This window comes from Brassica napus, chromosome C3 (assembly GCF_020379485.1).
Source record: "Brassica napus cultivar Da-Ae chromosome C3, Da-Ae, whole genome shotgun sequence".
Taxonomy (NCBI): Eukaryota; Viridiplantae; Streptophyta; class Magnoliopsida; order Brassicales; family Brassicaceae; genus Brassica; species Brassica napus.
Window position 1 is genome coordinate 71,058,932 of NC_063446.1, and position 136,766 is coordinate 71,195,697.

The 136,766-nt window shown below is 35.6% G+C and overlaps 14 protein-coding genes, 2 long non-coding RNA genes and 3 pseudogenes across 17 annotated transcripts; 7 read left to right on the forward strand and 12 right to left on the reverse strand.

Moving 5' to 3' along the window:
* Positions 1–27,066: 27,066 nt before the first annotated feature.
* LOC125583316 lies at positions 27,067–28,058 on the forward strand. Its single transcript, XM_048749973.1, has 2 exons — positions 27,067–27,195; positions 27,255–28,058. Exons 1-2 carry the CDS (start codon positions 27,067–27,069, stop codon positions 28,056–28,058), a joined length of 933 nt encoding a protein of 310 aa, XP_048605930.1.
* Positions 28,059–34,699: 6,641 nt separating this feature from the next.
* LOC106390093 (electron transfer flavoprotein subunit alpha, mitochondrial) lies at positions 34,700–36,887 on the reverse strand. The gene is made up of 8 exons (XM_048750524.1): positions 36,702–36,887; positions 36,252–36,434; positions 35,972–36,183; positions 35,681–35,835; positions 35,429–35,587; positions 35,301–35,353; positions 35,088–35,228; positions 34,700–35,007 (listed from the first exon to the last, which is right to left on the reverse strand). The coding sequence occupies exons 1-8, from the start codon at positions 36,795–36,797 to the stop codon at positions 34,930–34,932; spliced, it is 1,077 nt and encodes a 358-aa protein (XP_048606481.1). The 5' UTR covers positions 36,798–36,887; the 3' UTR covers positions 34,700–34,929.
* A 1,681-nt stretch (positions 36,888–38,568) lies between these two features.
* Positions 38,569–39,624, reverse strand: LOC106386271 (putative FBD-associated F-box protein At1g50980). The gene is made up of 4 exons (XM_048749974.1): positions 39,235–39,624; positions 38,963–39,100; positions 38,712–38,879; positions 38,569–38,610 (listed from the first exon to the last, which is right to left on the reverse strand). The coding sequence occupies exons 1-4, from the start codon at positions 39,622–39,624 to the stop codon at positions 38,569–38,571; spliced, it is 738 nt and encodes a 245-aa protein (XP_048605931.1).
* An 8,666-nt stretch (positions 39,625–48,290) lies between these two features.
* On the forward strand, positions 48,291–49,157 carry LOC125583317. The gene has a single exon (XM_048749975.1). It carries the CDS (start codon positions 48,291–48,293, stop codon positions 49,155–49,157), a length of 867 nt encoding a protein of 288 aa, XP_048605932.1.
* Positions 49,158–57,760: 8,603 nt separating this feature from the next.
* LOC106390094 (probable sucrose-phosphatase 1) lies at positions 57,761–60,152 on the forward strand. 2 transcript variants are annotated; one of them, XM_013830484.3, is made up of 9 exons: positions 57,761–57,898; positions 58,004–58,123; positions 58,277–58,579; positions 58,662–58,763; positions 58,840–59,034; positions 59,106–59,396; positions 59,492–59,678; positions 59,774–59,820; positions 59,921–60,152. In XM_013830484.3, the coding sequence occupies exons 2-9, from the start codon at positions 58,064–58,066 to the stop codon at positions 60,005–60,007; spliced, it is 1,272 nt and encodes a 423-aa protein (XP_013685938.2). In that variant the 5' UTR covers positions 57,761–57,898; positions 58,004–58,063; the 3' UTR covers positions 60,008–60,152. The 2 variants fall into 2 exon arrangements, with proteins under 2 accessions (XP_013685938.2, XP_013685937.2); XM_013830483.3 differs by having other exon boundaries at positions 57,807–58,123.
* Positions 60,153–60,929: 777 nt separating this feature from the next.
* Positions 60,930–62,836, reverse strand: LOC106390096 (phenylacetaldehyde reductase-like). Its single transcript, XM_013830488.3, has 5 exons — positions 62,658–62,836; positions 62,110–62,471; positions 61,851–62,013; positions 61,592–61,778; positions 60,930–61,480 (listed from the first exon to the last, which is right to left on the reverse strand). The coding sequence occupies exons 1-5, from the start codon at positions 62,776–62,778 to the stop codon at positions 61,336–61,338; spliced, it is 978 nt and encodes a 325-aa protein (XP_013685942.2). The 5' UTR covers positions 62,779–62,836; the 3' UTR covers positions 60,930–61,335.
* Positions 62,837–65,562: 2,726 nt separating this feature from the next.
* LOC106390095 (intermediate filament protein ifa-4) lies at positions 65,563–67,839 on the reverse strand. The gene is made up of 4 exons (XM_013830486.3): positions 66,839–67,839; positions 66,483–66,746; positions 66,119–66,409; positions 65,563–66,031 (listed from the first exon to the last, which is right to left on the reverse strand). The coding sequence occupies exons 1-4, from the start codon at positions 67,310–67,312 to the stop codon at positions 65,708–65,710; spliced, it is 1,353 nt and encodes a 450-aa protein (XP_013685940.2). The 5' UTR covers positions 67,313–67,839; the 3' UTR covers positions 65,563–65,707.
* A 1,277-nt stretch (positions 67,840–69,116) lies between these two features.
* On the forward strand, positions 69,117–70,637 carry LOC106384841 (annotated as a pseudogene).
* Positions 70,638–77,626: 6,989 nt separating this feature from the next.
* LOC106390097 (protein PIN-LIKES 6) lies at positions 77,627–80,120 on the forward strand. Its single transcript, XM_013830489.3, has 9 exons — positions 77,627–78,033; positions 78,153–78,232; positions 78,322–78,446; positions 78,540–78,661; positions 78,852–79,088; positions 79,169–79,243; positions 79,327–79,427; positions 79,506–79,558; positions 79,624–80,120. The coding sequence occupies exons 1-9, from the start codon at positions 77,842–77,844 to the stop codon at positions 79,932–79,934; spliced, it is 1,296 nt and encodes a 431-aa protein (XP_013685943.2). The 5' UTR covers positions 77,627–77,841; the 3' UTR covers positions 79,935–80,120.
* Positions 80,121–80,961: 841 nt separating this feature from the next.
* LOC106390098 (E3 ubiquitin-protein ligase SIRP1) lies at positions 80,962–82,936 on the reverse strand. The gene has a single exon (XM_013830490.3). The coding sequence runs from the start codon at positions 82,439–82,441 to the stop codon at positions 81,101–81,103; it is 1,341 nt and encodes a 446-aa protein (XP_013685944.2). The 5' UTR covers positions 82,442–82,936; the 3' UTR covers positions 80,962–81,100.
* Positions 82,937–83,181: 245 nt separating this feature from the next.
* On the reverse strand, positions 83,182–84,553 carry LOC125583367. Its single transcript, XM_048750210.1, has 3 exons — positions 84,169–84,553; positions 83,792–83,874; positions 83,182–83,514 (listed from the first exon to the last, which is right to left on the reverse strand). Exons 1-3 carry the CDS (start codon positions 84,551–84,553, stop codon positions 83,182–83,184), a joined length of 801 nt encoding a protein of 266 aa, XP_048606167.1.
* Positions 84,554–85,849: 1,296 nt separating this feature from the next.
* On the reverse strand, positions 85,850–88,388 carry LOC106390100 (DEAD-box ATP-dependent RNA helicase 34). Its single transcript, XM_013830491.3, has 5 exons — positions 87,987–88,388; positions 86,750–87,179; positions 86,568–86,687; positions 86,304–86,471; positions 85,850–86,212 (listed from the first exon to the last, which is right to left on the reverse strand). The coding sequence occupies exons 1-5, from the start codon at positions 88,289–88,291 to the stop codon at positions 86,021–86,023; spliced, it is 1,215 nt and encodes a 404-aa protein (XP_013685945.1). The 5' UTR covers positions 88,292–88,388; the 3' UTR covers positions 85,850–86,020.
* Positions 88,389–101,173: 12,785 nt separating this feature from the next.
* On the reverse strand, positions 101,174–102,525 carry LOC125583507 (annotated as a pseudogene).
* A 490-nt stretch (positions 102,526–103,015) lies between these two features.
* LOC125583508 lies at positions 103,016–104,494 on the forward strand. Its single transcript, XR_007320534.1, has 2 exons — positions 103,016–103,359; positions 103,447–104,494. It is a non-coding gene; the product is annotated as an uncharacterized LOC125583508 (long non-coding RNA).
* Positions 104,495–104,990: 496 nt separating this feature from the next.
* Positions 104,991–107,000, forward strand: LOC111210728. The gene is made up of 2 exons (XR_002661973.2): positions 104,991–105,982; positions 106,172–107,000. It is a non-coding gene; the product is annotated as an uncharacterized LOC111210728 (long non-coding RNA).
* A 1,476-nt stretch (positions 107,001–108,476) lies between these two features.
* LOC111204784 (stress-response A/B barrel domain-containing protein UP3-like) lies at positions 108,477–109,312 on the reverse strand. The gene has a single exon (XM_022700236.2). It carries the CDS (start codon positions 109,155–109,157, stop codon positions 108,555–108,557), a length of 603 nt encoding a protein of 200 aa, XP_022555957.1. The 5' UTR covers positions 109,158–109,312; the 3' UTR covers positions 108,477–108,554.
* A 5,448-nt stretch (positions 109,313–114,760) lies between these two features.
* On the reverse strand, positions 114,761–115,687 carry BNAANNG22290D (cyclin-dependent protein kinase inhibitor SMR9). Its single transcript, XM_013868170.3, has one exon. The coding sequence runs from the start codon at positions 115,432–115,434 to the stop codon at positions 115,087–115,089; it is 348 nt and encodes a 115-aa protein (XP_013723624.2). The 5' UTR covers positions 115,435–115,687; the 3' UTR covers positions 114,761–115,086.
* Positions 115,688–116,738: 1,051 nt separating this feature from the next.
* LOC111204151 (LYR motif-containing protein 4B-like) lies at positions 116,739–118,005 on the reverse strand. Its single transcript, XM_048750525.1, has one exon. The coding sequence runs from the start codon at positions 117,465–117,467 to the stop codon at positions 117,204–117,206; it is 264 nt and encodes an 87-aa protein (XP_048606482.1). The 5' UTR covers positions 117,468–118,005; the 3' UTR covers positions 116,739–117,203.
* A 5,621-nt stretch (positions 118,006–123,626) lies between these two features.
* Positions 123,627–127,155, reverse strand: LOC111204786 (annotated as a pseudogene).
* Positions 127,156–136,766: the final 9,611 nt, after the last annotated feature.

A 136,766-nucleotide genomic window follows, 5' to 3' on the forward strand; every position in this document is an offset into this window, starting at 1 on the left:
CCCGAGAGATCTTCCCCCTATCGAGGAAGGTAAAGAAGAAGGATAAATCGAATGCGTCACCGGCAATGTGGATTCTAACAGTCAGTACGAGCCCATAGACGAAAATGCAGACGTACATTGTAATAACCCTCTTTAAAGAGTAAAACGCAGACAATGAAAAAATCTTGTAACAGCCGAGAAAATTACTCAAGTAAGTGGAAGTCGGATTGATCTTTTCCGGTGGATGTTTGTGGATCCCAAGCTACATAAGAAAAATTTAGAAAGTCCTAGAATAGTTTTCCATCTGAAGAAATAAATTCTTCAGGAAGTTTAGTGGATTGAAAATGCTCGCGGTTCGGCCTAGTACGTCCTAGTCGGACGAGAAAATTAATCAAAAATTTATTATAAGACCTTAAGATAGGAATGACCTTAGAGTTATTTTAGAAATGTTTTGGTCTAAGAAATCTAGGTTTTTGTTAAGGAGAAACATTTCCGCCAGCTCGGATCAGCTTATAACACGTTCGGGATTTAAATACGGCCCATTCGGGCCCATCTACGATGTGTTAAGCATATCCGGAAGCTTCTGGAGGATGCAGCTGCTTGTCTACCTCCTTAAGCAGCTAGATATGTGTTACTCCTTTATTGGAGAATCCTCCAACCAGCTCTTGCTAATGTCCTATTGGTTGAATTGGTGGCTGGCCACAAAACTTGTTTTAATTGGACAGATTTGTGGCTGCACACCAATCTCTCTCCAATTGGTTGCATGGGGCATCCCGAACAGCTCCTGCCTGTAACCCACGACCTATACCTTCTCCTGAGCTCATTCTCCAGCCTATAGATAGAAGACCACCCCCTTAGTCATTTCTCATGCTTAGAACCCTAACCATAGCAGCTCGAAAAAGTCGAAACCCTAAGGTAAAATGTTTTTGTCTTTAGCTTTCTTTTTATTTAGATTTTGTTTTCTTTTTCTTAGTTAGAACTTGGATAGCCTTTCTTACCCTATCCTTCCTGTATTTAGATTTCTAGAGCTCTAGAATTTTCCGATAAAAGTTTAAAGTGAAGCCGACCGCGAGATAGAAGCGTTTCCAGTCCAAAACTTTCATCTAAGTGTTGAGGTGAGTCTTGGTTATGGGTTATGATTTTTGTGTGTGCGACTAGCGCCTGCAAAACAAGAGTATTGGTTGATGCATTGCTAGGTTGCGCGTTTAAATATATATTGATATGATAATGATTGATGTTTGTGAAAGATATTGAGTTATATCGCCGGGCCTCGGCTCGAGGGGTATAACATGATTGTGATACCACTACAAGAAATATGAGTATTAGTAGCAGTTCGCAGTAGCACGAATTCACCAACTGCTACCAAAAGTCCCAAAATCAGATCACAATTTTTTCGTAGCACTAAATTCGCGCTAAGATAAAATTTCATTAAGCGGGAAAGTAAAAATCACTACTATAGCTGAAAAATTATTTTGGAGCCAACACTTAACCAATTTTTTGGGTTTTCCTTTACTTCTTATGAACCAAAAAAAAAGAACAATTCTCTTTTCATTATCTCTTCGATTAAAAAAAAAATAAAAAATCTTATCTCTCGTCGTCGTCTCTGTCCTTCTCGAGTCTCATCTATGCGTTTCCCCTTTGCTCGATCTCGAGCTCCGACCATCACTCTGTGGTCTCCACTCACCCGCAATCGAACACGGTGGCGCCTGAGTCCGTGACCAAACCACACCACGATAACATCTCCGTCTTGTTTTGTTCTCGTCGTCACCGGAATCATGCCTCACACCGTCAGAATCAAAGTGGAGAAGAGCAACAATGGCGTTTCGGCAAAAGGCTTGACTTTTAAAAACTTTCGAAAATCGATTCATGGTTCTTGTTGTCTCTGTGCGTTTTCAATCATTATAGGAACACTTCACAATCGATTATGGGTTAAGTCTCTGTGTTTTTATTTCTTCTTTTACTTTGTCTCTTTGGGTAAATCTATGTTCTTTGTAACTAACTCTTATGATGCGGAATGAGAGTCTATAATCATGGCGTTTATTAGTGTTTTTATGAGTGTCTCTGACTCTGATGTTGTAGGTGTCTTTCAAGATTAGGGTATGATCCAAAGCGGATCTGAGAGAAACAGAGGATGAGCTCGTTAAATTGTTGGCAGGTTTATGCTTCACTTTCATTCTCTTGTGTGAAGTTTTTACTTTCAGTCATGTGTTCATAATGATGCTAAGGTTACAAAGAACTTGTTATTTTGGTTTTTGAAGTTTGCCAGTATCAGTAGAGAAAACAAGCGTTACGGAGTCCCCCTACTGCTCCTCCTCGTATTCCTGCTGGCGCTTGCAGTGGAGCTGCTGTTGCCGTAGAAACTAGACCTGCTGATTGTTGATCAAGAAACTCTTGAAGGAGTAGTAGAGGTAAAGAGTGGAGTAGCGGTTTGTGTTGCTGTTGCTGCCTGGTTTGGAACGGCTAGGCTCATAGACAACATTGAGATCAAGAGATGGACCAACTTATGAGCTATCTCATCAGCTTATAAGCTGTCAGGTCATTGGTTTTATAAACATTTTTGGTCATGGTTCCTGCAACCAGATTACAACGTAAAGGTAGTTATTGTATGATCTTGGTACTAAATGGGTGTGATGCGGTTGGCTCGTCCACTTTATGATGTTGGAGATCCTTTTCTTATCTAGCACTGTCTCTCATGATGAAGTGCAGTAAGAAGACAGAGAGGCTTGCTGTGATTCAAAGGCTTTAACAGATTAGAGAAAAGTTCATGTTTGATTTTCTTGTTGACACGGTGAAAAAACAAGAGAATTTATATGGTTCATAATGATAATTAGAGTTTGTAATTATTATGTCTGAGTGTAAAATTAAAGTCTGAGTGTATTTTAATTTATATTTTAATTAGATAAAAAAGTTTTGTATTTTAATTTATATGTTTGATTAAATCAAAGGATAAAAATGATAATTATACTTTTAGATTAAGTTTAAGACTTGAAATTAAATAATGAAAAAAAAGTTATAAAAGTTTTAGTTATTGTTGGGTATATGATTAATTTGGGGTTTAAACCCTAACCCCTAAACATAAATTTTAAAATTTTAATATTTTCATAATATTATTTTAAAAATATAATCTCAAATTTAAATTATAAACCTCAAACACTAAATCTTAAATCTACACCCTAAATCTAATACCCTACACCCCAAACATAAACCTTTCATCTAATATTTTCAAACTTATAATATAAATCTTAAACTTAAACTCAAATTAGATCATTTTAAAAACCAAACTCCAATTATATTCAAAAACTCAAACCATATACTTGATCCTAAATCTTAACCATGTACCTAATAGAACTTATATCCAATATATAAAAAAATTTAATAGTTAAAATCCAATTTTTTAAAAGATTAAATTCATATTCTAAATATATACTTTAAACAATCATCCCCCAAATTCTAAACCCTGAATGATAAATCTAATCTCCAAATTTATTTATTTTCATTTTAACTCAAAATCTTAAATGTAAACTTTAAATCTATTTCCAAACTTTAATTTCTGATTTTTAACTTAAACCCTAAACTCTATTTCATATACCTCAATATCAATAACAAAGTTTAAAATTTAAAATTTAAAACTATAAATTTAATTCTAAAGATCAATTTTTAACATTTAAATTGTGAAATCTAAATCTTATTTTTTCTCAAAATTTTATCATAAATATTCTATATATTAAACACACAAAATAGAAAAGGAAAAAATGGTGTTCCAAGAAAAAAAGAATAAAAAAAACAACAACAAAACAATCTGATTGATGTTCTTCGTATTATCAATAAGCCTACTGTTACTTCTTTGGTTTATGCTTTTGAAAGGAGAAGCAATTAAATAATTATTGTCTTTGATCTTGGTGGTGGTATCTTTGATGTCTCTGGTACTTTACATTAAACTGTTGCTATATATATATTAGGTTGATAAAACGGTTACAGTTTTGTAAACGAATTTTGATTTATAAAAACTCAATTGCAATGTATCTCAATTGGTGACAAAAAAAAAAGAAAAAAAAAATCTAATTTGGGGTATATGATTAAATTGCAATGTATAAATGATAATTAAACATTTAGATTAAATTTAATATTTGAACTTAAATAATGAACAATATAGTTTTAAGATTATTAGTTAGATTTGGGTATATGATTAATTTGGGGTTTAAACCCTTACCCTAAACATAAACATTAAAATTTCAATATTTTCATAATATAATTACGATCTTAAATTTAAATTTAAAGTTTAATAATTTTAAAAATAGAATCTCAAATTTAAATTATAACCCTCAAACATTAAATCTTAAATCTATACCCTAAATATAATACCCTAAACCCCAAACTTAAATCTTACATACAAAGTCATAAATCTATTTTTTTAATTTATAATATAAATTTTAAACTTAGACTCCAAATATATTCTAAAACTCAAACCATATACTTAATTATAAATCTTAACGCTAAACCCTAAACCACATACTTCATATTAACCTACATCATAAATCCTAATTTACAAATTTCAAAAATTTAAATATAGGTTTTGGAATTTAGACTTTGAGTATATATTCCAAACCATAAACAATAACTCTAAATCTTATACACCAAATCATAAAATCCAAACATCAAATTTAACCTTTTCAAATTTAAACATCAAAACCTAAACATAGATACTAATCAAAAAATTTCAAAATGTATTCTCAAATTTTACTCTAAACCCCAAACCTAAGACTCCAAATAAACTTTAATCATGAACATTAACCTTATATTTAAAACTTTTAAATTAGACTAAACTTTTAACTTTAATCATAGTCATTAATCAAATCCTATATTATAAATCTATTATTTAAATTTAAATTCATTTGTTTAAACCCCATATAAACCCATTCATATTTAAGTGAATTAGAAGCTTATTTGATGACCAAAGAAAAAGAATTAACAGCTTAATTCTGATTGGACCAAAAAGTAAGGCGTGGATCACCATTTTTCGAATCTCTGCCGTTGGTAATATTAATCTTACGGCTCAGATTAATTCACTATTAATATTTTAAGTTTGTTTTATCTCTTTCTTCCTTTCTTCTTCCTCCACACGATTCTATACTTCTTATTTTCTTCTTCTGTACCTCTTCGATCTCCTCATCTAATCTCATCTCTCTTATCCTCTTCCCATCTCTCTTTCTCCTCTGCTCATCTTTCATTTACTTTTCTTCTTTCAAGCAAATGGATCTGAACGAAGAGGATTACCACCGTCATGCTTCTCACCACCATGCTCCTTTCTATTCGGTTTCGCCCTTCACCACCACCACCACCGCACCCTCGTCAACACCACCACCAGTCACGTCTCTCTCTCTCTCTATCTCTCTCTCTCTCTCTCTCTCTCTCTGTTTTGAATCTGACTTTTTTTTGTTCTTGGTAAAGGAAAGTGGAGGAGGCACAGGATTGATGAATGAGGCACAGGAGATTGATGGAGGAGGTAGCAGTGGTGGGTCGTGAGCAGAGCCGGCTTGAATGTTGAAGACGAAGAAGCTCGGTGAGGAGGCGGCAGGCGGCGGAGAATATACATTAGGTTTAGACTAGGGTTAGGTATATTTTTAATTTGGTTTAGTATGCTAAACCGATTTTATTTATTAATAGTTTGAATCTTTTTTATGTTTGTGTTTTGAAATCTGGGTTCCGCGGAGGAGGCGGAGGGAAGGAGTTAGGGTTTTTTTAGATTTTGTTTTTAAACCTGGTTTGTATGTAAACTGGTTTAGTTTGTAAACCAAAATTTTTTGTAATCTGGTTTAATTTATAAACCGATTGTAAACCAAAATTTTAATATAAACCAGAATCATTTATAAACCGTTTTAAAATATTAGCTATTCAGTATTACCTAGAATATAAACGTCATAGCACAAGTAAAACGCTGTATTATAATATTCAATGGCACAAAAAAATTGCTATTAAATGTTCAAAAATCCAAAAAAAACTGAGTTACAACAAGGTATTCTATGACAAAAAAAACAAATGTCATAACAAAATATTTTATGGCACACGAAAAGTGCCACATAAAATATTTAAATAGCGAAAATAAATCGTTATAAATAGGTATAATATAACAAAGGACCAACGCTATAATATCTGTATATTGTTACAGCACGCGAAAAACGCTACGCTAGGGGGGGGGGGGTCTATTATAGCTGCGGTTGTCACGGCGTTCTTCGAAACGCTATGAAAACGATATGATAGCGTTTATCGGGTGCTATTAATACCGATATTTCTTGTAGTGTACATTGATGTTGTGTTGCATATACTTATGTCATTGCATTATATTATTTGGGCCTCGACTCAGATAATATAACATGTTTGTCATATCTTAACGGGGAAACCCGTAAATCCACGGACTTGATCCGTGAGAGTCCGACACTCGGGTGGAGTGTCGTGAGAGTCATTGGTGTCCGCTCGAGGCCCGTGCCTTGTCCGGGGCCTTACCAAAATTAGTTCCGGGCAGGACGCGAAGACACATGTGATAGGGATAGCTACCCTCGACCGTGTAGCTGCATGACGATGCGGCAAGTGTGTTATCCGGGTCATCGGCTTTTTAGACTTTGTGTTTAGAGTCAATGGGCGCAAGAAGGGATGTGTTATGGACTTCGTATCAAGATAGGAACCAATGGCGAGAGGCAGTCCTCGATGATCGATAATGATCAAACCACTCGTGAAGAGTGGATGCTTGTTTACATGATTGCTTTATTTTTGCATTGCATATTTCTTAACATAATTGATCCTTGTTGCTTAATGTTTGATGCATAATGGGGGAATAAATAATTGTTAGGAAACCCGACTTACTGAGCAAAATAGTTGCTGATATACCTTGGATTTGACCCGTTTTCATCCATGGTATATAGGTGTTTTACTATATATATATCTATGTTTTCTACTCTTCTGTGTATGTTTTCAGGTTCAGGTGCATTTCGGAGTAAAGCTATGACTTTGGAGCATTTTGGAGCTTAAAAGACATTTCATCTGAGCTGACCATGTAGAGGTCGACGAGAGGAAGAACAATCGATCGATGCACATCTAGTGCTGTCGATCGACACCATGAGATGCCTTGACAAATGAAGATTAATATCGATCGATGTACACAAGTACCATCGATCGATGTCGACACATTGGACATGCGACATTTTGGATCCAGCGGACTTGAAGCCCAAGTCGAAGCTAAATTACAAAAATGCCCTGACGAGTTTTTAACCTAGTAGATTATATACTGCCTAAGTGTTTTGACGACAGGGAGAGCTTTTTGTTACAGTTTTACTTTGAGAGAGAGAGAGAATTTTGGAGAGAAGATCACTTGTGATTGGAACTCCTTGTTTTCATTTCTTTTCATCTATACTATGAATTCCCATTTCTTCATTGTCATGAATTGCTTTGCTATGTCTGAGTAGTTCATTTATTAGATCCAGGGTTCAGATAGGTTTGTGGGATTAGCCCCAAACTATAGATCTGCCCTGTTGTGATATTCATGATAGATTTGTATTCATTGCTTGTTTTAGCCTTGCTAACTAGAACATGATCATAGAATTGCATACTCAAGCACCCTTGTTATCCCATCCTGACATCTATCTATCATATTAGGACTGCTAGAGAGGGCTAGCCGCCAATTTAGTATCTTAATAGGGATAGCTACCCTCGACCGTGTAGCTGCCTGACGATGCGGCAAGTGTGTTATCCGGGCCATCGGCTTTTTAGACTTTGTGTTTAGAGTTAATGGGCGCAAGAAGAGATGTGTTATGGACTTCGTATCGAGATAGGAACCAATGGCGAGAGGCGGTCCTCGATGATCGATAATGATCTAACCACTCGTGAAGAGTGGATGCTTGTGTACATGATTGCTTTATTTTTGCATTCCATATTTCTTAACATAATTGTTCCTTGTTGCTTAATGTTTGATGCATAATGGGGGAATAAATAATTGTTAGGAAACCCGACTCACTGAGCAAAATAGTTGCTCATTAGACTCTTTGTGTTGCAGGTAACCCGTAGTAGTAGGTTCCATTTGGGATCGGAGGAGCACAAAGCTGTTGGTGTAGATTTGCTACCTTTTGCAAACATGTATGTTTTGTAATATGTAAGATATGGTTTTGAACATCGGCCGAGCATGTATAATTTTTTGATGTGGTTGAACCTTAAGTAATATATGAATAAAAAAAAGGGGTTTGTGAAATGCTTGGATTCCATATGATAGTAGTCCTAGTCCGGGACGAACTAACTAACGGTTTCAAACTCGGGTTGCAAAGCCTTAACTTGGAATCGCTAGGAAACCCGTTCTTGGACATATGATCTTAGGATTTCGGATCTGATCTGGGAACCTCGGATCAAATGTTCGGGCACGTGGTAGTAGTATCTTCGATCTGGTTAGAGTTCTTTAGTTCGTCGTGCATGTTCTTGTTTGATTGGTGCATGGCAAACTAATTAACTTTTATTTATTCCGGATCGGGGGTGTTACAACGAAGGTGGTATCAGAGCATGGTTCACTTGCTCACTTGGGAACCTTTTTTTTCAATAATTTATCGAGTCAAAGGTGTCGCAAAAGGTAGAATAGAAAACCAACATGCTCCTTTGTTAGATAAGTTGGGATTAGTACTTACCCTGGGTTGTACTGCAGTATGTTTCCAAGACGTACAAGGAGTGAGGAGCCAATGATGACATCACCAAGATATGGACAACGTAATTCTGAAAACCGCATAGTCTATTTAAACCTTGAGGTAACAGATGATTCTGCGATAGCACAAGAAAATAACCATTGCTATGAACACGAACATGAGTCGACCGGGAGAAATCCGACGGATTCACATATGGTCTATGAGCAAGAAGAACGATATGACGATCTGAGGGAGAGGAATCAAGCACCTGATATGTATGGATCAAGGCGGAACTATGCAACAACACATAATCCAAGGCGGAATGAATCTGAGTTCATGCACCGGGAAAGGACGCCCGAGCCACGTTGTAGGCAAGAACAGAGGACAGCTGGGAGTTCTGATCCTCTTATAGTATTAGTACAAGGCTTGCTAAATAGACTTGATCATTGAACCGGTGAATCATCAGAGCGAAGACCATCCTCCCCTCCTAATTACCTGAAGATGGTCACGTTAATGAAAAAATTTGGAACCGTTAGATATCCTGGAGGAACAGATCCCTTCGAAGCGTCAACATGGCTGAGGAATTTGGAGAAAAACTTTCGGGCCATCCACTGCCCTGATAATTTCAAGAAGGATGTGGCAATATACTACTTGACCAAAGATGCTTCTGATCGGTGGGATAACGTGGAAGAATACTAAATGGGAAGAGATATCGACTGGGAAGATTTTAAAACGGAATTTGAGCGGAAATACTTCCGACCTGAAGCAAAAGACCGGCTGGAGATTCAATTTTTGGAGTTAACTCAAGGCAACCGGAAAGTCAGGGAGTATGAGGCAGTGTTTACAAAGCTAAGGAAATATTCTCCTTATGGAGCAAGGAATGAAGGTGCACTAATTCGAAGGTTTATAAGAGGATTGCGAGCGGATTTGGCTAGCCGACTGGAAGTAGTAAAGTTTCATAGCCTTTATGAATTGGCGGAGATAGCGGTAAATGTTGAAGAAGGTATGGAGAAGGAGCAAGCCATGATGAAGCATGCAGAGCCATCTCGCATAACGGAAGGGCTAGGAGTACGGAGAATGAATAATAAAGGACAATTTAATCGAGGGAGAGGCCGAGGAAGAAGGAATGACAGACGGTTTACGAATGGCCCAGATGTGTGTTACACTTGTGGTGGTATAGGACATTTTTCTAGCAGTTGTCCTTATAGTCAGGGAAGAAAAGCCCCTGATTATATTACTTGCTTCTCGTGTGGTGCGAAAGGGCACTATGCCAACAGTTGTCCCCATAAGAGACAAGTTACGCTTCCAGCACCACCCACTAGACTACCGATTGAACCAGCCCCGAAGCGCCAGGCAGTTGGAAAGCAAGTGAATGCTTTAGAGTTAGGAAAGCCCGAACCACAACAGCCCCATCAGGGCCCGATCACAGGTAAGTAGGGTTTTAACTCATTGCTTGTATGTGTGAATTTGATGCATGAAATATAAAATGTGAAATAAATATTGTTTAGGAACATTGTGTGTTGGTGGAGTTTATGTGCATGTTCTCTTCGACTCGGGTGCCACACATAGCTTTGTGATACCCGAGGTAGTGTCTAGTTTTAAGGGAACCTTGACTAGAGTAAAGGTAGGTGTTTCAATTAGAACCCCTGGGAACCATAACCTTCGTGTCGATAGTTGTGTACTTGAGATTCCAATCTATGTGGGATCAACGGTATATCCGGCAGACCTGCTAGTTGTTCCTTTAGGACAACACGAAGTGATTTTGGGCATGGACTGGCTGTCGAGATACTACGCACAGTTGGATTGTGGTCGAGGAAGTATTACACTTGAAGAAAGAGGACAACCATCAACGACATACTATGGAATATGTCCAAGTGCTGGATTGTCACTTGTATTTGCCTTAAGAGTTGAGAAAGATTTGATCGAGGGCGAGGTATATCATGTAACTCTAACTACCCTTGGAGGAGAATTGAATAAAGGGACAAAGTTTGAAGAGATAGCAGTAGTAAAAGAATACCAGGATGTATTCCAGCCATTGGAAGGATTGCCCCCACCACGAAGTGATCCTTTCACCATTACATTAGAGCCGGGAGCAGCCCCAATAGCTAAGGCACCTTATCGAATGGCTCCAGCTGAGCTTGCTGAATTAAAGAAGCAGTTGGAAGATTTGATAGAAAAAGGATTTATCAGACCGAGTTCTTCACCATGGGGAGCACCAGTCTTATTTGTAAAGAAGAAAGACGGTACCATGCGGTTATGCATCGATTATAGAGGGATTAACAATGTTACAGTAAAGGACAAGTATCCCTTGCCAAGGATCGATGAATTGTTGGATCAGCTTCATGGGGCAAGCTGGTTCTCAAAGATAGATTTGGCATCGGGATATCATCAAATCTCAATATCAGAGTCCGATATCATGAAGACGGCTTTTTGGACCGGTATGGCCACTATGAATTTGTGGTAATGCCTTTTCGTCTTACTAATGCGCCGGCTGCTTTCATGCGCTTGATGAATGATATATTTTGTGATTACTTGGATAAATTTGTAATCATCTTTATTGATGATATACTTATTTATTCCAAGAGTAAAGAGGAACATGCAGAGCACCTCCAAAAGGTGTTAGAGCGATTAAGAAGCCATAAGTTGTTCGCCAAGTTTAGTAAATGTAGCTTCTGGAAAAGGGAGATTGGATTCCTTGGTCATCGAGTGTCAGAGAAGGGAGTTGCAGTAGATCCTGAAAAGGTTAAAGTAGTTAAGGACTGGCCACGCCCTACCAGCGCTACCGAGGTTTGAAGCTTTCTAGGATTGGCTGGGTATTATGGAAAGTTTGTGAGGAACTTTTCCATCATGGTTAAACCCCATGACGAGGCTGACTGGGAAAGATATATCATTTGAATGGGATAAGAAAGAGGAAAAGGCTTTTACACAATTAAAGGAAGCTTTGACGACAACACCAATTCTTGCATTACCTACTCCAGGAAGACCTTACACAGTATACACTGATGCTTCTCCAGTAGGACTGGGTTGTGTACTGATGCAGGATGAAAAGGTCATCGCCTATGGTTCAAGACAGTTAAGGAAGCACGAGGATAATTACCCCACCCACGATCTAGAGATGACCGCAGTGGTATTTGCTTTAAAAATATGGAGATCCTATTTTTATGACGAGACGATTCAAATCTATACTGATCACAAGAGTCTCAAGTATCTCTTTACTCAGTCAGATTTGAATTTGAGACAAAGGATGTGGATGGAGTTTATCACGGATTACGACTTACAAATCCAATATAACCCAGGAAAGGCGAATGTGGTAGCAGATGCACTGAGTAGGAGGAGAAGTGATACAGCTATTGAAAAGGACTTAGAAGCCTTAAACGCAGAATTCAAGATGATTAGTCTTTCAGCCATAGAAGGCGAGGGCAGCGAGCCATTGGAATTGCGAGCAGTGAATCAAGCAAATCTCGTGCAAAGAATTCGAGAAGAGCAGAAGGAAGATGTGAAGCTAAAGAAGATTATAAAAGAACTTGAAGAATCAGGCGGAAGAAATGATAGTGGTTATCATTTGTCTGATGACAGAACCCTCCTACTGAACGGAAGGATAACCGTACCTGTAGGAAAAGGAGTTACGAGAAGAGATCTTGAGAATCGCACACCACTCAATATTAAGTATTCATCCTGGACGCACCAAGATGTACCAGGATATACGTCGATACTATCACTGGCCAGGAATCAAACGATCAGTTGCTAAGTGGGTAGCTCAGTGCCAGACCTGCCAACAAATTAAGGCTGACCATCAAGTGCTGGGAGGATTATTGCAAATCCTACCAATCCCAGAATGGAAGTGGGAGTCAGTGGCTACGGATTTTGTAACGGGACTACCTCGAGCACCAGGAAGAGGGAATGATACTATATGGGTGGTGGTAGACCGACTAACTAAGACTGCTCATTTTCTACCCATTAGAATTGTTGACAAGGTAGAAGTATTGGCAGAAGTTTACTTAAAGGAGATAGTACGATTACACAGAGTTCCTGCCAACATAGTATCTGATCGTGATCCAAGATTTACGGCTCAATTCTGGAGAGCTTTCCAGCAAGTATTGGGGACTGATCTTCATATGAGTACGGCGTTTCACCCTGAAACTGACGGGCAGACGGAGCGAACAATCAGAACCTTGGAAGATTTGCTAAGGATGTGTGTTTTAGACTGGTCAGGTACATGGGAACAATACTTACCTTTGGTAGAGTTCTATTATAACAACAGTTACCATGCAAGTATTGGTATGTCCCCATATGAGGCATTATATGGACGACCTTGCCGCACACCACTGTGTTGGGCTGAAGTTGGAGAAATACATATGTTAGGACCAGATGTAGTAGATGAAACAACAGAAAAGATAAAGATTATCCGGGAGAATATGAAGAAAGCTCAAGACAGGCAGAAGAAGTATGCCGATCAGAATAGACGTTAAGTAATATTTCAAGTTGGTGATTGAGTATATTTGAAGGTGGCTGCACAGAAAGGGAGAGATAGATTCGGAAAAGGGGGAAAGTTAGCCACTCGGTATATAGGACCATACCGAGTGATGCAACGGGTTGGAGAAGTAGCCTATCAATTAGAGTTACCATCAGATATGGCACTTCACCCAGTTTTCCATGTCTCAATGTTAAGAAGGCATATACGAGATCTTACCGAAGTAGAGCCGCAACGAGTTGAAAACCTTCGTTCTAACCTCACTTACCCTGAAGGACCACTTCGAATCGGAGAAAGACGAATAAGAAAACTGAAGAATAAAGAGATTCCTCAAGTGCAAGTATTTTGGGGAAAACAGCGTCGAGTAATTGTGACATGGAAAGATGAAGAGAGGTTTAGAGCAACTCATCCTGAACTGTTTCTGGAAGATGATGAAGATCAGATGGGTGGAGCATCAAACCACTAAGAATTCGGGACGAATTCTATTAAGAGGGCGAGAATGTAATAACCTTCTTTAAAGAGTAAAACGCAGACAATGAAAAAATCTTGTAACAGCCGAGAATATTACTCAAGTAAGTAGAAGTCGGATTGATCTTTTCCCGTGGATGTTTGTGGATCCCAAGGTACATAAGAAAAATTTAGAAAGTCTTAGAATAGTTTTCCATCTGTAGAAATAAATTCTTCAGGAAGTTTAGTGGATTGAAAATGCTCGCGGTTCGGCCTAGAACGTCCTAGTCGGACGAGAAAATTAATCAAAAATTTATTATAAGACCTTAAGATAGGAATGAACTTAGAGTTATTTTAGAAGTATTTTGGTCTAAGAAATCTAGGTTTTTGTTAAGGAGAAACATTTCCGCCAGCTCGGATCAGCTTATAACACGTTCGGAATTTAAATACGGCCCATTCGGGCCCATCTACGATGTGTTAAGCATATCCGGAAGCTTCTGGAGGATGCACCTGCTTGTCTACCTCCTTAATCAGCTAGACATATGTTACTCCTTTACTGGAGAATCCTCCAAGCAGCTCTTGCTAATGTCCTATTGGTTGAATTGGTGGTTGGCCACAAAACTTGTTTTAATTGGACAGATTTGTGGCTGCACACCAATCTCTCTCCAATTGGTTGCATGGGGAATTCAGGACAGCTCCTGCGTGTAACCCACGACCTATACCTTCTCATGAGCTCATTCTCCAGCCTATAAATAGCCGACCACCCCCTTAGTCATTTCTCATGCTTAGAACCCTAACCATAGCAGTTTGAAAAAGTCGAAACCCTAAGGTAAAATGTTTTGTCTTTAGCTTTCTTTTTATTTAGATTTTGTTTTTCTTTTTTTTTTCTTAGTTAGAACTTGGATAGCCTTTCTTACCCTACCCTTCCTGTATTTATATTTCTAAAGCTCTAGAGTTTTGTGATAAAAGTTTAAAGTGAACCCGACCGCGAGATAGAAGCGTTTGCAGTCCAAAACTTTCATCTAAGTGTTGAGGTGAGTCTTGGTTATGGGTTATGATTGTTGTGTGTGCGACTAGCGCCTGCAAAACAAGAGTATTGGTTGATGCATTGCTAGGTTGTGCGTTTAGATATATATTGATGTTGGGGTCGAAAACGGTTGCGACGAAGTTAACGTCCAAATCCCCGAAGAAGAAAACGTAGAAACCTTCTTCGACAAATACTTTTTCGAAATAGATTATTCTTTACGAAAAGCTATGCGGAGGAAACGCGAGTCATCAGACAAGAGCTCGAAAAGGATCGCTACGCAGCGACCGAACACATGCTCCGCTCGGTCGCTACGTAGCGACCGAGCTCTTCCGAAACGTCGATACAACATTAGTCCATGCATTCTCGCCTACCCTTCGATGCTATCTCCCGAAGACCATAGTGAACCCATTTCACGATTCCCCGCCATTCTAAGTTATCGATCAAACTTAACCGTAAAAACCGCGAAAAGTTCGTTCTTTATCGAAAGAAGCCGTAATAAACGCTTCGAGTCAGAAGACGGCCCAAAGGGACCTAAGACATGACTCGAGGCCCAACTTATGATTTCTTAACCAACAGCCCGTAAGCCGCATGACGGTGTACGCTTGGTTCACGAGGAAAGATAAATGTCAAGTTTCCGCGGATAAATACGAAAGTTTGAAGATAATTACGAAGATCGAAAAAAATGGAATATCTCCATTTTTATGCTATGGCGGCTTAAGGGCAGAAGGGGAAAAGCGTAAACCGACCTTGGAGCCAGTATATAAGGAGTCCTAGGTGAGAGGCATGGGGGAGGACTTTTGACACAGCAAACTTAGCCCTTAGAGCAATTTTAGGCAATTTTCCGTTTTTGTTATTCGAGCTGCGACTCAATTAAGTTTTTGCAGTCTTAGGGTTTTAGAACTAGGAATCTCGCTGACAGCTCTCGTAGCCCAGTCACTTACCTTGTTGTAAACGCTCAAATGCAGATTCGGAATAAGAACTATCTTGCTCTCTTTTTTGATTTCTTATTTTATTACTGTTCTCGTTTTGTGTTCTGATTGCTTGGCGTGTGGTATTAGCAGATATCTGGGACCTCTGGGAAATTAAGGTTTTCCTAGTTTCCTTATTTAAGCGAAAATCGACAGTGCGAATTTCGTTTCCCACAGTTTGGCGCTAGAAGGAGGGGGGGGGGTACGGATCAATCTAACTCTCAACCACATCACGCTCAACCAGACATGTCAACTGACGACACGGATAACGTGCAGACTCCTCTTAACGGAGGCAGTGGCACTGATCTCCACACTCCCGCAGCGGACGTATCCTCGGCCAACGCACCAGCCAACTCCGCGGAGCTCGAGGAGTTTAAAAAGATGTTCGCCACCTACAAAAAAAGGTCGGAAGAACAGGATAAGCTCGTGAGCAGCTTGACCAAACAAGTTGAAACTTTAACGGCAAGGACTTGAGCAATCCGCCCCCGCGGAACCACTAAAGTCCGCGGGAAAAGACTCGACTTTGCAACCCCACTCAACAGGCCTGGAGCCGCACAGGAGCGACCTTTGGGTCAAAACCCTAGCGAGAGATCTCCCGTCGAAAAGGGAAACTCCGAAAGCCCTCCGCCACCAGCGAAGGTTTCGGAGGACAACGGAGTCGAGCAAGTCGACCTGGATCCTAACGATGTCTCCAACAATACTGATGAGGACGTCGACAGACATCCAAGGAGGAGAAGAAGCCGATTCACTCGGGAAAGCTCTCCATTCGACAAACTAATGACAGAAGAGGAGGAAATCCTCTATTGGAACGAACAAGAAGAGCTGGCTGAAAAGCAAACCGAGCTCACTCGCAGTAAACGCCGACAAGCACGGAAATCTGCCGGCGAGACGTCGGATATTCGCGATCTTCGCGACTATATCACCAAGACTGCGGCAGAAGTAAGAGCCGTAAAATCCCAAATCCATCATGCTACCAGCGCGGCTCCCGAGATCGACAGACTGCTGGAAGGGGCTCGGAAAACCCCTTTCACCACTCGCATCTCAGATACGAGGGTATCCGATCCAGGAAAAATCAAAGTACCGAAGTATGATGGAACGACCGATCCGAGAGCGCACCTTCAGGCTTTCCACATCACGATGGGAAGAGCGAGGCTGAAGGACGGCGAAAGAGACGCCGGCTACTGCCGCCTGTTCGTCCAGAATCTAGAAGGAGCAGCCCTCGAATGGTTCGCGCGCCTTAAGCGAAACTCTATCGGAAGTTTCCGACAGCTCGCATCGGAATTTCTCGAGCAATACTCTATGTTCATAGATAGAGAAACTTCCGATGTCGATCTCTTGAGTCTGTCCCAGAAGGAAGAGGAACCCCTCCGCGAGTTCATCAGCCGTTTCAAGTTGGTAATGTCCAGGGTCAGCGGGATAAGCGACAAGGTGGCCATCGATGCGCTCAGAAAGGCGCTCTGGTACAAGTCGAAATTCAGAAAATGGATATCCCTCGAAAAACCGCGGACGATCCAAGACGCCCTCAACAAGGCGACGGACTACATCATGATCGAGGAAGAAACAAAAATCTTATCGTAAAAACATAAGTCGGCGAGATCATCCTCGAAAGATGTAGACCCAAAAACGAGGAAGAAGAACCCTCGTAACGACAAGTATGTCCATCACGAGGGAGAAGAACTCCAAGGAGCGCACAATTACGCGATCAGCTTAGACCAGGGCCGAACCACGGGTAATACGTGGACTCGCAACCAAGGATATGATGAAAACACCTTCTGCGAGTTCCACGAGTCCCGAGGACACTCCACGACTAACTGCAAGGTCTTGGGAGCAAGGTTGGCCGCGAAGCTACTAGCCGGAGAACTCTCGGAAGTGACCAGCGTGAAAGACCTCATCCTCGAGACCGATCGCCCCCCTAAGCCGGACAGAAATCTTCCCGCGGAGAGATCTCCTCAAAGAAACCAATCTGGGGATAAACGCGGCAGGAGGCCAGACGACAAAGGGAACGATAACAATCGTCGTAGAGTCAACATGATCATCGGAGGATCGCAATTCTGCAACGATACGGTTTCGGCCATCAAGGCTTACCAGCGGAAGACGGAGTCATGGTCTACATGGTCTCCTACCCGAGATGATCAGAACTGCTCAATCACCTTCACAAAGGAGGAAGCCAGCGGGATCGATCAACCTCACTGCGATCCGCTCGTCATAGACCTCGTCATATGAGATCTGGAAGTCGGAAGAGCACTCATTGACATGGGAAGCACGGTCAATGCAATCTTTCGCGACACTCTCAATCGGATGAGCATCGAACTCGGAGAAGTAACTCCAACTCCGAAACCGCTCACATGCTTTTCAGGCGAAGTATCGATGACCCTCGGATCGATTCAGCTACCAGTCATGGCCAAGGAGATCACAAAAATCGTCGAGTTCGCGGTAGTCGATCATCCTGCTATCTACAACGTGATCATGGGAACCCCATGGCTCAACGCTATGCAAGCCATTCCATCGACGTACCACCTGAGTGTCAAATTCCCGACCCCAAACGGAGTCGCAGCTATCTGGGGATGTCAGAAACAGTCACGACTGTGCTTCCTCGCGGAGCACAAGTTAAGACAGATGACGACCTCTGCAACGGCAAATCGCAAACGCACGAAGATTGATAAATCTTCGACCGACAACGCTTCAATAAAAGACGATTTAACATCATCTGCTGACGTAGACGCTTCGGTTGTCGAAACCCAACATGAGTCCGAAGCCGACACTACAACTCAACCGGAACATCCAGAAGAAAATACTGACCCAGCCACGATCATCACGATCAAGCCGGTCAGCACGGCGACAATCGCCGAGTGAAAATGCTCGCGGCACCAAACAGAACTACGAGATGGCTTGATCCTCGAAAGAGGTACGTAGGAAGCTCGTCGAATGACGAGTTCAGCTATCCCCCTCTCTAAAAGGAGGGGGGAGTGGGTGAGTATACTCGTATACTCCCACATGGGAAAAGATGCGTTATCGTAATCGAACTCTATAGAGATTTCGAAACTTTTTACGACCAATATGCGTCGCTCCTTTTTAAGACACTTGCAAAAGTCTCAGAACACGCCTAGAAAATTTACAAACATTAATACTCTTGCCAGCGGCCTCGTACGGCCCAAAATCGCAAAATAATCTCACTTCAGCACCGAAAATATACGTATAGTCTTCGAAATAACTGCGAGACATCGCCAAGTTAAAAATTGAGATGATACGAACAAATTGTTCGAACGCGACCACTACAAATCTTACACTCCGTTTGTCGATTGGCCCCGACGAACACATCAGCCATTTTAAACAAACGCAACTTGATCACTCTTTTGATCTTCGAACGTCCAACACAAGGACGAAAGCGCGCTACAAAAAAAATCCGAAATTTTTGCCTAGCACTTCCAGTTGGCTTAAAAATTGTCTCTGGAAAGATGCTCGATTCGTGCCATACAAGTCGTATAAGCCGAGAACCTATCGCGGACTTTAAATCGATATGAATAAGGTAGAAATCGCAACAGGAAAACCGATAGCCGGCTAGTCACCGCACAAACCTTAAAACCGAGAGTAAACATAGGTCTTACCCTAAACCCATCGCATTGGTCTCAAACATCTCAAAGACATGATATCTAAACAATACGAGATCCTAAAACATGTCTCTCCATTCATATCTCAACGTTCCCGAAAGATCGTAAATAATTTTTACGAAAACTCACGTCTCGAACGAACCAACAAATATGAGACGACAACTCATGTTTACTTCAAACCCACTCGAAACAAAGTAACTCAAACAAACATCCATTATATAAACCGCATAGCAGTAGGGGTTCAAAGCCACCAATGGCCAGTCCCGATAAAAACGGCCAAAACAAGCCCATACAAAGTTCGAAGGCCACATGGTCAAACATATATGAACAAAGGCTACACTCGGCCGTTAAAAACTAGATAAGGGAAAAACTTCTTCCCGTCAAAATACTCACAGATCAAAGTTAAAATTTCCGGACAAGGAAGCTCCGAATGCATCCGCGGGATAGTTCACTTCCTCATCGTCACTGGCAAAATCAGTCGTGGTTTCTACGGTATCAGGAGAAACCGGGACGAGATCCCAGAATTCCTGAACCTTCCCATCGATCAGAGGAATGAGCGTCTCAGCGTGAGCATGATCCTTCACGCCACCCTTCATTAACTCCATCTCGCTCTCGATAACGTAGTCATCCGCCCGCCTCTTCCAAAGGCTCCCGACAGAGCCGCGTCACTCACGGAAGTTGCCCAGCGAGTTGAAAGCGCCCTTAAGATTCCCGTACTCGACATGGAATTGAGAAGCGTGAGTCTTCATCACCTCGACAATTTCCCTTTTGCCCTTCTGTTCCGCCCTACGAACAGCCCTGGCATGATCACGAGCGAGTTGAGCATCTCGCGCCAACATCTCGTCTCGCATGCGAGCAAGATCCTTTTCCGCCTTCTCCGCTTTAAAGCGATAGATCATGGCCTCTCTATGGCTTGCCTCAATGGCTGATCCAAGCAAGTTCAAACCCTATAAAACCGATTGACACGTTATAAGCAAAAAATAAAAAATAATAATAACGATCGTCAAAATTCTTCAAGTTTATGCACCGTTGATGATACGAGATCCTTCCGCGACGACTTTCGGCCTCCTCGACTCGCTCGTGGCCAGAGGAGCATCGAAGCCCGACGGAAGACCAGAGAAGAAATCATCAAAGTCCAGAATAGGGACCTCGCTCGTACCGCTTCCATCGCCGAAAGCAAGATCCAGATCCCATCCCGGAAGCATGCAATCGTCCACTAAAAACTCCAGGTCACCAAGGTCAATCTATTTCCCCTTCAAAGAGTTCAGCCCCGTCGCAATCATGGGAGCGGCATTGGGACCTTGGTCTTCAGGTTCAGAATCACTCCTTGCTTCTCCACCCAAAACAGGACTAGGATGCACAAACCTCAGTGCCTTTCGAACTCTCTTCGGCGTAAAGGAAGTCCAGAAAAAAGGACCATTCCTGAGCAGATCCCTCACCGCAATAATGTCCTCAGGAAACGGAGCAAGAGGGTTGATAAAAGGACGATCGTTCGGCAACCTCCGAAACAGTGGGATACAACTCTCCTCAACGGACGCGGCATCTACACGAACGAAGAAGAAATATTTCTTCCACGAGTTGAAGTAAGAAGTAAACCCCTTTACCACTGACATGAAGTTCCGAGGAACCAGCCTATACGTGTCCGTATCCTTGATGATCTGTAATCGAAAAAGTGCTTCGAAGTGATCGACGGTGAGGGAGAGACCATGCTCAGGACCATGATTCCTATGAGGTGCTGGATGCCAAGAGGATTCAGTTGGCTTATCGCCACCCCGAAACGACCCAACACACGGACGATAATCTCGGGGATCGGGACCACAAACGGCAGCGAACTACGAATGCCTCGTAACAAGTAAAGTAGCCCTCCAAGGGACTACTAGCGCATTCTCCTTGACGAGGAACCCTGAATTCCACCGCGTCCGAAATATGGTAGAACGACCGCATGACCTCGAGGAATTCACTAGTACTCCTACTTGGTGCACTTGCCTCCACCGGGCGATGGTTCATGACCGGGAATGATTTTTCTTTGGGAGGCGTGATCGAACTGTAACACGCCACCCACCATGCCTCGTTCTCGGCTGGGTCTACCGAATGAGGAACAAATTCCATCTTCGTCACTCGAAGCTCTTCAGAAACGTTCGCGGGCAAGGACCCTTTCTTCGAACTCCTTTTCTTACTCGACATCTCATGTTTTTCTTTTTGATCAAGGAGGAAATGATAGAGAGAAAGAGAAAGAAGAAAGAACTTTTCAATAAAACCCCTCTTTGAGAATGGGTAAGTGTAAAGATTGTGAAGAAATTACCTCCCTTCTTATAGGCATGAGAAATTACTATTTACTTGCGGATTTTTGGACACGAACTTCGCCCAAATACACCAATCTCGTCCGAACTCGCCATACCGCGCATTGGGATCTCACTAGAAATCCACGCTCCCAACGAGCTGGGGGGGCTAACTGTTGGGGTCGAAAACGGTTGCGACGAAGTTAACGTCTAAATCCCCGAAGAAGAAAACGTAGAAACCCTATTCGACAAATACTTTTTCGAAATAGATTCTTCTTTACGAAAAGCTTTGCGGAGGAAACGCGAGTCATCGGACAAGAGCTCGAAAAGGATCGCTACGCAGCAACCGAAAACGTGCTCCGCTCGGTCGCTACGTAGCGACCGAGTTCGAGCCAAGGCTGGGTCGCTATGTAGCGACCGAACGTCCATTCCGCTCGGTCGCTACGTAGCAACCGAGCTTGAACCAGAGTTCGGTCGCTACGTAGCGATCGAGCTCTCGGTCGCTACGTAGCGACCGAGCTCTTCCGAAACGTCGTTACAACATTAGTCCATGCATTCTCGCCTACCCTTCGATGCTATCTTCCGAAGACCGTAGTGAACCCATTTCAAGATTCCCCGCCATTCTAAGTTATCGATCAAACTTAACCGTAAAAACCGCGGAAAGTTCGTTCTTTATCGAAAGAAGCCGTAATAAACGCTTCTAGTCGGAAGACGGCCCAAAGGGACCTAAGATGACTCGAGGCCCAACTTACGATTTCTTAACCAACAGCCCGTAAGCCGAATGACGGTGTACGCTTGGTTCGCGAGGAAAGATAAATGTCAAGTTTCCGCGGATAAATGCGAAAGTTTGAAGATAATTACGAAGATCGGAAAAAATGGAATATCTCCATTTTTATGCTATGCCGGCTTAAGGGCAGAAGGGGAAAAGCGTAAACCGACCTTGGAGCCAGTATATAAGGAGTCCTAGGCGAGAGGCATGGGGGAGGACTTTTGACACAGCAAACTTAGCACATAGAGCAATTTTAGGCAATTTTCCGTTTTTGTTATTCGAGCTGCGACTCAATTAGGTTTTTTTGCCATCTTAGGGTTTTAGAACTAGGAATCTCGCCGATAGCTCTCGTAGCCCAGGCACTTACCTTGTTGTAAACGCTCAAACGCAGATCGGAATAAGAACTATCTTGCTCTCTTTTTCGATTTCTTATTTTATTAATGTTCTCGTTTCGTGTTCTAATTGCTTGGCGTGTGGTATTAGCAGATATCCGGGACCTCTGGGAAATTAGGGTTTTCCTAGTTTCCTTATTTAAACGGAAATCGACAGTGCGAATTTCGGTTCCCACAATTGATATGATAATGATTGACGTTTGTGAAAGATATTGAGTTATATCATCGGGCCTCGGCTCGAGGGGTATAACATGATTGTGATACATTGATGATGTGTTGCATATACTTATGGCATTGCATTATATTATTTGGAACTCGGCTCAGATAATATAACATGTTTGATCATATCTTAATAGGGAAACCCGTAAATCCACGGACTTGATCCGTGAGAGTCCGACACTCGGGTGGAGTGTCGTGAGAGTCATTGGTGTCCACTCGAGGTCCGTGCGTTGTCCGGGGCCTTACCAAAATTAGTTCCGGGCAGGACGCGAAGACACGAGTAGGAGGACCTAAATATCGACCACCGACGAGACGTCGACATCGCTCGACATAGACAAACACACGACGATCGATGCAACATTTTCACATTGATCGATATCTAATCCGGTCAGATGTATCTTCCTTACCTGTTACATTTCGTACTTATGAAATATTCCATCATAACTCCGACTGAGTTACACTGAGACAGTGTAATTTAAGTCTGGGGGAAGATTTACTGATATAATTTATTTTATTCTTATATAAAAGGAATTTTAATAAATTATGCTTAGCTATTGAAAATGGGACTATGATCTTATATTGATTTAAACTTGAATATCTAACCAATCTTTAGCACCATTTTAGATTTACTAATTGCAGATAGCACTATAGATGCTAAAGCAGATCACCTATCAAGTACACACTTGCCTTGAAGTAACCAAAGCTGATTTCCAACACTAAACCTGACATAACCGCTTGTCTTGGGACTTGGTATACATGGGATCGGATTCTTCAGACAGGTCTGGAAGGTAACGACTTGTGTAGATTATTTATCATATTTTCTCTCTCTAAATTTCGACCCTAGATTAGTTAGTGATTTATATTTCAGTTCTATCCATTTCTTAAAAAAAAAAAAAAGATCTATTGCTTACTTAGGATGAGTCTGAACAAAACTTGGTGGCTAAAACCATTAAGGCTTGATTCATAAAGACTCCAATAAATGAGTTCGAAACGGGACTTGGAGGCGGCAATTTTCAAGGCTCGCTTTCACAAAGAATTCTTGGATATAGGTCAAAAAGAAGTGAACAGAGCTTCGTGGCTACCACCATTAAGTTTTGATTCATGGAAGCCTGTCCAATCTTGGTCACTGATCCTGCAATGGAAGCAGACTTTGACTCAAGAGAGAAAATTAGAGAGAGAGAGAGAAATTAGGAACTAACTTTTACCTGCAGTTCCAGATACTTGTCTAAAATCCTTGCATCCTATGATCGATACTCCCAAGGTAAAGCATTCATTTTATATTTATGCTAAGAAATGAAGTCAGTAGAGGGGATGTCAGACGTGAATTGCTGAGTTGTGTTATGTTAGAAATGGTTGCTAAGCTAGGATATTGCATAGTGTGCTTCTGTGATTAGGACTTTTTAGATGTGGTTGCAAAATTGTTGAGGAAAAGATTTCTATGCTTTAAAATCTGTAGTCCCTAATATTTTCAAACCTCTTTCAGAGAGACTGCTTGTATGTTTTGCTTGAGGACAAGCAAAATGGTAAGTCTGGGGGAGTTGATATACCTAGGATTTGACCCGTTTTCATCCATGGTATATAGGTGTTTTACTATATATATATATCTATGTTTTCTACTCTTCTAGGTATGTTTTCAGGTTCAGGTGCATTTTGGAGTAAAGCTATGACTTTGGAGCATTTTGGAGCTTAAAAGACATTTCATCAGAGCTGACCATGTAGAGGTCGACGAGATGAAGAACAATCGATCGATGCACATCCAGTGCTGTCGATCGACACCATGAGATGCCTCGACAAATGAAGATTAATATCGATCAATGTACACAAGTACCATCGATCGATGTCGAGACATTGGACATGCGACATTTTGGATCCAGCGGACATGAAGCCCAGTCCAAGCTAAATTACGAAAATGCCCTGACGAGTTTTTAACCTAGTAGATTATATACTGCCTAAGTGTTTTGACGGCAGTGAGAGCTTTTTGTTACAGTTTTACTTTGAGAGAGAGAGAGAGAGAGAGAGTTTTGGGGAGAAGATCACTTGTGATTGGAACTCCTTGTTTTCATTTCTTTTCATCTATACTATGAATTCCGATTTCTTCATTGTCATGAATTGCTTTGCTATGTCTGAGTAGTTCATTTATTAGATCCAGGGTTCAGATAGGTTTGTGGGATTAGCCCCAAACTATAAATCTGCCTTGTTCTGATATTCATTATAGATTTGTTTTCATTGCTTGTTTTAGCCTTGCTAACTAGAACATGATGATGGGATTGCATACTCAAGCACCCTTGTTATCCCATCCTGACATCTATCTATCATATTAGGACTGCTAGAGAGGGCTAACCGCAAATTTAGTATCTTAATAGGGCATATCATACTCGCGCATAGGCCTGGCTAGAACCCGTCGATCGATGTCCTCAACTGACTATCGGTCGACGTAGGTAAAGGTGTATCGGTCGACGTCCCTATAGGACCATCGATCGACACTCTTTCGTTGTCAACATACTAACCGTTGAGACACGAGATCTAGCTTGTTAACAAGTGAAACATGCGACAGCTGATCACTGAGTTAAGCGGTTGAGCTCTAACATATCATGCATGCAGCAAATAGGCATCTATAGATATTAAATTCTCCAACACCTGAATAGTGGCCATGCATCTAATATCATTTCCAACCAAGTTACATTTACTATTTACTTCGTTTGTTACTATTTCTATTTCATTTAAACATTTACAACTCTTAGAATTAATAAACACTAGATTTAATTGTTCCCTAGCCCCTTGTGGATTCGATCCCTAAGTACTAAATCTTAACCTCTTTTGATGAGATTAACACTCCTTAGGGTAATTTGAGTGGTATCAGTTGCTCATTAGACTCTTTGTTTTGCAGGTAACCCGTAGTAGTAGGTTCCATTTGGGATTGGAGGAGCACAAAGCTGTTGGTGTAGATTTGCTACCTTTTGCAAACATGTATGTTTCGTAATATGTAAGATATGGTTTTGAACATCGGCCGAGCATGTATAATTTTTTGATGTGGTTGAACCTTAAGTATATATGAATAAAAAAAAAGGGTTTGTGAAATGCTTGGATTCCATATGATACTAGTCCAAGTCCGGGACAAACTAACTAACGGTTTCAAACTCGGGTTGCAAAGCCTTAACTTGGAATCGCTAGGAAACCCGTTCTTGGACATATGATCTTAGGATTTCGGATCTGATCTGGGAACCTCGGATCAAATGTTCAGGCACGTGGTAGTAGTATCTTCGATCTGGTTAGAGTTCTTGAGTTCGTCGTGCATGTTCTTGTTTGATTGGTGCATGGCAAACTAATTAACTTTTATTATTCCGGATCGGGGGTGTTACATACATCCACGTCGCACAAGGAGCCGTGCTGCTCGGGACGATTCTCAGTTCCACAACCCTATGACCAAAGAAGAAGAAGCCGTCTTCTGGGACAAACAAGAAGAACTGGCCAGGGAACAAACTCGGAACACTCGCGGAAAGCGCCGACAAGGTCGGAAATATGCTAGCGAAAACTCCAAAATTCGCGATCTCCGCGATCATGTCATGAAAACGGTAGCAGAAGTTAGTGCGGTGAAATCTCAGATGCATCACGCTGCTAGCACCACACCTGAGATCGATCTACTGCTCGAGGAGGCTTGAAAAACGCCCTTTATTACTCGCATGACCGAAACAAGGGTTTTGGATCTCGGAAGGTCAAAGTGACACCTTACGACGGTAAAACCGATCCTAAGACACACTTGCAGGCTTTCCAGATCGCGATGGGGATAGCCGAGTTCAGAGAAAGCGAAAGAGATGCGAGCAAATGTCGCCTCTTCATCGAGAACCTCCGAGGAGCAACATTCGAGTGGTTCTCTCGTCTAACGCAAAATTCCATCGGAAGTTTCCACCAACTCGCCTCGTAGTTTCTCAAGCAGTACTCTATGTTCATAGATCGAGAAACCTCCGACGTCGACCTCTGGAGCCAATCCCAGGGAGAGGACGAGTCTCTCTGCGACTTCATAAAACGGTTCAGGACCGTTATGACTAGAGTCAGCGGAATAAGCGACAAAGTGGCCATAGAAGCGCTCCGAAAGACGCTCTGGTATACGTCGAAGTTCAGGAAGTGGATAACTTTGGAGAAGCCGTGTACGATCTAGGATGCGCTCCACAAAGCTACATACTACATAATCATTGAGGAGGAGACGAAGGCCGTGTCGCAAAAGCAGAAGTTGACGAAGACATCGTCAAAGGATCATGTGTCGGATACGAAGTCGAAAAAGAAAAACCCTCAAAACGACAAAAACGTCCATCGCGGAGAAGAAGAGACCCAAGGAGCACATAACTACACCATCAACTGCAGATCGGAGCAAGGACGGCCGACGGGTAACACATGGACCTGAAATCCAAATTACGACAAGAATGTCTTCTGTGATTTTCACCAGGGCTGCGGCCACTCAACCGTTAACTGCAAAGTTCTCGGCGCAAGGTTGGCCGCAAAGCTGCTTGCAGGAGAACTCGCCGAAGTTTACAACATAAAAGGCCTCGTCCGCGCTTCAGATCGCCCCTCGAAAAATGATAAGGCTCCTCAAACGGAGAACTCTTACCAAGGGAACCAATCGGGAGAAAAGTGCAGAAGAAGGCAGGACGAGAAGGGCAACAACAATAGTCGCCACAAAGTGAACATGATCATCAGAGGATCGCAATACTGCAGCGATACCGTCTCAGCCATCAAAGATTATCAGCACAAGGCCGAGACGAACGTGAATTCGCTGACCTGGTCCGCACCCAGTGAAATTCCAAAAGGAGCGATAAATTTCGATGAAGAAGAGGCTGGCAGGATCGACCAGCCCCGCTACAATCCACTCATGATCGATCTTGTGATAAGAGATCTACAGGTCGCCAGGGTTCTCATTGATACGCGCAGCACGGTCAACGTCATTTTCCGTGATACTCTCAAGAGGATGAACGTTGAGTTAGGAGAAGTCGTACCATCGCCCAAGTCACTAACTGGCTTCTCGGGCATGACGTCAATGACTCTCGGATCAATCAAACTACCCGTTGCAGCGAAAGAAGTCACCAAGATCGTCGACCACCCGACCATTTACAATGTCATTATGGGCACGCCTTGGCTAAACGCCATGAAGGCAGTCCCATCGACTTATCACTTACGCATCAAATTCTCGCTCATAACAGAATTGCCGCAATCTGGGGTGCCAGAAACGGTCGAGACGTTGCTTCCGGGCTGAACACAAGCTAAGACAAATCACGACTACCGCAATGGTGAAGCCCAAACGGGTAAATCTAACTCAGGCACCAACTGAAAACGCTTCGGAAGAAGATGATCCAGAATCGTCAACTCAAGCAACGACCCAAAAACAACCAGTTTCAGAGGTCAACGCTTCGACCCAACCGTAGGAGAGAAACTCGGAGAAGACATCGATCATGAAACTAACACGATTGACGCAAACGCGGCAGCCGAGTAAATACACTTGCACAAACATCAAAACTACAAGATGGCTTGATCCTCGAAAGGGGTACGTAGGCAGCTCGTCTAAGGACGAGATCAGCTATCCCCCCCTCTCCAAAAGGGGGGGGGGGAGTGGTTACATATACGAATACTCGTATATTCCCGCATTCTAAAATAATTGTCTTGTACTCATTATTTTTTGAAACTTTTTCGGCAATAAAGACTTCATTAAAATCTCGCGAAATCTCTCATATCTCAAGAAACATCTTGCTATACTTTCGGAAAACATCCATATATGAACAAAACGATTATCGTACGAACCCGAAAACAGAAACTCGCGAAAAACCGTCCTACCTCAAAACGGATCAACTCCACACTAGCTTATCAAACAAAGAAACTTCGTCACATTGACTAAGGCATCGCCGGAATCAAAAGATTCCTCCAACCACAAAAACACATTCACAACATATCTCGGCCGCACCGTCGCTTCCGACTCCCGACCAGAACACAAGAACCTGGTATCATATACTTAAAACATTAATAACACAAAGTATGTTTTTGAAATTATAAACGAGATGTCGCCTAGATCTTCGAGAACATGCTCTCAGTCCATTCGCGACTATAAATTACAAACGCTCGTCGATTGGCCCCAACAAGAACTTTAGCTGTCCTAAACAAACACATTTAGATCAATCCTAATGATAGATCATCTTACATCTGACTAGGATAAATATCACGCTATAAAAGAAATCCGAAATTTTTGTCAGCACTTTCAGAAGACTTAAAAATTGTCTAGATACTTGATTCCTACTATACAAGTTACGTAAGCCGATAACATATCGCGGACATTAAAGCGGGACGGAATCAGATCTGAGATGTCGGAGAAAAATGGAATCAATCGTTTGCTCCGGTCATGATGTCCAAAGATTTTGACGAGAACTGACAACAAAAACCTGAAAATTGGATAGGTCGGTGTCTCTCGATTGAACCAAATGAATAATTAGTTTAAAGTTGTAACCAACAGTTTATCAAATAAAACCAACTCACATGAATATTATAGAATCACAATCAAGCTTAATAAGAATAACTCTCTTATTAATCTCTTCAGAAAAATAACTCAAAACCTTAAGCTCTCTCAATCTCACACAACTTATAATCTTTCACACAATCTCTCAACCCATAAATAACACCCTTGCATCTCCTTATATATAAATAAAAATTTCCTAAAACTCATTAGATATAACATATTTGGAAATATTCCAAATCTTTTAAACCATAACTCGGTAGGATTAGAAGTTAACTTATTTCTCAAGTTTTCTATATTCTTCAAGCTTAATTCAACATTCTCCCCCTTAAGCTTGAACTCCATTTTTGATAAGTCTTCAACTCCTCTTGTATCTTTGAAATTCAATCTTCCAAGTGCTCTCGACAAGATGTCTGCTCTCTGCTCTCTCCCGAGTATAAGCCGATGTAACTCTCCATGCCATATAGCCAGTTTTGTGGCTTCAGTCCATGTTATCAATGCAGCTTCAGATGATGATAACTCAACAGTTTCTTGTTTGCTTGTACACCACGTATTCGGACTTTCATCACTATCACTATCTCCAACAATTGATATCCTAAAAGTTGCACGTATCTTCATCGTATTAACAAACACAATGGTGGTTTTGTCAATATGCTTGTCGAACAGTTTCTGCAGTCTGAAGAAACTTTTCGGATTCTTTCATTATAACCACGTGATGAGTAATCAATGAAGTTTTGGCCTTCCTTGCAGTACCAATGGTTCTGTAATTCTTCTTTTCATCAAGCTCTTCTTCCTCGTTCTCTAGTTTCAAGTTTGCTCGCCATCTCTTTCTTGAATCTGCAGCTTGGGGCTCGAAACTCATGTCATCATACGATCAATCTCATCAAGAACCATGTAGCAATCAGTCAAACAACCAGGAGTAGCAATTACAATCTCACACCCTTATGTTATCTTCAACCTATGTTCTTCAATATCATCACTGGCATCATTCTCCACATGATTGAAAACCTTTTCTCTGGTGGCAGTAAGTCCATCCTCACCTTGAAACACATCCCTATTTTTTAGGTGTCCAAGAAGTTCATCTTCCTTGTCAAACTCAGGCTTCTCATCAAGTTCATTAATATGTAACTCTAAGTCCTCAGCACCGTAGTAAACAGCTTTCGTCATCTTATCATACTCTCTTCTCCACATTCAACTTGCAGCATCACGACAAGCTGTTGAAACGCACCTAATTGCAATGATTCAGTCCCATCTCCAGTTTTGCAAATCTTCCACATCACAGAAATCAAATTCTCCTTAGATTCGTGTGCTGTATTTCCTAGATCATAATCATCAACCCGCTTTTTTATCGTATCTCTCTTAGCACCATCATCATCCCTGTTCATGAGTGCTTTCTCGTGACTTCGACTTCCTTCATTAGCTTTGGAGCTTTCAGTATTCATTATCTCATCACCACCAGATACCCTCTTGTGATTCTTTTTCTTCTTCGATTTCTTTACGCCAACGTCGTCAGCTTCAGAATCATGCCTTTCAACACTTGTGATCTTCTTCTTTATAGACTTGCGATCTGCGAGGGTTCCTTGAGATTGAACAGCAATATTACTCGCGTTGTCATCTCTTCGACCGTGTAAGACTTCAGCGAATCTAACTTAAATGCCATAACCGTTAAAATTCCCCATAACGTTTGCTCAAATCCAAATTTTAGGGATTGAACTTTATTAGAGGTCAAGTATTGAACCTGTTGCTCTGATACCACATATAGAATCACAATCAATGGATCACAACCAAGCTTATTAGAATACCTCTCTTATTAATCTCTTGAGAAAAATAACTCAAAACCTCAAGCTCTCTCAATCTCACACAATCTCTTAACCCATAAGTTATGTAACATCCTTACATCTCTTTATATATAAATCAAATTTCCTAAACTCGTTAGGTATAACATATTAGGAAACATTCCTAATCCTTTAAAGTTTAAACCATAACTCGGTAGAATCAGAAGTTAACTTATTTCTCAAGTTTCCTATTTCTTTCAAGCTTAATCCAACAAATACATGATAATGAAACAATAACAAATAATGAGAAAAAAATATATATAATCAAATTGCTAAAATAGAAGCATAATTTAAAAGGCATAATTTAAAGCCATTATCCTTTGTTATCGAAAAACTCCCCTACTTACATTTCCTACTGATTTATTAATTTTATAAAACAAGATCGATAACAATTTTTCAGAAATGTTACTACATCTAATCTATTAATTTAGGGTCATATTTTTTATCTACTAAGTTGTTTTGGACCCTTTCAAAATTGTTAGAATAATACTAGAGTTAATAATGCAGGCTACTTATAAATGCACCGAACTACTTAAATATAACCGAATTGTCACATAAAATTAAATGTCCCTTTGGTTATTGGTTTTAAAATATTGATTATCGTTTTTGAAAAATAAAATAAAACATAAAACATAAGCGCGTTTTAATGCGGGTCAGAATCTAGTACTTGTTAATTATTTCTAAGCATGAATGATAAGCGATAGAATATCATCAAACAATAACGATTATAATATAACAAAACAAATTTAAATACAAAGTCTCTCAAATTTTCTCTCGGTAGAACGAAGAAGTCATAGACATCGCTAATATCATAGACATTTTTTGTTTTTATTAATCGAAACATTTAATATCCGAAAGACTGAAGTGAGACGGTACTTAAATATATAGAAACTTGTACTGATAACATGTGATAAGAAGAGAGGAAGAAGAATTGATGTGTAGTATTCTAATGTTTGTTTTTACTTTTTATATAGGATTATAACCAGTGCCAGCTCTTAGGGTAAGCTCAAGGTGCACAAGCACAAGGTCCTCTCTTTTTTTTGACAAAAATTCTTTAAGAAATTGGAGTCCAGATTTGTTAAGTAATATAAAGACTAGGTTCCTAATTTGCGAATTTACAGAAATATAGTTATAATTTTGGGGATAAAGAATCTAAACGCAGGATCCATAATTTATGTAAACCGGGTCTTAGAGTAGCTTGGAAACCAAGTAGATTTAACAATCAAATAAATCTAACACTTTCCATAATAGGCATCAATACAATATTCATAACAATTTTTTTATTTTTAGTGTTTTTTTCTCCAGCTTGAAATGAACACGAAGGAGGGAGTTCTTGTGATTTTTTTTGACCTGGTCAACTATATAAATTCGTAATATTTATTTTCTAAAAATAAAATTCCTGTAAAAATGTGAATTGTCAATCTCGTTGTTCGTTTATTGAACTGCATACATTTAGAGTGTATTGCATATATAAAGGGGATGATAGAAAAAGAACAAAAAAACATCTATTACAAAAAAAAGTAAACAAAACAATAAAATTTCTAGAATATACAGTGAAGCATGAGGTCTGGTACTTTGTTCATGGTTTATTTATGCATATCACTTAATTTGAGTCATGTTCAAGGTAATATGCCATTTTTTATAACTTAAGATATTGAGGTCGGACATATTAACCCGAACCATACTGAATTGAATAATATAACAGAATCAAAACTAAACTGGACTTCAGAATATCTTAATGGTTTCATCTTTTAAGAACCAAAGAAACAAGTAAAAACCAAGAAGAGCAATATCTCGTATAACCGAAAACACCAAAGTTATCAAAACAATATACACAAAAATATTCGAATACATCCGAAAGTAACCACTAATACCCAAAAACATCTAAAACAAATACCCAAATGGTTACCTAATTCGATTGGAACCAAACCCGAACCAAACTGAAACATTTTGAAAACAAATGGTTCCAATTTTTTAAAACAGGAAAACCGAAAACCGACATATATAATGGAATTGACGAACCGAATGCCCCATATCTCATCCCGCGCAACCAAGATCTTCATTCGACAAAGAAGTTACCGGCAAACCATTGTGATATGATAATGTCTTACGAGGGAAGGTTAGCTTATGCTGTTGAAACTACCTTTACAAATGGAGCTATTACATTTTGGATTTTGGAGGATGCAGAGAAACACAAGTGGTCGTGTAAACACTGATTTAATGCATCTTTAGAGCACTACGTTCCTAGTTTGGAATGCATTTTTGTACTAGATGGTATAAATCATGCTGGTGAGTTTATCTATGTACCATTGCAATCTTATAATACAACGTTTTCTATTGTATACTTTGATCCGAAGAGAAATAGCTTCAGAGAAATCAAATTTGCTGACGAAGAATTCAGGGTCAGAAATGGAATTGGAGACACTTTTTGGGGTACGTTCTATTCTAGTCCGGACCACAGGAGAGTCTTGTGTTTTTGTAACAGTTATAAGGTGATTTTTGTTAGTTTTACTTTATTAATGCAATATTGTATTTTTTTACCTTTTGAATTGGAATCTGTTGGCTTTCTCATAATTTTATCATTCCTTCATTCGACTTGTATAGTTCAAGTCTTAATTGTATAGTTCAAGTCTTATTTTATAAGGAGTTCTTTGCAGTTTAAGATATCAGTCTCATCATATGTATTGTAGCTGCCACTGAATCAAAAGAATCATATTCATTAAAGAACATTGTTTTACACTGATTCACAAGTGAAAGAATCGTAATATATGTACAGTGTAATGTCCCATGAAGTGTCTTAGTTTTCGACCTGTTGTATCTAAGATAGAAATATATCAAACAGAGTATGATCTCGGAAGAAATTGTGCAATAGAATGGAGAACCTCGTTTCCAATGTCACTCGAGAATTGATCAAGAACAGGACCTATTTTGTCCCCCAACTCAGAAGTCTGAACTCAACTAATAGTATGATTCAGCAATTGTCCCAAATAAACAAGTTGCTCTGATTAGAAGGAACTCTCGGTCATGAAATAATAATAGATGAATTAATTTACTAATTAATTAAAATTAACAAGTAGTCAAATATAAATTAAATTCATATAATCTATTTTTAATTTTAAATAATTGAAATCCTATTCATGTAAATTAAAATAATTTTTCATATGAGCATATTGTAAATAGTAAAAATTTATAGTCAATAAATTTATATCAAATAATTTTTCAAATTAGAGATTCATCAAAATTATATAGTACATGTTTTTTAAAATAAAAATATCTACACTAATGAAAATAAATCATATATAAATAATATGTATGAAAATAAATAAATGATTCCTTGTTACAATTATAATATTTTTTTATTAAATAACCGGGTAATTTTGGGTGTAAATGTTAGATTCTTCATTATGTAAAAATTAATGCTATCTGCTTAATTGTACTTGCAAATTTGTTTAGATAGTAAATAAGCCCTAAATATTATTCTATTCTTAAGTCTTAACTGTGATCATAACTTTTTATTTTTTTCTAATTCTTGATGTAAGATCTTTACTATTGACAAGTAAATTTGTAAAAATAGAATTCATATTGAAAGTTAAAACACTTTTCAAATGGATTTGACCCCAAAAAAAAAGCACACTTTTCAAATGGTTTCTTTTTTTCTGTATCATATTCGTAGCAGAGAATCAAAAGTGAAATAAAGATTATGACACTGATTATTCAGACCGTTTTTTTATTACAGTTTTGCTATGTACGCTACTTTACTATGGTCTGCAACCTGAGAGCTTAAGAGTTTCTCATTTCTTTTCCGGAAGCTTCTCCAGCAACTCTGGTATCACCTCAAAAAGATCTCCAACAAGTCCATAATCAGCTACCTACCAATTTCATTGCCAATCGTTTTATCTCATACTAAGATTGACATTGAGAAGAAGGGTATCATTAGTGTCTTTGTTACCTGGAAAATAGGTGCATCTGCGTCTTTATTAACTGCCACAATCACCTTAGAATCCTTAATCCCAGCTAAGTGTTGAATAGCCCCTGAAACACCAAACGCCATGTATAGCTCTGGTGCTACTATTTTCCCTGTTTGTCCCACCTGAACACACACACACATAAATAAAACTCTTATTGGAGTTTAATAAAATGGAAGAAGATCCAAAAACATTACCTGAAGGTCATTAGGAACATATCCAGCATCGACAGCAGCACGAGTAGCACCAACTGCACAAATGAAACAGAAAACCATGTAAACTTTTGAAACAGATTAGGACAAGCATATATGATGTATGTACTAACCTGCTCCACCAAGTTTCTCTGCAAGCTTTTCAATCATTTTAAAATTCTCAACACTCTTTAACGCTCTTCCACCAGTAATCACAACACGTGCACTTCCAAGATCAGGCCGTTCTGTATCCTGAGTTGATTGCCCCACGTATCTAGATCTACTCACAGCGTCTGCAATGGACAATAAGCATACTCAACTTTTTTTTTATAAAAAAAAAAAAAAAAGCAAAAAGGCTATGCACAAGAGAATAATACTAAACAAACCTTCTTTGAATTTCGAGAGATCAATCTGAGAGATAGTAGCTTTCTTTGACTCAGTTATTGGGGTAACAGGAAAAGATGTAGTTCTAATAGTCAACACACAAGGACCAGCACCAGTATAACGAACTCTACACAAGGCGTTTCCCGCATATATAGGCCTGCCAAAAGATTTAAACTCCGTTACATATTTCCAAACATTAGCTTCAAGCCCCCAAAATTTTGTTTGAAAAAATTATTTTATTGAAATCTTTACTAACACTCCAAAATCTCAAGCAATACATGATAGGAGTATACCTGATAAACTCATTGGATCCTAAGATTTTGACGACATCAGTAACAGGAGAGACATCTAAAAGAGCAGCAACGCGAGGTAGTATGTTCTTGCCAAATGAGCTAGAGGAAGCAAGGATGTGAGAGTAATCTCTTTGTTGGCGAACAAAGTCAACCAGATTAGCCCAAGGTTCAGCTAAAGGGTACTCAAATCTATCTGAATCAGCAACAAGTACCTATAAAGAAAAGCACAAACATTTAAGAACCACAAGAAAAAGGACAAATGAAGAATGGTGTTAGTTACCTCGGAAACAGAAGGATGACAAGAGGCAGCTTGAGAAGCAGCTTCTTGAAGAGAAGAGCCAGAACCAGCTAATAGCAAAGAAACTGAAGAGCTCTCACCCAAATGGTTTGCTGCAACCACTGTGCTCACTGTCTGAGGTTTGATGGAACCACTCTCATGTTCCGCTAGAATCAGAGTGCTAATCTAAAATTAATCAAGATTGTAACAAAAAAAAACCAAATAAAGTTAAGCCCCTTTGTGTTTCAAAAAAAAAAAGTGTTTCAAAAAAAAAAAGTTAAGCCCTTTTTTTTTTTATCAAATTGAAATAATCACTACACAGGCTGATAAAGTTTACAACTTTCGATTTTTTTTTGAAAGAACGATAAGGTGTGATCCATTATAGCTGCAAATCGATGTTCTTGAAAGACAAAAAGAAAAAAGAAAAAAAAAGTTGAGGAGAAAGGGGCATACGCATCGAGAGAGGTTGGTGAAGGAGATGGATCGATGAGCATTCGAGAGGACGAGCTTCTTCTTCGTAAGAGCTCTGAGGAGAATAGCTCTCGTCATTTGTTTTCGCTTCTGTTTGGATTTCTCCGTCAGACGTCACTTCTCGTCTGATCGAGTTTCTGAAACGGTGTCGTTTTCTGAAACGAGGAAACGACGTCGTTGTAGCCACTTCACCTGCTTAAGGCAAAAAAGAAAAGGTACCTTATATCAGCTACCAAACTCAGACAGCAAGATCGGAACTCCCCCTCGCGCCAGAGGAAGAAGTGAAACAAACTTTTCTTCTCTCGGGACTGTACCAATCAATATGTTGTTCGAACCCTGGTGGGACTCTCACTTCATGCCGAGTCTCTACCATGTATACTGGCTCCGAATTGGTGTTCTATCTCTTAATTCAATTATACATTTATTTAAAACAAACCGGGTTCTCAATTCCAACACCGGTTCAGAACAAGAAACCACATCAAACATCAGGAGTAGAGTCAATCGCCAAACTGTTTTAAGCGCGCCATACTTGTGCGTTGCAGAAGCTGAAACTCTGTGCGGTGATATCAAAGACGTGCTTCACAAGTCTTCTGCTGAGCTTCCAAAGAGTCACGGAAGAGCATAACATTCGGCACTTCGGTTTTCTCGTCTCGGAGCAGACAGTACTACATCAATCCTTAGACGACAAGCCAGCCTAACGTAGCTAGGCTGATACTTGCCGGTTCAGTCAAATATGTTTGATCCCCTTGCGAACTTGAAGTTCATTGCAGAGAAGAGTTATTTACAAGGGAAGTACTTTAAGAACCAGGTCAAGGGGAAGTACGTATCTGGCATGGTTGATGCGTTGAACACTCTATAGATTCAGGTAGGAATGTCAAACAGGTTGATCCGTCCCATCCCGTCCCGTACCGCAGCGGGCTCGTCTTCGAGCGGGTCACGGCGGGTCACGCCCGCGCGGGCTGCGGTCCTCAAAATGGTTGACCAAACCCGTACCACAAAACATGTAGGTCTTTGCGGATCGGTCCGCGGGATATAGAATTACAAACGGACATATGACTCCTGAACGCTTCAAGACATGATTCAGGACGCTTCATCAGTTTCATGATGTATCAGTAAGTGAGTTTAATCAAGGATTGAACTGAACTAGATAAGGCAATACACTTGTTAGTTGAAGATTTTAGTGGGATCAAAACACTAGTTTATTTACTTTTGTTAGACTCCAAACATTTTAAAAATAAACAATATTTTAGTTGTTGAATCGAAATATTATAACGCATAAGTTCATAACAAATGTTTTAGTTTTCTGAATCCAAAATTAAATAAAACAAACACCAAATCAAAAATGCTATTCCCAAAAACAAATAAAAAGAAAACACCAATCACACTTCTTGTTCTTCATCTTGATCACCAACAAGCGATAAAAAGATGGAGATTTATCTTCTTCACCATCAACTTCATCTTCTGCAAATAAGAATAATAGAAGTCATTTAAAGATATATTGAAACCTAAAACTCCAAAAATGAAGAACCCATTGCGGGCTTACCAAATGGATGTCCAATCTCGCCCCACAGCAAGCTTTTATGGGCCAGGCCCGCGGTCCAGATCCTTGATTGCCATTCCTAGATTCAGGTGCTGTGGAGACACTTGTCTCCGGGTAAAATCTTGATATCAAAAGATGTGTGATGAAGAATAGTTCAATGGGTGAAACTGTGATGAAGCACCTGAACAAGGAAGAAGAAGACAACACTAAAGAATTTTTGAAGAACTGGAGGTGGAGTACTTGAGTAGCTGGCTGACGAATACAAGTGTTTTACTTGTGTGAAAGAGATTGTAACCAACAAGGAAGGGTCTAAGTTCTGCAGAGGGTTTTAGTTGTGTGATGATGATGATTCTGAAGATAGAGATGTTCATGATGATGACGTCAATAAGAATGTTGTTTTCCGCATTTAATCGTCCGTCTATGAAGTTTTGTTTTCTCATTTCTCGTGTTACCAACATGTTGGTCCATAGAATGTACTTTGCAGCTTCTATCTCTGTCTTTGTGCCCTTGTATTGTCTCCACTCCAAGATCTCAAGATGAGATGATGATAAACATTCAGGAACAGAACTTGGTTGGTTCCACGAAACCATCCCGTCGCGCTGGACACAGTGCTTCCGAAACTATATGATATAGATATAACAATACATTTTGTTACTGTTCGGCATACAATAAAGAAAGGTAGCAAAGGAGGAAAACCACATACCAAATTGACCTTGAGAACTCGAAGCCTAGGAGCGTCATTGAGTATAAAGGTAAGTAGATTCCACCACTCCGAAGAACATGAACATATCTCTAGGTGTTCAAGAGAGAGGAAGGAAGTAGCATCAGAAGGATAAGGAGTCTGCAGTCAAAGCAAAACACAGAGACAGTTAGATATTTGAATTTGACAAACATTATATATACAAGTTTTTTCTTTTCTTGTTGTTACCTGTGATGAAGTGAGAGAACACAGAGAGAGAGATTGAATGAGAATACAAGAGTATAACCGTCTAGACTCAAATGAATAAACAAGCTTTTGGGCAGCTCAAAGGAGCTGCAAAACATGTCGACTCTGAGCTTTCTCAGAGATCGAGCGACTGCTATGTTAACCAAATAGTTGATGAATATGTTCGTACGGTAGGTGTTGATCTTGAGATCCAAGCTCTCTAGGTTTGAGAGCTTGCTGATGAACAGTGCCAATCTCCAGTACTCTCTGCCTACTGTGCTGCCGTCGTACCTGAACGTGTTCACCTCTTTCCATAGAGATCGCCACCGTTTTGATAAGACGCTCGTGGCTCCGACGTTTTTGCTAGGGAGACGGTGTAGCATCTTCAGCAACAAATCGTCTGCGAACTCACTGATTGATCGAGTCTCGTTCTTCTCCATGGTTTCGGATAGGTTAGATGAACCCTAGATTTTTTGCTTTTTAGTTTCGTAAGTTTAAACATTTGTGCCGTTTGTATTAAATGTGTGCTGGTTTATAACGAGAAAACGGCATAGAGAAACTTAATTTAATAGCCAGACGGCGCAGCGTTAGTTTTGGTTTGTATAGTCCAGTCCTATGTTACATGGAAAGAGAAGTGGGTACTTGGAACCGGAAGCGTATGGAATCGCAAAATCGAAACTTTTTAAAACATTAGGAAATGGGTACGTATTGGAAGCGTATGCATATATATATACATATATAAGAACTTAAAAAAAAATCTAGAACTAAAAATTATATGATTTAAATTTAAAATAAAGCATTTATTCATTTATAATTATTTTGAAATGATTTCATATTAAAACTGTAAAAATACATATAAATTAAATTTAAAATAAATTATTGTATTAATTATTTTAATACTTTATAATTACATAATATATTTGAATATATAATTTTAATATTTATATATTTCTATTCTCTCTATTCAATACTATTAAAATTTGGATTTTATATAAATTAAAACCTATAATATTATATTTTTATTGATATAAGACATTGTGCTTTTTTTTTTAAATAACGGAAGCGTGATTCCAAAACGGAATCTCGCTTCCAATGTGTTTTTAAAAAGAATATTTTAGAAGCGTTTTGGAAGCGAGATTCCGTAAACTTCCACAAGGTTCCAATTTCGATTTTGGTTCCGGAATCGGGAAGCGTACATCCGATGAAGCTTTCTTGCAACATAGGATTCTAGTCTAGTCGTTTTCTTTCTTAAGATGGAAAACGTCAGCGTGTTTTGTCTCATTAAAAAGCGACACCATAAGAATGGATTATACCTTCTTCATAACTATCACCATGTACATGAAACAGTTTTTTTTTTTATAATGCTGATTTATCACGTTACATTTATGAGAAATATTACATAGACGATTCGACAACCGACAGTACTACCTGCTTTATGAGGATCTACGCCTAACTGCATCATCTGAGCGGTCCTCCTATGAAGATCCACTCTTGACCAGATTTACTTGTAACATGTTGAAGATCCCTTGTAAACATTTCTTCTGTAGTCTGCATTAATAAATTGCTCTCTCCGAGACTTGAAACATGGATTTCCTGTAATCCGCAAGAAATTGCATAGTCTAGGATTCGAAACTCAGACCTGAGTATAGAAGCCTTTAAACCTTAACCAGTAGGCTACGGTGATTCCACTCAAAGAGTTTTTTTTTCTTTTGTTCTTGGATAAAATGTTAAGCCAAACTAAAGATGGCGTACATGATAATAGGTATATATAGGAGTGGATAAATAACCAAACACGAATCGAACCCGACTGATGAACCTGTACCGAAATGAATCCGACATAAATACTGAACTTGTTTTATGTTGTTTCGAGTTCTCGGGTTTTGTTCGAACCAAACTCAAACTCGAATGGATGACCAAAAACACTCGAAAAATTAAAATCTCAGAAATTTATTCTATTAAATCTGAATGCAATCCCTAATAAATATCCAAAATATTCTACGGTTTCATTGAGTACCTAAAATAATAATATACTAGATTTTGACCCGCGCTTTCAAAGCGCGGGTTTATTTTTGTTTTTTTTTCAATTGACAAATATTTAATAAATGTCACATTTTCATATATTTGTGTTTTATTTTATAAAAGACTTAAAAATTTTATCTTTATTTATCGTATTTCATTTTAAATGACTATTTATGTTAAAAAAAATAAACTTTATTTTTTTAATGAATTAAGTTGGTATAACTCTGATAAATTAATTGTATTATGGGGTTAATATTTTAATTAAAAAATTATATACTTTTAATAAAGATTTATACTTTTCAATAAAAAAATTCAATTATTTTTATGAATGCTTAAATTATATTAAGAAAAGAAAAAAATAATAATTAAGAATAGTTGAAAAAAAATTATTTGAACTTGGACTCAATGGTCCAAAGGAAAAAAAAAGGTGAGAATTGAATCTGATTTTTTAATAGGCCCAAATGGCCCAAGAGAGATTTGATTTGGGCTGGATCCAAAAATAATGACCCAATATAGATTTGTTATTAATATTACTTAATTGCCCTTAATGAAACATGCAATGTTAGTGAAGGAAACATGCCCCTAAGGTAATTATGACAATAGGATCCTGCTTTAATAGTATAGATTACACGAATAATTTATTCAAATACTTAGTTTAATATATTTGGTATTTAGTGCTTTTCCTTTTTCTTAACAGTCGAGTTTATCTGGTTCGATGTGTTTTCGCTTTGGATTTATCGGATATGAAGTAATTGCACATAGTTTTTGAGTTTTGTTATCTATTTAGTTGTCTTTACTCTCTAATTTCACTCGATAAAAATTATACTAGAACCAAAAAGAATTGTGACAAGAGAATTTCTCATTTCAAATTTTTGATTTTTGATCTTTATTTCATTGGATCTTTATTTGGTTTTCGGGTTTAGCTATTACATAAGAATGGTTTATAGTTATACCGTCTTCATTATTCTCACAGAAAACAAAAGTTAAACCGTCTTCATAACTATCTCTACGTCTGTCACAAATGGTTATTCATCCAAAATGACAAAATATATAAAGTTTGATTTATATAATTGGTATTTAATTAACTGACATATATATATATATATATATATATATATATATATCCTCAAACTTCTATTACAATTTTACATGGCGGTGCTTTGTTAATACATCCTTGATGTGTTATTTTTTGTAAAATTAGTATCGTCACGTTAACTTGTGATTGTTAATATTCATGTTAATTATTTTTCTGTGGTTTGAATTTTTATTAATCAAAGTAACATTTTACAAGGACTTTAACACTCATGAGAAATATCTCTCATTATATATGCTAGTCTTAACACCATCCATGCACACCACAACACACACGAACACATTCTTAAACAAAGATTTAGTTTTGATAAAACTTAATTATATATTGTAGTTCAAATAATAAAGATATTAAAAGATATTCTGATTTTAATTAGTCTGAAGTTGTTCTCATAATATTATACTTAATAAATAAAATTTTAAAATTTAATAATATTTTTATAAAATTCACAAATAATAAAGATTACTTTCAGATAATACATTTTTTTAACATATTAAAAGTGTTGTGTGTGTGTGTGGTTCAAATCACATGTTATATGTGGTTCACAGAACATAACAAACAAAATATTTTGATATTTTATCCCACTTGCATATGCTAAAAGAGGGCTTTCTGAATTTATCCATATATTCTAAAAGAGATTAAACAACCTTTTCACAACAATAATAATAAATTATCTGATTTGACTACGAGCAACGGAGCATCAAAAATTATATTTAGGGTTTAATTGGAACGAGCTAGAGTTTTATATTTCTTTATTCTAGAATTAAAACTGCAGATTTTTTATTTGGTTATTTTTGCTATAAGATCCTGGCTTTAGATTTTTAAAAAATTAATGATTTACATATAAATTTTATAAAGCTAAATATAAATGCTCTATCTTTTTTTTTCTACCACCAAAAATAAAACAAATTAGGAAAAAAATCTAAAGCTTTAAAAAAAATTAATAAAGCATGATAGGAGTCGAAAACGAAAAAAATTGTTTTTTAGACAAAAAAAAGTATATTGTCCCATTAGACTAATCTCAAGTTTGTATTAGTTTTACCTATAATGCCAATAAATAAATAAATAAATTGTTTTACAAACCAAAAAAAAAAGGAAAAAAATAGAAACTGGATTGTAAATACATATATACCAATGTAGAGGTATATATTTTGTTCTAAAAAATGTTTAAATAAAGATTTAAGATTTCGTTCTATGGAATGTAGAATGCACATTTTACAAAGTAAAAAATGAAATCCACGTTTTTCATTTGATCCACTATGATTTGAATAAGTCATCCACATTTTTAATTAAATTTAATAAGATTAGAATAAATGATCTACGGCAATAAAAATAATCTAAAAATATTTGGAATACACAATCTGCGTTTTGCCTATCTTTCTAAAATATGTAGAGCCAACAATATACACATTACTCAAAATCTAAAATATGTAGAAACAGATATCAACAGGGTTAAATGGATTCTACGCATAGTAAAATGCAAATTTTATGATAATTATTAACAATTCTGAAAATTTGAGAAGTGTATTTATGAAAATATTTGGAAATATACTGTTACCATTTTTGAAAAAAAAAACAATTTTTGTACAGAAAAACAAAAAACAAATCGTGGCTAGGAAATATTATGTTACCATTTTGGAAATATTCTATTTAATTTCTTTATTTTCGTAACATATATAATAAACTAAATTAATTAATTTGTTTTAAATTTTAATTAAGTTGATTTAGAGGTATAATAGACAATTAAGAAAGTATTAGCCTAATAAAACAATTACACTTTGGAATTAGCCTAATGGGACAATGTACCTGTTTTTTGGTATAAAAACAAATTCCCAAAAAAAGCATGATAGGAAAGCATTATGATTTAGAAATAATTACTTTGCAACACATCAATCAATTCTTTAACTTCTTCAGCCTGAAACAACCCCCAACCTTCGAAAATAAGCCAAAAAAAATCTTCAACTCACAAACACACCATTTTAACCTTCAACTTCTAGTCAAACATGAATAAATCTCATACTTTCGTTGACCAAGCCATTTCAATCTCGTCAAAAGTCTACAGTTTAGTGCCATTAGTTATATTTAACTGTTGACTTTTAATGAGATCAAAATGGCTTGATCAACACAAATATAAGATTTTTTTGATCCAATTTAAAAGTTGAGGATTAAAATTTCTCATTTAAAAATATCTTAATTAAAAATTGTTGTTTTTCATATTTTTTGTGACAACAAAAATTGTAGTTTTTCTTATCGATTAGAATGACTAACTTAATAAAATATTCTCAAATAAGTTTGGATATAATATTTTTAAAATGAATTAAACACTAAAAATTGTTTAACAAAAAACTTAATTAAAAATACAATTATAATGTAATTTCAGATATAACATAAAATAATTAAGTGCTTATGTTCAAAAAAATTTTAAGAATAAAAACATAAAAGTTAAAGGTAATACCCTAAACACGTTGTTTTTTTTAAGGCAACCCTAAACACGTTGTTGTTAAAAGTATGATCACATATACTCGATAAAAGATGAAACAAGTGAAAAAGAGGAAGGTAAGTGCGTAAAAGGGATCTCCGGCGGCTGATGTATATAAACCGTTGTCGTTGTCAACCGAAGATCCCTTTAACGAACTTGTCTTTCGCATTTCTCACTGATAGACCATGGATTTTACCCATTATTAACCATGGTTTATAAGCATTTTAAGATATATTTACTATTATATAAAGTCTATTTAGAGTAATTACAGGTTCATGTACTAACTAGAAGAAAATGATGTGTTTGGAGCTATTTGGAGATCTTTTGAGCTTTGCTGAAATAGGAGATGGTCGACGGTTACCAAAAAATATCGACCGACGGTTGCCAACAAATATTGATCGATGTTGACCTCTTCTCATCGATCGACAGCGAAGCCACCCAAGAGTTAATGACAAATTAGAAGATTTCAAGTTTCACAAAAGTGTCAATAATTACATCATAAGTCTCTGGCCGCCTGTTAGACTATTTATTAGAGTTTTGTATCATTTTAGAGGGAGACTTGCCTAGAGACCTTTTCAGACCTAATTTGGAGGAAGCAAGAGGCCATCATTGAAAGGAGAGAGCTTAGGATTGGAGAGATAGATCAATACTGCAAAACAGAGAAGATCTTGAATTCCCTTGCTTTCACTTATTATGTTGCTTACTTTTATTGTTTATTTCATTTAAGTATTATTCAGATCATCATAACTATGTGTTTCATGAATATGTCTGAGTAGTCCTTACTGTTAAATTTAGGTTTCTCAATAGGTTGATAAATGTATTACTGACACAAACAATTGCTAGGGTGTTTAAAAATATAGTTCTTCATCTAGTTGTGCTTAAAGCTAAGTTTAGGAATGATCACCCTTTAAACTTAGATCTTAGGATTAATTGAGATCAAGCCATTGCTTGACTCAATGCCTGAAAATAAACTAGTATGATCTAACTGACTAGATACAGACGAGAGTTGATCTAGTAAGTTATAGAATATAAATTAAACATGTCTGTAAAGCTTTCTGGAAGAAGTATCGATCGACGCAGCGATAGCCATGTCGATCGATATTTTGAAAGGTGTATCGATCGATATTCGTAACGAATCATCGATCGACACTTTCTCGTGATTTACATACGAGAGTTGAAATCCGAGATCCAGATTAGATAATCAGATTGATTATATCTTAGTTTGAATTCAAGAACAATTAATATCAATAAACCCCTAAAGACTCAATTTAAGTATTACTTATCATACATCAGAACATATCTGAATCTAACTATTCTCCCAACTGTTAACAACCTCAAAACAAATCAATCGAGCAATAAACTTGCTCACAAATCCATTTACTGCTTTAAAACCTATAAACCAATTAATCTAGCCTATTTCAAAGACCATAATCTATTGTGTAATCCTAGAGTCTATGTGGATTTGATCCCTAAGTACTACATCTGAACCTCTTATTTGAGAGAGTAATTCACTCCTTAGGGTAATTTGAGTGGTATCAAATATGGCGCCGTTGTCGGGGAATCTTTCTTATTACCATTAAATTAAGTTTAGAATTCAGTCTAGATTTTGTTACTAAATTTGCTAAAAGTTTTCCATCTTTTCCTGCTGACACAAGAACTTAAAGATGGAAGATATGGATTTCGGACGGATATCGATCGACGAAGCGACAAAAACATCCAGCGACATGTCGACGGAAAAATCGATCGACGCCGCACATCAAACATCGATCGAAGACACCCCGCCGGAAGCAGGTAAGTTTTCTCTTACCTATAATTCTAATAAGGGAGTAGTCCTAGGATAACCTAAATGTCAACTAAGCAATGCAATTAACTCAATCATGAAAGAACAGGGGACTGGAATCCTTGTTAAAATTAATTCGATCTCAAAAAGAGATCATGAAATAAAATTGCCTCTGCAAGACTACTTAAACCATGGGAGGACCTATTCCAATAGGTCCGCCATTAAATTACCAAAAGACAATACCAAGAAATCCGGGGTCAGCTTCGAATACTTAGTCTTGGTACGTCAAAACCTCTTCCGTGGAACCGTCTCAGAGCACTCACACGATTACATCGAATACTTAGAAGATATGATGGTTGACGAGTACAATCGCTGCAGAATCTTTCCAGTAGAAGGCAACGCTAGAAAATGGCTAGATCAACTGCTGGAAGGAGATAAGGAATACCTTCATTAATCAATTCTTCGATGAGACACGTTACTGGGATGTAAGGAAGAAAATCTCCACATTCCATCAAGGTCCACGGGAATCATTCAGAAACGCATGGGAAAGATTCAAGAGCTATCAACTTGAATGTCCCCACCATGGTTACTCAGAATCACAACTCATTAATACCTTTTACGGAGGTATTAACTTGCACTACCAAATCACGCTTGATACAGCCAGTGAAGGGAGCTTTAGTACCAGGAACCCTGAAGAGGCAAAGCGTTTGATCAAGAATGTAGCTACAGGTAGATCCTACAAAATGATGGACGTAGAGCGAGGAAGGAGAGTTGACTCGATGGATGGGCCACCTTTAGCCAAAATCAAAGAATCTCTAGATTCGCTTCATTCTGCTCTAGAGGGACAAAACCAATTTGGAATTTACCAAATTGACGATGATACCCTTTCTGAATTAGAACAACAAGTAGACTTCGTAGATATCCCCACCTTGAAAAATAGGTACCTTATCCCTAACCCCGATAGCTTTATCCAAAATTACGATGCTACTGTTGGATCACGCCAAGGCAGAGTGAAATTTAGATTAAACCAAGCTTTCACGGGAAATCACAAAATGGCCATTGATCTGAACGGAAAGATAGACATAATCTACAGTGAGCTAATGAGGAAGTTTGATGCTTTAAGGGAACAAATTAAGAGACTGGACGGTCAAGTCGCGGAAAACTCAACCGCCATCAAAAAGGAGACATGACGTCTCCCTGGGCGAACTGACGCGAATCCGAAATGTCAAGTTAATGTTGTGTTACTAAGGAGCAGAAAATGCCTCATCCCGAGCACAATAGATATCGACAACGCGAAAAAACGTGCTGAAGTTGAGAAAACCGGTGAAAAGAGGTCACGACCAATAATCCTCGATAGTCCCAATCCCGAATCAGAAACACCTCGAGAGAAAGAGCAGTCCATCACTGAGAAAGTAGCCATTGACCTCGAGGAGGAAGAAGAGGAGTTGGAAGAAGATGTAGAAATCGATAGACAAGGAGAAGCCAACGTCGATTGATCCACTACGGTAAATATCGATCGACAAACTGGGAACAATGTTGATCGACGCTCGGCTCCTGCTAAACAAACCGTAGAGAGAGAGTGTATAGGACTCTACCACCCTTCCCTCCTAAAAAGACACAGACTAAGCGAGAATTGGATAAAGCGATCTGCAAGAAAGCATTCGATAAGATCACGTTGGAAATGCCAATGAGTGATGCCATAAAAGTATCACCTTCAATAAAGAAATATGTAAAGGATATGGTATCCAAAAGCTTCCCAGCTGCTGAACGCAGCGTCATGATGGTTTCTGAGGAAGTAAGGACAATAATCCAAGGCAAAATCCCGGTCAAGAGACCTAATCCGGGCAGTTTTGTTCTAGATTGCAGTATACGAAATAAAAGTTTTCCTCGATCCCTCTGTGATTTAGGTTCCAGCGTAAACCTCATGCCACACTCTGTCGCGATATCCCTGGGATACGACGAGTTCAAACCTATCAAAATAACTTTGGTTCTTGCCGATAGATCCGTTAGAGTACCAGAGGGAGTACTTGACGACGTGCCAATAATGATTAACGACTGTCACGTACCTACGGATTTTGTTGTCCTAAAATATCAGAATGAACCGAAAGACCCCCTCATTTTGGGTAGACCATTTCTAGCTACAGCTAGTGCGGTCATCGATGTCAAGGAAGGTAGGATATGTCTAAATATTGGAAACATTCCGATGACCTTCGACATGGAAAAGCTGATAAGACGACCCTTAATCGATAAACAAACTTCCTACGTGGACAATATCTCTGAGTTGGCTGAAGAATCTTTCATAGACCTGTGCTCAGACGATCCCCTGGAAAAAGTACTCACGTCCAGTGAGGAAGAAACAATTAGTGTCGACAGCAGAGCTGAAGAATACACACGATTGATGGGCGCAAGTATGGAACTAGCGAATGTTGATGACATAGAGGATGACACTTCAGAAATAAACGTCGATCGATATTTGGAAAAAGCTGTCGATCGACAACCATCTCCCTCAGAAGATTGGGATCCCGAAAATGCACCAAAGATTGAGTTAAAGCAACTACCAGCTGGACTCAAATATGTTTTTCTCTATAAAAATTCTTATATGTAATCGTGAACGCCAACCTGACTAATGGAGGACAAGCGTTGTTATTAAACAAACTGCAAAAATATAAGAAAGTCCTCGGATACTATCTCGAGGATATCCCTGGTATTTCTCCAGAACTGTGCATGCATCAGATTCACCTAGAAGACAATTCAAAATCATCAGTGGAGCACCAGAGGCGGCTAAACCCAAACCTAAAAGAAGTTGTTAAAAAGGAAATAATCAAGCTTTTAAACGCAGGGGTTATTTACCCAATTTCGGATAGCAACTAGGTTAGCCCTGTACATGTCGTACCAAAAAAGGGCGGAATCACTGTGGTGAAGAATGATAAAAACGAGCTCATCCCTATGCGAACAGTCACCGGACATCGGATGTGCATCGACTATATGAAGTTGAACGCTGCCACAAGGAAAAATCACTTCCCCTTACCCTTCATTAATCAAATGTTGGAAAGATTGGCAAATCACCAATATTATTGTTTTCTTGACGGTTATTCCGGATTTTTTCAAATCCCTATACATCCTGATGATCAAGAAAAGACCACTTTTACATGCCCTTACGGAATATTCGCATACCACAGGATGCCTTTCGGTCTTTGTAATGCTCCCGCCACTTTCCAACGCTGCATGATGTCAATCTTCACAGATATGATAGAAAATTTCATGGAAGTTTTTATGGACGATTTCTCTGTGTATGGATCCAGTTTCAAACACTGTCTCGATAACCTATGTAAAGTCTTGGCAAGATGTGAAGAAAACAACCTCGTTCTGAATTGGGAAAAATGCCACTTTATGGTTAACGATGGGATCGTCCTAGGACATAAAGTGTCCGCTGCTGGCATAGAAGTAGATCGGGCGAATATTGAGATAATGACCGGCTTGCCTGCACCCACGAACGTAAAAGACGTGAGAAGTTTTCTCGGGCACGTTGGGTTTTACAGGAGTTTCACACAAGATTTTAGCAAAATCGCTAGACCTCTCACTTCCCTCCTCTGTAAAGAAGTTAAATTCGACTTCACACCAGAATGTGTAAAGTCTTTTGAGGAAATAAATAAAGCCTTGATAACTTCCCTCATCGTACAAGCACCTGACTTGAATCTTCCTTTCGAAATCATGGGCGATGCGAGCAATTTCGCTGTGGGAGCAGTTCTAGGCCAAAGAAAAGACAAAAAGTTACGTGCAGTTTACTACGCCAGTCGAACACTCGACGAGGCAAGAAGGAATTACGCAACAACAGAAAAAGAACTGCTTGCTGTAGTTTATGCATTTGAAAAGTTCGGCCAATACCTGCTCGGCTCGCGAGTCATTGTCCATACTGACCACGCTGCGATTAAATATTTAATGCAAAAGAAAGATGCGAAACCTCGACTCCTGCGATGGATCCTTCTACTTCAAGAATTCGACATAGAGATTAAAGATAAAAGAGGAGTAGAAAACGGAGTTGCAGATCATCTTTCTCGGATTCGAATAGAAGATGACGTTCCTATCGTTGATTTCTTACCAACGAAAAATGTTTACCAAACGGATTCATCTGTCGGAAATGTATGTCTCACTTCCGAAGAACTGTCGATCGACGACAATGATGCTATGTCGATCGACGACATAGATACTATGTCGATCGACACTCCAGATGATCTAAACAAAAAAATAAATCCCATAACCCTCACCTTCGATATAAAAGTAAATGTCGCATGCAACGAGCTGCACCCTGACCATGATTCACCCGTAGGTGAAAGTCTGCATCGGGAAGTGCACGCAGTCAAAAAATGTTCAAGGAGCAGACCTTGGTACACTGATATAGTGACCTATCTTGCTGCTGACATAGAACCCGAAGAGCTGAGAGGGAATACAGCGAAGAAAATTTTAAGAGAAGTTATGAGATATCACTGGGACGAACCATATCTCTACAAGCACTGCTCTGACGGGATGTATAGGCGCTGCGTCGCCGAAACTGAAACACCCGATATTTTATTCCAATGCCATGGATCCGACTATGCTGGACATTTTCCAACCTTTAAAACGGTATCAAAAATTCTTCAAGCGGGATTCTGGTGGCCGACTATGTTTCGCGATGCTCATGCGTTCATAGCACAATGCGACAGATGTCAACGGAGAGGAAAAATCAGTAAAAGACATGAAATTGAACAAAAATCTATTCTAGAAGTAGAAGTATTTGACTGTTGGGGGATAGATTTCATGGGTCATTTTCCCTCCTCCTACGAGAATAAATACATCATGGTCGTTGTTGATTATGTATCAAAATGGGTCGAAGCAGTAGCTTCCCCAACGAATGAAGCATCTGTAGTTATTAAGCTTTTCAAAAGCATTATCTTCCCGAAATTTGGAATTCCCCGAATAGTCATAAGTGATGGTGGATCACATTTCATTAACAAAATTTTTTAAGGACTACTCCGGAAGAACGGAGTGCATCATAGAGTTGCTACACCCTACCACCCGCAGACAAGCGAGCATGTAGAAGTCTCAAATCGACAGATCAAAGAAATCTTAGAAAAGACTGGTCTAGAAAATTGGACAATGCACTTTGGGCTTACCGGACTGCTTTCAAGACTCCTTTAGGAACCACCCCATTTCACCTGCTTTATGGAAAATCATGTCACTTACCGGTTGAGCTGGAACACAAAGCAGCCTGGGCTATTAAACTATTAAATTTCGACATCAAACCAGCAGCCGAAAGGAGGCTCATACATCTTAAAGAGCTGGATGAAATAAGACATTTAGCCTACGAGAGTTCAAAGATATACAAAAAAAAATGAAAGCATATCATGATAAAAATATCATCTCCAGACACTTCGAACCAAATGATCAAGTGCAGCTGTATAACTCTCACCTAACACTATTTCCTGAAAAACTCTCATCTCGTTGGTCAGGTCCTTTTACGGTTGTGAACGTCAAACTTTTACGGAGCTATTACGCTTATAAATAATAAAGGAGACGAATTCACGGTAAATGGCCAACGAGTAAAATACTTTTGGGCTAAACCACAAATTAGCGGGCCTATACACTTAGACCCCCCTCCCGATAATTAAATCGAATATCGAGTCAAGCTAAAGACTTAAAATAAACGCTAAATGGGAGGCAACCCATTTCTGGTTTTTAGATAATTAGGATTTAGTAAAAAAAAAAAAAAACTGCGGAAAACATAACGTCTGTCAATCGACGAAGACCCTTCGTCATCGATCGACATTAAACCAACAGACGCGGGCTAATATTAAGTCGACATTCACACAAACCCGAAAACCGTACGAAAACACTCCCATCTCTTTTCTCTCTCGTTTTTCGGCCAAATCCAACGATTCTTTCGCTCAATCCACTCAATTTTCAGCCCTCTATCCGCTTAGATCGCTTAACTCATACATCATCATGGTGTGAACATGAAATTTTCTAAATTTTCATTCTTGCTAGGGTTGTAATAGAAAATGAGTTAGAACAGGGATTTTCGAGCCTTTATCGATCGATTTGTGCTAAAGGAGTGATAGAATAGGGATTACTGATCGATTAAGACGATTATATATGCCATGCAAATCGAAGTGCATCAATGGGTTTTTTGCAGGTTCCCGCGAAGGTGAAATTGACCGATGATACACAACTTTCATCGATCGATTGTCACAACAAATATCGATCGACATCGACCCGTTACTGTCGATCGATATTGCACCAAACCATCAAACCAAACTGAATCCCTATTTTCGTTTATGGTTTTGGTTGCAGATGTATGAAAGGAGGACGAAGCGGAGGTTCAACGTAGGCGGCAGTTGTACAGCTCCGCCACCACCACCGGTTCGCGACCAGTACCCTTGGCCACGCGAGCGCGAAGACGAACCTATTCCGCTCTTTGACCACTTCGAGGACACACACAAAGCAGCGAAGAGCTCGGCATGTAGAAACTGTGTGATCAAGGACACGTGGGACAACTATGACAACATATTCTACAATGAGAGGCTGAAGGTCTCCATCGAGCCGACGCGGTTCGTCGATCCAGATGTGATCCGGGCTTTGGGCATCAAATCGGACCTCAAGGACTTGTTCGAGGAGCTGGGTATGGGGAACATGGCCACTAACCCACAAGCTCTCTACCCGGAGGTGGTCCGTCAGTTCATGGCCACAGTAAACGTCTACTATGCCCACGAGAGGCCAAAGAGAGCTAACAAGGGTGTCTTGACCTTCTTCATTCGTGGCATCCACTACAGAGTCCCTCTCTCGACTCTCTGCACTATCTATGGGTTCGAGAACGAGCATCAGCACGACATCGTACCAGACTTCGCAGGGATCTCGACATTTTGGGGGCACATAGCCACCGGTTTCTTCGACTCCGCCAAGACTGTTCAGACGGACATCTGTCACCCGACTCTGCGCTACTTCATGAAGGTCCTTGCCAACACTCTGTTGTGCAAGATTGAACCTAGTAAGGTTCGGGTGCAGGAGCTCACATTGGTCTATCACGCGGTGAAGAGTTTGGTTCACATGGAGGACATCGAGGAGCCCGCAGACGACTTGGGGCCCAACATTGGAGCCGTATTTGCTGAGCATCTGGTCAAGCTCAAGATGAAGCCGTTCCAGTCAATAGGAAGGAAGAAGTAGACAGTCGGGAGCCTACTTACCCCGATTTTCATACATTGCAGAGTTCCGTTAGACGATGCTGAGATGGATGACCGGATCATCTACATGGATGCAGCGCATCTTACGAGCACCCAGTGGCTCAAGGAAGACCGCGACTGGTGCTTCAGGGATGAGAATGGCACGCACTTGGTGAGGCTGCCACTTTGTACACTCACGGATTTCGACCATAGCCATACCAGCATTCAGTTCCGCCCGGACCCACACCTCCTCCGAGCCTCAGTGACCATGCCGCGATGCTACACGGTCCAGCGACCATGCCGCGATGCTACACGGTCCAGCGACCTGGAGGACCTCAGCCGCATCAGCCCTAGGCCGCACTCCTGCCATTCCCACCTATGCCAGACATCTTTACACGCCCTGAGGGAGATTTCCAGTGCATCGTAGTCGATGCTCTCACTGCCATCTGGGCTAGAGTATCGAGATGTCGCTGTTCGAGCAGGAGGAGTGTGCGATCCAGCTCACCGTTAGCAGCAGGACCATCACGCCAGCGCAGAGGCACCTCCAGCGACGACACCACTGATGAGGACTAGTCCTCATATTTCTATACTTATCTACTTATGTTTTCTTTTACTTTCATACTATTAGGATTTGCTTTCGAACTTATTATTCTATGTTATGACTGGAATTTATCTATTTTGCTAACCTTGCATGTGTTTGGATTGTCTAACAGAGCTAACATAGCTGACTGGTACTGATTCTATGATGAGTTAGACACCTTGATACGCTGCAGCTAGCACATAAATTTTCTGTTTCTGCGCTATTGATCGACGAAGAGGTACTTAGGTCGATCGACGGTGATGCACTTATGTCGATCGATAAAGAGTTGTGTATATCGATCGACACTCGAGACAGAGGGGTACGAACATTCTTTGCTCTTGTCTAACATCTAACTTAGTACTTATTATTCATTCTCTAACCAACCAATCTTAGACTGAATATCACTGGGGACAGTGAAATTTAAGTCTGGGGGTACTCATTGACATTAGTTTATTTATTCATGAATTTTTTAAATCATATTTTCAAAACATAAAGTTTTTATTGAGTAAAGAAGGTGATTATGAACTTATTAGATTTTTGCTTGTTATCTAACCACTCTTTAGCACCATTCTAGACTTACTGATTGCAGATAGTACTAAAGATACTAAAGTGGATCAACATGTCAACTATGTTATACTTGCTGAGATTGTTTGAAGGAACCAAAGCTGACCTCCAGCACTAAACCTGACACAACTGCTTGTCTTGGGGCTTGGTATACATGGGATCGGATTCTTCAAACAAGTCTGTAAGGTAAAGCCTTGTGTATATAGATTTATCACCCTCTCTCTCTCTATTTTCGAAATATAGATTTCAACCAAAAAAAATTTATTATTATTATATATATATATGGTTCGAACAGGACTTGGTGGTTACAACCATTAAGGCTTGATTCATAAGAATTATATATGTAAAGGATTAGAACATGACTTGGTGGCTACAACCATTAAGGCTTGCTTCACAAATAATCCTAGAATATAGGTCAAAAAGAAGTGAACAGGACTTGGTGGCAACCACCATTAAGTCTTGATTCATGGAAGTCTGTCCAATCATGGTCAATGATCTTGCAAATGTAAGCAGACTTTGATTAAGAGAGAAAATTAGTGGAGAGAGGATATGAACTAATGTGTACCTGCAGGTCCAGATACTTGTTTGAAAATCTTTGCATCATGTGATCGATACTCCCAAGGTAAAGCCTGCACTTTTATTTATGCTAAGAAATAAGGTTGGTAGAGGGGAATGTCAGACAAGATTTGCTAAGTTGTTAGCTAGGTGAATTTGGTTGATAAGCTAGGATATACTATGATGTGCTTTTGTGATTGAGAATTCTTAGATGTGGATTGCAATATTGTAGAGGTGACGATTCTAAGTTTAAAATTGTATGAGTCCCTACTGTTTGAAACCTCTTTCAGAGAGACTGCTAGTATGTTTTGCTCGAGGACAACCAAAAGAGTAAGTATGGGAGAGTTGATAGAACATGGATTTTACGCATTATTAGCCATGGTTTATAAGTGTTTTAAGATATATTTACTATTATATAGAGTCTATTTAGAGAAACTACAGGTTCATGTACTAACTAGAAGAAAATGATGTATTTGGAGCTATTTGTAGATCTTTTGAGCTTTGCTGGAAATAGGAGATGGTCGACGGTTACCAAGAAATATCGACCGACGGTTGCCAACAAATATCGATTGATGTTGACCTCTTCTCATCGATCGACAGCGAAGACACCCGAGAGTTAATGACAAATTAGAAGATTTCAAGTTTCACAAAAGTTTCAATAATTACATCTTAAGTCTCTGGCCGCCTGTTAGGCTATTTATTAGGGTTTTGTATCATTTTAGAGGCAGACTTGCCTAGAGACCTTTTTAGACCTAATTTGGAGGAAGCAAGAGGCCACCATTGAAAGGAGAGAGCTTAGGATTGGAGAGATAGAACAACACTGCAAAACAAAGAAGATCTTGAATTCCCTTGCTTTCACTTATTTTGTTGCTTACTTTTATTGTTTATTTCATTTAAGTATTATTCAGACCATCATAACTATGTGTTTTATGAATATGTCTGAGTAGTCCTTACTGTTAGATTTAGGTTTCTCAATAGGTTGATAAATGTATTACTGACACAAACAATTGTTAGGGTGTTAAAAAATATAGTTCTTCATCTAATTATTCTTAAAGCTAAGTTTAGGATTGATCACCCTTTAAACTTAGATCTTAGGATTAATTGAGATCAAGCCATTGCTTGACTCAATGCCTGAAAATAAACTAGTATGATCTAACTGACTAGATACAGACGAGAGTTGATCTAGTAAATTAGAGAATATAAATCAAACATGTCCGTAAAGCTTTCTGGAAGAAGTATCGATCAACGCAGCGATAGCCCTGTCGATCGATATTTTGAAAGGTGTATCGATCGATATTCGTAACGAATCATCATCGATCGACACTTTCTCGTGATTGACATACGAGAGTTGAAATCCGAGATCCAGATTAGATAATCAGATTGATTATATCTTAGTTTGAATTCAAGAATAATTAATATCAATAAACCCCTAAAGACCGAATTTAAGTATTACTTACCATACCAGAGAACATACCTGAATCTAGCTATTCTCTCAAATGTTAACAACCTCAAAACAAATCAATCGAGCAATAAACTTGCTCACAAATCCATTTACTGCTTTAAAACCTATAAACCAATTAATCTAGCATATTTCAAAGACCATAATCTATTGTGTAATCCTAGAGTCTCTCTGGATTCGATCCCTATGTACTACATCTGAACCTCTTATTTGACAGAGTAATTCACTCCTTAGGGTCATTTGAGTGATATCACTCACTTGATTCATCTTCTAATTATAACAAATTTTAGTTTTTAATTCATTTTTTAAAATATTATAAATAAGCTTATTCGAACATATTTTATTAAGTTCGTGATTACAATCGATATGAAAAACTATAATTTTATTGTAATAAAAAACAAAAATTTTTGATTAATAAAATTTTAAGTAAGCAATTTTAATCCTCAAATTTTAAATTGGAACAAAAAAAAAAATCTCATACTTTCGTTGACCAAACCATTTTAATCTTATTAAAAGTCAACCGTTAAATATAACTAACAACACTAAACGGTTGACTTTAGTGCTTGACTTTTGACGAGACTAAAATGATTTGATCAACGAAAGTATGAGATTTATTCGTGTTTGACTAGAAGTTAAAGGTTAAAATGGCGTATTTTGAGTTGAAGATATTTTTGGCTTATTTTCAAAAATTGAGGATTTTTTTGTCGATTTTCCGTGTGAAAATGGAGAAATGCAAAATTTTAGATTATATTTTATTAAAGTAAGTAAGTAGGTAGGTATCTAACGTGGAAAAGGGAATATTCCATGGAAGAAAGGAGAAAGAAAATAATAATCAGTGGAAGAAAATACAAAAAAAAAAAAGAAAAAACAATTTAAATAAAGTTTAGGGAAATGTTTACTTGTTCTTCCCCGCTCTACCCCTCACTCTCAATTTCTCAAAACCAAAGCTTTTTCTTCTTCTTCTCTTACACCAAAACGTGCTTTCTAACCCTCAGGTTTGTCTCCGATCTAGAATCTCCCCTTACAAGCTTTAGCTTTCTCATCTCACCAAAAAACCCTAGTTTTTAATGGCTCTCGATGATCTCATTTCTTGATTTCAGTGATCTTATTATATTTCTTGATTTAAACGATTCATTCTCCAAGAAGCTGATTTTCTAACCATGGAGCGGCTAACATCTCCTCCTCGTCTCATGATAGTCTCGGATCTTGATGATACAATGGTACAAAACACCAATTAACAAACTTTTCTTTTGGCTCTAAAACTTGATTCTTGATTCTTGATCTGTATTTTTTGTGTTCTTGAAGTTTGATCATTATCTTTTGCTCTGAATCTTGGTTCTTGATGTCTATTATTTTTTTTTGTCTTCTTGAAGGTTGATCATCATAATGATCCTGAAAATCTCTCTTTACTGAGGTTCAGTTCACTGTGGGAAGAAGCTTTTCGCCACGACTCTCTTCTTGTTTTCTCAACAGGAAGAACACTGCCCATGTACAAGAAACTGAGGAAAGAGAGACCAATGTTAACTCCTGATGTTATCATTACCTCTGTAGGAACTGAGATAGCTTATGGCAAGTCCATGGTTACTGATGATAGTTGGATTGAAATCATGAACCATAAATGGGACCGAGGAATCGTCGAAGAAGAAACCAGCAAGTTCTCTGAGTTAACTCTTCAGGTTACTGTCTGATTAACATAAACAAAGTCTCTATAGTATCATGGTTTTGTGATGGAAGAACATTGTGTTTCATTTAATGCAGAGAGATTGTGACCAGAGACCAAACAAGGTTAGCTTCTTCATTGACAAGAGTAAGGCTCAAGAAGTGACCAAGGAGCTATACCAACGGTTGGAGAAACGTGGAGTAAGTACCATTGTTTAATCTTGTCCGTTTACTCTCACAACATGGTATATGATGGTGTATTTTTTTTTTTTTTTAGTTGGAGATCAAAATCATTTTCAGTGGAGGAAAAGCTTTAGATGTTTTACCAAAAGGTGGAGGAAAAGGACAAGCTCTTGCTTATCTTCTTAACAAGCTCAAGGCTGAAGGGAGGCTTCCCGTTAATACTCTTGTCTGTGGTGACTCTGGAAACGACACCGAGCTCTTTACCATTCCTAATGTTTATGGTGTCATGGTTAGTTTCACCATCTTGAATCTCTGTTTTGTTCTTTTCATGTTTTGAAATATCTTTTATTGTTATCACAGGTGAGAAACTCTCAAGCGGAGTTATTAGAGTGGTATGCAGAGAATGCGAAAGACAATGCAAAGATAATCCACGCGAGTGAGAGGTGTGTGGGTGGGATTTTAGAAGCCATTGGTCATTTTAAGCTTGGTCCAAATCTTTCTCCTAGAGATGTTTCTGACTTATTCGAGTGCAAGGAGGATAATGTGAACCCGGGTCATGAGGTTGTCATGTTTTTCTTGTTCTATGAGAGATGGAGAAGAGGTGAAGTTGAGAACTGTGATGCATACATAGCAAGTCTCAAAGCTTCATGTGTGAGTATATATAGTTATAACCCTTGTTTCTCTCTTTATCGCCAAATCTTACTAATTAATGATGATATTATCCTTTTGTCAAAAACCACATTCAGCATCCTGCTGCTGTCTTTGTTCATCCATCTGGTACTGAAAAATCTCTGATAGACACCATTGATGAGCTTGGAAAGTATCATGGAGACAAAAAGGACAAGAAGTTTCGGGTTTGGACAGATCAGGTTCTGGCAACAGAGACTACTCATGGGACTTGGATGGTAAAGCTTGATAAGTGGGAACAAACTGGTAATGAAAGGCCTTAACATGCTACACAAAACCCACATAAATGGACTATTATCTTCCTTAATTGTTGATATTCAGATTGCGGATATATATTGCAGGGAATGAAAGGAAATGCTGTACAACAACTGTTAGATTCACCTCAAAGGTAAGAGAAGATCAAGAGGTGTTTGCACTTATCACTAGTATATAGATATAGAAGAGTAGATTCAGTTTCTTGAGTACTGAAAATGTATTGCAATCTGCAGGAAAATGAAGAACTTGTGTGGGAAAATGTGCAGCAAACATGGTCAGAGGAATCAGAGATGAAAAATGACAGCAACTGGATCATCTAAATGATTATCCTCCTTTTAGATTTTTTTCATAAAACATTGCAAACACACACAAGATCCTATTATTGCTTGAATAAAACTTAAATCGCAAAAGTCATCTTATATGTTATTTTTGTTACTTATTCCTCATAATGATAACATTTGTGTAGAGAGGGCAAAGGTGATAATGAGGCAAATATCACTTGTTGACATATAGACTCTTCCAATCTATTAAAACTGAAGTAATTTTTGGTACTGTTTGGCAACATGGATACCAGTACAAATGAGAATTGTTTAGAAACATAGATACAATTATAAACAAAAATATAGTGTTTTTTTAGTAATTTCATTCATATAATAACATTAATTTTCTTTTCATATTTTACTCAGTTTAACAATTTCATTAATTATATTAATTTAACAATACATCAGATCATTAAATATATTAACATAATAATAATAATAATGCAGAATTTTATTTATTAGTTAATCAACATTAACTTTGTGTCAATTATAAAATCAAAAATATAAAATAACTGGGTTTTGCATAAGGTTAAACGTTCAGTTTAGTTTGTTTTATTAAAACTTTTTTTAAATTTAGTTTCAATTGGTAAAAAAATACGTAGCCGAACATATAATTCAAAGACATGTTTTTGTGAATAAAATAATAACTTAAATCAAAATAATAAAATGTATTACATTTATTGTCACTTAATTTTTCACTCCATATAATTATTTTACTAAATAAAAAACTTTTTCTATTTCACTTAATTTAGCCAAACACATAGAAAGATTCCTTTTTATTAGTTTATATAATCAGTTAGACATGAACATTGGCTATCCATTTAGATACATGTTGTTCTTTTGAATATCATTTTTTTGAAAAAAAATTAAGTCTCGATTGAATATTATAAATTTATGTATGGGTTTTGAGTTGAGTCATTCTGGATCAGATGAATTCGGTTCTGATGTGTAGGAACTTAAAAATATCTAAATAATAACTGTATCTGATACGGGTTCGGATATTTGTACAAAAAATAACCATATTACCCAATTCGGTCCAAGTTTTTTTAATACAATTAGTTATATTATGATCCATCTAAAATATATAACACTAATTATGAAAAACAAATATCAATGTATAAAAATGTAAGAACCAATACTCAGGCGGTTGCGCGAATCAAGAAAAAACAAGTACCAAATGATTCAAAAAATGTTCACAATATCATAGGCAACACATGCACTCAGATTTGAATAAAGGAAAAATAACCACAAATAAATAAGACACATGAGAGTAAAACACAAACAGATCCAAGTCTGGTTCTGGTTTGAGTTAATATTGGGGATGAAACTCAGAATCTGATGAACCCTTTGTCTTGCAAACTCTCAACAGTCTCCTTTATGCTAACCTCCAATGGCACAAACTCAACCCCAAGAGACTCTGCTTTCTCTTTAGACACTTTGTAGGTTGGAATAAATATCTTTTCATCTGCACACCTGGAACAACAATTTCAGTAGATTCTAATCAAAATCTTGTCTTTAGTTAACAATTTATACAAAGAAAAAAAGCAGAGTTGCTCTGTTTCTGATGTTAAAAGAGAGACTTACTTCTCCGGGAGTTGAAAATCAGGATAAAGATCATGCAAAATGTTAACAACCTCGGAGTAATGAGCAACTCTCTCCACTAAACAGTATCTTCCATTAGCTTCTGGATTCTCAAACGCTTGGATATGAGCGTTGGCTACATCTTTAACATTAACCCACCCGAATGTCGCATTAGGAAACGTCTGTGCTCCTGAAAATGTAAACCAATGTTTTAAACTTAGTACACGTCTAAATCAAACAATTTGTTCTATCTTTGCTTCACCTTTGATCAAGCTTAGTACCGCAGCAGCACTAGTGTTGAGCGTTGGCTGTAACAGAGGACCAATCACCATTGCTGCGTTTATCGAAACTAACTGCATATCGTTCTCTTTCGCGAACTTCCACGCTGCGTTTTCAGCTAATGTCTTGGAGAGTACATACCATAGCTTTAATAAAAAAGAAAAAAACAGAGTGTTTCAGCAAAAACATAGTGATAGCTTGTACACCACGCAACCCTAAGTTGTTCTTTTTTTTTTATTTACCTTGGCAGCTCTGCAATAATCAGGATCGGCGAACCAAGTTTCATCAACTATGGTATCGGGTGTTCGAGGCATGCCATTGAAAGCAACAGCTGCTATAGATGAGGTTAAGACGACTCTCTTAACAGAGGGAGTCTTCAAGCAAGTGCTTAGAACATTGATTGTTCCTTTCACCGCTGGATCAAGTAACTCAGCCTGAGGATCTTTGACATCGTGATAGAACGGTGAGGCGGTGTGGAATACTCCTTGGCAACCATCGATTGCTGAATCGAAAGAGCCTTCTTCTAACAAGTTTGCTTTGAATAATTGAAGCCTTTCCTCTGCACCTTCTAACGCAAGCAAATGCTCTGTTTTTCTCGGATCATCTGTTACATTAAACCATATACACACATACATATATAACCAATCTATAAAATCTTAAATTATCTACATCTCTAATCATTTCATATGCGTTCAAATTTCATTAAAAATGAATATTCTATCTAAACGTAAGAGATATTATAAGATACACGTTGTTTTGGAATGAGATTGAATAGAGAAAAGAGACAGACTTGGATCACGAACAGAGGCTTTAACGGTGTAGCCGCGGAGAAGGAGAAGCTTGACGATCCATGAAGCAATGTAACCTGAAGCTCCTGTCACACACACCGTCTTCTCTTCTTCGCTGCTCATTCTTCTTACAGGTCTTCTCTCTTTTTTTCGGTGTGTTTGAAATGTCCAAAACTGATATTTTGTTAGCTTTTCTGCATTTTGTTTCGGTTTCCAAGCGCGCCATTTTTGGGAGGGTTCGTTAGAGTTTTCCACGGGATTGCTCCCTGCCAAGTGTGTGACTCCTCTTAATCACGTTCCTACGATTACTCATTATAAACTAATTGAGTTAAAAACAAAAACAAAAAATATGTTTTAATAGTATTAATTTATTAATCAATTATAAAAATTCTTAACTTTTAATAAATACTAGGTGTTTGCCCGCAATTTTGCGGGTCTTTGTATTATATAAAAAAATATATATTATCTTTATACTGTTATAATTTTTAAATAATAATTAGAAATTTAAATTTAAATTTTTAATTTTGAATATTTGGATAATCAAAAATTTCAGTATATATATTTTTAGAAGATATGTGAGATTTAAAATAGTTCAAAAACATAAACCTTAGTCATTAAAAATCTTTCTCTTACAAAAACAATATTATAATTAATTCAGATAATTGGTTGTAGAATTACTTTATATTTTAGTTTAACACATGAAAAATCGAAAATACTCTAGCGCTAAAGAGAAAAAAAAGAGTATTTTTTGTGTAACTCCAATATGACCAATACAATGATCGGAGGCTTTTATCATGAAAGATATTTTGTAAACGGTTTTGTGTGGGCTTTTAAAACATAAAAGTTATAATAATTCCTTACCTACAAACATAATTCTTTTATATAATAATATATAACCATTAAATATATTTCTATAAAAAATGCTAAAGTATTTTATTTAATTATATAATATAACTAACTGATAATATATAGTATGATTTATCTCTTTAAAACTAAAGAAAAATTTGGTTAAGGTAAACATAAAAACACGTATCAGGAAAATGGTAGTTTAAGCAATTTTCTCATAATTTGTTCCAAATCACACTTTCTCACTCATTTTTTTATTTAGTGTTTAACATAAAACTTAAATAGGTTAAGCAAACAATTTTTTTCTTAAATTATCTCTAATCATCACACTGTTTTATCAAAAACTAATTCATTCAACCAAATGTTTTTAATTAAAACTAATCATAGTTTACATATCTTTTAAAATTATTGTTTTAATTTAATTTAAATTAAATTAAAACATACCTATATTAATTAAATCTGATTAACTAATAAGAAAAAAAAATATTTTAATTTTTAAATACCAAATCTCGTTATTTTAGGCATATATACTTAATATTAACGTGAGATCCAATATTAATGTTTTTATTTGTATAAATTTTGTTAAAATTTTATTATCATACATTTTAAAAATTTATTATAGCGTAAAAAACACAGCTCATTAATTTTTAAATAAGTTTTTTTTTAACTTTCAATTTACATTATATTTTTCATCTTTGACTTTAACAATTGTAGATATGGTCATTTTTATTGAACTTCTTTAATAAATTTATCTTAACATTTTAAAACACACATAAAACTAATTAGTTCACATTTATAGTAACACAAAAAAGTACATGTACCTCGACAAACAAATAAAAATTAAATACATAAGAATATAAAAATACCAAGAACGCAACAAACATATTTTATTATTTTTTCTCTTATTCTTTTATTTATGTATGCTTTTTTCTATTAAAAATAAACATGCTAATTTTACTATAATCCAAACTATATGAATTATATTAATAGTATATTAACTCTAGAAAAATCCAGTGAAAAATACTTTGATTAATATAATTAAATGACTTTCCATATAATAAATTAAATGAATTACCAAATAATATAATTTTAAATGATTTATCATATAATAATGTTAATTCATTTGTTTATATTAATAGATGAATTAAATAAACTTTTTCTTGATTAATATACGTTTAAATAACTTACCATATGATTTTTATCTTTTAAAATATAAAATATTTTAATCATTTCTATAAGTGATAACGTATATGATATCACATTGTCTTTAAAAATGATTGGAATTTTTTAGAATTATATATTTGACTATTTTGCATTCATTTGACACACTTTTATACTATAAATAGTGAATGAGTGAATTTAATTAATATTATTAAGTTTAGATTAATTAGTTTTCTAAAATCTATGATTTATTTTATTCACTATCAATATAAACATAATAAAAACCGTTTTTATAATTTTTTTAATAGTATTAATTTATTAATCAATTATAAAAATTCTTAACTTTTAATAAATATTCAATCAAAACATTTTCAAAGAGTGGATAGAATTCTTAGAATACGATTATGCCACCAACAAATCTAATACTTCCTCCGTTCCTAAAAAAATGTATGTTCTGGAAAAAAAGTTGTTTCAAAAAAATACATTTTTTATTTTTTCAATGTATGATTTTATGGAAAATTGTAAGTTTCAAAAAAATTAATGGTGTTTATTGAATTTCTATTGACTAAAAATTATGAAAAATTGTTAATCACAAAAAAACAATGCATATTTAATGAGTTTTTAATATATGTGAAAAGTTTAGAATATGCATTTTAAAAAAAAACAGAGGGAGTATGTTTTATGATAATTCAGGTATAACAATTCTACTAACACCACAAATGAAGTTGTATTTCCATTTTATGAAGATCCACGTGGCACGTAGCGATGCTACCCCCATTATGCGAAGATATCATGTAGACCTTTTTCTATTAGTGTAGCATAAACGACTATTAATCTCATTTTATAAGGCTTATAACTCAAATCTTCGTCAATCAAACCACTGGATTAAGGAGTTTTGACAAAAGAAACCATATTTTATGGTGAATTTGAAGTTGACATTGGTTCACCCAAGTTTTCATGAACTCAATTTGAATTTATTAACCATAGATAACCAGAAAAAAAATCTGTTTTTTTTTTGTCAGAAAAAGAAAACAAGGTTACATTTTCATGACATTGGAGTGTTTCTCTGCCTTGTTACTGCCACTGAACCGTTCTTAATCTCTCTCAAAGGCTGTCTTGAGCACGACGGTTTTGCTGTTCTTCCTTCACTGTACTTAGACCAATCTCCATTGTTGCTATGTCTGTTTTCTTTCAACCTACAAATCAATACTCTCTTCTCTGACTCTGTTGGCAACTTGTTCTTCTCTGGTTCTAACTTATTACCTTCCTTCCTCAATCTTTTGATCTCTTCTTGTAACCCGCAAACCTCTGCTTGTATGTTCTTAAACTTTGCTTCTGATGATAAAGCCTTTCTTCTCCAACCTTCAACCTAAAACAGATTCATAAAGAAAGGGTCTTCAATATACTTTTTTATCTTTTATTTTTTTAATACCAGGAGGTTTGAATTCAATCTTACAGAGAAATATAGATTCTGTATCTGAGAATCTGATTCGAGAGCACGGTTTTGCCAGAAATCACGACAAGATTGAAGTTCCTCCATTTCATTCCTCACTTGACCCAACATATCTTGCATTTGTGACCATTGCTCAGCTTCTGCTCTTACTTGATCCGTGATCTTTCTCATAACTGCTTTGCAATGTCTAGAACAGTCTTTTTTAGTATACGTGTCTTGTACAGATAAATCTTGAAGATCAATGGTTTTGGAGAGAATCGACAACGCCTCCATTTTACTACTCAATGTATCTATCTGCGGAAGAAAACAAGTCAAGATCATGCAAAAAGAAAGAAAAAAAGACTAAGTAATCTTAGTTGTCACTCACATTGCCGTTATTGCTGTTGACCAAGAAGCTAGCCTCAGCCATTTTCTGAATCCCTTGAACACAAACCTCTCCTTCATCCAACTTCTCCAGCTCTCTTCTTAAAACAGAAGCTTTCTTGTCAAAGTTATGTCTGAAGTTTCTAGCTTCTTTCATGTCCTTATTGACCTTTGGAGACTTTAACTCATTTAGTTTCTCAATCAAATAGCTTATCTCATCTTCCAAAACATTGCTCTCTTTCTTCCCTTCTGAGATTCTCTGTTTCCCCTAAATGAATCAAATCAAAAACAGCTTCAAACTCAAAACACTTACTACACTCACGCTCATAATACATAATAAACCAATCAGATTAGACTTACAGAGAGGAGAGTATTAACAGCAGATCTAAGCGTTTTCTCCATTCGCTTCTTCCTCCTCTCCATCTTCTTCAACGCAATCTCTTTTTCAATCCTTAACAAGTTACACTCTGATCTCAACATCTCCGTCTGAAACCTCCACTTGGCTTCATCTACTTCACTAGAAGACGACCCACCAATCTCTCTCCCTTCTGCAACTTTCTCTCTTCTCCTTCCCTCATCCATCACAACAGGTCCCCCTCCTCGATCAAAGGATCTCTCTTGGTGAAACAGAACCTCCAGTTTCACTCTCTGATCCTTCTGAGTCGAGGAAGAATAAGAAGAAGAAGAAGAAGGTGTTGTTGTCTTCCCCTTTGCTGCACTCCGTCGCACACTTTGCCTACGTGGCAGCTGAAGGATCCTCGGCGTAGGAAGGCCCACTTGTGGGTATTGCCACTTCGATCTCTTTATCATCGTCCGTTCGTTTCTTCTCTCCATTTTTTCACCGCCAACTTTAAAAAAGACAGCGAAAGTGTCTGTCTTTGTCTCTGTCTTTTTCTGGTAAATAGTGTCAGAAGAAGAAAGACATCAGTTTAAGAGTAGACTAGATGAAAGCTCCTGTTCTGGTCTTTTCTTTGTCCGTCTCTTTCTCTGTCGGATTTTGAAAAGTAAAATCCTTTGTTACCGTTGCAAAAGAGAGAGGGAGAGAGAATCACTCGAAAGCAGACAAGGAAAGAGACAACCTTGGAGAATTCAAACGCAACATCAAAGAACTTATTTGTTTCGTAATTTTAAATTGTGTTTTTCTCTACAATGTGCGTAGTATATATATATATAATATAATGAATACGAAAGTACCAATCTTTGGGTCTGGTTCTCGAGTAAAGCCTACGGCGAGAGAGAAAGAAGGAGAGAGACCTCGTGAAGTGGAGCCATTTTCAAATAAAAGCTGTGTTGTTGTTCTTCGTGATGAAACCGCTGCTTCCTCTTCTTTTCCACTTATTTACGATTCTGCCACTATCCAAGTGTCTCATTGGATGATAATTCAATTATTATAGCATCATTTTCTTTGCTTTTTATATCTCCATTAATATACATAGTGACTAGTTGCTGTTTTTTTTTTTTTTTTGGGGTCAACGTCTAGTGGTTTGTTTACTCGAATCATGCTTTTTAGAGACTATTTGAATTGAGAAAAAAAAAGAGAAGTCTATTTAAATAGTATATGAATATTGTTATTCAAAATAACTCAAATTTCGTAAAATATTATGTTGTGTGCTATTTTTCTTAAAATTCCCAAATGGCAAGAAACAAAAATTTGAACATATTTTTTCAATAATATGTTATTTTAGGCCTAAGCATAAAATTTTTAGTTTTACAAAATTTTCTCATATCTTTATAAGTATTAAAACCGCATATTTTTTAAATCAAATTGTATAATCTCTCTCGGTTTGGTCCTCTCCTTGGTTAGTGGATGGTGATAGACTACGTATCCTACTTATGAAAAATATTCTTGTTGATCTACTAAATCTTCGAGTAAGTGATTTTTTACTGCCTAATTCTCACCATTGGAACATCTCATTGCTGGAAGATCTCTTTTACCCTCAAGATATAGAGATTATTCTCAAGATCAAGCTTGTTATCTCATCACCAGATTTTTATATATGGAATCATTCTCGCTCAGGAGATTATACAGTAAGATCTCGATATTGGCTTGCTGAAAAGGTAGCAAATAAAGACGCGCTTTTGTAGCAGGAGGTATGTTACCATCCTTGAATGGTATCAAGGATCGAATTTGGTCACTTGATACGGCTCCAAAAATCAAAATCTTATTATGGAAAGTTATCAGTGGAGCTTTGCCAGTTGCAGACAACCTTGTAGAACGAGGTATGAAGATTGATACACGCTGTCAGATATGCGGACTGGAGGGAGAATCTTTAAATCATGTCCTCTTCACTTGCACCATTGCAAGGCAAACAAAAACTTCCCTCATCCTCTTAATGGGTTTGATTCTTCCTCTGTCTATTTCAACATCTTCTATGTTTTAAAGACAAAGAACAATAGGCTCTTTCCAGAACACATCTATTTGGAAAAATTGGAACTCCTTTCTGTTTGAAGGTAAAATAGCTCTAGGTTCCTCTTTTATTAGAGCTATTGATGATGAAGTGGATCATTGGTACCTGATTAAGAAAGCTGATCAACAAGAAAAAGCCATTGATTTGGAAAGAAAAAAAGAAGATTATTTTCGGATGGAAACCTCCACCAAACTCTTGGCTTAAGTGTGACATAGCTTCTGCTTGGGACAATGAAAATCATCAAAGCGGAGTCTCTTGGATACTTCGGAATAGTGAAGACAAAGTTTTAATGAATGGTAGGAGATATTTTGTTGGAATTTCTAGTAAGTTGGAAGCATCTTTTGAAAGTTGGAGCTGAGCATTAGAAAGTATGAAAACCCTTCATTTCAATGCTATCATCTTTGCTTCTGATGATCATGATATTATTAGTGCAATCACTAAACCTTCAGCTTGGCCTTCACTCAAGTTTTATTCCTCCAAATTATTAGCTTGGCTGCATGATATTTTTGATTGAACAGCTCAATTCCACTCTTATCAGAATATCATTGGAGACAAGCTCATTGCTAGAAGTGTGATAAAGGAAGATCTCTTTCAGTCATATATTGCTGTTGGTTTTCCTTCCTGGCTTAGCCACCTTTTTGTTTAGGCTTTCGTTTGATTGATATGGATCCTTGATTACCTCTTGTAATTTCTATCTTTTAATGAAGTATTTAGTGTTTAAAGAAAAAGAGGAAAAAAAAACATCTAACAAAAAGAGTTACAAATAAAAATGTAAAGCATTAGCTTATCATATGACAAATTTCAAACAATATTTTAAAAATATATATTTACTTTGTTATATTTTCACACTTGGAGGCTTTGAGCAATGGAGTAATGGCCCCTTTTAATTTAATTCAGTTAGCTTCTGCATGGCCTAGAAGAAGCTTTGTGACTACTCGTCCATTTATATATTCAAAGAAGTGGATTGGGCTCTTGACGTTTTACGTTTACATTTTTGTTGTTTTCTTCAAGAAAGGCAAATTTTACTTCACAGACCAAAATACAGAAGCTTTCCAGTATTCTTTCTTTGGAAGCGGCTTATATTGATTCAACGACTAACCTCCTCTCTGCAAAAAGATAGCACGAACACACGTGGCAACAATCCATTTGCTCTAAATTCACATTTTGGACAAGGAAATGGATCATAATTCATCAAAATTAACTCTCATTTAAAAAACAATCATCACCAACTCATAAAATAATCAGAGAACATAGAATGATAAGGCCATGCAGCTGTTTTGGTTTGCGTTGAGATCATTTCTTATAGAAATATATAGCTCCTTTGAAACAAAGTCACATCCTTATATTTTGAAAATTTAAAATTCAATTTTACATTCATTCACACAAAAAAAATATTACTCGAAGAATAAAGAGAGATCAGGAGATCACACACGTGAATCAACTTCACCATTTTCTATCGCTTCAATGACCTAAACATCTTCATTTCTCTCGGTAGTCTCAAAGCTTCCGGCAACCATCTCCGGCACCAATAGACGAACGCTCAATGTGGTCAAAGCCTCCACGAACAAGAAGCAAGAACAAAGCATGAAAATCATGAGGGATCTGGTGTTCACGGTTGCAGCTGCGGCTGTATGCTCCTTAGCCATGGTGACAATGGCGACGAAGAACCAAAAAGAGGGACAAAAGCATCCAAGAAAAAATATGCTCACGTATGTGTCACAATGCCTACGGCCAAGATATGTCATATCTAAGTTCACTATTTGACCAAAAATACTATATGTACCCATAATCCACTCCATGAGTCTCTATGTTTGTGTACGTAAATTTGTGTCTGGGGATACATACTACTGATCCTATTTGTTCAAAACTAACAAATCCCTCTGTGAATATATTCTTGAATCCACTGATTGGTGTGTCATGTTTTTGGCACAATGTGACATTTTTTCTAAAATGTTTTCAAGTCATTATCGAATCTTCTACTCCTCTTTGAATCATTTCAGGTCGGAAGAACACTTTGGATAGAGATTGGAACGTTTTGGACGAAAAGAGTAATTTTCACTGCAAACATGCATTTTAAGATGCAAAAATGACAGAGTTTAGAGGTGTATGACGGTTTTCCCACCGATAGATTGAGATGAAATTTGGACATGGGATGAAAAAATGATTTGGCTTTCCAATTCCACATGTTTGAGTTCAATCCATCAGTGCGATCACAAGTTATGCAAGTATCACAAGTTATGCAAGTTTTATTGACCATTGTTATGTTTGGCGAAGAAGACAATGTTTTGTAAATGGAGCAGGCAAGGAAAGAATGGAGCAACTTCTCCCTTTTGATGGGGAAAAGGGAAAATATTCAGTATCTAATTTTGACATATTCTCGCTTATAGATCCTATTTGTTTAAATCTACAAACCCCTTTGTGAATGTTCTTTAATCCACTGATTGATGTGTCATGTTTTTGACACGATGTAACATTGTTTTCAAAAATGTTTTCAAGTCCTTATCGAATCTTTTTGTCCTCTTTGAGTCATTTCAGGTCGAAAGAACACTTTGGATAAAGATTAGATCATTTGAACGAAAAGAGTAATTTTCATTGCAAACATGCATTTTAAGATGCATAAATGGCAGAGTTTAGAAGTGTCTGAAGGCATTCCCACCAATAGATTGAGCTGAAACTGGATATGAGATGAAAAATGTGTTACCTTTCCAATTCCACACGTTTGAGTTTAATCCATCGGTGCAATCAGAAGTTATGCATGTTTTACTGACCATCGTTATGCCTTGCAAAGAAGACATTTTTTTTTTGTAAACCTGAAGCATGCAAGGAAAGAATGGAGCAACTGCTCCCTTTTCACGAAAAAAAACGGAAAATATCCAGTCTCTAATTTTGACATATTTTTTCTTTAAACTTAGGTAGTCGCCTATAGACCATATTATCACTTTTAGCCATCTTTTCGGGCAAAGGACTTAGGACTCGGTTTTCTATTCATTCTTTTGGTTTTGGTGATTTGTAAGCTTGAGAGAAGAATATCTACACACATAGAGAATATTTCTAAACTCCTTTGGATTTTTATTCTATTGATCATGATTTATTTCTCATACGTGATTGTGTTTTCTTTCTTCATGTCTGAGTCGTTGCTTGGTTAGATTTAGGGTGATAGAGGATTATGGATCACTGAACTAAACTCAAACAAAGACTCATAGTTTGATTGTCTCCACTATAGTTTCCCTTACCCTTGTTAACTGATCACTTAGCATATGATTCTAGATTTAATATAGCAACCAAAATTATTTTAGGTTGCTAGAAAGAACATATATGTGATTTGTCTTAACCAACGAATGTCGATGTTTAGACAAATAGTGAACATATTGAATTGGATCAATAATTCTTATCTTCAATTTCTTATTCAAACGACAGTTTAGATATTATGATTGCTTGATTAATGGTTTGGTACCATGACAGTGGGTCGATCTAGCTTTGTTAATCAAGTTTGAGATTGGTTTTAAATTATTCCTTTGAAAGATGTTTGGTTTATGATTTTAGGATTCTAAGAAAATAACCTTTGATCTAGCGGTTTGTTTTTCTGATTTTTACATCGTTTATTGTTCTGCCATTTATTTACTTTTGGTTGATAAAATCATCAACCTAATCTATTTTGACTTAGTTCTATTTATTTCTGAAATAATCTTAGTGTAATCATTAATGTATGTGGATTCAATCCTAAAATGCTACATAGACGTACCATCCGATTGTGGTAGTATGCAACTATGCATATTATGTTAATTGATATGCATATACATGTAATATCACTGATGCTTAGGGATGTCAATTGGACGGACTGGGTGGATTTGGGCGTGTCCAGATGGACTTATTTTTTTCTGGACGGTTTTGGTCGAAGTCCAAATAGGACCATGTCCAAATAGGATCATGATTAGTTGGACTACCCATGGGGTCCAGATGCCCATTTAATGTAAAAAGTCTAATTTTCAATTTAAAAGATGTACATATTCTAAATTTCATATATAACATCTTAACTTTAATTAAACTTCATGTTCTACAAGATTTAAACTCCATGTTTTACATAAAGGTACTTAAACTTAGAGTTAAACTTCATGTCTTACAAAAGATACTTAAATTTAGAATTAAACTTGCTTGATTCATTCACTTAATCATTATCCTTCTCTTTTTTCTTCCACCTTCTTCTTCAGATTCACCTTCCTTCTCTTATTCTTCTTCTTCTTCTTCAGAATCACCTAACATAAACAGAGACATGTAAGCAAAATCATCACAAACACATGAGATATTCAGCAACATGGACAAGTGAACAAATCAATCAACACGAGTTAAACATGCAAAAAAATCAGTATAAAATCACTATTAAATAATCATCTCAAGTGGAGCTTCTTCACTAAACAAAACTCAGCTGATTTGGTAACAAACAAACAGTAAATGACTCAATGAGACTGCAAAGGGAGCTGTAAACTCGTCAAAATAAGCCATGACAAATGATCTTACCGGTTATATTCAGTTATCCACGCAAACCAAAAGTCCACAATGTGTGATTCAACGAATATGAGGAGATGAAGATGGAGAATACCTTGAGGCTTAGCCAACAGAACAATGAATCTAGCTTGCTATGAAGCTTGCAAGGATGTATACTGGACTGGTTAAGTGACAAGCCTGCATAAACAAGATGATAACAAAGCTTAGCATTAACAAACTGAAGATTCAGATCATGAGAGAAACCAGTCCTTCCATTAAAACACATACCAAGATTTAGAATCATGCATATAATCAGACCCAGTTTCAACTAAGGATAAGAACATAGATAGTTACCAAAACCCAAATCGGAGGAGAACAAGGATTGGTTGAGTGTTTTGGTCGAAGCATCGGATAAGAGAGCTTGGAGATGTACACTGGACTGGTTTAGGGCCTGCATAAACAAGATGAAACAAAGTCTAAGTGAGTCTACAAATCGCAGAAAAATTTGAAACTACAAATCCCAGAAAGATGGAGACTTTGTCTGAACCCAAATCTCAAAAATGTGAAGAGGAAGAGGAAGATTCAGAGATACATAATACCTTGAAGAAGGAAGAGGAAGATTCCGAGAAGCTTGAGATAAGAGAGTGAGAGCAACTGTGAATAAGATGAAGCCAAGAAGCTCAAAATCGAGCTCTCTCGTGAATCTGACGGCAAGAAAATAAAGTTATGATTTCCCCCCCCCCCAATAAATGAAATCCTAGATATTTTTAATATTTGGGCCACCCACGTCCATTTGGTTTTGTCCATTTGGGTCATGGGTGTATTTGAGCGTCGTCCATTTGAACAAAATATTTTCTGCACAGATTTTGGGCGTGTCCATATTAGTCCAAACTGATTTGGACATGGATTGCCCATGGACAGTCCGCCCATTTGACATCCCTACTGATGCTATTACAGACAGTAAACACACACACAAAAAAACTTAAATCAGCAAATACTTATTCTCAAGCTTGGCAACAAATCTTTACCTTATCAACAATAATTTTTTTGAGTTCTTGCATGGCATTTAACCTGTGCTTTGGACAAAAGAGTAAATCTTAATGACTAGAAAACAGGACAAGAGACTAGAACAAGATCGCTTGTCCGCGGGTTAACAGCTGAAGAAAAGAAGACATAACAGAAATGATATATGAGGAATATCTTTATCAGCTTACCTTGGATATAAAATGCATCTTTATTAACACTTGAGATATATTCTCAATCCCTGATTTCAAGGTAACAAATGAACTTGAAAACCGCTACAAGCTCCTTGCGTTATAAGCTTAACTATCCAAGTTTCCATGATCAAAACATATAGCTTTTATAAGTTATAAAAGAGAAGAAGGCAGCCATCTTGACTAGTTGCTATAAGAACTTACATTTTGATCCACTACACTCGATGTCCCCTCCAAGAGTTCCTTGATCATTGCTACAGTTTCAGAGTCATCCTTAATGGCAGATTTACTAAGGAGAGAGAGCAAATTATACAACTGTGAGAATTTGTTTTAGTCTTCCCATTTACCAAAATCTAGGAGAACACTGGAAGAAGCGTACTTACGTCGTTAATGCAGTGTCCTTGGCAGGTATTCATTCGTCTCTGAAGTCAAAAGAGATTACTCTACTTTTATCATTTGAGATTACCCAAGAAAAAAAATTATGATTCGATGGATCAACCGTTCCTTACAAATGCGAAGATTAACGACCTAGAAACACACTATCTCCCAGGGCGATCTGTTTGTTATGTTGACTACATGTTCACACATAACATAACGAGACAAATGTTCTCTGTTGTGCTAGAAACTAAGTCTCAAATATACAATCATGCCTTAGATTGTTAAACTTAATCACAAAACTGTGATACTACTCTACAAAATGAAAATTTTGCAAATTTTTTGTTGTTGGTTGGAATTTTGTTTTTGCCATCTAAGTGCATATCAAAGAAAACATCTGACAACTCAGGTGAATCTTGGTGATCTTTTGGATAACAACTAGTCAACTACCATAAGTTAGTTCAACAATTTTAAAATAGTTTCTCCTATCATTATTAGTATATGATATGGGTCCAGAGAACAAACCCACACCCGGCCACCTTCAATTTCTTGGTACCATGATTTCACTATTAGGGAGGATGCGTCCAAAGCACAAACCCACACCTGGCCACCATCAAATAGCTTGACGAATTAGTTTATTTGCTTACACACTAAGGGGGACTTATTGAATTGGTGATTTGGTAGGATTTTGTTTTTTTGTCCAAATCTCACCTTATTGGATCTAGTATTTACAAAAGTTATCTTTTATAAAAAAGAGTAAACAAAAAGCCATACACCCTCTCCTCTTACAAAAAGCCATACACCCTCTTCTCAATCGAAATCAAGATAACTTTTGTAAATACTAGATCCAATAAGGTGAGATTTGGACAAAAAACAAAATCCTACCAAATCACCAATTCAACAGCTAGCTCCCTCATACTTTTTTTCATGTAAGAGGAGAGGGTGTATGGCTTTTTGTTTACTCTTGATTTCGATTGAGAAGATAAATCTAGCCACAATTTTAATATCACTTTTCAAATCTATCTTATTAAAAAGAAAATATTACATAAGACCTAACATTTAGTCATGTGTAAATATTACATAAATATCATTGGTGATCAATAAAAACAAGAAATTCACTAAATATAATTATGTAAAATATCATTATACTACTAATCATCTTTCCAAACAACATAATAATTTAAGTCCAAACAATACAAAACATTAGATCTCACATTTTTAATAATTTTATTATTAATCTTAATATGAATTAGTCGATAAATAAAAAATTGATTAAAACACTCAAATAATTTATACAAACTAACTTTTTGCAGGTTTAAATACTAAAATATTTTCACTTAATATGAAACAAATTATTATGAAACACATTCATTTAAATAAAATGAATTTTCATCTAAAATGAAAAACTGTTTATAAATAAGATGTTAAAATCAATAACTTGACATTAAATAAATTATATAATAATTTTTTTATATAGAATATTCTCTAAGAAAATAAAATACATAGATTATAACAGTTCATTACGAAAATTCATAGTACGGGTTAAAAATAAAATATTATTTTTATATAATTTTTATATTTAATATACATATGAAGCAATAACAATATATAATATTATCTACAGACCAAAACATTTTTATTTTTTATTAAATTAGTTTGTTTTAAATATAAATGTGCAGGTTAGAAACTAGTGGTTAGACTTTTAAAAGATAACCATTTTATAGATACATTAAATTGTAATAAAAAATAAATTAACTCTCCTATATCATTATAAATGTTTTAAAGTAATTTGTAAAATATTTATAAAAGTTTATAAACCTAACCATGCCTCCTAAACAATAATCACCAAGCCCTAAACCTAAATGTTAGAGTATATTTTAAAAAATTGGTAGCCAACTGAGAATATTTTAAGAAATTTCTCATAAATCTGAACCTCTTACAATTTCATATATTGTTTATGTTTTTTGGTTTAATTATTTCTGGACGGTTTAGATAACAAGATTAGGAACTAACTATAATATCCAAGAAAATTTTGAATCTTTACAGATAAATTTTATTAATTCGGGTAAAAAAAATAATTATTAAGGGTTTTCGAATAAATATTATATTTTTAAATTTTAATCAAAATATCAGATAATTTTATATATTTTGGATGGAAATATTTAGATATTCGATTTTGTTGGATATTTAATGTAATATAAATTTTTAGATTGTTTATAACTAAAAATTTTAAGTATGTAAACTGTATACCAAAAATTTGTGTATCAATTCAGTTCTCGCTTCTGGTTCAGTTTTGTTGATACAGAAAAACAGAAATTGTTTGGATATTTGCTAATATCGTTTTGATTTTAGTTTTTTTTTTTCAGTTGGATTTGGTTTTCGGTTTAAGTCATCAGGCCTACCCGTATCATAGACAGATCAGTCTTCTTGTTGATTTTGCAAGGCTTACTGGCTGTAGTCTTATTAGCTTAGCAGATAAAATATTTTTTTCTTCTTTTAACTTGGAAACTTGACAGTTTACAAGAAAAAAAAAACTTGGAAACTTGAGTAAAACTCTTGAAACAAAAAAGGATGGGAATAAACAATTAATTGAATCAGGCCTTTTTAGAAAGGGAAAGGAGTAAGTAAGTAAGTAAAGGCACGTGGCAGTCACAGGAAGAGAGAGAAAGAGAGAGCGAGAATCTCTGGTGAGATCGATATATCGAGAAAACTCTCTCTCTCCCTCTCTCTCTCCCTCTCTCGCTCTCGCTCGTTCACTTCTGTTTTGTTGTTTTTGTCTTCCGTCTCCAGATCTCTCTCAGATTCATAGCCCAAAGTCAAACAGTCAACAAAAAGTCTCTGCCTTTAGCTTCCTTTGCTGAGAATTCAATTTTCGGCCAGGAGGATGATAGCGAGGATCCTCGCCGATTTCATGGAGAGTCCGGCGGTGGCTGCTGCCGGCGACTCTGTTCTAGGTACAATCAAAATCGCCGTGATGCCTATAGCTAAAGTGTTCACCATGTGCTTCTTGGGTCTTCTCATGGCTTCTAAGTACGTCAACATCTTGCCTCCCTCTGGCCGCAAACTCTTGAACGGGGTAAAGTTTCTTTCTTCCTTTATTTTTTGTCTCTCTCTCTCTCTCTCTCTCTCTCTCTCTCTCTCTCTCTCTCTCTCTCTCTCTGACTCTCAACAAGTGTGTTTGTGTCCTGTTCCCAGTTGGTCTTCTCGCTTTTGCTTCCGTGCTTGATCTTCTCCCAGCTCGGACAAGCTGTTACTCTCCAGAAGATGCTTCAATGGTTTTTGTTTCTTGACCCTATAATAAGTCTCTTCTTGGTTCTTTTTATTGGGTTCATAAAAGGTTTATTCTTTTGATCTGTACTGTCAGGTGGTTTATTCCTGTGAACGTTGTTCTTGGTACAATCTCGGGGTCTTTAATTGGCTTACTTGTTGCCACCATTGTTCGTCCTCCTTACCCTTATTTCAAGTTCACCATCATACAAATCGGAGTTGGTTAGTACCCCATTACACACTTACTGCTTGTCTCCTCTGCAGTTTATGACTAGTAGTCTCAGTTTGTTTGTTTGTTTGTCTGTTTGGTTTCAGGTAATATTGGCAATGTGCCTCTTGTGTTACTAGCGGCTCTATGTAGGGACACCTCCAACCCCTTTGGTGACTCTGAAAAATGTAGCATTGATGGCACTGCTTACATCTCTTTTGGTCAATGGGTACGCTTCTCAACTTTATCCCCTTTGCTCTCTCACTCCTTTTACAGTGTGACACTGTTATTTTCTTGCATCAGTGTTTATGAAGTTGGACATTGCTTCATTTTCCTCCTCTAGTTTCCATTATATGATTCGTCTCTCTCTTTTAGGGACTTCAATTAACCAAGAGGTTTTTTAAACGTTTAATTGTCAGGTTGGTGCCATCATCCTCTACACATATGTGTACCAGATGTTAGCTCCTCCTCCTGAAGGGTTTGATGGCGAACATGACAACCTTCCTTTGAAAAACCTTCCACTAGATTCCTCTGCTCCAGAGCAAGTCCCCTTGCTTACTCAAAATCGCACTAAGGACGTTTCATCCATTCAGGTTCACCTCCCTGTACAGACCGCAGAACCTAGAACAAGAGTAGTAGATTCAAGGAAAAGCAAGGTGACAAAAATGCAATTATGGTTTTTCTAATTATATAGTCCTTACTAAGTTTAGCATACTTTGCTTCCGTGATGATGTAGATTACACAGTTCTTTGTTTACCTCTATGAGAAGTTGAAACTGAAGCAAATCATCCAACCTGCAATAATTGCTTCAGTAAGTATCTCTGGCCTGTTCTATTCGATTGCCTTCACCATGTTAGTAACTAATACTGGAAGTGTTTTTTGTTTGCTTCCCAGATTCTTGCCATGGTACTTGGTGCAATACCTTTCACCAAGAAGTTGCTCTTTACAAACGGTGCACCACTTTTCTTCTTCACAGATAGCTGCATGATTCTTGGGTAAAGCAAAACACACTCTTCACTTGTCTTCTACCAAAAACAATGAGTTAATTAACCGTTGAAACATTTGGCTCTCAGGGACGCCATGATCCCTTGTATATTGCTGGCACTTGGTGGGAATCTCGTCAACGGTAAAACATAGCTGATCTCTTTCATTTCATTACAACCTTGTTTTGAGCTTGCAAATGTTTTTCAGGACCAGGAAGTTCAAGACTTGGTTTCAAGACAACAGCGGCGATTATATTCGGACGGTTGGTGTTGGTGCCACCAGTAGGACTGGGGATAGTGACATTAGCAGACAGACTTGGTTTCCTTCCAGCTGGTGACAAGATGTTCAAGTTTGTGTTGCTATTACAGCACACAATGCCTACCTCTGTGCTCTCAGGTGCTGTTGCAAACCTTAGAGGCTGTGGGAGAGAATCGGCTGCTGTGCTCTTCTGGGTTCACATTTTCGCCATCTTCTCAATGGCTGGATGGATGGTGCTGTATATCAACATACTCTTCTAAAGTCATTCATCTCACACTATGCTGTAAATACAGGGGCATCTTCATATGTGCCTCAACCAACCTAAGATTAGTTTTTTTTTTCCTACTTGTGTAAATGTGAGTTTATGACTCTCACCTAGTACTGCAACATGAGCCTGAGTTCTTGTTTTTTCTTTTCTCTGAATAAATCGAAAGTATATCATAGTTTGTGACCCAGTGCATTAAAAAAGGTTTCAAGGACAGGGTAAGAATCTTAAAACACCAATGGTAAGACTTTTCAAAGTGGCAGCAGATCAAAACCAATGTCTATCATGTTGGATGAGTTTTGTATTTGTTGTTCTGAACCAATTCTAGGTCCAAGAGAGGAAGAATGTGAAGCAGCTTATCCTGAGCACTGCAACAAATTAAAGACAAGAAACACACATTGATCATCATCATCATGAATCAGAACCACAACTGCTAACCGTAAACCAAACATGCTAAACACTACTAACATATAATTCAATCGACCATTCGAGACATCTCAGAGGAACATTGTTTAATGGAATACTTTTATTATACACAGATGTGTTACCTCGTGTAGCAGACATGAGAAAGCACTGGCAACGTCTTGTGATCTTTGAAGAACGGTTACTTGGTTATCTAGTGAATTTGAAAACTATGAAACATGATCAAATAAAGCTACTATTACGAAACTCCAGGGGAAACAAACATACATTACTCATCAAAAACCAGAGTTAAAGTGAGTCAGTCACTAAGAGCTTGGGCTCTACAACTACGTAGGCAAAACAAGCAGGTGTGGAGACAAGATTCTCTGGCCGCCCACGCAATGTGTTAAGCTACAATAGATAAACCAAAAAAATACATATATATACAAAGATAACACCAACAAACAGTTAGTAAAGATCATATACACTAACCTGAAGTACATTAACAAACTATGCTTGAAACACTTCTTAATAATCAAAAGAGGCGATACAAGGTAACCAAAGCTAAGATTGCTATAGCTTTTGGTTAAATCAAGAATACTTGCAACACACAACACAACTATGGTTAAGCTTTCCATTAAACTAACATGTGGAAACAACAACACAAGTCAATATCCAGAAACAAACAAAAAAAAAACTCAAACATCTTAGGGTCTGTAATAATAATACACATTCTGGAACAACAACTGGAACTTGCTGTCAGAAAAACGGCAACCATCTTCTGCTCCTGTTCCCTCGTTGGCTATGAGAGAACACTATATTCCTCCTCTGTGGGTTGCTAAGCCACATTGCCAACACAACCCCAACCAGACTCACAACAGGTGCAGCAGCCAGAAACAGCCATCTTCCTCTGCTAACACTCCTCACACCAGCCTCACTCTCACCTCTCACTACATCATGATCCTCCTCTTCCCCACCTTCTGTGCCATCATCATCAGAAGAGCTATCCTCGCTCACCACATCAACCACGTTCTGCTTCCGGTCTTCGTAGTCTTTATCATCCGTCGGAAGCTCGTACCGGCACAGCGGGCAGGAGTTACGAGCACTAAGCCAAGGCACAATACAATGGGGATGGTACAGATGGAGACAAGGAAGCTGCGTGGTCTCATTACCGAGTGAGAAAACCTCCTTGCAGACCGCACAATCTAGCCCCTCCTCTCGGATGATAACCCTCGGAAGATTCCTGACACAGGACATAGAAGCAGGCGGCGCACCTCTTCTCGAGTTGTCGGAGTCAGCAAGCTGCTCAAGGAGCTCCTCAAAGCCTCTCTCGTCGAGATAGTCAGCAACGTTCCCAGGGTAGCGAGAGAACTCTAAATCTTCCAAACCGGTGAAGATGTTGCGAGATAACGCTTGTCTCCTCTCTATGATTCTTTGACGGAAGGTTCTCTCTAAGTCAAGTGAATCAAACCGAGTCACGGAGCTGTTGCTCTCACTTGGAGTTCTACTATGCCTTGCTCCTTCCTCCTCCCATTCTCTGTCTTCGTCGTCTGAGTTCCACTGGTTCAGACCAGCGTGCATAGGGTCGATATCAGTGTCAAACTCAATGTCGGTGGAAGCAGCATCAGACTCACCACCGTAAGCACTACCAAGCGAAGAGAACCTGTAGAGGCTAAAGCTAGCGTTCGACAAGTTATCAAGATCTTCGCTTTCGGATTCGGACAAGACCCTCCATCTCGCTGAACCGTCTGGTGTCGCGTGAGAGCTGGTTTCATTACCTTGGAGGCTCTGTCTTGCGATGCTTATCAGATGGGTGAACTGCTGCTGTTGTTGATCGGCGACGGATTCGGAGGAGCTCCCTTGCCTGCTGCTGCTGCTTCTCCTCCTTCTCATCCTCATCCTTCTTCTCCGAGATGTTTGGCGACGGGTCAAGGGAGGAGGGGTGGTGCCGAAGTCTTGGAGGAGGAGGAACTTGCAGTCTCCGCATAAGCTGAAGATTTCGAGATCGTCGGGGGCGGTGGTGGATTGAGGGATGAGTCTTCCGCAGAGGTTGCACGATGGAGATGGGGTTTGATTGGTGACGTCGTCTTGAGATTCCATAGGATCCCGAAAGGAGGAAGCTTTGAGGTCTGAGAAGAGGTTAGATACACGACCTGGTCGTGAAAAGGCCGGATCTTTCAGAGCTAGGAAGGAAACAAGAGGATGTGGTTTGGTGAAGGGAGGAGATTGCAAGGAAATGGATTTTAATGGCTGAAAGGGGGTCAACAACGACGACGAAGACGACGGATCCTTTTTTCTTTTTTTTTTTTTTTTTTTGTTAATGTTTTTTTTTCGACAGTATAGCAATAGAAGTCTCTGCTTTATGAAGAGGGTTCCCTCCTGCTTATTTTTTTGTCCAAACGGACGTTTGGTGGGGACATTATTGCAAACCGGATTGCAGAAAAGAAGTTTGGTACGATGTTGGATTGGCGATCGGTTTTTAATTAGATTTTCTTTTGTGAAAATTTATTGATCATCGGGAAGAATGTTAAATGTACAACTAATTGGTATAAATTTACTCCCACCTAAAAATAAGAAACCTAATCAGTATGAGCTGAACCAGCATTGTATAGTCCATGCAGTTTTTCCTTCTCATAATACTTTGTAGATAAGATCCTCTGTCTTATAGTCTTTTCAATGAACTTAGCCAGCTGGTTAACAGGCGTGGCAGGTTGAGCATGTCGTCTCCCATTCCGTTCCTTCCATATGTAGTAGATGGACACTTGGAAAGCTAGTCTCAAGAGTATGGACGATAGCAGCCCCACAGAACCTGCCATTATCCTTGCTAAAATCTCGTTCCATTACGGAGATGGAGCTGGCTGCAAGAGTGAGTCAATCACTTGTAGCCAAAGGGTGTATGTGTATGGGCAAGCGAAAAACAGGTGATCACGAGTTTCATCCGGTTCCCCACATAACAAACAACACTGAACCTGTCCCCAAGCTCTCATTCTGCTACCCGTAGATAACCGATCTCTGATTGCCAACCAAGTTATAAACGAATACCTTGGGACTCCCTGTGCAAACCACACGAGCTTACTCCAGGGGACAGTAGGTCGTCTAGTACAAATCAGTTCCCATGTTGCTGAAGCAGAGAAATCTCTTCCATACTCATCTTCCCGTTTTTTCAGAGTGCACTATCAGTTACATTTGTCAATCATGCTCTTAACATTAACGTCCCGTGTGTGGCGGAATCTTCACACATTTCCCACAAGGACATCCGCTATACAAGCTTGTCTACTGATGCCAAGTTTCAGCTTTCCACGATCTCCAACAATTTCAATCAAACGACCAATAGGGTGCCAAATATATGTCAAAAACTTCACTAATTTTCCATCATGAATATCCATCCTGAAAAACTTCTACGCAATCGGTCTGAGCTGAGCTGGAGAAGTTTTTTCCAGACCCAAGAACCTGTTGAGCCCTCCCTAGCGTCCCAAAAGGAGACATCTCGCAACAGAGTTGCCTTACCCACTTACCCCACAGAGACTCAGAAACTGAGAAAAGACGTCATATCAATTTAAGTGCAAAGACCAGCAAGGCATCTCTGATTTTCCTTATCCCCAAGCCTCCTTCCTTCTTAAGGCTAGAGACCTCATCCCACACTACTTTTGCTCGAGTAGTTATGTTTGGAGAGCCACTCCAAAGAAATGTTGAGCACATACTTTCAATCTCATCAATACAACTTTTAGGCAAGCAAAATGCTGAGCACCAGAAGTTCGTGATGCTGGCAATGACCGAATAAATTAGTTGTAGACGACCTGCGAAAGAGAGAGCTTTACTTGTCTAACTCAGTAACCTATTCTGAATCTTCACCAGTAGAGGCTCATAATCATTGTGTATCATTGTCTTTGTTGTGAGAGGCAGACCCAAGTAAATTGGAAGAGCTGATACTGAGAGGCCAGCTGCTCCTGCAGCAGCTTCCAGGACCAGTTTACCTCTTCCCGCTGCAAAGACAGTAGATTTGGCCATAGTTATCCGCAGTCTAGACATTCGAGCAAATTCCTGAAACACTGCCAGAATTCCATTGAGTGAAGCAGGTGACCCATCAGTAAAAACAACAATATCGTCGGCGAAGCTTAGGTGCGTGAGGTTGACAACACTGCACATAGGGTGAGAGCTAATACTTCTATTCACCACTGCTTTGTTGAGGAGTTTGGAGAGCAAATTGTTCATAATTAAAGAGATTTTTTTAAAAATATCTTCTTCATTAAGTGGCAAAAGACTTTTATAATATTGTTCTCTATATATATAATAAATAATTATTTAAATAAACAAAAAATAATATTTTTTTTAATGTTTTCGAATTATACTTTTTTATAAAAAAATTTAATTTCTTTTTTGAAACTTCTTTTTTCAAAATTTCTTTTTGAAAATCGAAAATTATGTTTGAAACTATTTTAAATTTTTTTTTATATTTTTTAATTATATATTTATATATTTACATTCCAAAAATCCTATCCCACCCCTCAACTCTAAACACTAAATCTAGATTAGTAAATCTGTATAAGTGTCTTTTACCCTTCACTAAAAATGAGGGTAAAAATGGTTAGTGTAAACATAAAAAGTGATACTATGAATGTGGTATTTCCGAGAATTATCTTTTTTTTTGGATTTTGGGTTCAATATTATAAGTCCCGTTTGGATTTTATGAAGTTCGGTTAATCTTTTTCTACAATTTTATCTAGATCTATTTTTGATTCAAATTAAAATTCATTTGATAATATATTTTGGTTTGGATATTTTTAAATATTTTTTTTTTAACGCTGGGTAACACATTACATCATCATATAATCTCTAAATCTATTACATATGATGATCAACTACCTGCAACATATGCGATATTGATGAACAGCTCCACGAATAATGATTCCACGATGAAGCTCTCCCCGAAACATTTGAAACCACGGACGGTTCTGCATGTACGACATCCTCGATGGACAGGCTCTCACTACAACAGGCGACCACAACGAACGGCTCTGCTTACAGTACTCTGGAACCTCCGAAAACTTCGCATCCTATAATCTGCAAGAAATTGCATAGTCTGGGATTTGAACCTCAGACATGGGTGTAGAAGCCTTTAAACCTTAACCAATAGGCTAGAGTGCTTCCACATTTTTAAATATCATATCGGAACGAAGATGAAACTAACTATTTATTTTTGATAGAAAAGATAATTAAATTTTTATTTCGAATATCAATTCAAATCTTTAGATTTGAATTTTTTTTGGATTTTTGAAATTTGTATGATTTTCAAATAACCATTTTACATGATCCAGCTCAAATCAGATATGGATTCTCCCGTCTTAAAATTTGTATTCAGTTTGGATCTCGGGTTTCAGTTTTTTTTCCCCAGGTCTAAGACTATGTAAAACAAGCCTTTGAAATAGCCGTTGCCGTGAATCATTTCAACCGGCTTTAAACCAAACCAACAATTCTGCGAACTAAACCGAACTCTAGCATCACAATTTCTAAAATGCTAGCTAAATATAGGAACTTTCTTTGAACTTTCTTCGGTATACATATAAATTCACACTGTCTATAGAGAGCTATGCCTAAACCAACAGGTTCAAAAAGTTAAAAGAACAAAACTGGCCTTAACACAGATTCTTCAACCTCCTCAGCTTCAAGGAAGCAAGATCCTTAGGCAAGATCAGCAGGCATCTCCCGGATTTTAGTACCGTAGTACCTCTCAATGTCACGAAGAGTCTTTGTGTCAGAGTTTTTCACAAAGTTAATCGCAACACCTTCCCTCCCAAAACGACCAGCTCGTCCAATGCGATGTATGTAAAGCTCCGGGTTATTTGGTACATCATAGTTTACGACATGAGAAACCTAACGCATGATAAAGATAGTTTTATCATAAGGATAGTTTTATAAGCTTTGATAGTTAAAAGAGGTAGAGAGAGAAAGAGAGAGATCATACTGTCTGAACATCAATCCCTCGTGCCCATACATCTGATGCGATTAAAACACGGCTTTTAAAAGACCGGAACTGGTTCATGATTTCGTCTCTCTCCTTTTGACGCTTGTCTCCATGCATTGACGAGACTATAAAGTTACTACTCCTCATCTTCTCAGTTAGCCAATCCACCTTATACATTCCAAAGCGCAGCTCAAACGTTTAAGACTATGTGACATAAAAGTATAGGGAGACCAGAGAGTTTAAGAACATTAGTAACTGTTTTACCTTTTGTCTTGTGTTACAGAAGATGATTGCTTGATTGATAACAAGCCTCCCATAAAGATCACAAAGTGTATCGAACTTCCACTCTTCTTCCCCAACATCAACGTAATATTGTTTAATCCCCTGAAAAAATGGTGTATTGTCATGGCTGTTGAAACTAAGAGTTAAGCATAAGAATCACTCACTTCAAGAGTCAACTCGTCACGCTTCACAAGTATCCTCACAGGGTCCGTCATAAACTTATTTGTCATCTCCAGAATCTCTTGAGGAAGAGTAGCAGATATCAAGCAAACCTGAATATCGTGTGGAAGAGATCTGTAAACGTCGTAGATCTGGTCTTTCAAACCTTTGCTCAGCATTTCATCTGATTCATCCAAGATCAAAAGCTTGACGGATTTGGTTTGTAAACTCCCTCTCTTTATCATATCGTAGACTCGACCAGGCGTCCCGGACACAGCGTGCACACCACGCTCCAGCTTCTTGATGTCTTCTCCAATGCTCTTACCACCGATGCAGGCATGTGCCTGAATACTGGTGTGTACTCCAATGGCCTGTATCGTCTTCTCTGTTTGTGAAGCCAGTTCCCTTGATGGAGACAAGACCAACACTTGAATCCTTAAGAACAACAAAAAATACCAAGTTAGGTTAGTAAATAAGAAAAACAGAGATCACGCAACACATGTAATACAAGCGTGACACACATATATTGCAGCATAAAATAACTCTTAGCAAGATCATTAACCTTGTAATAAAAAGTGGATTAGTACAGCAGTAAAGGGAAACATTGCAGCCTTTTTGTAAGTGTTCCTCACCTTAATTACAAAACAAAATCATTAACCATGTACTAGTAGTACCAATTGGATATTTGATTAGTAAACAAAACGAATTCTTTGTCTTATTTGCAAATCAAGATTTTTTACATACCAATTAGGTTAGTAAACAGATCATATCAAGTTTAATCATCTTAATCACAGAAAAAAAAAATCATTAACCATGTAATAACCAAGTGGCTTAGTGAATTGCAGAAACAGACATTGCAACCTTAAGTAAGTGTTCCTTGTCTTAATCACAGAAGAAAAAATCATTAACCATGTAATAACCAAGTGGCTTAGTGAATTGCATAAACAGACATTGCAACCTTAAGTAAGTGTTCCTTGTCTTAGTCACAGAAAAAAAAATCATTAACCATGTAATAACCAAGTGGATTAGTGAATTGCAGAAACAGACATTGCAACCTTAAGTAAGTGTTCCTTGTAAGAAAAAATCATTAACCATGTAATAACCAAGTGGCTTAGTGAATTGCATAAACAGACATTGCAACCTTAAGTAAGTGTTCCTTTTCTTAATCACAGAAGAAAAATCATTTAAGCACCAATGTGAATTCGAAATTTTTGCAAAATAAAGGATAATAAAGAGACGTACTTTCTGGAGGAAGTGTTGACGATTTGGCAGACGGAGATGGCAATCATGGAGGTTTTGCCCGTACCGGACTGAGCCTGAGCGATGACGTCGCGTCCTTTGAGGATAGGCATCACAGCTCTCTGCTGAATCTCAGAAGGTTTCTTGAAACCGTAGTCGTAGACTCCGCGAAGAACTTTATCATTCATCCCCATCTCGTCGAAACTCGCTATTGGTTTGATCCCTTTGGTCGTTTCGAAGACAAGATTCTCGTCATCCAACGCTCCTCCTACACTTCTCCAGTCGCTGCTTCCTTTCGCTGCTGCCATGGTGATTCTCTCTGTCGGAATCAAGACAAGTCTCAGAACTTTGGAGGTTTAGAACGGTTAGAAGATGGAAAGGAGGATGAAAGTGTTGCGCCAGAAATAGGGTTTAGGGTGACTAAAAAGAAAGGTTGAGGTAAACCGTGTCCCTGATAACCGAACCAAACCGATATACTTATTTAACAACGGTCAACGAGGATGCATATATTGCCCAATTTAATTTTAGAAGGCCTCAACATTATTTTACAGCCTTTTATGGCCCAAATACAATGTATAAACAAGGCATGGCCTTGGTGAAACTTCAGGAAGAGGCGTTTACGTTTGTGTTCATGATGAAAATTGTGGACATGATTCCGGCCTCTGTGTGAGTGAGTACTCGCAAAAAGACTAAAGTTTAGGGAAATTAGGCTGAATAGCTAAAAAATAAAGCATATTTAAAAATCTAATTAAAAAAAAAAAGAGTCACTATTATTACTATATTATATATTATATTGTCTTCAGTAGTCGGTCACTGAAATATCAAACACCTTCTTTTTTTAATTACCAATCACCATCACCGTCGTCTCTTTCTTAATCACCACTGCCTTTTTTATTGTCACCACTTCCACTACAATCATCACAAATTTGTAATCTTTGTGCAGTAGTTTATATTTTTCTAGGCCACAATCCTATCAACCATCATTTCTTCCTCCATAATCACCACAGCCTCCATCAACTATGTTATTTTGTCACTCAGCCACCGCTATGTCATCATTTTTTTTTTGAATTATTAAAATCTGTAATCTTTGTTTTCATATTTTTACCATCACATCCTTTAAAACACTTTTATCTCTTTGATATCAGTCACCACATCTTCCACCATAACCACCACCACACGTATGTACTATGCTATTTCGTTGTTACTATTTTATTTTAATAATGCTTCATATTATGTACCATGTGCATGTTTTGACATTTGGATTAGGGTTTATATTCCTTTTTAGGGTTTAGTGATTAGTGTTTTGGGTTTAGTTTATGGAAGGTTTGGTTTGACATTGGGGGAAAATATAAACCCTAACCTAAATGTCAAAATATGCACTATGTACATAATATGAAGCATTACCAAAATAGAATAGTAACAAACAAAACAGTATAGTATTTATTGTTTCCCTTCAATCATAGACATTTCAAAATTTAAACAATAAATACTATACTGTTTTGTTTGTTACTATTCTATTTTGGTAATGCTTCATATTATGTACATAGTGCATATTTTGACATTTAGGTTAGGGTTTATATTTTCTTTAAGGTTTAGTGATTAGTGTTTGAGTCTCGGTGTAGAAATCAGCCATAGATATCAAGGAGGTGAACACAATTCATTTTCGAATATACCATTCTATTTAATAATTTTACTCATACTTGCTATACCATCTAGTTTGTTCTATACTATTTCTAATCTATGTTATAAAAAGTTATTGGTTCTTATATATCCACGTCCGTCACTTTCTTTATAACCACCGCTCTCACTACCACCACAACCACCACCTATCTCATTGTCTCTTTTACATATTTCAAATTATCGCCACTTCACCATCACCGCCGTACTTACCTCCATTGTTATGCTATTAGCCGATGTGATAATATTATCGACACCACTGTAACATCGAAACCGTTATCATCACCGATTGTTTCATAACCGTCACCGTTTTTCTTCCATCACTGTCACCACCCATGTTTCGTCACCTCCTCCCATTTTTTCTTTCAATTTTAGCGTTATCAATTATTATTTTTACCGTGTACCTGCAAGTCACAAGGTTAAAACCGGATGGAAATGGAAAAAAAATGATATCCATTTAATTATGTCAAATCGATAGCTATATTCTTAGTATTGATCCCAAAATTGGTTAGTTGGCAAATTAAGCCAAAAGTTTATGCTTCTTTTATGAGTTGTTTACCATATAAAACACTTTTACGTTTACTTTTACTTGTAGAGACATTTGCGGCATGTGACATACATTTTCTGGACAGCTGGTGTTTTTTGGACCGTTTTGTCCTCACGCCCTACAACTTGATTCTCTATGGTTACTTACAAGTAACTAAATATTTTTGGTTATCCGGAATTTGGTCACTTTGGTTCGGTTTTTGGAATAATTGAGCACAATCCTATACCATAAGATCTTTAAAGTGAATTTACATCGTAAGGTAGACATAACAACATTTACATTTTATTTTATTTTTAATTGTCTCTCCAAGATGACTTTTGATAAACTGAAATTTATTCCCAACATATGTTATTTGTTACTATTTCATATTATAATTTTAAAATATCAATATAATGTATAAACTAAAAAATAATTGTTTTTCTTCTATATTTTGAGATCCATATTATATACGTTTTGATATTTTAAAATTATAAATTTTAAATTTAAATTGTGTGGACAAATATATTGTGGATTATATAATATAGATATTGTTGTTTTAAACGTGGATGGATGAATGTAATTTTGTGGATGCATTTATGTTTGTAGTCCAAGTGTGGATGTAGTTTTGTAGATATATTATAATAAATTAGAGTTTGTGATATTGTTGATTAAATACAATATAATCACAATTAAATTTAATAATAATCCATTATATGAGTTTTAACAATATGAATAATATTAAAACAATTTTCAGTTTCTCTACCCACACGCTATATGTTCATTTTTTTCTCCATCCATCCACAAACCATCCATCCATAACTCGATTGTCCACTAACCGTCCATCAACAATTTCTATGACTACGAAACATCCATCCACGACTTGCATCACCCGTCCATCTATAAGCACTGTTTCTTTGTTCTTGCTCCTTCAGGGCCTCTTCCTTCTTTTCTCTCTTTTTTACGTTCACTCTATAGGCTAATGTCAAAATTGTTATCTTTCATATAGAATAATTAATGCTAAATCCACCATCATCATCATCAGTCACAACGCGACACCATAGATTTCACCTTTGATGGATTTCACAATGGTGGAAGCTTCGTGAGAGCAAAGGGATAATAAAATAAAATGGACAACAAAGAAATAAATTGAGATTCAAATTATATTCGGAAATCCTAAACAAAATAAATCTCAATTATTTAGAAAAATCAGTCTAAACAAATCTTATTATGCTAAAGGATTTGTGTCTGATATTCTAAAATTTCAGATATCTTTATGCAATAGGATGCATTAAAACAACTATTTTACTGTATGGAAGCTTCTCTTTAGGAGACATTCTGGAATCTCTAACATTTATGATATGGTTTTGATGGTTTTTGTATTTAATTGCTTGTTTTGTGTGTGTAAACTTGGTCTATAAAATATTTTTGTACGCTCATACGCCAAAGGTCTCACATTTGTCATTTTTTTAATGGTGTTCTTTTCGGTGGGTTCACTAGCTGAATGAAATTTGAACTTCATGCTTGAGGTTGGAATGAATAATGGCCATTTTGAACTTGATTTCAGGGACCAACAAGATGCTGTCACACTAATATGCAAAGTCTTAATGACGATATAATAAGAAATGCAACTCAAATGAGGACTACAAATTTGAACTTCGATAGCATAATATAGGATGCTCCAAAATATCTTCTGAATATTGTTTTTTTCCCTTAATATGTTAACCGAGTATTATATAAGTATGATAAAGATCCCTTCATCATTTTTTGGGTGGTAAACATGTGATGATGAGGGATAACAACAACCAAAAAATAATGAATGTAAAGGAGAATGAGAGAGGTTGTATACCACACACATTATCCTAAAAAAATAGGAAAAACACAATAAAAAGGCTTAAAACAAAAAAAAAAAAGATTATAGAATGAAGATATCTTTTAGAAATAATTCTTATATATAAGAAAATAATAGTTTATATATTTTGTCTTCTTGTACTAAGTCGGTTTGATGACCGACTCTATCTTACTATAAATAAGAGCATATCTTTATTTATATGAGATGAAAGTAAGAAGAAGAAAAAGTTAATTAACTTTCTCCCTCACTAATCGTTATCCTCTTTTCATATATACAGAAAATACAAAATATAAATATAACACACAAATATATATATATATCTAGTAAAACACAAGTTATCAGCACGAGTGATTTTATAACAGAAATGTGAGGTTTAATTTATGTCTTTCAATATTTTTAATTTATTTTAGTTTTATTATTGTTCCGGAGTGATAGGCTCTGCCTTCACTATTTATTTTATTGGATATAAGCATTGTCTTCACCGACTGGTCGTTATGATAGGCTATGTCTTCACGATCAGATGATTACATGGTAGCATTGGCCTCCATAAATTAAAAAAATGGTCAAAATAGTAGATTATGTCTCATCGGACCATATTGAAAGCTTTTCCTCCATGAATATAAAAAATGATCAATATGGTAGACTATGTCTCCTCAGGTCACGAAATAGGCTATGCTTCCGATTTTATTATTGTTTTTTTAAACTTCTACATTTAATTTATGATTTTATGTCTTTAAATTTATGCATTTAATTTATGTATATAGGTATATGAATACATTTATCATGTCGAATTTGAGAAACCTCGAAATTACTGCCCTTGATATTACGGGAAATAATTATATGACATAGGATAGGTGCAAAGATGCGCATAAGAGCAAATGTGCTTTTAGAAACCATGATAATTCAAAAATGGTGTCAGATGAGAAAATGACAAAATGCCTGATATTTTTATGACACCACATACATGATGGTTTAAAAGATGAATATATTACGAAATAGGATCCTACGGATCTTTGGCAATCATTAAAAGAGAGGTTCGATCACGAGAAATATGTGATATTACCGAAAATAAAACACGAGTAGATTCATCTCCGGTCCCAAGACTGCAAAATCGTTAGTGAATATAATTTTGCAATGTTTGGAATTACATTAATTAGGATGATGTTACGTGGAGAGAAAATAAGTGATTATGATATGATTGAGAAAACACTCTCCATATTCCATCCTGGAAACATAGTAATGCAGCAACAATACCGGGCGAATGGATATACCCGTTACCGTAGTGGATTCAAGTCCTCCTTGTAGCGGAGAGGAGCAGAATAATCAACTCGTAACGTTAGACCATCATGCTCGTTCTACTGGATATGTTCCATTTTCTGAAGTGAATGTTTCATCTTCCAGTTACAATAATTGGGGAGGATATGGACGCGGTAGAAAGCTCTATCATGGTCGTGGAAGAGGACGTGGAAGAAGGGTATGTCTCTATGATGAAAGACATCCATCCAATCAACTCTAGGCAAATGCATTATGCAAGACAATGACAAATAATGTGATGATGCAACTTATTTTTCACGCAACAACATAAAAAATACACATTCACAAATTTTAAGAGGGACAATCTTGGTAATCAATTGCGCTCAACTTATTTGGTTGTAACTACAACAATGAGAGGCAGCTTCCCACTCAACATGACATATTTCCAAATAAACGAGGTTACCCTTTAACTCAATGTTCATTATTTTATCTATTTATGTATTGCAATTTCTAATGTATTTAATAAATATAGGTGTTTGCCGATCATGATTCTAGCTTAAACCCAATTAATGTTTTAAGGGATTCACTTTGAACTAGTTAGAAGAGCCGTGTATTTTGGAACAACTATACCAACAATATTCAAAGGTATATGATTGTCACCATGATTGGATGCTAATACTATTTTGCACACAAGAAGAAGATATTCAAATTACATACGCTATTGTTTTCATGTTTATCATTGGAGACAATGAACAATGCTTCTCGAGAGGTAATACTTAAGCTATAGTAACATCTTCCTTTTCTTTTATTTAAGTTAAAAGCTCAAAGTGTAGTTTACATCATGCATATTTTTTTCTCTCTCTCTTTATGACTATAGAAAGATATAAATATATAGAGGACTTGTAAAAATGAGGTCACATATATCAGTTCTCCCTCCAGTCTGAAAAAAATGATTTAAAAAAAATTGTAGGAAATGTATGTTTAAAGGGGTTTGACAAAAGCAAGAAAACTAAGGCCATTGAATGTGAGAATGTACTTTCTAGGAAGAAAAATGAAGTCAGGAGGCTACAAGTCAGCAAACAAACTCAAATGACACCACATGCCAATGGTTTCTTACAAGAAAAAAAAGGCCAATGTAGAATATGAAACTTAACATACCTCTCGACGTGGCTCCTCTTTTGTCAGTAGATAAAAAACAGGCCAATGTAAAATATGAAACATAGTGTATCTCTCAATTGGGTTCCTCTTTTGTTAGGAGACAGTGCTCCTATTTTGTTAGTAGGTTGTTCTTCGTTGTAATTACTAACTTTTTGGGTTGTAATCAGACTAGTTAAGGTCTATAATCTCCAACGGGATATTTTCAGCGTCTTAGTTTAGTTTTTTGGTATCGGTATATTTTATATATAACGGAAAGAACTGAAACATAAAGCTAACAGTCAAGTTATAACTGGTCATTGTTATTAGCGAGATGTGTCGATAGAAGGATTTCATTTTAAGCTTTTAATATCATGTCTTCCATGATGCATGTATGAAGAAGTAATATGTATATCTAAAAAAATGCTTGAACCCTTAAATCTGTATATCTAAAATGAGCAGAGCAGTCTCAATAATTTTATGGGTCATACGGCCAAAACCTTTTTGAACCCCTAAATTTAATATTTACTAGTAAACCTGGAGTTTACTAATATATAGCCATCATGGTCAATGTTATTAAAGTTTTTCATATATAGCATGTGTTAAAGAAAATAAAAGAAAATGAATCATCAAACAAATTCATTGGATGTGATTTCTGTAAGCATATCCAAATCAGGATCCCACACTAAAGGATTTGAAACATAATTCATGACTCAAAATGGATAAGTGAATATGTTATTGGTTCTAGAGTGTGATGAAGTCGAGATAGATGGACATTAATTATCATCATTTCGAGGGAGAGAATTAAAGAATCCCAATGAGTGAAACATCTTGGAGATTTTGTTTGTAGTTAAAATGAAACTTTACAAAGTAAATTCAAATATGGTGATGATCGAGTGTAAAACATGCAGTTGTGCATGTAATAAAGACATAGACAATCTGTAAGGATAAAGTATATGGAATAATTAAAGATATGCTTGAAAGATCTGCATAATTATGTGGAGAATTCTGAATAGTGTCGATCGATTGTGAATGGAATGATCACTGTTCAGAATATGTTACAAAATAAAATGCTAGAAGCATATGAGCAGCTGGTGAATGAGATATGTGAAATAGATTATCATGAAAATATTATGGATCCTCATATAAATGAATATGAACCTGAGTTCGTAAGATAATCCATTTACATAATTGATTGCCAGACATAATGAAATTTGTGAATCTCATATTCCGGCTAAAAAGTATACAATAAGAATATATGTCCTGAAAAGACGGTTTATAAGTTTACGGCAACGTGATAGACTTATTTAGTTCCAAAGAATCCTCAAAAGGGAGCAATTATATGAATAGATGATTAATCTTCTGAAGAGACCATTGATACGGTTTATATTATAATCAGGTACTTGAGTTAATCAATGATGATGATAAAGACATCTCGATTTACCATATCATTATGGGTAAAAAAATATGGAACCAAAGACAAAATAAGTTGACGACAATAAATGAGAAAGTGTGTGATATAAACGAGGATCATGAATCTACCTATATGTATGGGGATATAGAGAAATTATTAGCCAAAAACAAAATGAGGCAAACAAGTCTATATAAAGCTCGGAAGAAAAATGAAAAACAATTTGGACTAGAAGTCCAAGCATCTAAAATGTATATATTTCTTCAGATAATGAAATGAAAAATGACCTTGCAGCATGAAAAACAGCTTGTTACAAGGTTAGTGGAGAAATTTATATAGATGCAGTATATTTGATATGACTGGCATGACATAAAAGATTTAAGTTATATCACAACATTTTTATGTAATTCTAGAAGGATTGATGATATTGAAGTTATGTTCTCGACAACTGTATAAAACTCAAGAAACGTTATAGCAAGCTGTATATTAAGAAAACTTTTAGGAATGAGATTTTGTAAGAAAAAAGTGTTAAGATATCCCAAAAATTTAAACATATCTTGTTGAAAGAGATGTTTTTTCAAAACATTTTGTTAAGATCTTATATAAATAATTACTTTGGAGATGCTCATGGTAATTAAGCATATATGAGCTTATGTATCTTGTAATTTGTATTTGATTAAGTATAGTTTTAGCTACTAATATATTTGCAAGATATAGACCATCTCCTATTAATGGACATTATAACAGAGTCGAGAATATACATGTTCACTCTAAGGTGTGTTTTGATTTGGTATGGTCGGTTTTAAAGATACCACCCCAGACAAAGTACTTAAGTCCATCATTCTCTCCGTCAAAGAAATAAAGAGTTCTATATTACTAAATTCATATAATTAAAATCATAAATATTGATAATAACCAACAAAAATTCATATATTAATAAAAAAACATTTCCATGCGAAGAAAAAACTAAAAAAATAACAATCCGCGCGCAGCGCAGACAAACCATTAGTTTAATATTAAAATTCGATTAAAAATTTAGTAATATGTTAATGCATTTGTTACTATATCCTACACTCATTTGTAATATCAATAGTTTAATATTTATCAATCATATTTGGAATTATTCTATTTATTTACCATGACGTATAAGATAGTATTATTATAAACCTTAACATATTGAATATTGAGATTATTATACCCCCCCCCCCCCCACCCCCCCCCCCCCCCCACCCCCCCCCCCCCCCCCCCCCCCCCCCACACACACACACACACACTTTCAAAAAAATAATTTTCATTTTGATTTTGCCCTTACTCTTATATTCTCTACATGTCTCTAGGTTTGTCAGACGATCTGAAATCTCACCTTCATTTACTGTTCGTTGCAGAATGACTCATTGTTCGATGTATTCTATATGTTTAATTAATTGCGAAAGTTGCGGAAAAATATTTTTTTTTGTTGCTGAGAAACTAAGAGTCGCATTCATTCCAACTACCTTTCCTTTTTTGTTTTTCTTCATTTTCTCCTCATACTTTTTTTCTCTTAATTTTCACCGAGAGAATTTTACGATTTTATTAAGAATCGCAAATGGATCTCCCCAACCTGCTTAAGAGGATTTCCACATAGGAATATAGTCACTTGGGGAAAGAGTGAATTCATACCACAAGATTAAAAGGACCGAATCAATCATTGATGCCCTTGAGCCGGAAGAGTTAGAGTTTTTTTTGGGGACTTCATTTTCGGTAAGATCATTTGTATATACGACAACCCTTCATTCCCGGGTGATTTTTCTGTTTTTTTATTGTTAGGCTTCTGAAAGTTGTGAATAAAGTATGAGATATGGATAGTTTTTTTCTGGAAAACTTGTCCAATTTTCGCTTCGAGAGTTTGCAATAGTCATCGGGATAACCTCTACCATTTACATGTAGACTGTAAAATAATTTGTAAAGGGTACTTTCGGATTTGTTTTGATCTTATTGTGTTAAAATTGAGTGATTAGTCTTTTAGATAACCTTTCTTTTAACCTCTAACATTTACTCGTAATTCTTATGAAGAATAGTAGACGCTAATTTATGTTATGAGAACCATGTCATGAACTTTATGATATACAGCAAAATAATTTTGTAGCTTCTAACTTCACCAATCTCTTATCATTCCAGGTCCACGTAAAGTCGATATTTGATAACGAGAAAAAGTTTTTCGATCCTAGACACGGCGATCGGTGAGAGGACGAGGTAGATAATGATTGCTTGAGAATATGATTGGAATTGTCTTCAAAACATTATTTAAAAAAAAAACATTTAGCATTTCCTTTAAACTCAACCAATGCCATGGAGTCCTATATTATGGATTATTGTCAACTATAAGATTTTGTTGTCTCTATAACATTCTGTATTATTATCATTTAATATTATGTATTATTGTTAACTATAACATGTTGCCTTTAACACTATTTTTATTGTGTAACACCGAACATATGTATTGATTACAACACCGCGTAAATACTAATGTAATAGTTAACTAGTAAATTTTAACATAATTCTTAACATCTAATATTAAATGCTAACATTTTATTTGCAACAAAGGAGGACACATCTATTCATACAAGACATTAATTATTGGTGTTATTGTTTCTCAGCAAAAATAAAACAAATATCAAACTATTTGTTAGTGTTGAATTTAACAGGCTAAACCAAATCCACTAACGTAATGTATTATTCATAAAGTAAACATGACAACGTTACGACCACAAATTAGTTTCAGCTAACATAATGTGTACCTGCTAAATTATAAAGTTACACATTGTATAAGATATGCAACACTCGTCAACTACAAGGTTAACTGTTAATATATATTGGATATGTAATATGTTAATATATTAGTTGTTATATAATAGCTTATAATTTATGGTATATATCCCGATTTGATCTTCTATATTTTGTCTCTTTTTTCTTGTTCTACACATTGTCTTTTTACCAGTCCTAGCTCCACAGACTCTATGATTGTCCTCGCTATTTGTCAGGTCTACACATGGTTTGTATGCTAATATGTGGTTTGTTACAAATTACGTGGTTTGTTACCTGATACATAGATTGTTAGATGCTATATAGTTTGCTACAACGAATATATCCAACTAGTACGAAAATGACATAAGCTATGCTAAGACCATGACTAAGCCGGGGTTCTTAGAGTGGAGTTCTTATCGGAAGTTAAGAAACTGTTTCTTAACTGTTAACTAAAAAATATAAAGAACCGGTTCTTAAATAAAGACTTTAAGAACCGGTTCTTAACTTTTTTAGTTGAAAGTTAAGAAACAGTTTCTTAACTTTTGCTAAGAACCCGACTCTAAGAACCCCGGGTTAATCATGCTCTAAACCTAACAAAAATGTTACTAAACTAACTTAGTTATTATATTGTACCATATGTAAAAGTGTAATAAATTCTGATTGAGAAATGAGTTCTTACGTGTCGTGCTCCAATTGATTCTCACAAAAGTTAATTACATGAATATTCTTAATAAATTAATAAAATAACTAATTGCCATTACTAAAACAAATTATTTCCTTTCTTATTAATATAAAATTTAATTTTAATTATATTTTTAATTTTAATTTCAGTTTTTAAAAACCATATATATAATAAAAAAGGTAATATTATATAAATTTTGTATATAAAATAAATATTTTAATTTAAATTTCCGTAAACAACATTAGCAAAAATAAGAAAATATCTCTAAATTTTTAAAATATATAACTTTATATATATAATTTGTAAAACACTCTTAAAAGTAAAATAATTTAGATATTTTTAAAATAGTATTTCTAAATTTTCAAAATATATAAGTTTATAAATATAAAACATAATTTTCAAAACAAATATGAGGAAATAATTTAGATATTTGTTGTTTTGAATAATATTTTATTATGCTTATATATTTTTTCAGAAATGGTTAAAAAGGATAATTTTGAAAAACATAATTATCATCTAATATCATATTTCTCAAATCAAATGCCAAACTAAGAAAAATAAAATAAACTAATTATAAAATGTTTTACTTAACTTTTTACAGATATAAATTATAATCTTGTTCACAATTCTAAAAAATATTAACTAGTTAATAGAATTTAGTTATGGGGAAATTTCATGTTTAACACTTTTATGGTACCACTTTTCATCTTTACCACCACTAAAGGGTCATTTTCAAAAATACATTCTTCATTAAATGGTAAAAGACTCTTATACCCTTGTTCTATATATATATAATAAATCATTATTTAAATAAATAATAATAAAAAAAATATTAATTTTTTTTTATGTTTTCGAATTATACTTTTCAAGTTCGAACTTTTTTATAAAAAAAAAGTTTTTGCTTCGAAATTTTCTTTTTTATTTTTTTATCAAATTTTCTTTTTGAGAATTGAAAATTATGTTTGAAACTATTGTTTAAATTTTTTTTATATATTTTAAGTATTTATTAGAATCATATATTTCACATTCCAAAAATCTTACTCCACCTCTCAACCCTAAACCCTAAGTCTAGATTAGTTAACCTTAGGGGTATAAGTGTCTTTTACCGTTCATTAAAAATGAGGGTAAAAATGATTAGTGTATAAAAGAAAAATGGTACTATGAATGTGGTATTTGTGGCAATTTCTCTTTAGTTAGTTATATAAATACTTAGTAAATGAATTTTTAAAATATTATAGATTATGCTTAATAATGCAACTCCAACACTATATTTTGTTTCTCATATTTTCAAAACAACATATATCAAATTTTATCTATAAAATATGTTAAGATCTCGAAGGGGAAAAACCAAAATAAATGAAGCTAAAAAATAAAAATTCAATTTCCTTAATTAAAAAAAATTGAAAAAAATATATGGAGCTCAACATACCATTAATGAACCAATCTAAACTATTATACATGAAATCATATTTTTGATTAAGAAAAAATATAATGATACTTTATACAATATTATTTTTCATAATATAAACGAATTAAAATTTATAAATGACAATATAATGATAAATATTTATATCCATGCTTGAGAATATAATGATGATACCAAAAGAAAAAAATATAATGATATTTAATAAAATTTTATTTATTCAACATGAATATAAATGATAAATATTTTTTCTCGTTGGTCATGCATGGGAGAATCATGTAGTTACAAACATACAATAACAGTGTTCAAGTAATTGAAATCGAAGCATTTTACAGAAGCTACGAAGGAGGAGGAATTAAGAACTCAACAACAATGGTATCTTCCACATAACCACCAACCTTTCTCCTTCACCGACTCCTCGTGAGTCTCAACGTCTCTTTTTTTTTTTTTTTTTTTTTTTTGAATATTTGTAAAATTTATTCAAAGAAAACTAACTTTTGTACATTAAATTTAACTGGTTTGATCTAACTAATTTATAGAAATCATTTGATCAAAGTTTTGAAACAAATAAAGCCTACATCCTAGGCCAGCCAGCGTTGCAGTAGAGCTTTATAGTGCCGATGACCCGTTGCAGTGACCATTAAGCACCAGTTCCGGATCCCTCTGTCTATCATCTTGACCAAGGAGCCTGCGGCCATGGGTGTTGCTCCGTGACGTCTATCATTTCGTTCTCTCCAAATGGAGTGGAGGGTGATCTGAAAAGTGTAACGCAGCAAAACCCTGGATTGTTGATCCAATGTTGTGTCAACTATGAGTTGAGTAATGTCTCCCCAAGCCGTAGTAAACCGAGCGCCAAGAATTCCTCTAGTCAATGACGACCACACTGTCGTAGGGTAAGCGCAATCAAAGAAGATGTGCTCACGAGTTTCAATCTCCTGGTTGCAGAAGATGCATAAAGAACTTATTCTGGCAGGAGTGCAGTTTCAACTTCTCCAAGAACCTTAAAATACACAACCGAGATCCAATCAAGAAACCCTTTCCTCTGGCAGGAGTGAAGTTTTCTCCCACACTGATCCCATCAGTTCCTGAAGACTTCTCCTTAACCACTTCCATAATCTCCTTCTTCGCCTCTTCGGTGACGTTCTCTTTCTCCTTCAGCAACGTCACTTTCCCAACAGAACCTGCAGGAGGTTTAAGGTTTTAGGACTCCGGGGACTTGATCGGGGACCCAGTCAACGGTCATTCTGTCTTCCCAGACCGGCAAGTTTTCCTCGACAACGCGAAGGTGGTCGGGATGTGCGGCGTACGCCCTGAGATCTTCCTTGGATCTGTAGCGGCTGTGAAAGACATGAGTGAAGGCGGAGGTGGATTTGAGACGGTGGATTGGAGCGGCAGAGAGGTAAAAAACTTGGTTGATGGCGGCGAGGCTGTTGAGGCCGTTGACCATGGCGTTGATCTTGTCGGACTCAACGTCGTCTTTAACTTTGAAGGGGACGATGCGCTCGATGATTTGAGACATGGTAGCATAGTGAGTAGAAAAGAGAGAGAGAGAGATTTGAAACGTTAACGATTAAAACTAAGATTCAATATATACACAAAATTTATTGGGAATGAATAAACGAATCTAAAGGCAAGATAATCCAAGAGAAAACAAGTGTTCCACATGTGAAGATAAGATAAAGAATAACAAGATGATCTTCTAGACTATATCTGCAAAGTGATTTTGTCACACGTCCTTTCTGTACAATCAATTTCACAAAACAAATATGACATGACTATTAAAATTGATGATATGGCTTCCGAAAAATATGACATGGATAATTTCATTTAATATTGATTTATATTTTTAGCAAACTTATTAGAATATGATAATAATTCATATATTACATTTAATATTGATATTTCCTTCTGATAAACTTTTTTTAAATATGGTAATAGATCATACATCATCTATAAAATAAATATATTCATATATAACATTTCAAAATTTGAAATATTATTATTTTTGTACAATTATACAATTTGTATTACTAAAACTTTCAAAAATTTCTACAATTTTTTAAAAATTTAAATATCTAATCGTAAGATCATTAGTTTTTTATATACCTACAAATTTTATAAATATTGTTTAGGCTAATTTTTTTATAGTTATACAATTTTATATCATTTTTATTAGTTTTATACAAATTGATTTAATATATATCAAATATATATTAAATATTAGTAAGAAAATAGTAAATCTATAATATTTAATAAAATTTATTTCTAAATATAAGTTAGATACAAAAAATTTCATGTGCAGGAAAACACCTAGTTCAATATATATACACAAAATTGATTGGAAATGAATAAAAAAATCTAAAGGAAAGATAATCCTTCTCTGGAAAAAAGACAAGACAATCCAAGAGGAAACGAGTGTTCCATAAAATTGAAGAACATTAAATCCGCATTCTCAACAACAACAACAACAAAAAAACTAAATATTCTAACTAAAATAACAAAATTAATAAAAAAATATTGTGGATAATAAGACTCACACTAGAAATTTGGTAGTGTTTGTATTTGTAAATTCTTTTTAAAAAAAATATTTGTGGAGACAAAAAACCTTACAACACAGAGATGTCGAAGATCTCAGAGTTTGTTTCAAATCTCTAATATCTTTTTTTTTTTTGAGTACAAATATTAAATTTCATACCGATTTTCTGTTTTTTACAATGTTGCAGAAACAACTTATTACACCACTAAAAGGAAAAGAGAGGAGAGAAGGAGACAACAGACAACAAACAACAACAATGAGCGATTAACTATAAGAATCAGTGAACGAAAAGACAAAAGTACAACTCTAGGAGAGAATGAGCATCAGTCGGGGAAGGAGAATGAGAGAGCATCCTGTCACGAAGCCCCCGGTCCACTTGCTTGAAGAAAGGCCCCGCTGGTAAGGAGACATCCCTGAAAATCTGAGCATTGCGCTCACGCCAAAGGCTATATATCACAGCCTGGAGAATCAACTTCATAATGGGTCTAACCTGAGATGGTAACTGTCCCTGATATTGCGAGATCATGTTGACCGCAGCTGGAAGGTCCAAAGGAGGAGCAGAGATAAACCTTCCACAGTAACGGATCCAAATATCAACGGCGTAAGGACAGCCAAAGAAGAGATGGTTGCGTGACTAGATGCCATTAGCGCATAAGACACAGTTTCCAGGGACAAAGAGACCCCAAAAAATCAAGCGATCCCTAGTTGGGAGCCTGCCAAGCACACACATCCACGCAATGAAAGAGCAACGCAGAACTTCTTCCTTGAATTAAATTACATCATACCATACTACCTCAGGTGATGAAATTCTCAATATATCCTAAGTTATTTGAGACAAATTTATTAGCAAACCCACCAGATTGAATTCGCCACAGGTAGGTATCGGCCACCTTTTCAACCGATGGAACTGCACTAGAAGATAAAACAATTTGTAGGGTGGCTGCATCCTCAGACCTTGCTGGAGGTAGGAACCATTCACCATTCCGGACAGCATCAGAGACCGAGGCAGAATCATGAACCTGCAGCTGCCTAGAACCTGATGAGAATAGCAGATATAGCAGACCAAGTCTGTCCAAGACCGAGGCATATTTTTTAACGGTTGACTAATTTAATCTTCAACTTTTTGTATTTAATGGCTAGTTGGAAAATAAATTTGTCCCCATAATACTTGAGTATTAAATATGCCGATTGCAAACATTTGAGAAATAAAAAATAATAATTTTTTCGTTATGATCTATATAAGTTTTTAAGTCAAGGAACGCGGCATATGAAAATGTGACATAAGGCACAAACCTGTTCTCTAGGCAATAATCATACCAAAATGAGGCTATCTGCCCATCACCAACAGCACAACGCAGAAACTGAGGAAATATGTTTTTAAGCTGCAACATATATACCTGTGATCGTCCCAGAAAGACGCTGAGAATCCCTAACCAGCTAAAAGTTTTTTCGCTTGTTCCCACACAAATGTCACAACCTCTTAGAATATTCATAGGCTTGCGTCACTTCAATCCTAGAATCGAAAGACCAAAAAAATATACAGTAATAAGACAAACAAACAGTTAGAAAAGATCATATAAACTCACCTGAAGAACATTAACAAACTATGCTTGAGCCTTCTCGTTCAGAGCTACTAGGAAAGAACCACTTCTTAAAGTTGATCTTAATAATCAAAAGAGGCAATCCTACTATACATTAATTGAAAAGTCACTTTAGTGATTTTTGCTTACGTGTTGATCATAGGTAAACTCTTACAAAATTGTTATAATTTGATTGGTCGATGATTTTTAATTTTTATTTATTTTAATTAGATCTAAAAAGAAAAGGTAAGTCTATAACCAATTAATGTCACTTACCAAATTAAATACATAAGATTACAAATAATGATTTATGGTAACTAATTGTTGAAATTATAGAAAGAGAAATTAATTGATCATTTTTATATTTAAAAATACATAAAATAATAAACGACAAACCGTTTATATAAATCAATATAATAATTTTATATTATTATTTAAAAGCACTATATTTTATATAAATTATCATAATGACTATTAATATCTTCTAAAGTTCATATTATATGCTTTATAAATCATCTATAAAAACATTTATCAAATTATTTATCTTGGCTTATTATATATTTTAAATTGTTATATGAGTTTGTAAATCATCTATAAGAGCTTAAAATCAAAGCTATATATCCTACTATATTAATTGAAAAGTCATTTAAGAGATTTTTGGTTATGTGTCGATCATTTCTGAAATCTAAAAAAATTGTTATAAATTGATTTACGTAATATTACAAATAATTATTTATGGTAACTAATTGTTGAAACTATAAAAAGAGTAATAATGTTTGATCAATTTTTATATATTTATAAACTACAAAAAATAGTAAACAAAAAGGTTTATTAAAGTCGATATAATGATTTTATATTCTTATATAAAACCTTATATTTGTATAGGGGTGTCAAAATGGGTCGAAATTAATGGTTTTATCCAAACCAACCTATGGAATGGATCCTAATGGATCAAAATTTGGATGGTAATGGATTAATGGTTTTGATGGGTTAGTGGATTTAATTAGTTTGGATTAAAATGGTTTGGGTTTTGATGGGTCAGTGGATTATCCAATCCAACCCATTTTTTCACATTATGTCATTCTCTTATTTTTCGTCTGCGACACAATCGATTGACTATTAACACATGTTTGGGTCAATTCGGTAAGTCTCTAATCACAAAATAGTCCCATGTGATTTTGACTGTCAACAGAGTTTTCGATCTGGGTTTGGCACAATCTGTTCTGAAAATTTGATGAATTTAGGTTCTGAGTTGTGGGTTTGGGTTTCTGAATCTGTTGATGATTTTGAGTTCTGGGTTTGGTTCTGAGTTATTTTCGATTTGGTTTATAGGGCGCTTAAAGAACAGAGTCGAGTACAGCTCAAGACCCGTGCCTCCAAACCTGATTGCAGCAGAGAAAGAAGAACCTTACAAGGAAAATGACAAAAGCTAGATTGAACCTGAAAAGTTTGATGTTTGATTTTGCTAACAGGAGGAGAGCTTACCACACTTGAGATACGAGATTCTCTCATTTCTTCCCTCGAACAACTTCATGAAGAACATGGTGATCTTCTCTCTGACCTCGCTGTCAGCTTCCCTGATCCACCGCCACCACCTGCTGAAGATAGACCAGTTTCTTCACCTCCACCTCGTGGTCTCACATATTCCGCTGCAGATGTTCGGTACAGTTAAATCTCCGACGCAGCCACGGGCCACCATGCTAGGAACCGCCATTTCTCTGCCTCATCATATCCCTATACCTCATTCTCGACACTTCTCCTCTCACTGTCTTTCCCTTGGACTCGTAAGCTCACAATCCCATGATTCAGAAAGCAGAGCTGAGAGTGATAACGATGAAGCTGTCTCCGGAGATGATCTTGAAGCAGGAGATAAACCTCTAAGGAAGAAGAAACGTTACTAGCATCACACTGCTAAACAAATTCAAGACCTCGAATCGTAATACTCTTTCTTCTTAATAATCGTAATACTTTTTCTTCTTAACCACACAAAAGCTCCTCTTTTTGTTCCATCATTACACGATTTGAATCTTTATTACACGATAAATCACTTTAATTTCAAACGATAGATTTTTCTTTTGGGTCTTTGTGATTGATTGAAATCACTTCAATTCGGCTAATTTTACATTCATGTTGCATAATTAAGTTTCTGAGTTTCATACCATCATATTCAGAAAATGTGAGCAAAATACGTTTAAAATTATTGGAGTATTTTTATGGGTCAACCCATTAAAACCATTAACCCACTAATTTTTATGAGTTATGGTATTATCCAATCCATTTGCTTAATGGGTTGGGTTAAGTCATGATCCAAAAAGAACTCAATCCATATGGATATGGTTTGGTTTGGGTTGGTTTACCCATTTTGACACTCGTATAATTGTATATGGCCTTATATTTGTATATAAAGAATTATAATAACTATTAATATCTAATAAAATTCATACATACTTTATAAATCATTTATAAAAATTATAAATACATTTATAAAATTATTTATCTTGGCTTATCATATGTTTTAAATTATGATAAGAGGTTTTAATTTATTTATAAAAGTTTATAAATTAAGTTATAAAATTTATTTTTAAATTTATTTTATATTAAATGATAAATCACTTAATTTTTTTTTTTTAGGTGTTGATCATATGTAGAGTTTGAGAAAAAAATATTATAATTCATTTGTTAATGGATTTTCAATTTTATTTATTTTATGAGTACGAAAATTAGTTCTAGAATTAGTTATTTGCACAAAATAATTTATGGTAATTAAATATGTGATTTATATAATATATATAATATATATAATACTTCATATAATCATTTTTAGCAATCAAGTATTTCTAAACTATATAAAATATTTCAAAAGTTTCAGTGTTATATACCTTCAAAACTTAAATAATTTTATTAAAAACTGAATCATGAATATTTATCAAAAAAATATTTAAAATAGTCATATTTATATTTTTTAACAACTATTCTTAGAAAAAATATTTAACAAAAACACATAATGATGAAAACATATTTTAATTCGAAATATTATAATAAATATATTGTTACAAAACATTCAAACCCGCGAAACCGCGGGCATCCACCTAGTACAAGGTAAGTAGGTAAGCAAAGGTAAGGTTGCTATAACTTTGATATACTTGCAACACATAACACAACTTTGGTTAGCCAGAAAAAAATACCGCTCCTAAAACATTTTGAGTCCAATACAAAACTAAAAATAGAGGTCCTAAATGATAACTAAAATATTAAATTGTTAAAAGTTAAAATAAAAATTTACAATATCTTCAAGACTAATAAAAGTTTATCAATCTTAAAAATTATCATTTTTAATCTTTTTATATAATATAAGAAAATAATATTTAAAATTGTATTATGTTACATGTTTGATCAGGATTGTTCTTATATTTGTTAGAAAAAAGAGTATAGATTGTTAGTTTTATGTTGTACAAAATTGTAGGCTCCATACCGATGTTTCTTCTGTATGTAGTCAAGACCGGACCTGTCCAGAAACTGAAAGAAACAAAAAAAAACTCAAGCATCTTTTAGGGTCTGTAATCCACAATAATACACATTGTGGAACTTTTATGATCATCAGTTGTATTTTGCCATTTAGGTCGAACAATTTTCTGAAAAGAAAAAAAAACATTCTTGAATTACAAATATACAATGACAGTCTTCAAGCAATTAAAATCTGAACATTTTACAGAAGCTACGGAGGAGGAACCAAGAACTCAACAACAATGGTATCTTCCACATAACCACCAACCTTCTCCTTCACCAACTCCCCGTGAGTCTCAACTTCGCCAAGATCCTTAAAATACACAACCGATCCAATCGAGAAACCCTTTGCTCTCGCCGGAGAGAAGTTTTCTCCCACACTGATCTCACGATACTCCTCCTTAACCACTTCCATAATCTCCTTCTTGGTCTCGTCGGTGACGTTCTCTTTCAACTTCAGCAACGCGACTTTCGCAACAGAACCTCCAGGAGGTTTTAGGACTCGAGGGACATGATCGGCGATCCAGTCAACGGACATGATGTCTTCCCATATCGGCATAGTTGCCTGTACGACGCGAAGGTGGTCGGGATGTGCGACGTACGCGCTGAGTTCTTCTTTGGATCTGTACCGGCTGTGGAGGACGTGAGTGAAGGTGGAGGCGGATCTGAGGCGGTGGATTGGAGCGGCTGAGATGTAAAGAACTTGGCCGATGGTGGCGAGGCTGTTGAGGTCGTTGACCATGGCGTCGATCTTGTCGGAGTCAACGTCGTCTTTGACTTTGAAAAGGACGACGTGCTCGATGATCTGAGACATGGCAGCGTAGTGAGGAGAAAGGTTGACGGAGATTAAAATGTTTTAAGAGATGAAGATAGCGATTATATGAAGAAAACAAAATTGATTGGAAATGAATAAAAGAATCTTTAGTGATCAAGATAGTCCAAAAAGGAAACAAGTGCTCCACAAAATTAAAGAATCGGAAAAGCTTTTCCTGTTTAAATCGTTACTATAAAATATATTAATTATAAAAAATCTTCTAAACAAGATTATCCAATTATTGAAAGAAGATGATGTCTAACAAAATAATCCAAAATTTTAAATAACTAAAAATAAAATTGTAGAAAATATAAAAAGTATTTTATGTGTATGTTTTTATTTTACAATTTACAGAAAAAAACATATTAGTCATAAATGCTTCTAAAACTTTTTTTTGGAGGCTATTCTTCTAAAAATTTAACAAAATATTTTTAAGAATACAGTTTTATGCACCTAAAACCCACAAATCTAGGCACACCATATATAAGTTTTCATTATACTATCAAATATCAAACATTTTAATTAGGTCATGGTTGAAATAAATGATGGACAAAACTTTCTTAAATACTAAATATGAATTATTTTATCTACACACTAAGGGGGTGTATTCAATTTAACATTTGATGTGATTTAATTTTTAATAGGGTTTTAGATGATTTTAATAAGTTGAAGAGATTTAATTGATTTTTGTTAATCTACTCTAGAATATCACCTAAAACTATGGGATTTGGGTTTTAATTTTTTTAACTAAGAAATCCTACCCAAACACCCTAAAATCACCTGAAAACTTTAAGGGGGATGTATTCAATTTAACATTTGATGTGATTTGATTTTTAATAGGGTTTTAAATGATTTCAATAAGTTGCAGAGATTTAAGTGATTTTTGTTAAACTACTCAAGAATATCACCTAAAATTATGGGATTTGAGTTTTAATTTTTTTAACTAAGAAATCCTACCCAAACACCCTAAAATCACCTGAAAACTTTAAAACTCCACAACTTAAAATATTTTCAATAACAGTGGATTTCAGAGTATTTTAAGAAATGTCAAATTCAATAACAGTGGATTTTAAATGAGTTTTTAAAATTCATGTTTCAATAACAATGGATTTGTCATTTAAATACAAATCACCTGAAACTCTCGGTTGAATACATCCCCCTAAAGCAAAATATTTTACAAATCCAAATTTATCTACGGTTAACGAATATAAAGAATAACTAGATTTCGATCTGCGCGCCTATGCATATGTATTTTTCACAATATGTTACTATTTATTTTTCATTTCATTATTTAGGATTGGAAAAAAAAACAAATCTGAAGAATCTAACCGATTCCGATCCAAAAAAATAGTATCAGATCCGTACCGGAATTGATCAAATATCTGAATTATTCAAAATTTTGCTATTTAGAGAACTGAAATCTAATCCGATCCAAACCAAAATATTTCGGGTATCCAAATGTATATGAAATAGATTTATATACTTATATATATTAATTATTTTTAGATTTAATGTATATAAAAACATCCAGAATATATATGATACTTTTAAATTGGTTTAAATACTTGAAAATATATACAAATAGTCAAAAGTAAATATCTAAAATAGTTAAAATATATTCAAAACACCAAAAACTTTTAAAAGAATTATTGATTCTCTATCCAAATATTTAAACCAAACAAATTTTTATGTTAAGTTTAGGTACTGTTACATATGTTATTCAAATTTATATAAAATATATTATTTTGTTTATAGATTTTGAGAAATTTAAACTATATAGTGAATTTTAAAATTTAAAAAATAATTTAAATAGGTTATTTCAATCCAAACAAAACCCGCAAAGATCCGACCATGAACCAAATTTTAGAAATATCCGAATGTTGAAATCTTTGATCTCGAAAACCTCAAACCCAAAGAGACCCGAACTGAACCTGAATGGGTATCCGCCCACCCCTAGTCACTATTATATATCATATATGTGTCATCATATAATTAGTCTTATTTTATATGTACCATCATATAAATAATAATATAATTAATAGTATTTTATATGTACCATCATATAAATAATTATATTATATTTTTAAATTTTAGTGTGAAATATAAAACCAATAATTTAAGTTTATGTTTCAAATTGGGCTTTGTATTGAAAACATTTTTATAATTTTTATTGGAAAATATTTTAGTAAAATTCAATTTTGAATATATGTATATTTTTGAATGAAATTTTGATATAAATTAATTTTAAATTATTATTTTGATTTAAAATACGCATATCAAGTAACATAAGCCCATTACTTTGTAATATAATATAATGAACTTCCAATTTTTCTTAATAACATAAGCTAAATTTTAATTTTACATTTTTTTCTTAATATACTGCTATACATGCATGTTTTCAAATAACATTATATATTTTTTTATTGCTATCATTGTTTTCAAACAATTCCTAAAGATACTTCTATTTTAATAAGATAGATGTTTGAAATTGAGTTTTGTATTGTATTTTTCTTATATATATATTGAAAATATTTTTTAAAATTTTTATTCGAAAATATTTTAGTAAATTTATATTTTGAATATATGTATATTTTTGAATGAAATTTTGATATAAATTAATTTTAAATTATTATTTTGATTTGAAATATGTATATCGAGTAACATATAAGCTCATATTACTTTGTAATATAATATAATGGACTTCCAATTTTTCTTAATAACATGAGTCTATTACATTTTTTTCTTAATATACTGCTAAACATGTTTCCAAACAACATTATATTTTTTTTTTACTATCGTTGTTTCCAAACAATTCCTAAAGATACTTCTACTTTAATAAGATAGATATGTATATCAAGTAACATAAGCCTATTACTTTGTAATATAATATAATGGACTTCTAATTTTTTTTAATAATATTACGTATAAATGTTTCCAAATAACATTATTTTTTTCGTTGCTATCATTGTTTCTAAAGAATTAAAGGTATTTCTAAAAATAGATTATATCAAACTATAATGGGCCTTGACAGTTATATCCTCCGTACCTTATTACAGCCCATTAGACGAACCTACAACGTCTGTGTGTTTGTTTGTGGGGGAGATGAAACCTAGGATTCCTATAAAGTTTTTTTTTTCTTGAACATTTTCTAGGATTCCTATAAAGTTAAATCAGCTTTGACATAAACGTACGATTTTATCTTTGATTAGATCGATTATCTTAGCAAGTTGTATTTAAAATATTTGATGCTATGCTTTAACGAATTTTGTGAATTTAAATACAATTAATATTGGGATGACATTTAACTCATTAATTAAAATTTAATAATACAAAGACAAAAAGAGAAAACCAAAAGAAATTGATGGACTCAAATCAAATCCTCATTCCAAGGTGATTTGGACCTTTACCTACTAATTATGTTTTTGTTTGTACGTACGTGTCTGATAACGTCACACGTGTACATACATATAAACTGTACGAATACATATCATCACCTCCTATACGGCTATACGTATATTCACTTCAACTACATATGACGTAAAAAGGGGCTAAAAACTAAAGCCCCAGATCAAAAAGGGGTTAAAAACTAATTAATCATAAACTCATAATTTCTGATAAAATTTGAGTTAATAAACTTTTTTTTTTTTTTAATAAAATATATTTTATTCATTTCTTCACCGAAGGGCATCGGAACAGAACAATACAGCCGGTACACCGGAGAAACTTCAATCCTAGATTACGGGTGATTTAAGCTAGGCTAAAAATTACAGGTTTAAACAGAGAAGATATAAGGTTGTGGGGAAGAAGACTGAAGAAGCACGCTCCCTCCTCCGTTAGACACCGCAGACACCAGATCCAGTTTCCAGAGACTTCTCACGGCAGAAGTGTCGGAGGCCCGCCAGATCCATCGCCAGTTACCATCAACGGAACCACCCACGGAATGTCCCGCGGCCACAAAGCATCGACTTCAAAATGAGACCAACTCCAAAACCCTAACCGCCGTTAGCCGCAACAGCTTCACCGCCTCACATGTCCGAGAGATTGTGTGTACCTCCACTCTTTGCGGCGGAGAAAGGAAGAAGACGCGCCGGCGAGTTTCAAGACATAAGGGAACCGCCATCCCGGATGTGAGATCCACCGACACCGACGAACAACCCTTTCAATCGGAGCTTAACCCCAGCCCCAATGACTGACAAGCGGGTTCCGGCTGTGTCACCGTCGTCCTCTAACGGCGCACACCAACCTCACACCGACGAGTCACCAGAGCGGGATTTCTAGGGGCCACCGCTTCAGAAAACCCTCCCGAGTCACAACAAAGAGAGAGGGTCACCTCCTAGTAGCACTGGGTCTTGCCTATCCCGTCTCGTCGAGCAGTTTCCGGAGAGGGAGAGCCACTACGAATACCAACATCGCCGCCGGAGCACCGTAGTGTCTCCACCCTTTACAATCGGTGTTTGGGTTTTTAAGAGAACGAGGAGAGAAGCGGGTGTGTTTCAATGCCTCTCAAAGGCTTTCGAAATGAGTTAATAAACTTCATTAAAAGAGTAAGGATTTGCCAAATGCATGGCCAAAAGATAACAGGTTTTCCTATAAATGTTAGTTTTATTACGTTATATTAGAGTTATCACTGTAAATGATACAACCCAAAAATAACTATGTAAGTTCAAAAATATAATTTCTTTTCTAGTCAAAGCTTTTCTAAATAACGTTGTACATCCTAACGTGGCATCGTATTCTAAAGTTACCCCTTTAGTGACGTAGGAACGAATAAATAGTGCACGGATGGGCGTGAGTTTATAATTTCAATCATATGATGCGTGCGTCCTTATGCTAAACTAGTGAAGTTTGAATATATTATAGCAAAATATATTTTAATTCAAAAATATTATAACAATAAATCGAAAGAAATAAAATGATGAGAAAATTAATTGTAAAATTAATTATAGCTAGCCGTTTGATGTTAAAAAAATTATTTATAGCTATTATGTGGGCTTCATACCTACTCTATTTATCGATATAATTCTATACAATTCTTCATAACTCGTAATTTTTAATTTTTTTTTTCTTAAAAGGAAGTGAGAGGAAAAGAGAGAAAATGATGAAAAATGCCGCACCAGTCATTTCATTGGATTCCCTTCAAAGATGGTATCATCTATTCCAACATTTTGTACATGTCTTAACATATTCTTTATCGTCTTTTTCACTAACTGAATTAAACCTTTTAAAATTTGCAGTATACATTAATAAAGCAATTTCTTTAACTTTCATATAGATCTACACAGTACTTATTTCAAATTTTATTAACTTTAAATCCAATAATGGAATCGTTCTTGTAAAAGTTTCGATTATATCCAATAATCAAAACTTTTGTATACGTATTTTGCATCCACTCCTTTCCTAACGAACTTATTAAAGATTTAAATTTGAGCTATCACTCTGATAAAAACAGTATCAAGTCAGGACTTTTTCAAATACCCAATAGAAAATATATAGATATCAAGGACGTTGTCGAAGAGCTAACGAATAAAATTGATACCTAGCTAAAGCCAGTAAAGTATGTAATGTAAAACATCAACCCAGCTCGTCATTAACTCAAACCAAAATACAAACAAAACTGCAAAGCTAACGATCCCGACATGTTAGCAAGCATCATTCCATTACAGCAAACATAATTTGAAAGTTACAAAATAACTAATTAAAAATAGATAGGGTGTTCGATTAATTATCAGAACCTACCACAAATTCAAAATTATCAGAACCTAGAAAATACCAAAGAGAGAGCGAAAAAAGCAAGTCAAAAAGAAAAGAAGCAAAACATCACACTACACTTCATATAATATACCTTCAATTATTGTATTTGAACCAAACCATAAGCTTGAGATTGATCATACCATGAGAACATCCACAAAGCCCTAACTATAAACTTAACTTATTTTTTGATTTGTTGACCATGTGCGAAAAGAAAGAAAAGCTCTACATCTGGAGGAGCAAAGAAAGAGATTTGTCTCCTACTCAAAGCAAAGTTCTGCGTCACCTTTTGCTTCTTTGGCGCCGGCGGACACGTCAGCATCTCCGGTATTCGTGACTTCTTAGATATCGGAGTACAACATCCACTGGCTGGAATCGTCGACGTTGACGTAGCGGTTGACGATATTGAAGTGGATAATGACGTTGAAGTGACGTCACTACTGGTACTACATGGAGGAGATGGGTTCTTGATTCCTTTTCTTCTTCTTGTAGTTGTTCTTCTTATTGGTTTCTTTCCTTTTGATGCCATTTTAAGACCAAACTAAGAGAGAAGATACGATAGAGAGAAAAGAAAGTCTGTGAAACTATTGTATCTGAGGAGCATATATATGTATTATAAACATTATTGGAAGTTTTACTTTAAAGCTCTTAATTTTGACTGGAAAAAGTTTCTACCAGGAGAGAAGATAAAGCCAAGAAAAAAGAGATTGATAAGAATTTGGAAACTAAAGAAAAAGGGTTTCTTTTTGGTAGAGGATATCAATGCATGTAATAAGTCACTGTGAGGTGTGAAATGGGTACGCTTTGTTTTACTTAAATATTCATAAAATAAAACAAGAGCAAAATAATGGTAGTATTTTAGGATTATCTCAATTCATGGCATTATATCAAAACTTGTAGTTTATCACCATGTAATTTTACATGATTTATCTCTTCATGCATGTTATAAATTTATCAATGGTTTAAAGTAAATCTCGGTTCATAATTAACAATAAAATCCTAATTGATTAAAATCATTTGTAGATCATATATGTGAATGAATGTGTTTGTTGAAAAATATTAGCTACTTTAGTGGGATGTTTAAAAACAAATGTATAGTTTTTTTATGTCCCATAATAAAGTAAAAGAAATAAATAGATAAAATCAGTTATCGAAGAAGAAAACCTTTTCCCGAAAAGAGAATATCATAGTACCGAAGAAATTATTTAATTGTGTTGTTTCAAATGCATTTTTAGATTCGCGGTTAAAGACAACACATAATAATTCATATTTTATTTGCAATTTTTTGTAAGCTATGTACATTCAAATGCATGTGAACGTAATTATGCAATACATATACACGTTAGTTCATTCTTACTATTATACATAGATATTCTGTCACACGCATATACTATTTACAAAAACAAATTCAATTATACACAGATTAAAACATTTAAACATAAGTGTATTGTTAAACTAAAAATAAGACAATAGTCTCCCATTTGATGATGAAGATAATTGTCTTAAAACACTATTTGGAGGTATTACAGCATCTCCAACGGCGTGGTGTTATCACCACTATAGTCCTTATGATTATTAAACTAATATTTTTTATTTAGAATAGTTTAGGACTCTAATCAAAATAGTATCTCCAAAAGTGTTCTTCAATTTAGAGTCCTTAGCAATAAAAATTATTAAATTTAAAAACATGTAAAATTTAAAATTTTATTTATTACATGATTAAATATTAAGATACAATAATTGTTAATCTTCATCACCAAATTTGTTCCAAATGTTTTCAATTAAATCATTTTTCAATCGTTCATGAGTTATATATGTTCATTACATACTCTCTTTTGTTTTGATCTTCTGTGATCTTGTTACTTAAAACTCAAAACGGTTCTTATTATGGAAAACCAACACAAGCAACAATATTGATGTTGTTCTTTACATAATATTCTTCTCCCAAAAATTCTGACAAGAGATCAATAATGTATTTGAATCCAGAAATTTATAACCTAACAGCATCAGTGTTAAAGATAGACATAAACTACAGAAAATCTGGGAACATTTCAATGCAAACAACTGCAGAACTGTGTTAGATTTTATTATTAAGAACAATCATCAAAAAAGACTTTTTATCTCTTCGCTCTAATACAAGATTATTCTCTTCACTTAATAAAGGTCTGATGCCACAAAGATTACATGAGAATCACACAAAGCAAATGTCTCATAGTTGGGAAAGAACTAAGAAACATGACCAATAACAATAACAAATAGCTTTGGGAGTGTATTAAAAGTGACAAACATACATATCCACTACTGAAGCTTGAGTTCCATGATGTTCTTGGTCTTGGGAGGATATGCCAAGTAAACCTTCACCAACCTCTCTACAACCTCCAGTTGCTTCTTACCTTCAACATAAGCATCCACCACCTTAGAATGATCAGTGAGATTCTTGTTCATGCGGAACCCATCCAAGGTCCTTCGCTTAGCGTACTCCCTGATGTTGTAGTCAGGGTACTGACGCCCTGCCCGAAGCAGGAAACGACAGAGGCTGATGACTTGACCTTTATCTACCATCGCAGGGAATGGAAACTAACACCTTTATAGTACAAACACATTAAAATGAATACAGAAAAGTGATTAGCAGTGCCAAAAACAAAAGAGAATGAGTCAAGATAAGGGCTAAAGACACAAACTTTGAGAACTGTCGAGAAGATTTTATAGACAGTGCAATTTGATTTAAGGAAAAAAAAACCAAATTTCTCCAGGAAACCAAACATTAAACACAAGCTTCATTGAAAACTATGCTAAAGAAGAAGTAGAAAACCAAAACGTTTAAACAAACCGATTAAATTGACTCTAAAACAACCACATATTAAAGGGAATGCAACAAGATGATTCATAGACAGTGTGGATTTGTATAAAAGCAAAAAAGAACCAAACTTTCTCTCCAGAAAATCAAACTAGTGAGGATATTCACTTATTAGCATTCAATATCTAACATTAGCAAACAAAAGCTTCATTGAAAAATATGCTAAAGAAGCAATAAAAAAAACTTTTAAAACAAAACCGATTAAATTGTATCTAAAACAACCTCCTTAGACAATCAAAAGAAGAAACTCAACAGCAGACATACAACTAAAGTCCAAAACTCTACGAAACTTTATAGAATTGCAGATACAAACAAGAACATCTAATTCACAGAAGAGGATCCAATCAAATTCTTACCAACTATTATACCAAATAAGAATAGAATTTGAGGAAACGAAACTTCAAGTTCGTATAAACGAACAATTTGTTTTTCTCCTTTGTCGGATTTGTCGCCAAGAGAAATCAACAAGAGCACAATCGCCTTTCTCGCCGAGAGGAAATCTTTTTTTCTCACCTTCGTCGCCTTTCTCGCCAAGAGAAATCAAGAACTGCACAATCGCCTCTTTGTGGCCGAGAGCACATTTTTTTTTCTCGTGTTGAATCGAAATGAAATGTTTTTCTCTCCAAACGAAACACAATACTCTCCCCACCCAATGCCAAGCCTCCACATCTATAAGGATTTAGTCCTTAAAATCCTTATTTACGGACCAATCCTTAAGTAACTAAGTGTTTATATTGTTATTATATTGCTAATAACCTAGGATTAAGAGCTAAGGATTCTTCTTCATCCCCTGTTGCGGGTGCTCTTAGGTGCAGTATATAATTTTGCTTATTTATCTATTTAGCCTTATGATTTGTTTAAAAGAAAAAGAAATTCCATAATGCAGGCAGAATAAAAAGAAAACTGAAGAAAAACTTCCATGTAATATAAAAATAATTCACGTCGGGTGACATATTTTTTTTTTTGATAAACCCTATCGGCTGATCCGGTCGGTTTCGGGAGAAACGCACTTAGTGCTACATAGTGGACTAGTCTGAAAGCGTACCACACTGTCTCACCCGAGTTTAAAATACCTTCCGACTAATGCCAGGGGATGAACCAATCATCTGTTATGGTCCACCATGTAAACCATTTGGGCCGAAGCCCAAGCCCAGACCGACCAAGTAGGTCGGATGACATTTAACTTCAATGCAATTAATATACATGCATGTGGATTCCAACTTACACAAATATTTTATAAATTAGAGTAGAAATTATATCACACATACTATTTACAATAACAAATCATACCCATTTAAAACATCTAAACATACGTGTATTATTCCACCAGACAAGATATACACAAGTCACACATTTAATCTATGCTATTAAAAATAAAAGAGTCTTAAAAAAATGAGTTATTCTTGGATTCATTCCCAGGGTGAACCTTTAGGTTTACCAACTAATATAATTTTATTATTTCAAATTCGATATCTTTTATAAAAGAAAACAACATATTGTCAAGTTATATTATGTTTTTAAAATAAAAAGATAAAAAAGATAAAAAAAATATAGTGGTTACATAAAAAAGAATTTAGAAAAAAATATTTTTAACGTCGTCAGCAAAACACTAAACCCTAAATCCTAATCTCTAAACCCTTGGGTAAACCCTAAACCTTTGGATAAACCCTAAACCCTTGAGTAAACCCTAAACCTTTGGGTAAACCCTAAACCTTTGGGTAAACGCTAAACCTTTGGATAAATCATAAACTATAAATTAAAAACACTAAACACTAAAACACTCGAGGGTTTAGGATTTAGGGTTTAGGGTTAAGGATTATGATTTAGGGTTTAGTGTTTTGCTGGTTAATTTTTTTTTTTTGTAATTACTACTATTTTTTTTATCTTTTTCTTTTAAAAACATAATATAACTTGACAATATTTTGTTTTTTTTTATAAAAATCGAATGTAAAATAACACAATCCTATTGGTTGGTGAAGCTAGAAGTTCCCAATGGAGTGAACCCAAAAATAAGTCTAAAAAAATCTACCTATATAAAAAGTTACCGCACCTTTTCATTAATATTTCAAAATAAGGCAAGCTAAAATAATCTTTGTAACATCTCTTAATATTAATCCTCTACGTACGTATTTTGGAATATCATTAATATCCTTAGAATATTATTATAACAATCTACGGCAACTACGTAAATATGCTTTTATGTTATTACCTTTTTACTATATAATATAGTTACCATATAATACACTACAATTTCGCGTGAATCATATAGTAGTGTCTGTATTCTAATCCTGACGGACGGCTAATACATAACCAAAACTAAAATTACGGACATAATCGTATAATAATTTATGCATATACATCTATGAATAAACAGTTTAAGTATGTGCATTTCGGGTCCTATACATTTGGACTTAATTAGGTATTTAAAAATTTTCAGTTTAAGTTTGGGTTAATTTCTTTTGGATTCAATCCATAGTTCAAACACCTGTAAAATACAAATAATTTTTGGGTAAATAATGGGTCCAAATCGGTTCAGATATTTAAAATCTGAAACAGACTTGAAATACTTGAAAATCCAAAATGAATATCCCAAATATTCAAATATCCAAAGGACCAAACATTTTACCTGAAATCTGATCCGAAGAACCAAATATATATAAAATTTTATCCGAATATCCAAAATATATTTTATAAAATTTGAAATTGTACCCAAAATCCGAAACTCTAACTGAAGACCCAAACCTGGAAATAAAAAAATTATCCATAATACCAAAATCATATTTAAAATATCCAAATATATCTAACATACATAAAATATTCTGGTATTTTGGATACCTAATCGAATCCTGGATATATAGGACATGAACTCGACAGAGACTCGCGGGTCCGGAAAATACATAATATGTACTTTGTCCTGGATCTGAACCAAACCGAACATGTATTTTTGGGTAGTTTTGATTCAGTTTTTCTGATCCAGGTAAAATACATAGGTCTAAGAAACAATTACACAAAAGTATATATATAAAACTTCAAATAAACTAATTTATAAGTTATACAACTTAAAAGAATTTTTTTTTGATATAATACGACTTTAGTAACATAATAATCTAAAACAATCATAAAATGCTATTTCTTATCAAAATTTGTTTATAATGCAAAATCTAGTATTAAAATAAAACACTATTCCCTTGGATGTATTAGGTGGTATATATAATTTATCTTATTCATCTGCTATTTACAATAACAAATTATACCCATTGAAAACATGTATTATTTCTTTTTTTGGTAAAATGAAACATGTATTATTTCACTAGACAAGATATATACAAGTCACACATTTAATATTAAGATAAACAAAAAACACTATTCCATTGGATGTATTCGGTGGTATATATAATTTAGCTTATTCATCTGTTAAGCCTTCCGATTTTTTCCCTTAAGCAATAAGCAAAGACAAAAACACTGCAGAACGCAGGCAGAATAACAAAATAAAGTTGAACTTCGATGTAATATAAAAACAATTCACGTGGGATGTCATTTAAATTCAATGTATTTTATATATGCATGGGGTTTCTACATTCCAACTAACACTATTCTTTTCATATATTTTAACCGACTCCTTTTGGGTTTAGTTGAGATTCTCTCAGTAAATCCTTTAGGGTTTAGTAGTTTCGATGAGTATATACGGGAAAAATTTACATATACAGTACTATAAAAATGCTAATTCCCTAAAGAAAGTACACAGTAGTCGAGGCTGGATCTTATCATGGGATCCAAACATTGGATTCACTGCACACAAACGGCGACTTAGATCCTGAAAGGCCAAAATTACACAATAGTCTCTTCTTCTTTTTTCTTCATCTTAGTTTAATAATTTATTTAAGTTTTTTCTTGGTTTATAAACTAATTTATATTTTACTCTTAAAATTTTTAAAGTTAAGATTTTAATGTTCGAGTTTCTGTTATCTACAGCCAAATGAAGAAAAAATTGAATCTTTGAAAAAGTTTGTAAAATATAATTACCAGAAGAGATTTGGTAAGGTTTAAAAATATTGTCGTTGCAACTTGTAAAACACTCTACAACACTTGTCAATCAAACCAATGATCTCCCATATCATTTTGGTTTAGTGTGAACAATATTCCATTATTTATAGTAAATCTAATTTTTAGTATGTCAAAATGCTGAAACTAACCAGAAATTGGCATAAATGGTTAAATCTCTTCCATTACCTAACATGAATTTTAAGATCACATGTCCGAACAAATACCATATTTTGAAAAAAAAATATGATAAAAACCTAAAAATTCAATTGTTATGATTCGAAATAAAAATAATTTTAGTTTGTAAATCAGTTTTCAATCAATCAGGTTTCTAAGCGCGGATAAAAATGTAGTAATGGTTAAATCTCTTCCATTACCTAACATGAATTTTAAGATCACATGTTCAAGTTCCATTGGGAGATGTATGTTCTTCGTAAAATTACGAAGAGCTAACTAATGGTCGGAATCTTACCATAAAACAGAACCTCTTAGTTATTTTGAAAAAAATGGTGAAACTAGAAAGTAATAAAAAATGAGTTATTTTTGGGTTCACCCCCTAAGATGAATTTTTAGGTTCACCAACCAATAGAATTTCATTATTTCAAATTCGATATTTTTTAAAAAAAGAAACAAAATATTGTCAAGTTATTATGTTTTTAAAATAAAAAGGTACAAAAATATAGTAGTTACAGAAAAAAATCTAGAAAAAAATATTTTTAACGTCGTCGGCAAAACACTAAACCTTAAATCCTAATCCTAAACCCTAAACCCTAAACCCTAAACCCTAAACCCTTGGGTAAACGCTAAACCTTTGGATAAATCATAAACTATAAATCAAAAACACTAAACACTAAAACCCTAAAACCTAAATCCTAAACCCTAAACCCTCGAGTGTTTTAGTGTTTAGTGTTTTTGATTTAGAGTTTAGGATTTATCTAAGGGTTTAAGGTTTAGGATTTAGGGTTTAAGGATTAGGATTTAGGGTTTAGTGTTTTGCTGGTTAATTTTTTTTTTTTTTTGCAATTACTACTATTTTTTATTTTACTTTTTTTTGCCTTTTTATTTTAAAAACATAATATAACTTGACAATATTTTGTTTCCTTTTATAAAAGATATCGAATATAAAATAACACAATCCTATTGGTTGGTGAACCTAGAGGTTGACTCTAGGAGTTGAACCCAACAATAAGTCATAAAAAATAGACTTATTCTTGGGTTCACCAACCAATAGAATTGTGTTATTTCATATTCGACACTTTTAAAAAAGAAAACAAAATATTGTTAAATTATATTATCTTTTTAAAAAAGGAAACAAAAATAGACTTATTCTTGGGTTCACCAACCAATAGAATTGTGTTATTTCATATTCGACACTTTTAAAAAAAAGAAACAAAATATTGTTAAATTATATTATCTTTTTAAAATTAAAAGATAAAAAGAAATAAATAAAAAATAGTAGTAATTACAAAAAAAAAAAATTTTAACGTCGTCAGCAAAATATTAAACCCTTAATCCTAATCTCTAAACCCTAAATCCTAAACCCTAAATCCTTGGGTAAACCCTAAACTCTTGGATAAATCTTAAAATTTAAATCAAAATCACTAAACACTGAAACACTCAAGGATTTAGTGTTTTTATTTAGAGTTTATGATTTATCCAAGGGTTTAAAGTTTATCCAAGGGTTTAGAGTTTACCCAAAGGTTTAGGGTTTAGGATTTAGGGATTATGATTTAGAGTTTTGCTGACGACGTTAAAAAGATTTTTTTTAATTCTTTTTTCTGTAACTACTTTTTTTTATTTTTTTATTTTAAAAACATAATATAAGTTGATAATATTTTGTTTTTTTTAAAAGATATCAAATTTGAAATTTGAAATCATATTGGGGGTGAACCCAAGAATAACTCTAAAAAATATAGATACAAAAATCATGTGTCTCTGAGAAAAATATAAACTCAAATGTTACAACCAATTGAAGTTCTTTTTAAGGCAAAAACATATAAAAGAAAAAATGCGGTGGATCTAATCTAAGTGTGAGTGTGGCACAACAATCCAACCCTTTCTCACCGCTTTCACCTGCACACAGAATCAGACACAATACTGTTTTGTTAACCAGAGCAGTAACTGAAACACAAAATCTCCTTGTCCTATTCTGATATATGAAGAAATGGTAAGCAGATGAATATATAATCCCTTAGCATTATGCTTTTGAACAGCTCCAATTGCAGTTTCATCTATGGCCAATTCAGGAAACCAAAAATGAGAAGAACAAGCCTGAGAAAGTAAGTACCTGTTGGATGCTAAGTGTGTCTGGAACTGGACATATAATCAGTGAACATGATCATAAATTCTAAGGCTCTGTCTCACTTTTGCTACATGGTGAAAACTGACTCGAAGCTAAATAACTATTTGATATGTTCAATGTATATAGTCTGTGGGATTGGGTGTAGCAATATCTCTGCGTTTGTTAACTATCACCAAAATACACTGACTGGCCTAACACAGCTTTGATGCGAATCTGCAAGCAAAAAAGGATCGAAGTATAGCTTGAGTATAGGAAACAAGGTATTAAAAAATTGAAACTGCTATAAAGTTTACTTCTTTGTTATGACCTTAAACATCAAGGCAGGGATCAATGACCATGCTTTTTAACTGAAGAATGATACCAGCACTCCGCAGTTTCACATGCCGATCAAGTGCACCAGGACTTGAAGGACTAATGAGGTTTATGATAGTCCAGACTGTTGCTAACCGTAACTGGCTCTCGTAGCTCTGCAAAAGACTTAACCATGAAACTGTCTGATTCAGCTTCCCCTTGAGGAAACAGTTGCTGCATAACAGCTTCTTTATGTAATTCTGTACCACTAGACACATTCGTGAGCACATACATACCCTGAGGATAGAAAACACAAGTTCATAAGCGATCTTTTTAATCTATTGATATGGTAAGCTTTATCATTTTTTGTTACCTGTATTGCTATTTGAGCTTGTGGAGCTTTCCTCAGTTGTCTCCCAACAGTGTCTAAGATAAGACCATCTTCATCCAATGGAGTTGATACATCCATCAACAAGATTACAAAGAAGGGCCAAAGCTTGCTCTTGTACCAGAGGCTCAGGATCTGAGGGCGGCGCAATGTGTTTTGCTTTGTTGTTATTTGAGAGCATATAAGATGAATCATATGGTTTTGGATTAGAGGACTCTTTACCACTGATAAGACAAGCAAGTCCTTGAGCTTTGACGTCTGAATAAAAGAGTTCTTTAGGTTTAATGTCTGCAAGAAACATGAGGTTCCTCAAAGCCCGTAACGCGCTACACCGAGTGTTAGCATCCATTGATTTTGACAACTCAATAAGCTGCTATATCCCTCCATATTCTATAAATGTTACTTATTAGGCGATGAAAAATCCAATACTATATTGCTCAGAGCGCCAAGAACTGCAACTATATATAAATTCAAATCAGTTCTGCCAGACAACAAAATCACTTCAGAGATTAACTTAAAGAAATGCGAGAATGTACCAGGACAGAGGGAGATGGATCATGCAATAACTGAACCAAAGGAAGCATAACATGATCCTTGGTGAAAAGGCCTGCACTCAAATTCTAAAATGACATGTCTCAGGTGGGCTTACCACTTAATATAAGACAGCTTTAAATCATAATAGTGTTAACAAACCTTGATTGATCGAGAAGTGATTCTAAAGCATATGCATGCTGCAGTTCAAATAGAAGGTCTAACACCTAAAGAAAGACGAAACAGATTAAGTAACTGTATAAGAACACAAGTACTAAACTACTCAAAGATGGGAGCAAAACCTGTAATGACAGGAAGGTACACCTGCAATCCTCAAGTTTAGAACTCAGTTCAGCTAAAGACTGAAACAAGCCCTGAAGACGTTTAGGTTGAAGCTCACATTCTGACTTCAAGATGTCAACAATAGTCTTGACTGCATTGGCCTCGTAAGCTAGTTGCTGTAGATCCTCTTTTTCGGCGAGGAGAGAAGACAAACACAACGCAGCATCATCTCCAGATTGACCAGGGTCGTTAAGAAGCTCAAGCAGAGTAGTACTCAAACTTGATTTGGTTCCCACGTTTAAGAAACAAGACGGACAAGTGTTGTATATAGCAACCAAGCAGAGACAAGAAAGCAGCCTGGTCCTTGTATATCTTTCCTTTGTTAACTCAGTTACAAAACTCAAATATCTCCCACCCGCGAAACAGCATCATGGTTACTCTTCAAAACAGTGGCTAAAGACTCGAGACAAGCTTCGCTCTGGCTTAGAGAACCATCAAGAAGGACAACAAGCTTCTCCAAGACACCAGCGTCGCATAGAAGCTGTTGCTCTGCAGTTGTTCCGCATACTTTGGAGCTAAAGTAGATTGAAATATCATTCTCAGCGAACGCGCTCCGGCATCAACTACCTTAAAGAACATGTAAAAAAGGATCAAGATAACTACTTAAAAGGCCAATGCTTTATCACAGAGCAATGTTCAAGAAATCGATATAGGCTGTGCTTATATATTTTATAAAGGATTATTGTTTTGGGGGCACCTAGACCGATTTTTTGAATGCTTAGACCGTTTCTTTTAGAACTGATTCGCCACAGGCGCAGCCCAGACCAATTTTTAGAACATTGTTACATGCTGTATAATCTAAAGATCGTTCAAGCTTTCTTCTCTAGACTCAATAGAACTTTCTATTCTAATAGAAAGTCAATAAAACTAGGATTATTGTATAGGAAGGCACCTAGACCGATTTTTTTAATGCTTTTTTTTTAATGCTTAGACTATAGAGCTTTTCTTTTATATCCGATTTCCACAGGCGCAGCTTAAACCGATTTTGAGAACATTGTCACATAGTATACAATCTAAAGATTGTTCTTGAGACCCAACAGTACTTTTCAATAAAGTTTCGAGCTTTAAGCTTTCATTACAGAGAGTATATAATCTAAAGATGGTTCAAGCTTTGTTCTCGAGACCAAACACTACTTTTCTAATAAAGTTTCGAACTTTAAACCTTTTGGTTAGGATTGGTGATGAGACGGAGGAGATGAGGGAACACTCCGGCGTCGAGAACGGCTTGAACTCCGGCTTCAAACCCGCAGGAGAAACTACCGAGCGCCGCTGCAGATTGTACGAGGATGCTGTTGTTGTCGTTGTTGTTGCATTCTGCATTGGAGAGAGCGGAGGCAATGTTGGGAACAGCTCCGAGTTTGGCGGAGTAGGAGCAGGGCCGCTTAGATAGGGGGCTAACCGTGTGAGCATCCTTGGTCCAATTTGTTGTCCCTCTGTTTCTTAATAAATAAGGGCCTGATTTTTTTTTAAAATAGATTAATTTTTCTTGATCGGTTATAAATCAGTTGGTAGATGTCCATAAATGGTCTGATCCATAATCGGCCCATACACTTAGAGAGAAAGACGGCCCAACCCTAAAGAAAGGGGCCGCCGCGAGACTTGGAGAGGAGAAAGAGGCGGCTACAACTTGCTTATTTCCTAATTTGTTTATGTTTATGATTTGTAATATTTCCTATTATTGTATTTTCATTTATCTCTCTTGTAACCCCTATATAAAGGGAACACTTATTCATTAATAATATACAGAAACTTACAGTTCTAAATCCTTAAGTTTACAACACGTTATCAGCACGATAGCCTCTAACACCCTGAGCCTAAAACCAAATCGCTAAAGCCCTAAATGAAAAGGAATCTGCCTCGAAACTTCGAAGAGGCCGTTCTCCCAAACCGTGAAGACCCAGAAAACGATCAAGATATCAAATCGAAGCCCTGGCCGAGACGAATCAGTTAGTGCAAACCGCTTGTCGATCTGACCACCGACGCGCCCTCACGCACAGATTCAGTGCGCACCGATTTGCTTTGGAACCCTAATCCGAACCCGACGATACCGACGAACCTTAATCCGTTCGCGGCTCCGTTCCAGCTCGTGTCCACCTGATCAGCTCCAGCCCCAAGGCGTTCCTGATCTTATATGAACTCAGCTCCATCCTACATCAAGGACAGCTCGCGATCCGACAGCAACAGCTCCCGTTCGCATCAGAGCCGCTCGCGATCCGATAGAAGCAGCTCGCGTCCCAGCCAGCTCGCGTCCCGATCGTATCTAAGCTCGAGGTTCATTCTTGGTGGTCCGGTTTCTACAAACAACTAAACTAAAGATATTTCGAATTCTAAGAACATAATGAATCAAATTTGGTTGATTGTAAAGAATGAAACCCTAAAATATAATCTCTAAGATGAAAGCCATAGGATAATAGATCAATCCCTAAGCGAGTAAATCGAAGCTCTATAAGTTCGATCCCCAAACCCTAAAAATCGAGATTGATCCATAGATCAATTAAAATCAGAACTTTAAAGGTTTTGAATCTCAAATCAAATCCCTTTGATCTAAGATCAAATTTTCGAAATCCCTAAACCCTAATTCGAAAACTATTGATTAATTAAAACTGATTGATTGATTGTTTGATTGAGATTGAATTTGATCATCCTGAAATTGAAATTGCTTGTTAATAAAATCGAAACCCTAAAACCCTAATTCTGAAAATCGATTTTGATTGTTTGAAATTGAACATTGATTGGTTGATTTGATCACCTAGAACTATTGTTAGGATTGTTCAAACTCGAATCTGATTGTTTGGCTTGTTTAAACTAAAACCCTAATGACATAATTTAGATTATTTTAAAATCGAAATCTGAAACTACATATTAGGTTAAACTGTTCTAGACTTGATCATACTCGTAGCCGTGTGGTCTTGTTGCATTCATACCATAACTCACATTGATTGATTGCAATTACACTTAGAACTTATTCTAGGAATGGTGTTGAATTGAATCAAATAGCCGTGTGGCTTGATCTTTTCTTGGCCGATAGGTTTGCTTGTTTTGATTGCATCATGAACTGATAGAAACAAACCATGTTAGGATTGCAATTACACGACAAACTAAATGCATAAAAACGAACTAGTTTGCATCCATGGCCGTGCGGCTTGCTCATTGGCCGTGAGGCATAGATCTTGGCTGTGAAGGCTTGTTTGATTGTTTGAACATAAAACCCTAATCGTTTAAACATTAAAAACTATTCCTAAAAGATCTAAAAATATTAATCTATAACTTCAGATGTCGAAATCAACAACCTTGATTTTGTTGCCCTAAATCTATCTGAAGACAATTACCTTCAGTGGGCGCTCGATGCTAAGATCATCCTGAAATCCAAGGGACTCGGTGAGTGTATCACCGAGAACAATAATGCCAATGAAAAGGATCGTTACAGAGCCATCTTGATCATTCGTCATCATCTAGCTGAGAGTCTCAAGGATCAATACCTAACCATTGAGAATCCACTAGATCTTTGGAATGAATTGAAATCGAGATATGATCACTAGAGAACGGCGATAATTGAAATCGAAATCTACTTGAGCCATTGTTGCATCAGCTAAAATAATCTTTGTAACATCTCTTAATATTAATCCTCTACGTACGTATTTGGAATATCATTAATATCCTTAGAATATTATTATAACAATCTACGGCAACTACGTAAATATGCTTTTATGTTATTACCTTTTTACTATATAATATAGTTACCATATAATACACTACTATTCCGCGTGAATCATAGTAGTGTCCGTATTCTAATCCTGACGGACGGCTGATACATAACCAAAACTAAAATTATCGGACATAATCGTATAATAATTTATGCATATACATCTATGAATAAACAGTTTAAGTATGGGCATTTTGGGTCCTATACATTTGGACTTAATTAGGTATTTAAAAATTTTCAGTTTAAGTTTGGTTAATTTCTTTTGGATTCGGTCTATAATTCAAACACCTGTAAAATACAAATAACTAGGGCCGGTCCGCCCTACGGACGGGATGAAAATTAAAAAACAATTTAAACAGTTAGAATGAATGTTTAATATAAATTTGTATCATATAAAAATATACATATTAGTTAAATATTGTCCATGTTAATGTATTTGAATACTAAATAGACTATGAAGCTACCAATATTTGCTTTGATTAGGGATATTTGCTTGCTTTGATTACTGTTGAATGAACTATGTAAATTAAATTGGTTGGTAAGCTGTTAGTACAAAACTATATGTCATGTCTTGAGATTTTTGCTCTTATACCATCTTTCTTTTGAGATTGGGACGTTCATCGGGTTTAGTTGTACGTGGTTGTTGTTTTGATTAAGTTATTTAAAGTAGTTTTCTTTTCATGGTTATATACATGTAAGTTTCCTTTTTCTTTATTTGGCCAAATATTGGAAATTATAAATATACCCTGCCACTAAAAATATTTCTATGTATATATAATTTTTTTTAAAATATTATTCAATGTTTATTCCACTTTGATTAGGACAATAAGTTGAATATATCTTAGACCACAAATCATAAATATTCTCAGTCTTATACATTTTGTTCTTCAAGTTATTGTTACTTTTATTTCCTTTTATACATTTCTCTTAATATTTATGTATGCATCCATAATATTTTTTAAAAAGGATTTTTCATTAACTAATGTATTTATTGTAATTTTAAATATATTATAGTTTTCGTGCACTTGATTAAATTTTTTTGGCATTGGTGGTATTTGAAGTGGTTGAGAACCTAAATGACTTTCATAAAGTTTTTGGTGTATGTTTAAAAATAAAAATTTGTAAAGGCTTTTAAATCATATGAATATAATATTCAACACACTACTGTTGACTGTTCATATACTTAAAATTTTGACGTAGGTAATTGCAAATTTGCTGAACTCATAGATTCGTTGGTACTTTATAAATTATCACAGGATGGGGTACATAGGGTAAAGATTGCTTTGATGATAATATAACGTCCATATCGTAATGTGTGTGTGGTTTTTTATCTACTATGTATTAAGAAATAATTAACACATTCAATAATATTAAAGAGTAAAAGGCCCTGTCAATTGTTCATAGAATAAGACCAAAGTTAAACTCAAGCCCAACCAAAGAAATAAAACTTAGAGACACGTGTCGGCCTGTCAGAGAGTGACTTTCCACGTGGATAGCTTTGGAGAGAGACAAACATATTTTTATATATATAGATATTTGGGTAAATAATGGGTTCAAATCGGTTCAGATATTTAAAATCTGAAACAGACTTGAAATATTTGAAAATCTAAAATAAATATCCAAAATATTCAAATATCCAAAAAACCAAACATTTTACTTGAAATCTAATCCGAAGAACCAGAAATATATAAAATTTTATCCGAATATCCAAAATATATTTTAATAAAATTTGAAATTGTACCCAAAATCCGAAACTTTAACCGAAGACCCAAACCTGGAAATAAAAAAGTTATCCATGATACCAAAATCATATTTAAAATATCCAAATATATCTAATATACATAAAATATTCTGGTATTTTGGATACCTGATCGAAATTTAAAATATCCAAATATATCTAATATACATAAAATATTCAGGTATTTTGGATACCTGATCGAATCCTGGATATATAGAACATGAACTCGACAGAGACTCGCGGGTCCAAAAAATACATAATATGTACTTTGTCCAACCAAACCGAACATGTATTTTTGGGTAGTTTTGATTCAGTTTTTCGGATCCAGGTAAAATACATAGGCCTAAGAAAAAATTACACAAAAGTATATATATAAAACTTTAAATAAACTAATTTATAAGTTATACAACTTAAAAGAATTATTTTTTGATATAATACGACTTTAGTAACATAATAATCTAAAACAATCATAAAATACTATTTCTTATCAAAATTTGTTTATAATGCAAAATCTAGTATTAAAATAAAACACTATTCCCTTGGATGTATTAGGTGGTATATATAATTTATCTTATTCATCTGCTATTTACAATAACAAATGATACCCATTGAAAACATGTATTATTTCACTAGACAAGATATATACAAGTCACACATTTAATATTAAGATAAACAAAAAACACTATTCCCTTGGATGTATTAGGTGGTATATATAATATAGCGTATTTTTTCCCTTAAGCAATAAGAAAAGAAAAAAACACTGCAGAACGCAGGCAGAATAACAAAATAAAGTTGAACTTCGATGTAATATCAAAACAATTCACGTGGGATGTCATTTAAATTCAATGTATTTTATATATGCATGGGGTTTCTACATTCCAACTAACACTATTCTTTTCATATATTTTAACCGACTCCTTTTGGGTTTAGTTGAGATTCTCTCAGTAAATCCTTTAGGGTTTAGTAGTTTCGATGAGTATATACGGGAAAAATTTACATATACAGTACTATAAAAATGCTAATTCCCTAAAGAAAGTACACAGTAGTCGAGGCTGGATCTTATCATGGGATCCAAACATTGGTTTCACTGCACACAAACGGCGACTTAGATCCTGAAAGGCCAAAATTACACAATAGTCTCTTCCTTAGTTTAATCATTTATTTAAGTTTTCTCTTGGTTTATAAACTAATTTATATTTTACTCTTAAAATTTTCAAAGGTAAGATTTTAGTGTTCCAGTTTCTGTTATCTACAGCCAAATGAAGAAAAAATGAATCTTTGAAAAAGTTTGTAAAATATAATTACCAGAAGAGATTTGGTAAGGTTTAAAAATATCGTCGTTGCAACTTGTAAAAGACTCTACAACACTTGTCAATCAAACCAATGATCTCCCATATCATTTTGGTTTAGTGTGAACAATATTTTATTATTTATAGTAAATCTAATTTTTAGTATGTCAAAATGCTGAAACTAACCAGAAATTGGCATAATGGTTAAATCTCTTCCATTACCTAAGATGAATTTTAAGATCACATGTCCGAACAAATACCATATTTTGAAAAAAAAAGTGATAAAAATCTAAAAATTCAATTGTTATGATTCGAAACAAAAATAATTGTAGTTTGTAAATCAGTTTTCGATCAATAAATGAAAAACAAACAAACTCACGCTTAGAAAGCGCAGATAAAAATCTAGTAATGGTTTAATCTATTCCATTACCTAACATGAATTTTAAGATCACATGTTCAAGTTCCATTGGGAGATGTATGTTCTTCGTAAAATAGCTAACTATGGTCAGAATCTTACCATAAAACAGAATCTCTTAGTTATTTTGAAAAAAATGCTGAAACTAGAAAGTAATAAAAAATGAGTTATTCTTGGGTTCACCAACCAATATAATTTCATTATTTCAAATTCGATATCTTTTAAAAAAGTAAACACAATATTGTCTAGTTATTATGTTTTTAAAAAAAAAAGGTAAAAAAAAAGAGAAATTGGGGGCTATAACCACACAAAAAAACGTAATTCACCATCTAGCAATTTAACCTAACGATCCTATACGCGCTGTTACAAATATAAAATAATACTGTAATACCCCTAAAACATAACCAGCTCAACCTGCTACAAAAATAGTTAAATATTTTAATTATTCACCGTTGAAAAGTAACTTGTGTCTTACCCTTGTTCACATCTTCCCCTTTTAACTTCTTTTGTAATTTTGCTGCAGTTGAATGGTCTCCGGCACCGCTTTCCTCCATCACCTCCACTCTGCATGCAATCGACATCTTTTCCATCTCCTCCGTCCTCTGTTTTCAATCTTCTTCGGCGTTACATTTCTTGGTTAGGGTTTTAGCAGTGGTAGTAAGAAACCCTTTCTACCCAACTTCACCACTTTGATTCTTGTCAGATCTCTGAACCTCCCGTAAGTTCTCATTCTCTTCCGTAGATTCTCTTCACCGTGTCGTCCTCTGTGCTTATTTTCTTCCAATTTGGGGCTCGTCTCATAATCAGAGTGTTATAATTTCTAGGTCTATATCACCGGCCGATGAGAATTCGATCGTCCCCGATACGGAATTAGTCTCTCCCACTTCCCAATTTGATTTAGGTTTTGGTGTTTCCCGGGTTGTGTGAGGTTCCTTAAATTTGAATTTTCTTCGTAGAGGATATGCAACGTATTTAGTTTAGTACTTTATGAATTCCGTGTGGAATATCATTGCTTACAAAGGGTTTGTCGATAATACATAGTACGTTATTTTGATTCTCCATTCCATTTGGAATGTAATAGTACACTTATCCAGTTACGCTATTCCATTGTGTAACACATCAATTCATTCCTTTGTTTGTAATGTACTTATGGAGTTGCTCATTCTAATTAATGGTTCCCCTTTATGTTCTTCTTCTTTCTTAATCGTGAATTGATGTTTCTGTATCAGTGCTTTATAAAAATAGTGTACGAATATCGACTACCGTGTGGAATATTGTCTCTTGTACATAGTCTAGAAATTATGTTTTCTTGTATGGAATAGCATCTTTATGTCATAGTTGTCTCGCGTTTTATTTGCAACATTACATTTGGTTTATCTACATCATGTCACGTTGAATAAAATGAAAATATAAGGTTGTTGTATTCTACTTTACATGGAATTGTAGCTTTATATCTCATGAACATTCCATTCCTCTTCGTTCTTGTTCTGTTTTAAGTGATAATTCATTGCTATATTCAATATTTTAGCTTCCACCTTCCTCACTCTTTCAAACTCTTACTTTGAATCTTTAGGTTTGACATGGACGAGTTAGGCCTTCCAAGCAGATTGTTTGAGACCGGCTGTGAACCCATTGGCAAGAAAAGGGTTAACAACTATTCAATCTCCGGTGGATTGAAGTGATAAAGAGTGCATTAGGGGATGAAGACGTAGCGATGTTGAATGTGTCACAGTTTGGGTGAGTCTTGCAGATGGGGACCCATACCTTCTCGGTTATGTTTCTTCACTTTATTCTATCCCGCCAGCTGGTCAGGTCATTGTGAAGGAATTCGAGCAGTGGTGGCTCTTTGTGGGGAAACCTATTCGCTATGTTACAACTGTTCTCCAGTATAAATGGTACGTATGTGGGTTTAAGTTCCCGAATAGTTGAATTGCCAATGGAGTAGGGTTTATATTTCTCTACTTTGGGTTTAATTTTTTCTTTCACATGTTATCTTATCATTCCCATTACATTTGTATTTCATATTGCTCCATCCTTGCTGAACTATGGCGACAGTAGCCTTGCAATTATGAATAAGGCAAATATGTACGTAACACTATAGCACATATCTAGTAATGGATTGTGTTTTGTGTTTTCTTGCGGGGTTCAGTGTTTAATTTCAAGTGTTCTCTTATCTTCCCCATTACATTAATATTGTATGTAAAATACTCCTATATGGAATATGAAAACTAGAAAATAACATAGTTTATATTATATGGAATAGAAAATTGTACGTGATACCCTCCATATGTTTCCTATTGCCAACGAATTTAGGGTTGCTTTGCCAATGGATTGGAGTTTATATTTTTCTAACTTGGGTTTAGTGTTTACTTCCAAATGATGTCTACTCATTCCTCTTAGCTTTGTATTGCATGTTGCCCAGTTGTGGATGTAATATACCTAGCATAGCATTTTTAAAAGGAATGTGTCTATAGGAAATTAAATGTCTTCAGTACTCATCTTTGTATGAATTGTCCGGTTTGAAAACCCATCGTTTATGAGGGTCGATATCCCATGCCCCAACAACAAGTAATACTCTATCTTCAGTACTCATCTGCGGTAAGAAGTAAATGAAGATTCATTTATATATCAGTATCTATTCCATATTAAACTTGTTTTTAGTACATATTCTCACTGCAAATTAGCTGGTTGTTACCTCCAGGCAGTAACTCCTTAACTTTCTTCACCTCCTTGCTTTGAGTTTCTTCAGATGGACTTACAGTGATAAGTAGATGGAATACAACATTTATTGATACAACTACTAATTTACACCACTTGTTTAACTCCATACAGTGAAAATATCTTTACTAACTCCACCTGTTTACGTAGCTTCCTCCCACTCTTTAATATGGAGTAGCTGTAAGCCATTACTGGACATTTACTCCATTATTTACGTCACCGTCTGTCCTCAACCGTAGACGTCATTGTCTTTGTAACTGATTATATTGGTAAATTACATTCCCAAGTTTATATTCTATTTGTTCATGTGGCATGGAACGTATACTCATATAAATTTGATGGTTTGTATCATACCGTTGCATTCAAAGGGTTTTGGTTGACCAGGCCCAAGCCTGACGTCGACGTTGTTATATTAGAAATACCCCACGCTATATGTACCCACCTCCTCATCCAACCCCATGTATCGTACTTTCTAACTCCCACGCAACTGTAGCTATGATATTGTTTTATACCATATGGAATAGTTCGGCTGTACAATAAATAGTAACTGCTGATTTTGCCTATCTGAAGCTGGCAACATGAGTATTTGGCTTCATTTGGCTAAAGTTCTACGTATTTTCCTTGCGTCATGCACATTTCAACTGTACCCAAAGTATTTACCAAAGTATTTACATGCTCTTTCAATTGGAACTACATTTATAGGGATACTATTCCTTTTATACTATGTAGTATGGATCTTGTGTAACTGCTATAGAATACACTTGTTTCATCGTCGTCAATTCGCCGTTTGTTTCTGGTACACTTGCGATTCTTATCTACTCCTACATCTGCATCTCCTTTCATAATGTGTTGAATACATCTCAGTTACGCGCTCCGTAAGTTTTTGTGATTGTCACAGTGCGACACAAACCCACCATGTCGTTTACTTTGTAATATAGAACCGACAACATGTTGCTTTAAGGGGCATATCCGGGTGGGAGGAAGCACAAAAGCCTGACAATGAATTATGTCAAAATCAACGTTCCTTACTTAATTTATCCCCAGAAAATGGCTATTTCGCCAATTAGCCGAAAAAAATATAGTAGTTACAGAAAAAAAATCTAGATAAAATATTTTTAACGTCATCGGCAAAACACTAAACCCTAAAACCTAATCTCTAAACCCTAAACCCTTGGATAAATCATAAACTATAAATCAAAAACACTAAACATTAAAACCCTAAAACCTAAAACCTAAATCCTAAATC

Excerpts from the sequence above, each read along its gene's own strand:
- LOC125583316 (XM_048749973.1), top strand. The coding sequence starts at position 27,067 with ATGTGTCGGATACGAAGTCGAAAAAGAAAAACCCTCAAAACGACAAAA. Across the intron at positions 27,196-27,254 it reads GGAGCAAGGACGGCCGACGG|GGCTGCGGCCACTCAACCGT; the intron begins GTAACACATGGA and ends GATTTTCACCAG.
- LOC106390093 (XM_048750524.1), bottom strand. The coding sequence starts at position 36,797 with ATGACGAGAGCTATTCTCCTCAGAGCTCTTACGAAGAAGAAGCTCGTC. Across the intron at positions 36,435-36,701 it reads TCACCAACCTCTCTCGATGC|ATTAGCACTCTGATTCTAGC; the intron begins GTATGCCCCTTT and ends GATTAATTTTAG. Across the intron at positions 36,184-36,251 it reads GTCATCCTTCTGTTTCCGAG|GTACTTGTTGCTGATTCAGA; the intron begins GTAACTAACACC and ends TTTTCTTTATAG.
- LOC106386271 (XM_048749974.1), bottom strand. The coding sequence starts at position 39,624 with ATGGAGAAGAACGAGACTCGATCAATCAGTGAGTTCGCAGACGATTTG. Across the intron at positions 39,101-39,234 it reads GTCTAGACGGTTATACTCTT|ACTCCTTATCCTTCTGATGC; the intron begins GTATTCTCATTC and ends CTTTGACTGCAG. Across the intron at positions 38,880-38,962 it reads GAGTTCTCAAGGTCAATTTG|TTTCGGAAGCACTGTGTCCA; the intron begins GTATGTGGTTTT and ends TATATCATATAG.
- LOC125583317 (XM_048749975.1), top strand. The coding sequence starts at position 48,291 with ATGGTATCCAAAAGCTTCCCAGCTGCTGAACGCAGCGTCATGATGGTT.
- LOC106390094 (XM_013830484.3), top strand. The coding sequence starts at position 58,064 with ATGGAGCGGCTAACATCTCCTCCTCGTCTCATGATAGTCTCGGATCTT. Across the intron at positions 58,764-58,839 it reads AACGGTTGGAGAAACGTGGA|TTGGAGATCAAAATCATTTT; the intron begins GTAAGTACCATT and ends TTTTTTTTTTAG. Across the intron at positions 59,821-59,920 it reads CTGTTAGATTCACCTCAAAG|GAAAATGAAGAACTTGTGTG; the intron begins GTAAGAGAAGAT and ends TGCAATCTGCAG.
- LOC106390096 (XM_013830488.3), bottom strand. The coding sequence starts at position 62,778 with ATGAGCAGCGAAGAAGAGAAGACGGTGTGTGTGACAGGAGCTTCAGGT. Across the intron at positions 62,472-62,657 it reads AGCCTCTGTTCGTGATCCAA|ATGATCCGAGAAAAACAGAG; the intron begins GTCTGTCTCTTT and ends TTAATGTAACAG. Across the intron at positions 62,014-62,109 it reads ATTATTGCAGAGCTGCCAAG|CTATGGTATGTACTCTCCAA; the intron begins GTAAATAAAAAA and ends TTTTTATTAAAG.
- LOC106390095 (XM_013830486.3), bottom strand. The coding sequence starts at position 67,312 with ATGGAGAGAAGAAACGAACGGACGATGATAAAGAGATCGAAGTGGCAA. Across the intron at positions 66,747-66,838 it reads CTGTTAATACTCTCCTCTCT|GGGAAACAGAGAATCTCAGA; the intron begins GTAAGTCTAATC and ends TGATTCATTTAG. Across the intron at positions 66,410-66,482 it reads TCAACAGCAATAACGGCAAT|ATAGATACATTGAGTAGTAA; the intron begins GTGAGTGACAAC and ends TTTCTTCCGCAG.
- LOC106390097 (XM_013830489.3), top strand. The coding sequence starts at position 77,842 with ATGATAGCGAGGATCCTCGCCGATTTCATGGAGAGTCCGGCGGTGGCT. Across the intron at positions 78,233-78,321 it reads CTCCAGAAGATGCTTCAATG|GTGGTTTATTCCTGTGAACG; the intron begins GTTTTTGTTTCT and ends CTGTACTGTCAG. Across the intron at positions 79,089-79,168 it reads TAGATTCAAGGAAAAGCAAG|ATTACACAGTTCTTTGTTTA; the intron begins GTGACAAAAATG and ends GTGATGATGTAG.
- LOC106390098 (XM_013830490.3), bottom strand. The coding sequence starts at position 82,441 with ATGGAATCTCAAGACGACGTCACCAATCAAACCCCATCTCCATCGTGC.
- LOC125583367 (XM_048750210.1), bottom strand. The coding sequence starts at position 84,553 with ATGAACAATTTGCTCTCCAAACTCCTCAACAAAGCAGTGGTGAATAGA. Across the intron at positions 83,875-84,168 it reads GATTCAGAATAGGTTACTGA|TTTCTGAGTCTCTGTGGGGT; the intron begins GTTAGACAAGTA and ends GTCTTTTCTCAG. Across the intron at positions 83,515-83,791 it reads CGCTAGGGAGGGCTCAACAG|TGCACTCTGAAAAAACGGGA; the intron begins GTTCTTGGGTCT and ends TGTAACTGATAG.
- LOC106390100 (XM_013830491.3), bottom strand. The coding sequence starts at position 88,291 with ATGGCAGCAGCGAAAGGAAGCAGCGACTGGAGAAGTGTAGGAGGAGCG. Across the intron at positions 87,180-87,986 it reads GTCAACACTTCCTCCAGAAA|GATTCAAGTGTTGGTCTTGT; the intron begins GTACGTCTCTTT and ends GTTGTTCTTAAG. Across the intron at positions 86,472-86,567 it reads TCTGTAACACAAGACAAAAG|GTGGATTGGCTAACTGAGAA; the intron begins GTAAAACAGTTA and ends GGAATGTATAAG.
- LOC111204784 (XM_022700236.2), bottom strand. The coding sequence starts at position 109,157 with ATGTCTCAGATCATCGAGCACGTCGTCCTTTTCAAAGTCAAAGACGAC.
- BNAANNG22290D (XM_013868170.3), bottom strand. The coding sequence starts at position 115,434 with ATGGCATCAAAAGGAAAGAAACCAATAAGAAGAACAACTACAAGAAGA.
- LOC111204151 (XM_048750525.1), bottom strand. The coding sequence starts at position 117,467 with ATGGTAGATAAAGGTCAAGTCATCAGCCTCTGTCGTTTCCTGCTTCGG.